General features: G+C 39.9%; 9 protein-coding genes, 4 long non-coding RNA genes and 1 pseudogene across 18 annotated transcripts; 7 read left to right on the top strand and 7 right to left on the bottom strand.

The window, feature by feature from the left end:
- The first annotated feature begins 2,734 nt into the window (after positions 1-2,734).
- Positions 2,735-7,331, top strand: LOC130688045 (paired box protein Pax-1-like). Its single transcript, XM_059494294.1, has 4 exons — positions 2,735-2,996; positions 5,728-5,981; positions 6,165-6,333; positions 6,393-7,331. The coding sequence occupies exons 1-4, from the start codon at positions 2,993-2,995 to the stop codon at positions 6,995-6,997; spliced, it is 1,032 nt and encodes a 343-aa protein (XP_059350277.1). The 5' UTR covers positions 2,735-2,992; the 3' UTR covers positions 6,998-7,331.
- Positions 7,332-14,379: 7,048 nt separating this feature from the next.
- On the bottom strand, positions 14,380-29,687 carry LOC130688050 (synaptosomal-associated protein 25-like). Of its 4 annotated transcripts, none has more exons than XM_057511048.1 (8): positions 29,529-29,687; positions 24,198-24,307; positions 19,167-19,208; positions 17,652-17,700; positions 17,077-17,194; positions 16,753-16,881; positions 16,513-16,657; positions 14,380-15,896 (listed from the first exon to the last, which is right to left on the bottom strand). In XM_057511048.1, the coding sequence occupies exons 2-8, from the start codon at positions 24,276-24,278 to the stop codon at positions 15,828-15,830; spliced, it is 633 nt and encodes a 210-aa protein (XP_057367031.1). In that variant the 5' UTR covers positions 24,279-24,307; positions 29,529-29,687; the 3' UTR covers positions 14,380-15,827. The 4 variants fall into 4 exon arrangements, with proteins under 4 accessions (XP_057367031.1, XP_057367032.1, XP_057367028.1 ...); XM_057511049.1 differs by lacking the exon at positions 17,652-17,700 and adding an exon at positions 18,459-18,507; XM_057511045.2 differs by lacking the exons at positions 17,652-17,700; positions 24,198-24,307; positions 29,529-29,687 and adding exons at positions 18,459-18,507; positions 20,823-21,019.
- Positions 29,688-31,458: 1,771 nt separating this feature from the next.
- On the bottom strand, positions 31,459-33,677 carry LOC130688044 (kelch domain-containing protein 2-like). The gene is made up of 9 exons (XM_059494461.1): positions 33,461-33,677; positions 33,319-33,401; positions 33,173-33,261; positions 32,966-33,116; positions 32,596-32,907; positions 32,426-32,538; positions 31,808-31,968; positions 31,692-31,744; positions 31,459-31,637 (listed from the first exon to the last, which is right to left on the bottom strand). Exons 1-9 carry the CDS (start codon positions 33,560-33,562, stop codon positions 31,502-31,504), a joined length of 1,200 nt encoding a protein of 399 aa, XP_059350444.1. The 5' UTR covers positions 33,563-33,677; the 3' UTR covers positions 31,459-31,501.
- Positions 33,678-34,860: 1,183 nt separating this feature from the next.
- On the bottom strand, positions 34,861-35,473 carry LOC130688056 (uncharacterized). Its single transcript, XM_057511056.1, has 2 exons — positions 35,283-35,473; positions 34,861-35,213 (listed from the first exon to the last, which is right to left on the bottom strand). Exons 1-2 carry the CDS (start codon positions 35,404-35,406, stop codon positions 35,017-35,019), a joined length of 321 nt encoding a protein of 106 aa, XP_057367039.1. The 5' UTR covers positions 35,407-35,473; the 3' UTR covers positions 34,861-35,016.
- An 805-nt stretch (positions 35,474-36,278) lies between these two features.
- LOC130688046 (peroxisomal membrane protein PEX16-like) lies at positions 36,279-37,762 on the top strand. The gene is made up of 5 exons (XM_057511041.2): positions 36,279-36,445; positions 36,513-36,572; positions 36,627-36,822; positions 36,894-37,182; positions 37,280-37,762. Exons 1-5 carry the CDS (start codon positions 36,331-36,333, stop codon positions 37,619-37,621), a joined length of 1,002 nt encoding a protein of 333 aa, XP_057367024.1. The 5' UTR covers positions 36,279-36,330; the 3' UTR covers positions 37,622-37,762.
- A 937-nt stretch (positions 37,763-38,699) lies between these two features.
- On the bottom strand, positions 38,700-39,930 carry LOC130688053 (charged multivesicular body protein 2a-like). Its single transcript, XM_057511052.2, has 4 exons — positions 39,613-39,930; positions 39,232-39,407; positions 39,039-39,173; positions 38,700-38,966 (listed from the first exon to the last, which is right to left on the bottom strand). The coding sequence occupies exons 1-4, from the start codon at positions 39,778-39,780 to the stop codon at positions 38,759-38,761; spliced, it is 687 nt and encodes a 228-aa protein (XP_057367035.1). The 5' UTR covers positions 39,781-39,930; the 3' UTR covers positions 38,700-38,758.
- A 333-nt stretch (positions 39,931-40,263) lies between these two features.
- LOC130688054 (uncharacterized) lies at positions 40,264-116,234 on the top strand. Of its 2 annotated transcripts, XM_059494465.1 has the most exons (5): positions 40,264-40,507; positions 40,583-40,824; positions 40,891-41,014; positions 41,117-41,243; positions 116,219-116,234. In XM_059494465.1, exons 1-5 carry the CDS (start codon positions 40,480-40,482, stop codon positions 116,223-116,225), a joined length of 528 nt encoding a protein of 175 aa, XP_059350448.1. In that variant the 5' UTR covers positions 40,264-40,479; the 3' UTR covers positions 116,226-116,234. The 2 variants fall into 2 exon arrangements, with proteins under 2 accessions (XP_059350448.1, XP_057367037.1); XM_057511054.2 differs by lacking the exon at positions 116,219-116,234 and having other exon boundaries at positions 41,117-41,250.
- On the bottom strand, positions 41,435-42,452 carry LOC130688052 (charged multivesicular body protein 2a-like; annotated as a pseudogene).
- Positions 47,928-49,831, top strand: LOC130688059 (uncharacterized). 2 transcript variants are annotated; one of them, XR_009000293.2, is made up of 6 exons: positions 47,931-48,251; positions 48,310-48,494; positions 48,547-48,764; positions 48,833-49,034; positions 49,092-49,553; positions 49,623-49,831. It is a non-coding gene; the product is annotated as an uncharacterized LOC130688059 (long non-coding RNA). The 2 variants fall into 2 exon arrangements; XR_009000292.2 differs by having other exon boundaries at positions 47,928-48,251; positions 48,310-48,764.
- LOC130688060 (uncharacterized) lies at positions 76,274-88,206 on the top strand. The gene is made up of 3 exons (XR_009000294.2): positions 76,274-76,474; positions 76,540-76,663; positions 88,196-88,206. It is a non-coding gene; the product is annotated as an uncharacterized LOC130688060 (long non-coding RNA).
- On the bottom strand, positions 76,899-78,264 carry LOC130688057 (peptidyl-prolyl cis-trans isomerase E-like). Its single transcript, XM_057511057.2, has 5 exons — positions 78,122-78,264; positions 77,863-78,035; positions 77,391-77,798; positions 77,138-77,325; positions 76,899-77,076 (listed from the first exon to the last, which is right to left on the bottom strand). The coding sequence occupies exons 1-5, from the start codon at positions 78,156-78,158 to the stop codon at positions 76,941-76,943; spliced, it is 942 nt and encodes a 313-aa protein (XP_057367040.1). The 5' UTR covers positions 78,159-78,264; the 3' UTR covers positions 76,899-76,940.
- On the top strand, positions 110,041-110,352 carry LOC130688061 (uncharacterized). The gene is made up of 3 exons (XR_009000295.2): positions 110,041-110,124; positions 110,191-110,262; positions 110,317-110,352. It is a non-coding gene; the product is annotated as an uncharacterized LOC130688061 (long non-coding RNA).
- LOC132087821 (uncharacterized) lies at positions 111,168-113,398 on the top strand. The gene is made up of 3 exons (XR_009420644.1): positions 111,168-111,225; positions 111,306-111,458; positions 112,920-113,398. It is a non-coding gene; the product is annotated as an uncharacterized LOC132087821 (long non-coding RNA).
- On the bottom strand, positions 114,220-117,257 carry LOC130688042 (deleted in malignant brain tumors 1 protein-like). The gene is made up of 10 exons (XM_057511036.1): positions 116,903-117,257; positions 116,756-116,817; positions 116,465-116,590; positions 116,297-116,399; positions 116,009-116,169; positions 115,773-115,928; positions 115,200-115,275; positions 114,948-115,013; positions 114,664-114,842; positions 114,220-114,441 (listed from the first exon to the last, which is right to left on the bottom strand). The coding sequence occupies exons 1-10, from the start codon at positions 117,240-117,242 to the stop codon at positions 114,277-114,279; spliced, it is 1,434 nt and encodes a 477-aa protein (XP_057367019.1). The 5' UTR covers positions 117,243-117,257; the 3' UTR covers positions 114,220-114,276.
- Positions 117,258-139,548: the final 22,291 nt, after the last annotated feature.

Consider the following 139,548-nt stretch of genomic DNA (forward strand, 5'->3'; position numbering starts at 1 on the left):
ACCAAATGCACCTTTGCGGAAATCACTCGCGGTTAACGTTTTTCGTTGGTTTTTAACGAACGAAGAGCGTTAACCAGAGATTACCTTTGTGAATATCGCAAACTCCGCTCGATATTAGTTACCCCTAACCGACGAAAGGCGTAAACCCGAAATTAACAGTGTGGATAAAGCAGTTGGTCCCAAGTAGTAGAGCCAAAACATTCCGTATTACGAGAAACTGCGGGGTGAGAGTACGCGTTCTGTTATGTGTATTAAAGGACTTTGTCGTCCTAAAACTCTATTCCCCGTCACATCTAATCACCTGAGTGACACTGAGGGGTGTTGGAAGAATTCAGGAAGTAGGTTAACTCCTTCGCTTATGCCAACGTCCCAACTGGTTACGTCTCATAATAAAAAAAAAAAAGATTGGCATTACTTTGACACTGCATTTTTTACTCTGTGCCCTTACTATTTGGTCTGGCCTATTCCTAATCCTACCATCCGTTTTTGTTTCATCTTGTATTTGTTGCGACGCACATCCTTTGCCTTTTGGCTTGGGTTTACACCTGCTACCTCGGTCCGCTACCCACACAGCCTCCAAGTCCGAGAGCGGCACTTCTACTAGTAAGACGAAAAAGCCAGAGGTCAATTCACTATCTTCATCCATTACAGGTATGTTTCATAGCACTCCGTAGGAAAGCATGACAACTTGATTGGTTTCGTATTTGCCCCCGGATGCTACCTTTGTTTCGGTGCAAATTTACGACCTACTGCATATTGTATGTATAATTTATTTGCCTCCTGATATTTATGCACTCCATACAGAAATCGCCTCGGGTCTCTTTATTTACCAAACGATTTCAAGTGGAATGTCACGTACATCTGCGGCTATTGCTATCATATGTGATTATATGGAACGAATTTTCGTTTTCAGCTGTTGCGGCAACGGGATCATCTACCAGAAACGGAAATGACAATCTCGCAGAAAATCGTAAGCTTTCTGCGAGAACCTTCCCTTCCGCGAGCTTCAAACCGACTTATAAGGTAGTTGCCTGAATGAGATTTTTATAATTATCTTCCTATTCACAACTTGCATGCTTATTGTACGAAGTATTACTTGAAAAGAGATTACTAGTGTCAAACTGTAAATTCAAGTTCATAGTGAACCAATTCAAACGTTTGTTGTCTTGTTTTCTCATTGATATGGTTGGATTGGCACCATTCAGCAATTTAGGTTTTATTTACGGCCATTTTATGTTGACAAGATTCTGCCACATAAATTCTCTGTTATTATGAGTCAACTGTTTCTCGATTTGCGCTCACGTGGTATTATTATTTTATAGCTGGTCCAAAATATCAAGGAATTAATATAGCAAAATCTTTTCTACATAAAATGGGCGTAAATAAAATCTAAATTACAGTATCCATTTTTAACACCAAAAAAGTATGGCAATATATCTTACAAGTTCGTATGATCTTTTCTCGAGCTCTGTATGTTCGCAATTTTTTAAAAATCAAAGGAATCTTCTATCCAAGGTTGATTGAATAACCAGATTTTCTTGTTCAATCTCTATAACATTAGTGAAAGCAAAAATGGTATCCAATTTGTCGTAACTAGCTGAGGAAAACAGAAGCCATCCCTCTGTATAACACTATTTTTATGAGAAGGCATAGATATGTCTAAGATTGGTTTTCCTTCGGCGCCGAAATGGTCCGCGTCACACCCTTCGTGTTGCAGGTGAAAATTGCCTTCTTTTCCTTTTGTACCATCCTTTGGTATGCCAGAAGCTAGTGTTGCACTACTGCTATTTTGTCCCTGACGATTGAGCTTTTAAGCCAATATTTGGGCCATAGCTTTCAAAACGATTTTGGTTTAAATGTTTCAAGCTTAGCCCACTTCAGTGTTCATGTTTATGTACAATAATGCATTTTTGTAAATGTTCACAATATTCTTTTTTTTGCCATTGCTCAATGTAGGCAGTAAAAAATAATACAAAGGGTCAAACATTTCGGTCGATTGTTGACATTTTTAATGCTTATCTTTCCTAGAGGGAAGTGAAGTGACTACCACAACCAGTAGTCGTCATTTTATCATACGATGCTCTTTGGTGTGTTGAACAGCTAACAAGCCTTCCCTAATCTATTCGCACAAAATTCATTGATTATGGCAGTACAAGGTCGTTGGTGAAAAAACTTCCAAACTATTTAGAACTGCAGTAAATTATATACTGTAGCTATACAGATGCCTTATTTTGCACGCAACCATATATACTCAGCTATTTCAGTATGAAATCCAATATTATCATAACCCGATAGCTTGTCAAAGAAGGCGAAAATCTTTGATTCAATAATTTCAAAACATATTTCAGATGCTTTAGTACAATTCCCCATTGATTCAATCATAATATGGAACCAGCGATACGTGAGATGAGCAATCAAAATATTTTCAGGAAAATGAAGGTTACAATGTGATATTTCACTGATTCTCGATGCACGTTAATAATCGAAAATCTACGAAAACGTCAAGACCACGAACTCTTTCGATAAACCTGACCGATGCAAGCTACTTTTCTTTTCTAGCAGCGCTCTTGTAGAGATCTACAGACCAATCAGCGGTAGCAAAGTAAAGGATGGATTTCTATTGGAAGTCATGGATCACTAGCCCGCCCACTCTAGCCCTGCGAACTCGTTCTGCGGGTTGGGCAATGGAGTTGAAACGGATGAAGCCTAATAGGAACATGTAAAAGTGCTGTAGTATGAAAAGCCATGTGCTCGGCTTCGGTTCATTTTGTTACGGAAATTTTAGCCATCTTTAATCGACAGTGAACAGTACCATAGTGTGTTTTCTTTGGCAAGTGGTTGTTCGGACCGTCGAACTTATTTTACAACGTGCAAAACCTGATTAGCTAAACTTTTCCTGGAATTGGACTCCCGTCGCGTCAACATAAGAATTCAGTTTCGGAAACCACAGTTACAAACGGCTAAAGCACAGCGGAACAATCGCTTCTACAAAATGGGCAAGTAAACTGTTTACTAAATTGCATAGATTGGTAACCTGAATCGGTAAGCAGATAGGCTATCTTTACTTTTTTTCCTACTTCTGGTCGACCGAACGCAGTATTATTTCTACATCGCTGCACGAAGCTTCGTATTAGGACATCATGAACTCTAACAAAAGAAAAATGACCGTATTTTAATACAAGTGCTGAAACACTGAATCAGCGAGAGTAAAAGGCACTAAAATTCAAAAAGCAAGATTTAACGTATTTCCTTTGAGCTAGTTTGTGACCTTTGTGGTCGCCGGTCAGTATTTATATTACCATTTCTTCGACCACACGCAGTTTATTCTGTGTGGGATGTCAAGACTTATCGTGCGGCGCCTAGTTTATGTCTGTGTTGACTAGTTGTGTTTATCAAATCACAAAATCCCGTTCATGTAGTTATCTCGTGCAAATGTGCAGATGTTGCGGGTCACCGTGGTCTCTCGATTGTGCTCGATGCGTTTTCCTTCTGTTTTGTTCATGACTGTCCAAATAACTTGCTCGTGAACATATCTCAAGTTGTTCCCGTACGACTCCGATGTTTTCTATTATAGGCCTATAGGATATGCATAGATAATGTTTGCAGATTTTGTCACAGTTTCTAAGGGGATTTTCGCCGTGTTTTTGCACATTATTTTCTACTTAAGAAACCGTTTTATTAACATCCCATTGCTGCTTTCGTAGGATTGTTTTCTGGATTTTTTTTTTCATATTGCTCACATAGTATAGCCTATACAAATAGCCCACTGCTGGTCAACAAGGCCTTATGTATGTTGTATCACCGCTGGTTTCTCGACCTCCATTATCCAATCGTTTCATTATTTTTTGCGTTTGAAAAAGTTTCTCATTCTCCGTGAAACTGGTCCGTTTCATACATTGACGTGGTTTTTACTTTTTCTAATATTGATACTATCTTAATGCAATATTAGCTATTGTAGGTTGTATGAGATGCAGCCGACGTACATCACATACTTCAAGGTGGAATTTCTTATATAAGAGCTATCAAAGCTGTATTTCGTAGAGAAAAATCCCGAATCATCGTATTATAAATGGGTAGTGGGAAATTCCATAATAAAATTAATAGGATCACTATAGTTTTGCTGTACCATATCACAAGGATTTTTTTTAAAATCGGATGCTCATGCGGAAACATAAATAAATATTTAACTTAAATTTTTTCGCCTAAGAGTTTTTCGTATTTACGATTGCCACGAATAACTTTAGCCTTTCCTTCATTATTCTGAAAACGATTTTTAAATAATCTAATATTCATAACGAATACCGTCAAATTCGGTCGACTTCGATCTTTAACCGTATACACGCGATGGCAACGCCTAAAAATAACAAAACTACCATCAAGCTAGTTTCTAGGCGATCGTCAGCTTTATTTAATGTATATAAACATAAAGTTTTACTGTTGGAACAAGCAACACTTTTTTACAAAATGGATTAACTTTGCCTAAGCTTATTACCCGCCATATTTTTTGGTGTTTCTCCTCCCTCTTCATGCTAATGCCCACTCCTAAATTATACCAGCTTATTGACATGTGTTTCCTATAAGGAACACGCTAAAGAATATTCAGTACAATTAAGTCCAATTAAATGCACAAACTGCACAGGGAACTACCATAGAATTAAAATTTACACTCGACTTTACACGCGATTTTCACCTAACTTTATACGGACTATGTAGAGGTACGAACATCCTGTCATATCAGTTTGACGTATCTATTTGACGTATCTGTTTGATATGAGCTTGACAAGTTTCACGCTTCGAGAAAAGCACTCAACAGATTTGTGCTTGATTCCATTTTGTACAAATAAGTACTAGGACAATTTACCTCAACAGCATCGTGTCTTTAGTGTTCAGTAGGACTGGCTGAATTGCCTTATAGGTATACTGGAAACTATGCTACAGACAGCGGCTTTAGTTTTTATTCTGCGTCCCCTCTTCCATCGTCCCCACCCTCTCCCTCCTTAACAGAAAAGAATTTACCCCGCAATTTCTGTCTTTGTACTTTTGCCAACGATTTGAAATATGCCAGAATGTCATGAACGAGCCATCGGGATGACGATGTTTGCCCATCTCACGCAATGCGTTTTTCCAGTTTTTGAGGACGAGAAAAGATTTCATAGTAGCACGCAGGCAGCACGTCATGTCATGCTCGAAACTGGATGTTTCAAGTATAACTTCTAAGGATATACCCGCCATCCGAAATTCTTCCTCTTTTTTTCTTTTCTTTTTTTTCGATTTCCCTCTTTTTCTCTCTTTGTATTTGCTGCTTTCAGCGCGTGTTATTTGTTCACCACGCGATAATGTGGGCATGTGCTCATAATTTTATTTGCGTGATTACTGGGATTTCGCATCTTATTTAGTTTGGGAATTTGTTGCAAATCGCACGAGAATGCCGGTATTTAGGCTTAATTCTCAGGATGCTCCAAAGAGCCCTATACGATCCACATATATTAAATGGTATTCCACGAAAATTTTAATTCAAGTATGGTGTTCAATAGATCAGCCTGATTTGATGCTATTGTATTTGTATGGCAAAACTGCTAATGCTATGTGTTAACGGATAGAATGAGCGTTATTAAAAGTTTCTCTGTGCAATATTGAATTACGGCTAAACTTGTTTATCAACGACAATAATGTATAAATTTGATTGGGAATCATACAAGTTTTTAATCGATGCATTTTTGGAAATAGGCGATACGCAAATATCGCAATATGGCGAGGTGAATCAGCTCGGGGGAGTATTCGTAAATGGCCGGCCACTGCCTAATGCAGTTCGATTGCGCATAGTTGAATTGGCTCAACTTGGCATCCGTCCGTGCGACATATCACGCCAGCTAAGAGTCTCCCATGGATGTGTCTCGAAAATACTGGCTCGTTACCACGAAACGGGATCGATTTTACCAGGAGCCATTGGAGGATCTAAGCCGCGAGTCACTACCCCCAAGGTCTGTTAAAAATCTATAGAGAACTGTATCCTGAATTTAGCTCTAGACTTTGACTGTTGTTTGTAAAGTTTCCCTCGTCGTTCGTGAAATATTTTTCAAACTTCGTTTTCTCTTGCTGCACCCTTCCCTTACATGCTCAAATATCATCCAGTTTACTAAAGCCTGTTACCAATCGCCGTATAGGTAGTGGGATACATTAAAGATCTGAAAAGTAAGGATCCTGGAATTTTTGCTTGGGAAATCCGCGATCGACTTCTAGCCGATGGAGTTTGCGACAAGTATAATGTTCCTTCAGTCAGCTCTATTTCTCGGATACTCCGCAACAAAATTGGAACTATGGCTCATCTGACAGGCAAGTTGCCATTCAGTTCTTCCAAGTGTCACAGCTTTCGGTTTACCGGAAACATATAGGTGTAACGTCTAACATTACTTCAATAGGAAATGGAGTTGTGCATTACGACAAGCACAGCCACCACCACCATCCGATCACAACGTCTGGTGCTGCTAGTCAGACATCGTCTTCCGTGACGGCTTTATACAACCCTTTGTACCCACCTTATTCCACTTACGGCGGAGTTAGTGTCGGGGTCGGTGTCGGCATTCATCATCAGTCGCCGATCGCAGCGACAAGTATCGGACATCACATGTCACCGCGTAACAATCCACCTCTATCGCCAAATCGCCCATCTCCGGCCATATCGTGGCCTAGTTCTCACAGCGTCACAGACATCCTTGGTGTCGGTCTCAATATAAATGTCGGACTGGGATTCCGACCCCCCCAAGCACCACCTATGACCATCGCTGCACAATCAACTCCCATGTGTGCTGGTTCGGATGCATCGAATGCGCACAACTACAACTACAATTACAATTACTACATGTACCTTCAGTCGTGTAATTCTGCGGCGACAGGCCATCAGCATGGATCCTCTAGTTCTTTGATGAACTCGGGTCACATGATGGCTAACGGTTCCGGACAATCCATTGTCAACAGTGTCCATGGCATCACGGCCTAGTCTAAAGCAATTTACTTCTTCCAATTCATTCACTTTGTCTTACTTAACGTGGTTTTTGCGGTTTTTATGTGGCTTTGTTTTTCGAAATTTAAATGTTTGAAAAACTACTTCGCACCTTCGTTTAATTTTTTCTTCATTTTGCTTTATATCAATATCCAAAGCTGTCATAATATCATAGCAGATTGCTCGATACACCTCGATGATCATTGTTATATGATGCTACCTTTAGCCCAATTCTGCTCGAAGACGTGCCTACAAAAACCAAATGGGTTTCATTAGATTGAATGTAATATTTTGTATATGATGTAAGCGTAATTACAGAATTTATTTTTTATTATTGTTATTATTAGTCATTGAGTCTTGAGGCCTTACAATGACATCAGTTTCATCTATTTAAACAAATTTCGTGTTTCCTAGTGTGTGTCAATTTATGTGATGTAACGAATTAAAAACTAGAAACATACATAACATTTGACTGCAAAATCCAGAAAAGCAGTTTTTATAGCTTCGTAGCCGAAAATTGGTCAAATTACTAATAATGGTTGCAATCGAAACTTTTGAAATTGAGATTGGCAAGGCACGTGTGGCTCAGTTCTTAAAGCCAGTTACCACATCGGGTAGCTGTTATTCCCGTCAATTGCTTCCTGTTTTCTGTTTCGTTGCCTGACTAGTCTTGGATAGTCTAGTTTACTTAAACTTTTAATTCTTTACCACAGTCCTGTCACTACAATTAGCTTGTAGCTACAGTTTTGTCTCACCCCAAATGTTGCACATGTCGATTTAATTGATAACAGTGATTAGCTCTTATGCAGTGCAATTGTTAAAATCCCCAAACAACAAGACTGCTGTATAACAATAAACGACAGTACAGATTACAGTACGCAACACCTATACCATTACTGCACAAGAATTTCAATAATGGAACGTCGAACTAAGATTTACACGTAGTGCTCTTCAACAGACGAATAGCTGTTACCACAATAGAGCTATTGTGCTATTTCGGTTAACACAACCCTTGGTGTACTATATGTGCCTGTGATACATTTGCAATGTAAATATACCTGTCTACAGAATGGAAACAGTTGTGAAAATGAAATATTCAGTGTCGGAAAACAAGAAGCAGCGTGGCCGGTACATCGGTAAACGCTTATTTCTAGGAGGATATGGTTATAAAGACAACAGGGAAACCACACCTATTAATCTCCGATACGATGCGATACCTAATCGCATCAAGTATTGGAGGCTAAGCCAATGCTTATTTTAGTATTAGGGTGAAACTTCAGCTGAAAGTGTGTTAAAACGGTTGCTCAACTAGGTTTATATCAGAAAAAGTTTCTTCTATTTCCGTGTTAGTTTTCTTTTTTTTTTCATGTCAACCTGGGGCTAGATCACCGGCCCTTTAACCAGCTTTATCGGCAACATAAATCACTCAACCTGTCATGAACATGTCGAAAATATCAACTGTAGCGCAGGATAGTCTCCCAGTCCCGCCTCTTCCTATATTACGGTAGATAACTAGGCACGGAGGAGCGGGGCACATGGGGACACAGTTGCGTCCTTTAAGCGTGTTCTTTTCTAAAGTGACATTCTAAATTAGTCGTGCTTATACCAATACCTTAAAGCTGAAGATAGATTCATACATGGGAACAGCAATTAACGAAACGTTTCGGCTACGGCGGTTCAAGGGCTTCCGTACTATTTTTTTTAAGTGGGTTGTGAATATCTAGGCTCGTCATTATGATAATTTTAAATTTTGCCTCAAAACTTGGTAGGTATCACTCCAGCAGGGACCTAGTATCCTTGGCACATTTAAAGAGACGGCAGCTTCTATTTAGGTTAACTTAGATTACGCCGTAGCTTTACTGCCTCAAACATTTTCACATCCGCCAGCTCGTAAGGTGTGTCGTATTAACAGCTAAAAACTGCTTACATTTTCTCTGTTCCTTCCCAATTCTTGTGTGCAGAGTGAAATGACTTCGGAACCCTCTGCAAATTTTCAGGCTACGTTTAAACAAACTGCACCGAATTATTACTGCCAAAAAAGAACAAAAAAACGGGGTGCATGAGAGCCTGTTTGATTTTGTTACATTTTTTTTAGCAGCAGAGCGACAGCCACCTTTTTCTACAGAGATGGATGTTTGGTCCCCTTCCTTTTTTTTTTGACCTTTTTTTTTATGTGCCGCTCTGAAAGCGCTCCGATTACCAAAGTGACGCCGTACAGCTAGCTTTTCTTTAGGTTAACCATAGCAATGTGGCAGCAGGGCAGGAAAAAGATTTGTTGCACCAACAATTCTCGATGATCACCGCATATATATATTTATCTCTTGAAATATTTGTGTTTTCCTCTTGTATTCAATAAATCAATGTCTACTAACCTACGTCGGAAGATGATCGATAGCTACATAACTTTCGTTTTTATTAATAGTCTAGGGCACGTGTTGTGTCGGAGTATTTGAAAGAGTGACGAGTTCCAGGCATCCGAAAGCCATCGCCGATGTGAAATGCTAAGAAAATAGACTAGACTGTTGGCTCATTAGCCAGCCGTTTTACTCATATTCTACTCTTTTTGTGGTACCGTTCTATTTGGTGGGACCCCTAGCCTCATTAGGCCTTGCCGCAAAAGGGATGAGTCCGGATGTTGGGGATCAATTCCAACTCTTCAAGCACAGGCAGCCCACACCCCTCCCACACCCACATGTAAATATGAAAAGAATGTACTACCAAGAACATTTACAGTTGAAGCTGAAATGCGGTGAAAACGGACATACGCAAAGCTATGAGTTGAGGCACACACCCTTTGACCTCGACAACAAAACCGCCACCGTCAAACAGACTGTTACCGATTTCAGAATCATATATGTATACACATTTTTTTTTGTACAGTGAAAAGGATGTATAGTGTCATCTGGAAGACGTAATTCTATGTATTGTATGTTGTGCGAGCTTCAATTGTATACTGTCGAAAAGTAACCCTTAAATCACGTAAATTTTGTACTAAAGTACATATTACTAGATATATGTAGCTGTTTTTTTACTTTGTCGCCATTAACAGAGCCAGCAGTATTCAAGAGCTAAAAAAATTCACTTCGATTACCTATTATTCATGTTGTTCTTCCGATGCATTTTTTCGGTACTCGAACAATGTGATCCTAAGAACAATCGTGTTTTTTGTGATGTAGCCTACCTTTGTTTTTTTTGTTTTTTTACTTACATTTTTCCAAGTTAAACCAAAAACTATTTTATGGATTTAAGCTATGACTAAATCTATTTAATGTGTTGTAATAATCGTATTTACGTTGGAAATATTTGTAGAGAATTGCTCATTTTTGACAATTGTTCAGAACGCATACGTTAACATACATATTTGCAAATAGGAGAACCATTTTGATATTTAAAAACAACTCAACGTTACTTTAGATTGCATAATTGATTGACAAGTAATGGTTGCACCACAAATAGGATTGGATTGCAAAATGCAGTACACCGTATAGGCCAGTAAGGATTTGTAACATTTTAAAGCACTTTCTCCTTTGTTCAAACAATGCCATCTCCGTAGTTCATTAGTTGATAGTGACGACTAACCCATTATCTTCATTTCCTTGTGTTCATCATATTGTTTAGATTGGTCTACATTACTTTATATTCTACTGTCAGTTCAAACCGAGCTGTGATTTATATGCTTTCCAAGTTACCGTTTGCATATACACATGACCGCTAAAGAATTGACGGAAGAACAAATATGGTCGTTTTCCCTATTATGAAACATTTTCTATTGCAGAACGTTTGAGTGCCCCCCCCCCCCCCCCGAATGCATATTTTTTATACTCTTTCTGTGAGGCAGGCAGTAAAAAATCGAAATAAAACTAAAATCAATAAAATAAAAAATTATAATGCCAGTTCTTGTTGTACAGGGCTGAGTCGGATTTCAATGTGTGGCTGACTGACTAGTCGACTGCTCGGAAACACGAGAGTTAATTTAGGAACCGGGCGATGACGGCTGAAAACGTTGGAGGCATCTGAGGGGAGTTGGCAGCTGTGTATGGCGCTCGTATCGTGGATATGGGGTACTGTGCAGGCGGCTTGATTGAAAAAAGATCACTGCCCGATAACCTAAGCATTCCTACGGCGGCTCGGGCTAGGAGCCGAGGAATTAGCGCCGATAAGAGTGAGCTGCCATCTTACATTTTCCGCGGCCCCTCTCCGACTCTGCGCTGTCTTGAAAAACCTCTCCCCCCTTCCGTATTCGTCTTCGTGTTCTACTCTTATACAAGCACTCACGTTCTATTTATTCGATGCGAGAGCAAATCATGATTGCCTCAGAAATTTCCACCAGGAAAAGTTTAATTGATAATTGTTGCTTCATGGGAAATTTTGGCATGCTAATTTCTTCGGTTGTTCTAATTATGAGCAACGATTCAATATTTGATAAGGAACTCAAATTACTTGCAATTATTACGTCACCATTCCAAGAGGAGAGCTAAAGTAAACTACGCGTTGTAGAACTCGCTTAGAACTCGAGTTGTAGAACACTGCGTGGCTGCATGGATAGGTTCGCGTAGTCGCAGGGACTTGTAAAACTTTGTCGACAAACAAACGTTAGCAATTAGTTAATTTACCTGATGGCTAAATGGCGACGACGAAATCGAGGACGGAAAAAATCGAATTATTTGACATAATTTCTAAAAACGACGACGATAATTCGTTTTTACGATGCATCTGGGTTCAGAATTGATGACGTAACACGAGGGGTTACACTTCAGACGGTCATAATATGATATCCTAACGGTCTTTTTCATGGATATGTAGTGTATAGATATTTACATACTGTGCGCGGTATATGTCTTGTGAAGAAAGAAATTTGAAGCTAATTTCATATTTCGTAAATCTTTAACGAGAGGAAAAGGGTGGATTTGATGGTGTGATGCGTGTACGCTCTCCACTCTGCTGTAAGCTGTTCGTGGAAATGAAAGGCTGAGAAAGACGGGTGAAAAAAAAATTGGGAGGAGCAAATGGGAGGGATAAGGGAGCGTCACGGGTGGAAAGTAAGACTTTCCATTTCATGCTGTGACTTCAAACCGAACGCCGCATTCACCAAAGACGCTAACCGTATCTGAAGTTGTGGGCAAGCAAGTCTGCTCGTAACTGTCGAACCCATTGCACATACCCAGAAAATGGATTGCGAGCAGAATTAACGAATGTAAGAGCTCACGACAGAAAAGGGCCGTACGCAGATACGCAGAATATTCCCGAAACCACGAAACGGTTCAGCTGAGCAAACTGATTAGTACACCAGACTTTATGAGCCGGAGAATTGAAAAGAAAACAGCTAGAATAACTCAAATGAGTTTTTACAAATCAAAATATAATAGTTTACACCAAGCGGGAAAGTGACAGACAGGAGTAGACCATAAGAGTACCGGGTTAAAAAAAAATACACATATTAATTTAATTATTTTTTAAATTAAATTTTTTTTCTCTTTGCGCATTAAAAAAGTTCATTTATGCCCGCCAGCGGTCGACTTCAACGTTCTCACGGATTTTTTTTTTGTTCCGACTTTATAAGACTGGTTTATTTTATATGATTCTGACGCAATATAAGGTTGCTTTGCAGGAATGAGTGAGTAGGGGAAATGGCTGGGGGGAGGTCACACCTCTTTTTACCGCCCCACGTCCACTGACGGAAACACAGGTGCAGCACGGGGTAAGTCAAGTATTAGTCAACTACGACGGACAACTCAAAAATTATGCATGCGCATTATTGCTGTGACACGATTGGGAGCCTAATGCAAAACAACAGACGACGTCAATTCATTTACTACGGCATTTGTAAATGTTTTCGATTCAGCTAGTGGTGCCGAAAGGCCTGGGAATTTATAGAAATGCTGTCCAACACACCGAACGGCATCGCATGATAAAATAGCGGCTACTGGTTTCTAGCTATATTCACAGACCATATAGCTCGCGGTATTGCATTAGGAGGGAAATCTCATGCAGAATGCAGTAACCTCGGAAAAGAGTCTATAGCTTACCTTGATGAAAAATGCAAATGCGCATATTGGATTTGATTCAAAAATGGCGATTCAGCGATAAAATCGGATTAAATAGATGCCGACGAAGGCCATTTAAGAAGTGCTGCGTGCATATTCACGAAAGATTGGAAATGACACATTAGGGAATGGAAGGCGACACTGAGCGATTCAACATGCGCGGGAACGGTCGGAAAATGCCGACAATTGGTTCTGTCACCAGCTCCCCTACACCGCTTCTTTGGTAGAAAATTTACTTCCAATGACTAGTGACTGACATTCTTCCGCCTCCCCCTTGTTGACTTCCCCCTTGCTCTATAGCTGTTTGACGGTATATAGTTGAAATTCCGAGATCCAGATGCTGCAAATTCCCGAGCTGCTCCCGTCTAAGTTGCCTAGCCAACTTTGCTGCGCTTCACCAAACCCACGGAATATACATCAACGCCATTCTTCAACATTACAGAGACACTTTTAAAGCAATAGTGCACAGTTACGTACGGGATCTTAGTCACATAAAAAACGTAACAAATAAACGAGCCCTTCAGAGTCATTTAGGATCCTATAAAACGCATTTGAAGGTATACACAAACAGGCTCAGCGTCGTTGAGCGGTTTTCGGATCATTGGAGCGACTCGAGTGTGTGTGATAAAGGAGAAAAAAATCATTCCCAACTGGTTATAGTGTTTTTTTTTGTTTTGTTTTTTGTTTGGTTTTTTGTTTGGTTTTTACCAGCAGGAAACCATATAGACTACCAAGTTTGCAATAAAACGTTCCATGATTTTTTAAGATTAAAGGATTTTACGTGAAAATATATACAATATACATAATTAGGCCCAGTAAAATAGTCAATCGTTCTGAAATATAGGTCCCTAATAAGCTGCAAGGATGACTGAACAGCCAACCAAATGTCCATTTTTATCGCCATGGTTGTTCTGCGATAACTAGAAGAACGTGATGTGGGTTACTCTTTGGTAACGAAGCCATACGCTGGCACAATGGTTTGCCAAATAGCATTCTACAGAACACCTAGAACGGCAGCTGATGCTGGTTTAAATACAAACGTCAATTATAAACCAGCTGGCTCGTTATTGATACGGCGTAATAGTAAACGACACATCAATGTGAATACAAAACAGCGGGCACTGCCGTATTTCTTCACCGTCGACCCACTCTAGACGCTCACGATTGTTAACTCGTGGGCCAACTGAAGAAACACGAATAAAAAGAAAAACCAGACCTGTAAGGTCTAAATGTGTATTATAACCAGCAAGTACAAACAGCGTGGAGAGGAGTACCTACTACCGCCACTTTAACCTTGGAGTAATATTTCGTAAGAAAACAAAAAAACCAACGAGACGATATTGAAGTGTGTATATAAACGGTTGCTGGTTGGGTTTGGGCCAGGGAGGTTAATAATAGAGAGTAATAATATGGAGTTGTATCAGGAATGGCTAAAGCTAGATAAACTAATACCAACATCGATACACAAGTAAACGGATTAATGAGAGACACATAATTTTTAAAAAATGGACTATAAGAAAAGAGACTATGCTTATGAAAAAGATGAAAACAGCGGATCAGAATTCTCAGCGGTAGCAAAACCACGTCCAACTAGCTAAAATGTCCCAATCTTTCTTGTTCTGTTATTGTTTTTTTTTTTTTTTTCTTTTGCATCTTCAATTGAGTCTGTTCACGTAGCACATAATGATTCTCCGTATTTCGATGTAACGAACGTCATGCAGGTGACCCAAAAGAAAGTCATTCACGTAACTTATTACTGGATTTTTGTTTTTCGATTATCACAACAAACAAAGGAGATAAAAATGAAACTCTTCAAAGTGCCGCTTCTTCCCTCCTCTTTACAAACCCTTTTTTTTTGCCACCCCAGCAATGACTTTTCTTTGGCAAAGGTATCCGACTAACCGACTTTTTCTCTTCCTGCCAATCATGGACAAGGCAGGTTTCCAGTTGCGATGGAACAGTTTTTTTCTTTTTCTTTCCCTAATTAGCAGGATTGTGCGTCCACAACCAGAGAGGAGGTTTAAGGCTAGCGTAAAGTAAATGCAGTTTCGGTATAAAGAAAAGAAAGAAAGAGAAAGGGGTGAAACAAAATCTAACCATCGCGCTCATCAATCAAAAACCGAAAGTTTGGAGATGGACGAACTTGTGAACAAGGAACCAACGAAAATGTATCAGGTCAAAGGGACTTTAGACGGTATCGAGTCACGGGAAATATAACGCCTTGCAGTTCGGAAAAAAAAAGGGAAAAACATTGACAAGAACGAAAAAGAGGGAAAGAAAATGAAGCATCTGTTGTCCAGCCACGAGCAAATACAAAAGCCACAAGAACATGAACTGTACATGTAAAAATTGGGATAACTTAAACGGCAGACAGCACATGGAGAAACTGAAATATGAAACCAAACAACGAAGGGGTTCACAAGCCAAGAGTGCTATTGGGAAAAGAAAAGAAAATTTTTTTTATTGTGATGGTGTTGATTTTAAGAAAATTCGTGGTCGGAAGCGTTATTGCACAAATTTTGGAAACGGAATCGATACAAGGAGAAATACAACTAGATACGGTCGTAAGTAAGAAGTTGTCAAGCACTTATCGTAAGATGCCGCCGATAACGACACATTCAAATAAAACAAATACTGTGATATCAGAAACATAAACAAAGTCAGAATCCTTTTATTTTTTTTATCCACCTATTTTTTTTTTCGCACCGGCAGACAAAGACAGCTTTCTGTTTGTTTTTTTCTTCCCTTTTGTAGAGTTCATTTTCGTCCAGTAATGAATTTCCTTAGGCCTTCTTTAGTAATTGTCCAGCACGTTGATTGGCGATAGATATCCTGTTCTCGTTGGATTCACCCTGTAAATGAAAGTGTAATTAGTAGGATCGACTTTGAGCCAATGATTAACGAAGTGCCTCTAGCCTACAAGAACTATTATTGCTGTTCTACAACAGCGATTTTCTCCCAAAAGGGAGGAACGCGACGCGCAAATCGAAGGTTATCGCATGGCAGTTCAATGATTGCATTTTCCCAATATTACGCAGTAAATGGCTACAATATCTCTAAACCGTAACTGTTCCGATAGTAGCGTCTGCAAAAGCGGCAAAATACGCAGAAAAAAAAAAAAATAAACAAAATAAAACGGTTAAAACTGCAAAAGAAGCGCCCGTCTATTTTTTTTTGGAGGGGGGGGATTAAAGTATGTGTCTTAATGTCCGTACTGCACATGTTCGTTTCGTCAATCGGGAGCTTATTTCAGCAACTTGCCAGCATGCTGGCTCGCTTCCGTGACACGAACGACGTTCGAAGTGCCCTGCACAAGATTATCGCCATACATTTTACCATAAATTTAAATCTGCCATCACATGTTTATAGGATGTTTAGATATATAGGACCATATGGGATAAAAAAAAAAAGTTGCATTTTGCCATACTTTTTTTTTCCTTTTTTCTTTCTCGCAAAATTTCTTCTTACCTTGGCGTTGATTCGATCCAGTTGTCTGTTCTGGTTCTCGATTTCTGACCCCATGTCGATGGCCATATTGCGCAAATTACCAATCATGGTGCTCACTTGGGTCATATTTTCCTCCATTTCACCTTCTCGAGCATCTTTGCTGATCCTGTTCAAAGATAAAACACAAGCACAAACAGCATCAAGAAAAGACTCAATTGGCAGTAACTGCTAGTAAGTTCTTATAGGAAGACTACGCCTTACTTGGCAATGTAACCGCCTGCTGGACCAATTCCGTTGCGGTCATCCATGACCCTAGTTGGCTGATTATTGACTATTTTACCATCATCGTTGCCTTTCCACGTTCCTTCATCTTCCTTAAATTGCGACGATCTGGAAAAAAGGCCGCAGAAAATATCAATTATTTATTATTACGCACACACCCATTCACATTCAAATTCACCAATGCAAAAACAAACAAAAAACAAAACAAAACAAAATCCTTGTTAAGTAACCCCCCTCTCCCGACCCTACTGCTTACAAAACGAAAAATAATGGAAGGGAAAAGACGTATTTGCTAAAGCTCACTTGTTGCAAGGAAGGACACACAGCCCGCAGCACTTCTCCATGCCTGCCAGATTACTCTCGGCTTCTTTCATATCCGCATTAATTTGGTCCATACCCTCTTCAATGCGGTCCAGTTGTTCTGTATTTATGTGTTTATCATAAAGCTTGGATTAACATCAGAGTAATGGTATTATGGCTGAACAGACTGAAGACAAATAGTCATGAACACACACAAAAAAAGCGAAAGTATTAAAATGGAGGAACTAAAATGCTAGGCATGCTAAAATTGTCCCAATTTCTCGAGGAAAGCTTGTGATTTTGATTTTAAATGAGATGCAACGCATTAAAAGAACGCATGCAGCTCTCTTAAAGTATTTTAACATAAATTTTGAAAAAGACTGCACGAGAGATAACCCATGCTCGATGATTAACCAAGCGGTGTCAAGCGATAACAAGCAAAAACCAATTGGAAACGAAATGGCCTGAGAACAAGATTTGACCCTTCCCAGTGAGATTTGTGCATTAAAAACGAGAGCAAATTGTTCAACTTTGTTACAATACAGTAAAGACAAACTGAGAATGAACAACAATCTTACCGCCTTGTCCGTGCAAATTTTCAAGAGTTTTGGCACCAACATCTTGACTCTACGGGGGAAAAAAATGGCAAAACAAAACTCAAAAAGCTATAAAATAAAATAAAAATTTACGAGCAAAACTGAAATTATACGTAACAAATGATAAACGAAAAAAGATAGAACAATACGGGAAAAAACGACAATACGGCAATGTACTAATACAGCTAGGCATCGGTCTATCAACCGTCGGAGGCAAAAAAAAAAACCCAAATCAAGTTGAACTATCGTGGCTAATAAGTTATATCAAAATTTATTGTAAAAAAAATGTGGTGAAGGTAAAAAGATGTGGTGAAGGTAAAAAGATGTGGAACGATTCATTTTCTAACGACTGACGAAACCAAGCAATGGCGATCTAATGCATCACCTTTCGATTCATTGATGGACACGGCTAAGGATAATAATTGATTCGAGATTGTAATGGGCTTTGAGGCCGTGCCTTTTTCATCTCAACCCAACAGGCAACCACGAGCATTTATCGTAGCCACAAGTGATAGTTACGTAAAGGAACGAGAGGAAGTTGCTAGCAATAAATCCGTCGATAGCAATCATGTGGAACTAAATGCGCCCAGTGAAGCAGAAAAATCGCAAAATGCGACAACATGCACGACAACACTAATTCAAGCTAAAATGATACAGCTAGATAACAACAATGAAACTTAAAGTTTTCTTTGAACGGCGGCTAACTGATTTTCGATATTGACATTGCAATAAAACGTCAAACTTGGCAGAAAAGAATATAAATGTTATTGCGCAGGTATGTTCATGTACCTCCTTGGTCATCCAACGCCACAAGTGTCCGAATGCCGGCTTCTTTGCTCTAGAAATACAAACAAACAATGGCGACACGTTGGCGTGACAGAAAGACGACCCAAACAACGACATCGGAAACGAAACAAACGCTGTCAAGGCATCCGTGTTTGCTGATACCATTTAAAAGTGATATGCAAGTTTCTGCTGCACTCTCTCAAACTTTTTTTTACATTCAGTTTTATCAGTTTACTTCAGAAGTGGTATGATTTGATGCGGACGTTGGCGAGATACAGAGCAGTGCAGAAATGTCTTGATTTCTCAAATGGTAACAACAATACCTCCACGTTCAATGTTCGGTTCAAGTTTTAACGATGTTCGCGCTGTGCGAATACCGAATCAGTACAATGCAGACCCTGCGCGAGTATGCAAAAATCAATAGGGAGCACTAGGCCGTATGATTCGAATGGCTGCACTTTGCCCTTCTTTTCTTCACGAGCGAAAACTTAGTTTGGGTGGCACAAAACGATGCACCATGGCTGCAAACTTGGTACTTTCCCGTGCGTAGGAGGAGAACACCACAGGTGTCACACGGCTCTATTCTACACACGTTTTCTCCCAGTAGTTGCTCGAGAGAACTTCCTTTCATTGAAAGCCATATCTCCGACAAACCGGTGGAACATCACTACCCGACATATATACTTTTTAAAACCTAACTTCCCAACTTACCTCTTCGCACAGCAACATCATCCGACGAGTGCTCTCCAACGACTTGAAAAATAAACAAGAAACATTCATTGATTAATTGATTTTGTAAGCTAGCGATATTGCAAAAATAAGTCTGATTTTCATAACAAAAGCACATTGACAGACGATGGGTTCACTTTTTCGCATAAAGAATTAGGGTTGACAAAACTTTTTACGAATACGCCGTGGTCAACTATGAATGGAAAATCAACTAGAGCACCTGAAAATATTGTGAGGATCCTCATGGACGGGGAAGGGGCGACTTCAATTTCTGTGAAACGTTCAATGAAGATAAAACACGATAGCCTCTAGATATAATCTTGCTATAGGTCAACCTGGCGTAGACTTTGTCGGTCAAGGCACGCACTGCTCTAATACAGTGCAAACTAAATTCCAAGTGACGGAATTAGTCACTAAACAAAAAAACAGGCGATCTTCTGACGGAAATTGAAAAATATAGCCTAGCTTAAGGTACGCTCTTTGAACAAAGGCCGCGAAGCTATTCAGGCGACGTGGAAAATCCATTGAGCAGTGAAAGAGCGCAGACGAAAGGCAGGCGTAGGTGTCTGTGCGCTACCGAGGAATGATGATAAATTCATGAATGTAGATTAATAAAATAGAAGGGCGTTGGCCTCGGGAGTAGGCCAACTGTATAAGGCTACATTAGGGGCACTTACGTGCACGGAAAACACGATGACGAAGGTACATGGAAGGATACGACCTCATTGCGTGTTCAAGGTACAGACAATAAGAAATGACATGGCTAGGGACAGGGAAAAGGCCAACTAAAAAAGAAATAAAATTAAAAAAAAAAAAGTAAGTAAATAAATAAAAAATTCCAAAGCGAGTGAATTGCTACGAATATCGTGGTAACGCCGGTTCATCGAAGGAAAATAGGTAGCCGAACAAGACTAGTGACAATGACGAAACAGACCGACAGGCCAACAAGGCTAGGCGACATTCTGACGTGCTCGCCCAAGCGCATCTTTTGTCTCGCGCCGTTATCGTTGCTTATATCGGCGCCTTTGATATAAGGCGGAAGGTTATTCCAGCCATGCGAACAAGGCAGAAAGAAGAAAGGCGTTCTAAAAATGGACCAGAGGCGGCTACGGAGACAACCATGGCAAAGAAAAGTCCTAGAATCAAAAAAGCTAAAAACTAAAAACACACGCACACATAAAAAAAAACTAAATCCTTATGTTCTTTTATCTAGACCGAATGGACACAGCCAATTACGGATTGGCAATGGGCTAGATATGTGTCTCACGTCTAATCGTTAACAGCACACCGCCTCCGATCATCTTCGCATTATTAAATGGCCTTTTTTTTCTTCACCAACCGATTTGTCATTTCTCTTCACGAGGATGCATTCGAAAAGGAGTGAGAGTATCATTGAGGATTGCATGTTGTGGAAAGAAGCTGATACGTCAACACCATCAACGTACAATCAACTGGAAGCAAACAAAGGAATCCCCGAGGTTCAACGTTTGCATGCCCATTAGTACCCACAGCCCACGCCGATTTTCATTGGTCATGAAGAAAGTGGCTTGTTAAGCCTACCTCTTACTCTGTGCCATATACTGGGTGGATTGGGTGCGGGGAAAACGAGGTGTGAGATAAAGTGGTATCCATAATCACCTCGACGGTGACATCCTCGATGTCTTGCTGGAGCTGATTGGCAAACTGGCGAACGGGTGGGTTGGTCGGTGGGTTCTTGGGATCGGTGGATCCTTTGACAATCGAAGAGCCTTTGCTCTTATTACCTGGTGCCGCTTCGACCCCCATCGTCGTCTTGTATGTCGCACAGGATTGATGAAATGCGCTTTTTTTTCAGCCTACGGTTTTCTAAGTGTCAGACAGCCAGATTCCGCCGACCTCAGATTTCCAGTAGGTTCCCGCTCAAACAACACAGCGCAAACAATCGCTTTGTTCTTGAAGGACACCGTGAATCCGATGATCAATTGAAGGAAACCTTATCCACAGTGAAGTATCAGTCGGTGTTGGCGCGAGTATCAGTGCAGCAATAGCGATGTTGATGGTGAATGGCGACAGAAAGCTAGGACGCACGTGAAGTCACTGGAGTCATCGTTTCCCTTGGTTACGCGATCCATACCTACGGTGACGAAAAGAGGCACTTCCACGCGGCTATTTGCAGTACGCCTAGACAATTCTGCCGAGTAAGCGATCTACAGTTTTTTTTCTTTTTTGTTGTGGCTCGAGTTTGACGTCCCAGTCGCTGTTTAGAGACCAACGTCCCAAAACAGAATTGACTGGCCGACGCCCTACCACCTTTCGCTACACAATTTTGGAGAAAGTCAAACTATTCTTGCTTATCTGTTTCCTTTTTATTCGATGTAGACTTTCTTTTTTCCTTTTTCTTGTTTTATTCTGTCGTACGAAGAAATAGTCGAGCCAATGGAGGCACCCAAAAACCCAAGCAAGCGAATGGCATACGATGAAAACGTCAGTTGCGGAGAAAAAGGGTGACGCAAAGCACGCGACCAAACTATCAACCATTGGCCAAAAGTCCAATGGAGAAACGTTCCAGCCGTTCGTGTTGAGAGTCTGTCCGGGTTTGACCAGCCGTTGCCCCTTCGAACAAGGATAGCGGTAATAACTATCGAAAGACGAACGTCACACGCAAAGATAAAGTTGTGTGAATAACAGTTGAATAAACTGACCAACGGTTGGGGAAATACATCAGCGCGTCACACGATAGACGAGAATAGAACGAGAGAAGAGGGAAGGCTTTGAAGAACGGCAACTTGAGCAAGGTTCATACCATGAACAATACGATTGGTGGGGAAAACGAAGAGTCGCACATAGTGCAAACAAAAGGCCAAAGCCGGGTAAGCAGGTTCGATAAACTGGTTATTAGAGGTTCCGGCTAGCAGACAGGCTTTTGGCCAATATCGGTGTTGGCGTGAATCAACGCCAATAGAAACCGACAAAGAAAGACGACAAATTGGCGACTTCTATCTCCGTCAGACAGACGACACACGGTTAAAAGCTCAACTAGTTTGACCAGAAGGGGACTTTTGTCAATGCAGAACACAAGACTCCCGTCTTCCATCGGTCGAACGATGGTTTCTTCAGGTGAATGTTTCCATTATGGTTGTCTGCTGATTCTTTATTTTTTCCTTTCTTTTTTTTTTTTTTTTTTTGCTTGCTCCAGGGATTAGAACCACAAAGAAAAGGCCGAGTTTCTAAGATTGATCCATCCGGTCTCTTATGTTGCACGAGCTCCAAATGTCTGCGCTAACGGCTGAGGTAGGGTAAGGTAAACGAGAGAGCGTAATCACCAAGGAAGAACGACGTTGATGAGGCTATCACTCAACAATTCCAATCGACAAAGAGAATGATGCCACCTGATCGAAGACAAGGATGCACCCGAGGAGAGACTAATGAAGAAGACACTGGGGAAGTGTTTGGAACAATGGCCGTGCACAAAAATGTGACTGAGCACGTATGTCACGGTCGTCGAACTACGTGACACTTTGGACAGCTCGTCAACGAGCAAGTCACAAGAGGCGGAGGAGAAGAAGAATAAGATTTTCTTTACTAACTCCCACTTCCTTTTTTTTTTTTTTTTTTTTTACCTTTGGGACGATCGATACGTCTATAATGGCAGTATTCAAAACAAGCAAGCAGTAAAACAGCCGAAAACTTAACAACGTAAAGTCACGACCTTGACGGTCGATTACAATATCACGTTGGTAAGTAAAACGCAAAAGCGCTTAAGAAACGTAACAGCACATCTTCGCCTCGCTTCGTTCTTGTCTTTGTTTTTGTTGTTGAAAAATTCAAGTGGAGGCAAGACCAAGACGATGCAGCCGGTCCGAAACGAAACTGTGCCCTCACTGGAACTTGGTCGGTTAGTACTTATTCTCCGGGACTAAGGATGAGCGGATCGATTCAGGAAGGCGGAAACAGGCTGCTCCGTAACGGCGCACCTGTCCGACGACGCCGCTAGTCCCTTTCCGTTGCCCTTGCAGGTAAATTGGTTCACACTTGTCCTTCCTTTTCCCGTTTTTCTCTATCGAATTCGATTTCCTGAAATATGTTTTTAAGTAATTCTCTGTATCCAGAATAATCAGAGACGCCGGTCTGGCCAACTTTGTCCGACTATCAACAGGCTGGTTTAATTCCTATAGAGTTAGTCAGTCTACGGCGACGGAATGAAGAAGGCGCAAGGTGTAATCGTCAAACTGATGCAGCGCGTTTGCATCGAGTTGGGCCCGTTTACGCGCACACCTAGCCACAAACGTTAGGACGACGTAAAGGCGGCAAAGGACTGGCAGAAACAATTCAGTCGTCCAGGCACGAGACTTCGATGAAAACGCAGGCAAAAGCGACACACAACGCGCCCGCGCGCATCCTGTCTCACGCAGTTATCGGATTTCGAACTATAGTCTGGCGCACTTACGCGCTTTATTTTCTTTTACAATTCAGCAAGAACTACGCCGAACGGACTCGGCCGGCCTTTCCTTACAGTCACATGTCGACATTTCACTCAAGCAATATTGTGACTTAGCAGTGGATTCTCTTGGAATCAATCTTGACACTCTAGACGCAGGCACACTTTTAGCAGGTATTGTTGGGGAAAAAAATGGCGAAAACTGACTTCTGTGCAACGGTCGCACAGACACATGGTTACATATAACTGGTGCTTGTTTACGCGCTTGGCTGACATATGGGATAAAATGTCAGCGCACAGTCACTTACGTATAACCGATCAATTTATATAGTGGATATAACAGGCGGTATCGACTCCTACGCGCATTCTCCCGTATGGTTGTGAGTTTCAATTTCGGTGGTGAAATGGAACGCGCGCTTGCCTTTTGAATGTTAGTCACCTCAAATGTCCGGGTGGAATCATTGACCGTTCTGGTAGTTGCGCGATTCTATGACATGTTTCTCCGTTATAAACGTTATAATGTACTTGGACAGGTAGCATCGGCTAAAGTGAAACCATCGTCGTCTAATGGAAAAAAAATGGACTGAACACGTTACCTCGTCGGTGACTTGATTGGATTTCATCTGCAACTCCTGCAGTTCGGTCTTGGGAGCACCATTTTCCGCTGCGGCTGCCATTTTTAAATGTATCTTTTGCGGTTAGTCACCTGCACGAAACATAAAATTACGAAGAGATTAGAATTTGAAGAAGACAACAACAAAATATAGGTAATCCAAACTGATAGATTTATTCTTATTTCCGACAACGTGCACTTCAAGGCATGGATACTATGGAGGTGTAAGACTAAAATTTTTCTCATCCGGCAACGCGTGCGTAAGTACCAAACATGGCTGCCATCCTGGTATCCTTTTGATGCAAAATTGCAAATATACTCGAGGCGGTCAGTACCACTACGATAGTCATATTCTGTACTTAGAGCCTCGTTACTGAATGAGGCAAAAAGCAAAAATTTATGGTTGGATGTCTCTTTACATTTAGTTCTTGGTTCCTCCTTCCGCTACCTTCCCTCCCGGTAGCCAAGCAAGCCGTCTCCTATAGCCCCAACCTCTTCTCCGCCTCTGTCTCTGGCTGACGGAGGTCGCAAATGATATCGCAAATTTATCAAAGTGGTCTGAGTCAGAATGTTTCAATCCACCGGTGGGGATGATCGGTGATGCGCATGGTACCACGCGAACCGCGAAAGCTGCACGCAAGGCTGGTTAGGGTTTAGTAGATGCTCTATGGTGAGCGAAGGAGACAGTGACACGAAACAGATCTCTTTCATCTTTTTTCTTTTCGTCTTTTATGCAAAAACTAATTAACTGCACTTAGAATCAATGTGCAATTGCAACAATGCATCATTTTAACGTATCGAAAAGACTTCAAGTAACTATCCATAAGTTCCTTTTTTTTCTGGTTATACAGAACGCAAAACATCGACAACACAATGGTATTGACGCCAGCTAGTTCTCGTGAGCTAGCTCACAGGCAAAGAATGAAAAACGTTGGCAGGAAAGGCAATTTAGTGGGAAATATGATATTGTGTTAAGTGACTATATAACGATTTTTCTACCATCCCAAGTTGCCAGCGCTCTGATGTCAGTCAAAGGCCACCTAGCGATAGCAACTGGCGTTTACTTGAAAAAGCACATGTTCCGCTGTGCAATGGCGCCGTTATTGATCTACAGGATACTATGAACAGCACGATCTTCCTTTATCAACATTTTTTTAACACCTTCTAGCTCTACAGCGTCTCAGAAAATGGGGAAACTGGACTTGTTTGAAAAGTCAAATTGTGGGGGACGGCCAACATTTCAAGTCTTTTTTTTTAGAGCTCAAGTTGATCCAATCTTTTATTAATGGGTGATTCTCAAACGGGGAGGTTGACGGAAAATTCACGCGGGAACATTGGGGGAGTGGTAGCCAGAAGCGTGCAATGTAGGCTCTTATTGATTTTCATTGATCCTCGCCTCGCCTCCAGTTGATCGTTCTTTGGCATCATTGTGAGGCGTCTACGCGAAGGTCGGCCCGCATTCATCCCAAAGTCGCATCCCCCCCCCCCCGTTGTGGTCTTTCCACGCCCTTTATCTGGCCAACAAATACACAGGCGCACAGCCGAACAATATTAGATCCAGCGCGTACATCGACAGTACCGGCCTCCCATCCAACACCCTCAAAACGACGCAAACTGGCGGCTAGCTTGCCAAGTAGAGCTGCGAAGATGGCGGTGCCAAGCAGATGGATTGCCCCGATTGTGGTACATCGACATGTGTACAAACTTGGCCAGTTCAGCCACCTCAATCCCATGAAAGAATTAGAAATCAAGGAAAAAGAATAAATATGTCAAATTACACTGCATGAAAAAAAAATATATATAAATGTAGATATAAACGAGCATATCCCGCTGCAAGGGAAATGGATCGATACAAGAAAGAAATTGAAATGGGCAGTGAAATCCGTAGAAGCCTGACTGCAATTCTTTAACATTTTAAATAGTGACAGCTTTCAGCTTTACCTTGTAAATTGGCTAACCTGCTACTTCGCTTCTAATTGTGAACCAAATTAACGGCCTGGCGAAATTTTGGTGATCATTCTCCGGAAACGTCAATACTTAAGCGCATTTCAAGGACCACTAAATAATAGCTGCTGCCAGGCAGCATTGTGCCATCGATCAGTGTGGTTAATAGCCCCGTTAAAAACTAACGTTCTTAACGCTGCATCTTCAAAAGAAAAAATAAAACAAATAGGGACAATGGTCGATTTCAGATTCGAACAAGAGTCGGTGCGGAAAAAGTGGTAAACTAAACTAAAATCACACCATCCGTCTTTTGAATAATGCCCCCTTCCATCTCTTACAATTGCTGAATGCCGTGGTAGAAGCCATTTTGCCTGTTTTGACTGGAAACCCAACTGAATTCACTCGAAGGTTTTCCAGGAGATCAAATCTTCGTTCATTTCGTGATGCTGTTTCACACAACAAGGAAAACTTCACATCTTGGCCCGTTTGGCATCTCATTGGGTTTCTATTTGTCCTTTGTTTGACTGCAATCCAAATGCAAACTATGCTAATACAAGCGTGGTTTTATCACGCTGATGGGCGGGCGGCGAAAGGCAAACACTGGAACCTACGATGAAGCAGCGAAAGAGAGCTATGCATGAACTTAACAAAGAGATTGCAAAGGCAAGAACAACTGCTCCAGATGGAATGGGGGGGGGGGAGCAGCATAAGAACTCAGTAGTACCATGCGGATCAATAGCTGGAAAAAAAAGGGGCAAGCTATCGCATTACTGCTTCGTGTTGAATGTGTGTACTAAGCCCACCATAAGATCTGCTCACCTCTTGTTAGTCAGCATAAACAATGAGCAGTAACTTGTTTTTCTGGACAACAAGATGAATTAACTAGGTAAAAAGACATGGAAATCATGAAGTTTCAAATCGTGTGCAATTGTAGCGCTGATCCCTTGTGCCTTAGCCACGGATTTTTATCAATAGACCATGGCGTTAACGAATAAACAGAAAACACAAAGACCCATCAACACCAAGACACGAACCTGGACCACAAGATATGACGTACAAGAATGACAATTATGGGTTGTTTTGCTGAAGAAAGAATACTTTTGTCCATCCTAGGAGTATTACGGAGTACTTGAATGATTACTAAACTTTAGTCCTGTGGACTGACGTTCATGTTGCTGGGGACAGCATCAACTTTATGGAGTAGCAGCAACTGCCTTAAGCACTTCAATATAAATACGCTGCAAAAACTGCTACTGTGCGGTTGAAAACGAAGAAAAAGCTTGTGGGTTGAAGCTATTGAAACTACAAAGCATATACCCACTCAAGTTAATTCGCTAAGTCAAATCGCCAACACAATGAACAGAACTTCAAAAATAAAACGGAAAAAAAGGAAGAAAATTGCTTCTTTTTACAATTTTAACAGTAACACAGCCATTGTGCATGGAATAAAAAAGGAGAGTTGTGGGAATATTATAAAAAACTATCTTAGGAATATTAATAGCAGTTGTCTGCAATGCAATTGACTGAGATAATCCATTACTATCCGGCGTGCGTGCAATAGTGCATTTTAATATTTTCGATGCCACAAATAGACGACAGGCATTCCGACAAAAATTTTGTCAACCAATTCAGTTTGAATAAAACATTTGTTGATGCTAATATGACCAGTTAGTCCACAAAATGCATACGAATTGTCCGCCAGGTACTGAGAAGGAGGAATTCGCACTAATCAATCTCTTGAGACGGAAGATATTTCGCGTAGAGATGAAAAATTCGTATGGTCGTCAATAATCACTGGCCTATATACACACGAATTAAATTTAGTGACGCCACATCGTTGGTATCACACTTGCGGCAGGCGAAGTTCGATTGACACTAGAGTTTGGTCAATCTTACCTCACGCAGTTGAAGTGCGGTCAACTAAGGACAGACTGTTTTTATGGTAAATTTCACTAAAACTAGCCGGAAAATATGTCTTTATCGTTAGAGCTCTACCGAGTGATCAGTAAGGTGGTAGACAGCAGTCTACCGCACGACGCTAAGTAATTAGTGGAAAAATAGGAAAATTCATTTTCATCTTCATGAAAATAAAACATAAAAATTAAAATCCGGCATCCGGTGCGACTGGTTGTTGATACGAACGCACCAGTTTGCCGTTTGATAAACTCGCATACAATCGTAATACCGCTATCGGCCATAAATATATAAAAATTAATTTTTAAAAACGATTTTGAAGAGGAAGTTTTAAAGAACGACATGAGAGCCTATGAAAGGCGAAAAACGCAACATATTTGACTATGGAAAAAGAAGTGCGCCGAAAAAAGCGTATTTCCGATACTCATTGGTCACTTCTCTGCGTCACGATGATATTCTTCCCACACGTAATCATCCGAACCCATTTCTACTGTCACGTTCACTTTGCCCAAGCTCGTTTATTCCATCCGTTATCACGCGAGGCTGAAATGGAGTAATAATGAAGGGCAAAAAAATTATCACTAGTTTGAAAGATATTTTTCTCGAATCGAATTGCATATCGTTGCATTTCAACTTTCCAAAAGTAATTTGAAAGAAAAACCGATTTAACGGATGCCAAAATTTCTCGGAAAGAAAATAGAGTTAAGTTTAAACAAGTGACATGAAGAGCCACGACGTAAAATATTCTGGTCCCAGAGTCATACAAAAAGAATTCCATCAATTTCAATCAATGTGTACACCTACCATTATGAAACAATAGAACAAGGCATCGACTAGATTTACTGTTCCACACCCCATCAATGGGCCATATTGATTAACAAGTAAATAAAAAAAATTTGTTCTTTGCTATCAAAACTCAAAAATGGTCTATCGTATTTACATCTCAAGTTCTTTTTCTGGTTTTTAAGAGATGTTTTTTCTCGAGCTTCAGAATGGAACAAAGCAATTTAAGAACTGTAATTCACTTAAACAAAAAATATGATAATGAAGGATAATTCTCTTGTTTAGAAGTTCCTGTATGAAACAGAACGATCAACAATATATTAGATTAAGTTAAAAGTCAATAAGAATAAGAGATACCAACACCTGAGAAAATCTTGACAAGGAACTGTTGTGAACCATTATCCCTAATGCTGCTCTCGCTGATAGGGTACTGTAATCTGGTAGGGTCTAACTTTAAAAATGATATCTTATGACAGAGGCCTTGAAAGAGCGCATCTTTGTTTTCTAAAACTAAAGTCAGAGAGAGCTGGTAAATCAGAACTTCATGCTTTACAGCATTAAACTTTAGCTTTGCCTAAACAAGACAATGCAGGCAGTTGCTGTTACTATGACTACAGAACTTTTGACTGCACAGAAACAGATGAATGCTAACCGCGTAAAAAACAAAGCTTACCTGAATTGTGAATGAAATCGAAGACGAAGGTTTCCGGTGTTTTCGTTCTCACACAACTAAATACGATGGACACTTTAGAAGTGGCTACGACCGACCAGTACGTCACCGCCCAAGCAGACGTAATAATGAAGCGCCACGGAGGATAAGTATAGGAGGGTGCAAACTATCGATTGAGTATACAGCGCCTCATGTTGCTCTCGGCAGTTAACAATAACAGCGAAAGAGAGGAAGCGCTTCTTGGTAGTCGCCGACACAGTGTGCATACATATAGGAGCATATTGCTCCTTGTATTTACTTCCTTGAGACAACCGAAAGTCCGAAACTGTATGGGGTGTACTGAGTGCAGACGTGTAGTATGGTATAGTATGACTAGTACCGAAGAAATGTGAAAATCGGAGAAATTATTTGTATTTCTTTTACTTGCAACAAAAAATAATCTGAATTGGCGTTGATTTCTCCTGCCACTACGCAAAATTGAACGCCTTTCGCGAAACTATTTTAAAAATGTCAAAGCGTTTCACTAGATTGTTTTCCAACGACATGTTGATATAGCACTTAATTTAAATTGCTTTTTTTGGAATTGCTTATTTCTTTTTTTTTTAATTTGACTAGTTACTGTGAGAGGATATCTTTATTTCTGAAGTTCTCAAATTTTCTATTCTACAAGACTGCCTTTAAATTGCATATATTACATGTCTTACAAGATTAATTGGATAATTCGCACCTGTATTACTTAGCTGTCATTAGATACACTTGCATACTCCAATCAAAACTACACTTGCATCAAAACTACCAACGGAAATCATAAGAATTTATTCACGAAAAACCATGAAAAATTGTTTGCGCTGTTTTTGCTATTTCGTTTCAAGGAAAAGTATTACTTGAAGATATCGAACTATTTATAGTAATGCGTGATCTGAATACCCATTCCATTTGTCATCTGTACAACGTGCGTTTAATAAACTCATAAGATGAGGAGATGGGAAGAATCCTTATACATCAAGTAAAAGTGTTTTCCGTCCGATTTGGGTTCAGCCTTCTAATATCCGGAAATGCGGTACGCCATTTCACCGTTTTCTTCAGCATTCGATGATCGTTCATCGTTATTAGAACAAAAAAATGCGTGTCGTAATTAACATACGCGCATTGTAAGTCAGTTAGAAAATTCCCGAATAACTTAGAATATGCAGAGAAACACCTGCCTTTGGATTCTCTGTGGCTTCCCACCACCCCTTTCGTTTCGTATTGGTTGGCTCAACCTGTTCAGGCAAAAATGTCTTACCGTTTAATACGATCCCTGATGAGGAGTTGGCAACTCACCGGCAAAGTGTACGGGATTCGAAATTTTGGCTGAGGTTCACAATAGATTTTGGGATAAGATTTTTATTTTGGCTTTAGATTCACACAGGTTGTGGCTTAGCTTAAAAATTATTTTTGACAGGTCATACGAAATTCGAACCAGTTGCCAACAACCTTTCGACCCCTGTTTAGTGAAGGCAACATATCGGCTTAGATATGATGATGATATGATAAAAATATTAAAGCTTTCTTTTCGTTCCAAGCTTTCCAGAATGTCATAGATGCCACTCCTAGCATAAAGCATGATGTATACCTGGCGGTGAAATACGACAATTTTTTTCAGTTTTTTTTTACTATTGCAGAAGGCTGCTGACGTCATCGTTCCAGCAGCTATTTTTTGAAATTACTTTCGTTGCCAACGCTTTTATAGAAACGTTTGATGATGTAGGTTCTCAGTTTTTTGCACAAGATAAGTAACGGCCCAAGTTATTATTTCCCCAGTGACTGATGAGGACGTGGCGGTTGCTTATCTTATTACAAGTCCAGTGTTAGTGTCCACTCGTGGAATTAAATATTAACGTGAATGTTGATACTTTTGCAACAGGGTAAACGATAACAATATACAGCGAAGTAAACGGCACAAAACATTTATTTACGAAATATTGAAACAAATTTTAGCTAGACTTCTCCACGGTATCTCTGGAAGTATGTCGCGTTCGAGCTTTGACCACCTCCTGTAAATGTTTTGGTAAAAGGGGGATAAATGGGTCGCCTTGACCGTCGTATTTAGCAATGGATTCCACGCAACACCTATGAAAAGTTTTTCGTTATGTTATTTCTAACCGTTTTCGTATATTTACTAACCTGAGAAGAGTTTTAGGAGTGACAGTCATCGACAATATGTTATCAGCATAAACCTGTACAGAAAGGTGGTGATTAAGTAATAAATGAAAGTTTTAAATAGTTTTATCCTAAAATACCGTGCCATCTGGCTGGTAGCTGTGGATATTACTTCGAACTCCACCTATCACGATCCAATCGCTGTCGACCTTAGCACTTTGATGCCATAATCGTTTATCGGGTATCTTTAATGGTATTTCGGTCCAGTTATTTCGTTCTATATCGTACATCCAACAATCCCCTATGAAAATACACTCATTACATAGATTATTGTAAAGCTTATTTGCTATTATTTAACCAGTTTTTAAAATACAATTTCGGTTGAAAATTCGCAATGCTTGTGGTCCTTATCTGAACAATTTTCTACGATTTTGGCCAAAAAATTCTTTCACTCCGGTCGATCGTCGGACTACCGGGTTGCCAGTAAACGATCTTTTTCAGAATTAAATGGTATTCTTTCGACGAGAAACGGGGTTACATTATTTTGTTTTTTAAAGCATTCTTGCCCCTCACTTTTTTTTTACATAATTTCTTGGAAGACAAGATTAGTTGACAACCCCTGGTAAAAAAAAAAAAGGAAAGACGCAGGACCACAGACAGTGCAACATTTTTGGGCAGATTAAGAACGAGGACGAAACAAAAAAAAAAAAGATATATATGGCAATCTAATAATAGAAAGATATGAAATATAACTATACCCAATACTTCTCCTTCTGCCGAAAGACCACCATAAAGAATTGCTTTTGTTGATCCAACATAGGTGAAAGAATGCCATGAACGACCACTTGGAAAGAACTTGCCTGGATTTAAACTAAAAAGTAGTTATTAAGCAGATTCGGTCGTCAAGAAGCAAAACAGTACGATTTACTTTTCACTCCACGACATGGACTTCAAATCAAGAACGTAAAGATCATTCAATCGTGTTCCCTGAAGCCTGCCACCGAAGATATACACAAGAGATTGGCATCGAAATCCAGCAAGAGCTGCACGTGGACTTGGAGGTAGCCCACTTGTTTCTGGCCATTCCCATTTGTTAGCATCTATGTTGTATGCAACTAATTGATTATTCCACCCTCTGCCCATGTACCACTGATGACTTCGGTCAGGAACGTATTCATAATGATCGACATTGCGATCACCTTCAGCAGGAGGTGTACCGAAGCCCCCAAAAAAGAATACCCTGAAACATAAGTTTGGTATTAGCAAATAAATACAGGCAACACAATATTTCAATTTACTTGTTACAGTAAGCCCATCCAAAGAGTTTATCACGATGTAAAGGTTTGCATCTTGTTGCATCAGGTTCTAACCTTGTCCACATCCATGTGAACAGATTGAGCTGATAAATGTTATTACTATTTCCTTCAAGATCAGGGTCTCCAAAATATCCTTTTAAATGCCTAAATTGAAATATTACCGAAAGTGTTGAAATGAAATTCTTTTACCTCCATAAATATACAAAAGGTCCCCAACCACAACACCACAAGCACCCGAATTAGCAGGTGGTATGTGTCCCTTTGTTGTCCTTATTGTCCTAAATTTCTTCAATGAATAAGGAGAATACTTTGTAATAAAAAAACATTATGATCACCATCTTGCTACCATAGGATCATACAACAAGATTTCACTGGGATCATGATATTCCTGATAAAAGGTTTCTCGGTTGGGATTTTGCTGTAAAAAGGAAAACAACAATGATTTATGGTACACTAAAAATGAATGAAATTACTCACCGTGTAACCACCCCATACAAGCAACACGTGCCCATTGTACCTTTGAACTTCCAGAGCTATATGGCCAACTCTCAGCAACTTACGGTCCACTGTATCATACATTTCTTCTATATGTATCTCACTGAAACCCAATGCTAGACTGGTACAAACTTCTCAAATTGCTTTAAACTGCCTATGCTTGATCAGGATAATCATAATTAATAAAAAAAACATTTTCTGTATTACACGTTTTCTACAGTGCACAGTAATACAACAAACGTGTATTTACTTACCACTACCCACGTATCCATATCAGGAAAAATCGACTAGAATAGATCTACCTAACTGTGAGTGAGAGGTTTATGTAAACAACCCACGTATGTGTAGTATTTATACACTGTGGTCGCACATCACCCCGTATTTCACGAGTTACAGTATTCGATTCTGCTATTTAATGTTCGTTGATTTGCGTTTTAATATGCGAAGACGAATCGGTTTTCCACCAAACGGAGATCTGTTTTAACCTACCCGTAAATAGATATAGCTAGCTAAGTAAACAGAAGAAGACTGCTGTGCCCAAACAGTACACAATTTAACCGTTTGTCTTCCTTTTTCGTCTGCTGGTAGTGAATCGTGGAAAACATTTCCCATGCCCCTACCGAGGCGGGAACGCAGGACATGCCATTCAACGCAACCGTGCCCATCTAGGTTGGTTCTATGTCTCTGATGTTATGCTCGTATGTTAGTTCTCCTCCTGTTTTTGAGACAGAATTTTAAGCTCTGCAACTCAGCATCCGGTACAACTCTATTCTGAATCATTTTAGGTAAAACATTCTAACAAATAGTATCATATAAACATATAAGTCACCATAATACAAATAAATGAATGAATGGACATCGTATATGTATATACTAACACGCAAATGTAGCTATGAATCTAATTCACAAATATTAAAATATTAAGGCTTATTAATTGTATATTCTCTAATAAACTAAAGAGCAATCTCTCCTAAGGAAAAAAGAACAAAAATATAATTTCTTAATAGTATAAAGGAAGAAAAAATCGGATACATAGCGGAGCAGGAGATGAATGCCATAAGTTTTTGTAATAGACAATGGTAATAGGCAATTGCCGTTTATTGATGAGGGCGCATTTTGGCGTCAACCGTTAGTTCAACCTTTTTGGTTCAACTATTGTGAGTGGTTGACGTTAAAATGGTCTGAGGTTGAACTGCCCAGCTGAACTACTAGTTTACGGTAAAATGACAGTTAATGTCAATTGACATCCGCCAGGTGGCTGCCTGCTACATTTTCGTCTGCTTATTTTTGTTTACATTCTGTGTAACATTGTACGATTTTATAATTGTCAAAGTTAAAATTAATACAACCATTTTATTATCTAAAAACTTTATCCTAAATATTTGTAAGTATTTTATTATTGATTGAAGTGACTATGTATAACAACATTTATATAAATTTAGGTAATATGGCAGATAAAAGAACATTATGTCTTCTTCTGTCGCAACATATTTACAATGAAATCCAATCATCCAGTGAAGAAAGTGAATCTGACATTTTTATAAATCAATATTTTTAGAAATGTAGCCTCTATATACTTTGCGTAGATTTTCCCATTTGGTCTTGCACATTTGAATTTTATCACTGCCACGAATAGAAAATCCAGCTTCTTCTAGTTCAGTGGCTATGCAGTGCCAAAGTTGCCGTTTGCCTGTCTTCGAATCGCTTAACATTGCCCATTTATCTTTTAATAAACCTAAATGTAAATGGGTTGATGTTTTAAATTATAAATTTTAAATGAACTAAGTATAATATAATAACTTACCCAAAAAACATTCGGTAGCCTCAGCATCAATTGCTACTTGTGTGGCAGTTTTTTTCCCATTCCAACACTCTTTCTTTGGAATAACTTCTTCTGTTTCACTTACATAATAGAAAGGACTTTCCATTTTGACTGAATCTGTAAATTCAAACAACTAAAAAAAAAGTAAAAGAAAATCAAGTTTAAAAATACAGACAACGTCTGCAGTAAACAAGGTTGCAATACTTATTTTCTACAGAAAACGAAATGCGTAAAAAAAATTAGCTCTACTACGGTTGACCTAGGGCGCATTTTGGCGTCAACCATTTGTTGAACCTTTTTAGTTCAACTTTTCGTCAAAGTTGACGCCAAAATGGAAGTTCATCGCTACAGTTGAGAAAGGGGAGGAGTTGCAGTTCAGTTGAAGGTCAACGGTGGTCTGGACCACCGTTGAAAAAGCTCAACTGTCTCAGTTGAACCTCCCACTGGCGTTGTTGCCAAAACGGTCGCCTAGTTGAACCATCTACCGGGCAGTTGACGCAAAAATACCAGTTCACTAAAAAAGTTGAACTAAAAGTAGACGCCAAAATGCGCCCCTAGAGCTCAACGGTAGTTTGAACCACCGTTGAAGAAGTTCAACTTTTTCAGTTCAACTTACCCTTGCAGTTGGCGCCAAAACGGTCAACCGGTTCAACCATCTACCGGACAGTTGACGCAAAAACGCAAGTTCACTGAAAAAGTTGAACTAAAAGTAGACGCCAAAATGCGCCCTGAATTCGGGGTGGCAACGCAATCGTTGCTCCGCAAAAAAAAAAATCTCCATACGGAATAAATGAAAGCTTCCGATTTACGCGAGGCCGAGCCCTAGCCGCAGGTACTGCAGCCTACAGGGTACTTTGGAGGGGCTAGTCCGTACATAAAAGACCGCAATTTACCCAATCTGCAGTCCGCGTCCGCCTTTTACTCTGGTCTAATACATGGTAATCGTAAACGTTTTGCTACTGTCCAACGACAACCTGTCCATTCTGTCTGTACTATTTACCACTGTTCAGGATGTTTTGATGGCAACAAAATGTCGTATTCAAAATTGGAATGGTTCGAAAGCTACAAAACATGGGTGGTAACAAACCCAGAAAGGCTGTTCCAGTTCGAAACAGCCGGCCGTTTCCTCTCGTACTTAATTGCCGGTATAGTTACCTTAGTTCACTGTTACTTATAGTCCATTGATAGTAATCCTACCGTTACTCTGAACAGGCCGCATAAAAACATCACCAGCCATTTCTGAGTTGCTGTACTCAGCTTCCAATATTATTAGTAATGATAATCATATAACAAAGCTTAAGTAACAGCATTATTGTTTAAATATAGTATTTTTGAATGATCAAATAATATTGAGATCAACACACCATAAAGAATTGGACCCCAAAACAGCAACATTTGTGGAAAAATGTAGAATCTTATTTACTATTTTGGAATACCTTCAAGTGTTTGTGGAGATCACAGCAACCAAAATTTGGGGTTCATATGGAAAATGGACTGCTGTAGCTGTTATACAATTAATCAAGTATGTACATTTGACTGAATGCCTCTGGCTTTTTTTATTCATAAGAAATTTCTTTCTTTCCTTGAATATAGATTTTTATGGAGGGTTTTCATGTTGATCCAGCAAGCTGGGATAGCATCCTCACAAGCCATTCGCCCCCTTAACAGGAAAAAGCTTAGACAGAACCAACTGTCAGAGTCCAAATGTGATATGGAAGGAAAAAATAATCTTACTTTCACCCTGAAGTCTGGAAGGGTAATTCGGCAAGTCAATGGGGCACCCCAGATTCATAAACGTAACTGGAAACTCCCTAGTTCACAACCACCGCAAGGCCATGTTGTAAATAACAGGAAGCTAGAAGGATATTCCTTACTTGGAGAAGTAAGTCATTGCTTAAACTATTGAGGAATACTCCTCATTCTAATAACTGCCATTTCAGGTAAGTATTACTAAACAAATTTGGAATTTCGATGTTTAGGTACTTTATACGTTGAAACCGCTTTGTCACCTCGTCGCAATGAGCCGCTTTGGAACAAAATCTTGGATTCCGACGTCAATAGCATTTGCTACAGATATTGCAAGTATAACGCTGTTGAACTCAAGTTCATTAAACTGTGAAGATGCACGAGAAATTCGACGACGTCAGATTGCTCTACTAATGTATCTCTTACGGTCACCGATCTACGACCGCTTTAGTCGAACTGTCATTTTACAGACAATGACTTATTTGAGAAAGGTTCCTGTTGTCGGAATTTTGCCTCAACAGTTTCTTCAGTACATGTTGTTCTGGCAAAATGTATACTGCTATACTTGGGATTAAATTATCTTCCCACACAAATTTTCTTTCAGGGTAGAGCTTAGTAACATAAACTGGATATGGATATTACATATTTTGCAGTGTGATTTTGATGGGAAATAATATTGTGAATTTTTTCTGGGGACGCTGTCATAGTTTTGTTAATTTTTCGCACATTTTTCGATTGTTTCAACTACGGTTGTCACTGCAAAAAAAAATAATTCAAAAGAATCATCGTTCAACAGACATTAAATAAATTTCAAAAGCATGATTCATCTCCTACAGTATCCATAAAATGCACAGCACCAGAACCCTCTTTTTTTTCTTTTTGACTTTTTACATGAGCTGTTATGGCAAGTAGTAACTCATGTGGAATAAGTTGTGAGAGAGAATAAATATATTCATTACTAAAGGTTTGGAAGCTGCATTGAACAAAAGATCAAGCTATTTGGCTTTTTTTTTCAAGTATGTTCTCATAAGCGATTAATAAAACACGCACCGGTTATTACTTGTCAGTATATCAGTTTGGTCCGTGCTGTTATGAAATTTTTTTTCATGCATAAATTTTACCTTGTATGCCGGAAGTGAATATAATGATGCAATATTCACCACGTATGGGTAGGCTATATGCCAGATACATAATTTTTCGTAGAACATAATATCTTTACATATTATTTCTCGCGTATTAAACAGAGTACACCGCTGCTTGCAAAAGTTAGATCCTTTTTATTTTGTGCAAAAAATATAAACGAATGTTTTTTAAAAATAACTTTTTCAATTACTTATCTGTATCAACGAGAAAGTAAAACAAAGAAGGAACCTGATAAGTGTTAAGAAAAATAAAAAGCGAAATAAATAATACAGAAATTTTCTCCTTGACCCAGAAAGTTCTGTCTCATCATTACCTTTTGCACAATTAAAGTCTATTCTAACGCGTTAACAGATAAGCACGCCATTCTTCAATGGCGTGGGCGAATGGAATCATTTACCATTATGTTAAAAATCCCAATGGCATTCTTAAAATTTAGTTTTTTCCTTTGTTTTCGTCAGAGGCGAGAAGATTCTTCTAGATTTTTAGATTTTTGTTATGAGACGGATGTCGTAGATCGGATAAAATGTATTTTTGGTGATCTGTATACTATGTACAGAATGGGGTTTTGTTCACTCGCGACGTAGGTTGTTCAACCTTGCCTGTAAATCCGCATCAGCGTCGATCGTACCTCCAGCCGTAGCAGCTGCAGCTTGTGGACCCCCTTTGGTGGCAAGGCCGGTAGTTGAAGCCAATGAACCGGAAGCAATTGGTAAGCCAGTTAATTGATCTGTTAACTGAAGTCCAAGCTCATCCAATACTTGCGATACGACAGCGTCACTAACAGAATGCAATGTATGAAAAAATCCTGGTAATATCTCTATCGCTAATATGTGGACAGTATTATTTTACCTTTCTTCCTCATCGGCCTCGTCGCCCATTGCATCATCAATAGCGTCACTCATCATTTCTTCTTTCATATCCATAATCTCAGACTGTTTCTCAAACTCTTGCATTATCTTTTGAATCTGAGGTAATTTGAGTTGTCTGAAAAAGATAAATATATGTGAATTCGAGACGTTAAAAAAGGATAGCTTCTTCTTACTTGTTCATGTTTTGCATTGCTTTAGTAACTCCTTTCATGGCTTCAGCCATGGCATTTTGTGATTTCAATGTTTGAATCTTTAACGAAACTGCTTGAATATTTGCTCTCATCAAGATGAATTTTTTTACATAACGTCTTGTCCTCACTAAATCTAGCGCCATGATTTTCACAGCATCCTGTTGGAATTGAGGTACTGTTTAATGGATTCGATGTGTTTAAAAGAATTTGCTATTTACAGGCAACACATGTGATCTCAAACAAAGAATAGTTATTAAAAATTCTTAATCAAGCGTTCAATAAAGCATTGCACAACTATTTTATTAGCAAAATCTTCACAAATTGATATATAACTTATTTTTGAAACAATAGTGTATACTATACCATTTGATTATCTTTAGCCATCTTTTTTATATCAGCTATAATTTTTTTTTCCTGCTGTTCCATTTTCATTCTTTCCCGGTCTAAATCACGAATGGCTTTGTTTAAGGATCTTTGATTTCGACGTAGCATTTCGTCAGGGGTAAGGCGTTTACCGAATAGCCACTCCATTTTTAAGCTCTCAAAATTCCAACTTCCAACAAAATTTGTAAAACGGATTTAAGATGGTAAAAAAGCACAAAGTTATTAATGATGACCTCCAAAATGGACTAATATGTATGAAATATCAACACAACTGTTTTGTAGGTTTAGGTTTTCAGGTTGAGCAATTTCCTCCTAAATGACACTTCCTATCTATCGATTTTGTACTGTATTGCGATTAACAAGAATACCCGAATAGAGCCGAACAGGGTCTTGACTCAATACCTCAGGGATTCAAGGTTTGCCAAAAACTTATCGTCTGTTTATTCGTTGAAAGCAATACTTCAACAAGTTAAAGAGAGGCTAATTAAATTTGTTCACATTACCAGTAAAAACATGAATCCAGTATATGACGCATTTATTGTCGAATCGACCCGTATATTTACCAATGCTGCTGGTGATGGTTATTTTACATTATGTATATCAGTAACGAAGTCCTGCTGAGTTATTGGCGATGACATTAAACCGACTGAAAGAGACCAATGCGGAAAGATGAGGGCACAATTGTGTCCCCATATGTCAAAACCCGTATGTCATCCACGTCAAGTAAAATCCGAAATGGAAATGGGGAAATCCTTTATAACACGGTTAACTGGAAGTTCTAGGCTCAGTTGTCACATTCAGTCGTCGCAGTTGGACAGGAAACTTTGAATCACAGTTGCAGTGACAATGTATCGAGAAGTTATCATGATAAAAGGTCCTTGTTGTTATAATTTTGTACATCGAAGTCCAGCATTAAAAACTCTTCTAATATTGTTTTTCCTCACTTAAGGACTTTTTTTGACTTGGTTATTGTTGGCGTCAGCCTTATCGGATCCTGGCGCTGAACCGTTTAATCCAAACTTCAATAGATTTCGACAAAAAATTCCGCGCATTGGCCGACGTGGGGATGGCATCATCGCCGAATACATGAATTCGGATTCTTTTCCTCACGAGGGAAGTCTATCCAATTTTTTTCTGAAGGCCTCAAAGGCGGTACCTCGTCTGGGTAGACGCAAAGATGTTTCTACTGAGGTGTGTAAAAACTAGTTTGAGGGGCAACCTAAATTGCATGTTTTAACTTCATGTAAGATCCTCTAGTCGGGTCATGCTACAATTTTCGACGAGCAGTATCCATTTAGAGACCGCTTGGGTCTGGGCCATGCATCCAACGAACTTCCCACTGTTCACTATAAACAAGTTTTATGGCCAAATTTCGATACTGGTAACTATTCACTCTGAGTTATCTGTACGAGTAGTAGCAAAATAAGATTTCAAAATGTTGTAATATTACAAGGTTTTTAAACCAAATTTCTCTAAATGTTAGATGAATTCACAAGCGGACCAAGTAAGGAACAAAATTATCCAACAACGCGGATAACGAACGACCTACACGACAATTATGTGCAGGATTTAATCCGTAGCTGGACGAATCAAAACGAGAATATCAACGAAAATTGAGACCGGACACACAATATGTTTTTCTGTTTTCTTTTGTTTGCCTCGTTTTTCTTTGAAGGGGGGGGGAAGGGGGGTTGGAATATACATTAGTCCAATCGATGTCTTATTTTTTTTCTTTTTTTTTTTACTGCGTTCCCAAGAAAGTATCCATTAAATATAACAGTGGCAACCACAGCCAGATACCAGAAGAAAAAATATATTATAAAGAATAATAACAAATAAAAAAAAAATTCCTAGACTGTAAATCCGCATCTGCAGCGACTGTGTATCGAGCCGCTGCGGCTTGCCGACATATTTTAATGGTTCGACCGGTTGTGAAAGCCAATGAGCCGGAAGAGATCGGTAGACCAGTTAATTGATCAGTTAACTGAAGGCCAAGCTCATCCAATACTTGCGATACTACCGCGTCACTAACAGAATGAAATAAGTATGAAAAAAACTTCTAGTAATATCTTTATCGTTAATATGTGGATAGTATTATTTTACTTGTTTTCCTCATCTGCCTCGTCGCCGATTGCATCATCAATAGCGTCACTCATCATTTCTTCTTTCATATCCATAATCTCAGATTGTTTCTCAAACTCTTGCATTATCTTTTGAATCTGAGGTAATTTGAGTTGTCTGAAAAAAATAAATATAAGTGAATTTTAGACATTAAAAAAGGATAGCTTCTTATTACTTGTTAATGTTTTGCACTGCTTTTGTAGCTCCTTTCATGGCCTCAGCCATGGCATTTTGTGACATCAATGTTTGCATCTTAAATGAAACTGCTTGAATATTTGCTCTCATCAAGATGAATTTTTTTACATTACGTCTTATCCTCACTAAATCTAGCGCCATGATTTTCACAGCATCCTATTGGTATAGAGGTACTGTTAACATTGAGATACTAAAAAAAAAACAGTTATTAAAAATTTTTTAAATCAAGCTTTCAATGAAGCATTCTACACATATTTCGTTAGTAAAATTTCCACTAATTGATATTTAACTAATATTTGGAACAACATGTGTATACTATACCATTTGATTATCTTTAGCCATCTTTTTTACACTAAGTATAGTTTTTTTTCCTGCTGTTCCATTTAAAATTTTTCCCGGTCTAATTGATGAATGGCTTTGTTTAAAGATATTTGATTTTGACGTAGCATTTCGTCAGGGCTAAGGCGTTCACCAAATAGCCACTCCATTTTTAAGATCTCAAAATTCCAACTTCCAAAACAATTCGTAAAACGGATTTAAGATGGTAAAAGAAGAACAAAGTTACTAATGATTACCTCGAAACTGGACTAATATTGTATGAAATATCAACGCAACTGTTTTGTAGGTTTAGGTTTTTAGATTGAGTAGGGTAAAAGAGCGAATTGGGACAGCGTTTGGGCTAACAGCCTTTCTTATGGGGAATGCGTGTAAAGCCGATCTGCTAATTTCGGACAAAAACCCTAATTCATTGGACATTTCTACGAATTCTGGACAGTCTTATTTTTAAAAACTAATTTATTCATTCGATTCAGTTTTTAATTCTGAATCGAATAGCTTAAGACACCGAAGGGAGTGCAATAGAAAAATATTGCGAAATTTATGTTTTCAACAACCAAAACAATGAGCTGTCAAAACGAGACTTCATTTTTCAGGCCTGGTAACTTGCGATTGAAATTCACCCCCAAAACATAAAATATAGATTTTTAAAATTGTATTAAACCCTTCGCTCTTTAAGTAGCCAATAGGTTATAGGTTCCACGGTAAAAACGAAAAAATAAATGTGATTGAAATTTTCGAGGAAAAAGCATAAGCACTTCCCGTAAACCCGCCGTAATGTCCGAAATTTTAAACCGAAAAAAATTGTTTTTAACTTGCCCTATCCTACCAAATATCGCCGTAAGAATGTTCGTCACTGTTTCGTAACAATGCGTTAAAATTTGTTACTAACGTAGACATATACTATTCATTTAATTGCTGACTGATTTTAGTCTATTTTCACATAAGCTCCCATGACGCTAAATCTGGACAGCAGACTATATTGTAACGAATCGTCTAGCGAAGCCCCTTCTTGCCTCCTATCTCCAAATAGACTAGAATCGTATACCTGTAGCCCCTTGTGACTCAGAACTTTCACTTACTAACCTAGTTTTAAAAAGTCCCTTAGAAATATAATAAAAAACGAAGACATGTCCCGGCACATCGGCTAAAAATAGATTTATTTCAGTTGGTCTGAGATTGCCCGAAATGGCCTAAAGTCGCCCGACCGATTTTTAGCTATCGTCCAAATTCGTTCGATACCGTCCGAATTTGCCCGCCTATACCTCGCCATTGCGCCCAAAATCGCCCGATACCGCCCGATATTGCCGCCTATCCTTAAACACTGTGCCGTATGGCTCTCACAGTCGATGGTTAACATATAAAAAGCCATCGGCAACTCACAGTAGGGAGTCGTCCCTTGAAAGAGCTATCTCGTGTGTACCTCAGCATTCTTCCGAGCCGCTACCTCATCCTCATAAGCTGAAGCGTAAGTCTCTTCTTAGTAATATTCGCTACTTGCCTTAGTTGTCCCTTAGTAGTGTATGTCAAGTAACTGTTGCGTAATTGTAGGCCTTCGCCTATTCCCTGTTAATTCGACTGGTTGCTTGTGGTGTTTTAATACACGTTATTCTACCGTACACGTATTGTTTTACGCTTACTTATACACGACATTGTGAGTAGCAGCGCCGCATTAGTTTATGTTTCCATATTGGAGACAACATGACAACGTCGTGTCCTCCTTTACTATATTGATTTGTATAAGTTGTATACCAAAAATTACAAAACGTTCATAGCTCAGTCATAAGGCTTTGGCGTGCAAGTTTGGAAGTCGGTGGTTCAACCCTACATAGTGACTGATTGTATTTCATTGCTTATACATTTCAGATCACTCTTTTTAAAAATTTTGAATTTTTTTTTATTCAAGAGAGATTGTTAATTCATTTTAATCATCCAAAGCTAACATTTTTCCAATTACTATTACTTCCCTGGGTTCGCCTAAATTCCGGTTATAAATCAGAAACTTCGTCACCTTAGCCAGCTTACAATATTCATCTAACCTGTGATGGGAATTCATTTTTTTACATAAGCTCCCATGGCACTAATTTGGGACATCAGACTATAAACTAAATAACATTGGTAGGTTGTGTTTCGATTATAAATCAACAGTGGTATAGTCGTACGGTGTTGGAACACCAACTCGGAGGTTGGTGGTTCAATACCAGTTGGGGCTCTCGTGCAAATATTTATTTATTACTTGTAATTTTTAATCTTATTTTGTGAGATTTTATACAATCGCCAAAGACACTTTAAACAAACGCAATATCAACAAATCTTGGTATTAATAGATTCGTTTAAATGTTCTCCACGGGGCTGTTAAATATTTTATGAAAATAATATGACAATATTCATCTAACCAATGATTTAAATTCTTATATTTTTTACATAAGCCCCCGTGACGCTAATTTCGTACAGCAGACTACATACAAGTAGACATGTTATGTTTTTCAATAATTTTACACTCACCATGGCATAATTGTAAGATGTTGAATTGTCAACAAAAAGGCTAATGTTTCTATACCGTATGGAAACTATACAACTACTTGTATTTCCTTTTTTCTTTGAATTTTTTCGTATTTGATGAGATATTTTAAATTCAATAAGAACATCCTAAACTAAAGCATATAATCAATACTGGTATAAATAGATTCGTTTAAGTTTCCTCTACATGGCTGTTAAATATTTTATGAAAATCATATGAAAATATTTATATAATGGGTGATTGTAATTCTTATATTTTTTACATAAGCTCCCGTTGAAATCACTAAAAATACCTCACACTACTACAATATCAATAATATTAGGATAAATAGATACGTTTAAGTTTTCTCTACATGGCTGTTGAATATTTTATGAAAATCATGTGAAAATATGCATCTAATCGGTAATTGTAATTTTTATGTTTTTCCCATAAGGCCCCATGACGCTAATTTGGGACAGCAGACTACATACATTAATACATGTTATGCTTTTTAATAATTCTTTGTTAACCATGGCATAGTCGTAAGACGTTCGATTGCCACACTAAAGGACAATGGTTCTATACTGGCAAGCCAAAATTTTTAAGTTTCGTTTTCCTCATCTTAATCATTTTATAAAAATCATGTGAAAATATGCATCTAATCGGTAATTGAAATTTTTATGTTGTTCACATAAGGCCCCATGACGCTAATTTGGGACAGTAGACTACATGCAAAAAGACATGCTATGATTTTTAATTCTTATTTGTTAAGCATGGCGTAGTCGTAAGACGTTTGATTGCCACAGTAAAGGATAATGGTTCTATACTGTCAACACACCATTTTTAAATTTCGTCTTCCTCATTTCCTTATTTTTCCTTTTTTGTGAAATATTTTGAAATCACTAAAGATACCTCACACTACTTGAATATCATTAAAATTAGGATCAATAGATTCGTTTAAGTTTTCTCTACATGGCCATTGAATATTTTATAGAAGTCATGTCAAAATGCGCATCTAATCGGTGATTGCATTTTTATGTTTTTTTACATAAGCTTCCGTGACGCTAATTTGGGACAGCAGACTACATACTAAATGACGTCCTAGGCTTTTCTATCAAGTTGTGTTAAACATGGCATAGCTGTAAGACGGTGGATTGCTGATATAAAGGGTGATGGATCTATACCGCTTTGGCACCACATTAATTTTTCATATCCTCATTTTTGAAATTTTCCTGTTTGGTGAGATATTTTTGAAATCACTAAGAACACCTTAAAATAAAGATATATCAATAATATTTGTGCCAATAGATTTGTTTAAGTTTTCTCTGCATGGCTGTAGAATATTTTGTGAAATCATGTCACAATATTGTCGCGATTATAACCTTGTAATACTAAATAGTCATGTCATGCCTTTAACAAAGTCGATGTCACGATGGGCCTTTTGTGTTCATTGCATGGAAAACGTTGCTGTGTTGTTTTGTTATAGTGTACCAGGAAAAACTTTGTTCATGTTGTACCTAGAATTATCTTTTCTCAAGTCTATGAAGAACGTAGTTACTACTCTTTCGTTATTTGGAGTAGTTGTGTTTAGGAGCTAGTAGAAAATAGAGCGTTAATGTTGAAAGTCAATTCTGTGTTTGATTGAATATAAAGTGTTAGCGAGCTACTGGTTGTGCCTTAGCCAGTAGTGGTTAAACAGTGGATTGCCTGTAACGTTATTGCAGCAACTAACTGTGTTTTCATCATTGGCGAATAATCAACAAAGTGAAGTGTTTATGAATCAACTTATTCGTGTTTGTGGAAGTGTCCATTTTGCCCGTGACAAAATTGGTGGAGACGCAGGGTAAACGGACGCCACACGACCAGATTCTACAACCTCACGTGATCCCGTTTGTCACAGATGCCAACAGAACCACCCAGAACCTCGCGTTCTTAAGATAATCTTTTACCTATCCAAATTTATTTTTTCTTGTCGGTTAGTGTTAGTACGTCGTTTAACAAAGATGTCGAGAAGAGGGAATAGACCAGACTTCGAAGAAGAACGAGTTAAGGAACGCGACCCCCCGATATTTAGTGGAACACCAGGGGAAGATGTAGTAGAATGGATTGCAACATTTGAACAAATTGCTGATCGTAACTTATGGAATCCTGTACGTCGAATGCGTGATTTCGCACTTTTTTTAGATGGAATAGCACGAAAGTGGTATCGCAGTCTTCGACCTGTACCTGCGAACTACGAAGAATTGAAAACCGAGTTATTGAACGCTTTTAAAAACCCCAACTATGAATATAACTTGGAGACCCAACTTCGAAGTCGGTATCAAGGAGTTGATGAACCGGTTATGAGCTATTGCTTTGACGTAGCCTATCTGTGTTCAAAAATCGATCCCAACATGACAGAGAGTACGAAGATTAGTCATGTTTTACGTGGTATAAAACCCACTCTTATGGAACGAGTATATCCGTTGATAGTTCCAGGGGTAACCGACACTAAAGCGTTATACCAACTTTTACAGCTCCATTCGCAAGCCTCTCACATGGCTAATAGGGGAGAATGGTCGGCCAGAGTACTAAATTCCACTTCTGATTCCGCATCACCAGTCATGGTTATAAATAGTACGAATACGACTTCCTAGGCTTATGTGACGCAGGATCAATTAAAAACTGCGATTGAATCGGTAGTCACTCACGATCAATTGAAGACAGTCATTACGGGAGTTCAGAATGATCCTTCGTCAGGGTTTGCGAGCATGGAGAAAATGCTTACCGGGATCTACGAACAAAAAATGGAAAAAAATGACCGATTCTTTCGGGATCAAGGCAGGAGATTTTACCAGCCATCGGACTCGAGAGAAGAACGAGATTATCCGAAGGGGAGATTTCAAAATCATTATTCGAGAAATTCCCAGGAAATTATACGATGCTATACGTGTCAAATGACGGGGCATATGGCTCGAAACTGTCCTAACTTTGAGAAAAAATGTCATACCTGTGGGAAGCCTGGACATCTTGCTCGCGACTGCCAGAATCAAGATAATTCCAGTTCGAACACACCATCTTCTAGTACATATGTTACAAAAAACTAAGTAACCCGATGACTCATGGAAGGAGTAATGTAGCCGTCACATGTACTCTTCCTTTGCTGGACCACACTTTAAATCTGGTTTTTAAGGATGTGGATTGCCATGGTCATCGGGTTAGAGCCGTCATTGATACGGGCGCGGGTATATCTGTGATCTCCCCTGAATTCCATCGTCAACTGTTTTCGGGAAGCGTAAAGAAGTGGGATGGTCCTAACATTTTGACGGCAGATGGGAAGTTTATGGTTCCAAGCGGGATTTGTAATATAGAAATAAAAATTGATGGGCATCTAATTTCGGTCACAGCGGCTATTTTATACATTAACGGATTTACTTTACTTTTGCCCAAAAAGAATGTCTAGCAGCTAACACCTCACACTTAACAGGTATGTGTTAATCTTTACGTTTAAGGAAGACTGGCCAGCTTATTCCATCTATTTTCAGGGAAAAGGCAGGATTTGTCTAATAGGACAATGAAAACCAAACTTTAAAAAAATTAGAAAAATAGAAGAAGAAGAAATTAAAAAAGAAAAATAACAAGAAGTGGTCCTGAATTGCTAAACTTGCACAAGCCACCGAGGCAGCATCAGTGTCATCAACCTCTGATCCGACAGAGTTTGTCAAAACAGGTATTCCTGAACCAAGACCAACAAGTACACTGCTAACACAAATTTTCAACAGTGAAGGCTGCCTAGTATTCAGCTAATTTGATTTAGGAGAACTATCTTATCCCTCACCCATTCTGAACAAGACCACTTTAGATTCAAAAGTGGCAACGATAAAAAAAAAACTCAAAGCCAAAGTGAAAATCTTGGATGGCCAAACTGAAGTTGAATGCGAGAAGTATTGAAGAGAAACAGGCATGGAAAGGTGCTCTGCAAAGAGCAGAAGGTTTTCAGGTAAACTTTCAATTTGACAAACATATTTTTAAAATTTTAAATAATTTAACCTTTCTGTATTGCAATAGGTGAAAAACAATGTGGAATTGCTTGCTAAATCTATTAAGAAACAAGATGAAATCAAATCAAATTGTAAAAGAAGTTGGCTGAACGCATCGAAGAATAGGAAAAGAGAAAGGAATAACAACAGAAAACGAGAAAAGCCAACATTAAGAAAAAGAAAACTGAAAAGAAAGAACATAAACCGAATGAACACCGCACACTTAACAGGTATGTCTAACATTTACATTTAAGGAAGACCGGCCAGTTTATTCCATTGATTTTCAGAGAAAAAGCTGGAATTGTCTGATAAGACAACGAAAATCAAACTTTAACGGAAGTTAGAGGGAATGAAGAAGAAATTAAAAAGGAAAAGTAAGAAGAAGAGGTCCTGAATTGCCAAACATGCTCGAGCCACCAAGGCAGCATCTGTGTCATCAACCTCTGGTCTTTCAGAGTTTGTTAAAACAGAAATTCCTGAAGCAAGACTAGCAAGTACTCTGCCAACACCGATTTTTAACAGTGGAGGCTGCCTAGTTTCCGGCAAATTTGACTTTGGAGAATTATCTAATTCCTCACCCATTCTGAATAAGACCACTTTAGATCCAGAAGTGGCAACGATTAAAATGAAAGAAAATAAAACTTAAACCAAAAATGAAAATCTTGGTAGGCCAAGCTGAAGTTGAAAATGCAAGAAGTATTGAAGAGAAACAGGCAAATGGTGCTCTGCAAATAGCTGAAGGTTTTCAGGTAAACTTTCAATTTGACAAAAATATTTGTAAGATCTTGAAAACTTTTAACCTTTCTGTATTGCAATAGGTAAAAGACTATGTGGAATTGCTTGCCAAACCAATTAATGAACGAGATCAAATCAAATCAGAGAGTAACAAAAATTGCGCTGAACGAATCGAAGAAAAGGAAAAGAGAAAGGAATAACAACAGAAAAGGAGAAAAGCCAACATTAAGAAAAAGAAAACTGAAAAGAAAGAACATAAAGTGAATAAACTAAAGAAAAAAGGCAAATTTATCGCATGAAAGACTGATACTGACTGATGGATCAGCTAAACTTGTGTTCTTTCATGTGCAGCCATGTCGTGATAGTTTTTTAGAAAAATACACTGATATGCCTTCCATGATCGTGGAAAATTTGAAGAAAAAAAATCTTAGATTCAATTTAAAAGGTTTAGTGTCTTCACTAATAAGAGACTCATAAAAAAAAATCCGTCGTAGTAGAAAATTGATTTGTCATTATTAGTAGCTTTGCTAACGTAAAGTGTAAAGCTTCCTTATATCTCAATGTAGTATGTGATGTGTAATTAGGTAATCAATAGCTGCTTGAAAATGTACAAAAGGTGAAAACAGGACACGAAGAACGAACAAAATCATTTATAGCAGTAGGTTATGATTTTAATATATTTATTGGGCTCTTTGTAATTGTTAAAAGAATGGAAAATGTATAAAGAATAAATAGTATTAGAATCAATATTGAATTACAATAGTCTTTGTTTTGGTCCTTGCCTCATACGATAGTTCAAGTTTGTACTATTATTCCTATAAACATTATTTATCAAATGTTAATAATAATAAACTAGTCTTCGTGGTAACATATTTTTGTTCCCAGCAACCACAAAAGCCCCGCGGAACTCATTCAGTTTCCTTATTCACAACGAATCAGTGGTCTTTACCTATGGCATAAGTATCGACAAAGGGAAGTTATAAGGGAGATGGACTGGGGGTTGGGGGAATAATCAAAGAGGGTGGACAGAACAAGGCTAAGTGCGAAAAACATTAATTTCTTGTATTATATTAAAAAAAGCCGATAGTAGTTCAATAAACAAAAATTGTGAAAAATGAACTTTATTTAACGGCATATTAGCAATATATCAATACTAACATAATCCGAAATCAGATTGCTAACGAATAAAAAGATTAACTAACGTACATACGCTAACATTGTTTGATCTCGGCAAACCTTATAGAAGGTAACGGTTTCAGCAACCTATGTACATTCCACTTTCCACGGAATAGGAGGTTGGAAATATATTTTGAAAATAAATATAAAGTTTGTGGGAACATGGAAATTAAACGGAGAAAAAGGCCCAGTCCAATGGAGAAAAAGGCCCACTTTTGAATTTGGAAAAAAGTGGGCCTTTTTCGTATGGGCCTTTTTCGTCTGGGCCTTTTTCGCGGGCCTTTTTCGTCTGGGCCTTTTTCGTCTGGGCCTTTTTCTCCGCCAATCGCAAAATTCAGGCAATCGAATCGTTACAATCACTGGAGTGGGGTAGTGTAATTGCTGGATTGAAAGAAAATAAACCAACGAGAGAAATCAAGAAAATGACGCGAAACTTCACATTGAGAGATGGAATTTTGTTTCGACAACATATACAAAATGGTGCAGCTCATTACCGTCTTTGTATACCACTTCCACTACTAGAGGAGATTCTATTAGCATGTCACGATGACTTAACCGCCGGTCACCTTGGGAGAACCCGTACCATCAATAAAGTTGAGTCACGTTATTTTTGGCCAAGCATGCGGAAAGATATTGTTGAAAACATCAAAACCTGTATTGATTGTCAAAGCAAAAAGAAACCTTCACAAGCTCCCGCTGGTTTGCTAAACCCCATCAGAACACAACAACCTTTAGAAAAAATGGGACTGTATTTACTAGGACCTTTTCCACGTTCTAAATCAGGAAATAGACACATCATAATTGCCGTGGATTATTTCACGAAATTTGTCATTGCAAACGCGGGACCTTCAGCAGATACAAGACAGGTGGTGAATTTTTTTGTTCACCGGATCGTATTGCAACATGGAGCACCGTTGAATTTGATTACAGATCGGGGACAATGTCTTGTTTCTAACTTTGCCGAAGAACTGTTCAAAGCCCTACAAAGTAATCACTTGGTGACTACGGCTTACCATCCACAATGCAATGGTCTTGTTGATCGATGCAATCACACTTTTACACCAATGTTGTCTATGTTCGTGAATTCTTCTCATGATGATTGGGATGAAGCGTTAGATTTTGTCACGTTTGGATATAACACCAGCAAACACGAGTCAACTGGTGTTAGCCCATTCTTTATGCTTTACGGTAGAGAAGCCATACTTCCCATAGATGCAGCGTTGGGTAACAATCCGAACCCTATTTACCTAGATGGATCTGATGCAAACTAGGTACAACAAATGATTCAGCGATTAACATTGGCACTAGAGATGGTCAAGAGACGAATGCTAACAGTACAAAACCGTCAAAAGAAAAACTATGATGCTCATCATCGCCACACTAACTATTCTGTAGGCGATCTAGTATGGATTTATAGACCACTCCGGAAGAAAGGTCGTTCTGAGAAATTACTACATCGATATCATGGACCATTCAAAGTGTTTAAAAAATGCAAGGATCTCAACTATATAGTTGAACTGCGGCGGGGAAGATTTAAAGTGAGCGATCGTGTTCATGTATCAAAAATGAAACCATTCTATAAGCGGCAAAGTTTAAATTCAAAAACCTTTCTTCGGAAAAATACTACAAAGAAAAATAAAGGTAGGAAAGAACTAGAGGTTATTTCAGTATCATCAGATGTTTTCCGTGGAAATGACACAAGTTCCATATAAATGGATTTTACAGATGCATCAGATGATCAACCGATTGAGACAAATGCTGCAGATGAAACTAGAATTGCCAAAAGCTCCTCAGATGACACGTCAGATGAGAGCGCAATCGAACGGATCTCTTCAGATGCTACCTATCAATCAACAGCCAAACGATCGCCAATGAAATCTACAGATGCACAAAAACTAAAGACAACATTACCCTTGTCCATTCAAAGAGAAAGTAAAAGAAAACGTGTGATTTATGATAATCTGAGACCTCGGCGCAATGCGCAACCTACATCTCGTCTGGGCATTAACGATTGATCGGGACGATCAATCTCGGAGGTGGGAGTAATGTCGCGATTATAACCTTGTAATACTAAATAGTCATGTCGATGTCACGATGGACCTTTTGTGTTCATTGCGTGGAAAACGTTGCTGTGTTGTTTTGTTATAGTGTACCAGGAAAAACTTTGTTCATGTTGTACCTAGAATTATCTTTTCTCAAGTCTATGAAGAACGTAGTTACTACTCTTTCGTTATTTGGAGTAGATGTGTTTAGGAGCTAGTAGAAAATAGAGCGTTAATGTTGAAAGTCAATTCTGTGTTTGATTGAATATAAAGTGTTAGCGAGCTACTGGTTGTGCCTTAGCCAGTAGTGGTTAAACAGTGGATTGCCTGTAACGTTATTGCAGCCATGCAAGTTTTCGCCATTTGATGAGATATTTTGGAATCACTAAGAACACCTTATACTAAAGCAATATCATCAATACGGGTATCAATAGATTCGTTTAAGTTTCCTTTACATTGTTGAATATTTTATGAAAATCATGTGAGAATATTTATGTAATGGCTGATTGTAATTCTTATGTATTTTCCATAAGCTCCCGTGACGCTAATTTGGGACAGCAGACTACATACAGAAAGACATGTTATGCTTTTGAACTATTTTGTGTTAACCATGGCATAGTCGTAAGGCGTTCGCTTGCCACTACAAAAGGGTAATGGTTCTATACTGTCAAGTCAGTATTTTTAAATTTTTTAATCCCCCTTTCCTTTTTTCCTCTTTTTTGTGAGATATTTTAAAATCACTTAAGATAGCTTACACCACTACAGTATCAACAATATTAGGATCGATTGATTCGTTTACGTTTTCTCTACATGGCTGTTGAATATTTTGTGAAAATCATGTTATAATATTCATCTAATCGATGATTGCAGGTCCTCTGTTTTTCGCATAAGTTCCCATGACGCTAATTTGGGACAGCATACTGCGTACTAAATGACGTATTATAGTTTTCTAAATCGGTATGTTAAGGGTGGCGTAGTCGTAAGACTTGGGTTGTCAACTCGAAGATTGATGGTTCAAATCCAGTAGCAGAATATGAAAAGATAGCTTTGAGTAATTTTTTCACTTTTTATAACATTTTGTGAGATACTTTTACATCTGCAATGACACCGAATGACAGACTTGTTTAATCTTCCTCTGCATTTCTATTGCATATTATAAAAATTATGCGACAATATTCATGTTATCGGTGAGTGCTATTCTTATGGCGAGCTGTATCATTCATTAAAATCTCGGTGACAGTGGCTCTGTCGTAAGATCTTGGCATGGTAATTATAGGATTGAAGGATCGATACTTAATGGGACAAATATTTATTATTTTCCATTATTGGTTTTTTATCACATTTTGTGTGATATTGTGGAATTGCATGTTTGTAAGAAAAAGTAGGGAGTTTTAGTGAGTTTCTTGGGATCCTTTTGTGTGATTTTAGAGGACAAGAAAATAAAGGAATTTCTTCAACAATGAAAACAAAAAAAACAGTGTAATTTCACAGTAACATGACAAGTGGCTAGTAAAACAAGCGGTAAATGTATAAAAAAAACCTATTTGCTGGCACTTTTTTCTTCAACGTCTTTGTTTCTTTAAAGTAAAATAGACTGTATTAAATATCAAGCAGAAAACTGGAAACTGAAAAGCTTTTGCTTACTTGATAAAGGTGTCCATGCAAGTTGGACAACAAAAGCTGGTGATGCCATGTTTCTTAAGGTTATCCATACCGAAACAGGTCTCATGCATCCACGAATCACAAACCCTACATTGGTTGCAATCATCCTCTGTACCTGTGCTTTTACACAGCATACAGAGAACACGTAGCAACTTTTGTTGGGTTTCTTCGATAAAGGCAGAAGGATCCCCGACTCTCAATCGTGCTTGAAGCCTCGATGAGCGACGTGATCCTCCTATAATGACCTTGTCTGCCGTCTTTTTGCCCTTTTTTCCTTTCGTCGTCGGACTGTAAAGCAGAAGAAATAATTATAAGTAATTAGGGAATTCAAAACATTAAAATAACTAAGTGCTACAACCATACCATGAAAACACACCATCTTTTGCCAAAGTGACAAGAGGAGTATTAGCCTCAGATGGCCCAGGTGTTGGCAGCGACTGGAAATGTCCGTTCCTACCAAAATTCTGTGTAATCGACATTTCTTAAAATGACAAATTTAACTTACATTTCCATGTATTGGATGTATCCCTCATCCACGTCGTCGTAGAAGTCCTCATCCAACTGTGGCGCATTGGTTTTTTGAAGGAATTTTCCCTTTCCTGCACTTTTCCCAGTTTGCTGCTGCTTCCGCTTTTCCACCTCCGCCAAATGTTTTTTGGCTTTTTCTGCCGCCATTATTTTTTTTTTTTGGAAAATATCTGTGTCCAAAATTAGCGTCGGCTGTCCCAAATTAGCAGAAATGTTTTTTTCTTATTGATGACATTAGCATAAAATTAGTATTTAATGGGACAGACTTGTACTTAATTTGTAGTCCTTAACTTTCTCTACGATTTGATATAATTAGTTAATGGGTTTCTTAAATTTTACCTTATATATTTCCTGTGTCGTCTAGGTGTCAACTAATAAGTAGTACACTGTATACGTTATTTGCCCGCAAGCAATACGCACAGATTTCAATTATCGTTTTCTCGGGTATTGTTACGTTTTATAATTTGCCCTTTGGACAAATTGCGTAACCCCCCTTTTAGTTTATAATTCGCCTATAAGATGTCCCTATTGAACCCCTATCACTAAGCCATTCGTGAAGCGACGAAATGTATGTTTCTTGTCCCAAATTAGTAGGAACCGGGCCTGTGTCCCAATTCACGCTTTTACCCTAATTCCCTTCTAAATGACACTTCATATCTATCGATTCTGTACTGCATTGCGATAAACAAGTGTTACCTACGGCTCTGCAATCACTGGCAGGGCTGTAATAGGCAAGGACCTGCATATTTCTATCGTGATGGTTGGTATTTGCGTCACAGGGTCAGTTCAGTTCAGTTATCAACAGTTCAGTTGTCCACAGCGTCACTATCAGTTCTTTTGTAACTCAGGAATTGTCGACTAAGTTATTATTCAAGCCTTTGTTCCCTTTTCTCGATTTGTCTCCCCCCTGTGAAATAAAGCCTATGTTAAATTTTGAAACAATCATTTTTCCATTTTTCATGAAATTAATCTTTCTTCTCCATCTGTTTTCCTGTGCCATTCTCATATGCATGAAGAATGTCGCACAAATGGTGCTGAAACCCAATATTTTACGAACACGTGCATTCCTCGTCCTTGTTTGACAACAAGGGGCTAGATCTTAAAAAATCTCAATTGGATCATTCTTAAAATTGTCGAGTATTTCCCTTGTAAAACTTTTGCAGCTGTTTACGCGAGCCTGAAGGCTACGCCTGTCTACCACATGTTGAGTATCTGACTACGGTGTCGCTATATCTACGTGAATCATCGACATCTGTTAACATGTAACTCTGTTACCCTGTAATAACGTTTCTACGTCATGAGGGAAACCGTACCCAAAGCCGAAAATGTGGATATGGACGGCGATATCCTAATCGTAGACGACTTGAAACGCGAAAATCAGAAGAGTGAAAGGCACCTGCTCCCGGAAAACGATCTCAAGAAGAAACGAGGGAAGGGAAATTTGGCCTACACGAAATTAAAGACCCAGCTCAGAAAAGCAGCGGCAGATCACAAGAAGGGAGCTATCATATTCAAAACAACTGAAGTTGCAGTATGGCAAGATAATTAATTCGTTTCTACGAAGAAGTTAAAGAATTGCCCACACGGCGCATCTCCTTCCTGGAAACCTCCTCAAAGGCTCTTAGCCTTCCCAACGCATCAATCATACCGTTGAGAAGTACTGAGGAAGGCCACAAGAGGCTGAAAAATTGTGGAGGATCATGCCAATATTTTCAATTCAAGAAATTGTTGGTGATATGCTCAGGAGTGCTTTAGGAGATCCCTCCGTGAAAGTAAGACTCGTGCGTTTTAAAGTATCACAAAAACATTTGGCTGTTTCAAACAAATATATAAAATCAAGTAAAATTGTTAGATAATGTAAATTTTGGGGTTTACCATTGTTTATTCAATAAATTATTAAGGCGGCTGTTTTTCATAGAAATGAGGAAGACAATATGTGGATTGCAAAAATTAATCGCTAACGTTAATAAACTAACAAAGGCAGCCAAAGGAAATAATTAAAAACACAAACAATAAAACTCTTTCAATAGGATAAAGGTCGAGCACTACAATAAGTGAAATAAGAGACCGATTTCTATCATACCACCTAAAAAATGCCTATGGACTAAAGTATTGCACCTCCTCTGTAACTGGACATGTAATTTCAGGGTATTTAATAAATAATTATTAAAATACAATTAGAGCAAAATCAGAATATGTAAGAGCTGTATATTATGTAACGATAGTAGTATGAAATAGCAAAACATTAATGCAATTGGAAAAGTTTGTTATGACCACATAAAGTGCAAAATAAGTAATGAATATTTCTGATTTTTGCTCTAATAGTATTTTGTAAAATGAACTCTATTAAATACAATATAGTTCACGTTATTCTGTAATTTTAATTAAAATGGCATAAGAAAAAAAAGTTTTGTGAACCATTTAAGTAATGAATTAACACCATCGGTATTTTAAAAAGGAAAATGGATGTAAGCCGACGCTTTTACACGCTCATCGCTGTCTATGCTTTTGGAGATCATCGTTCCAATTGGAACTATTAAAAAAAATATCACTATCTCTAAATAGAAATAGGATTAATGCTTTGGAAAAATAGGACTGTCCTAAAATATTTTAAAAGTCCTATTTCACCGCCAATCTCAATAAAAGATAAAGTTTTTTATTGAATATGCAATTTCAAATATTCTGTGGTCGTTTAATATTCATTTTATGTCTTAATTACATTAAAATGCTATAAATATTATATAAAGCCGTTGGGTATATCGAAAAGGGGAGGCCGGGGCTACGCAGGTCAGGGGTTCTGCCGGTCAATCTACCTAAAAAATACTAAATTTTTTTAAGAATTAAAAATAAAATCGTTAATTAAAATAATGTACTGCATCACTGTGGAAATAATTGAGATGATTTAATAAACATTGGCTGATATATAACTAATAATCGAAATCGCATTAATTTTAATTTTCGACGGAAAGTTTCGCTTCGTATAGCGATGATACAAAACAAGATAGATTCCTTTTCCGTAGAAAAATAGTTTGTTTTTTCTAGAAAATTTTTCCTGCTTTGGATTTTTTATTATGTTTTTTGATTGCGCATCTTCTTGAAGTTGCGCATTGGACCCCTATTGGGGTTAGACCGGTCGATTTGGTGGGGTTCAACCGGTCAATGTCTTCTACAGTTTTATCAGCTTGTTAATGTAACGTATTCTAATAGTACGTTGGTAGGGAGAAAGACACTTGATAGCGATTTCACTAGCACTTTTATTTGAACTTTCGGAAACTTACAAAAAAGACGTCTGCTTGCGACAAGTGGAAATTAAGAAGGGTCAGCCATTGCCGACATCGGCCACCAAGAAGGCTCGGTTAAACAGCGCCCCTAGCGGCATACACAAATAATATTAAAAATAATACAAATAAATATAAAAAACAGCAGGTCTTCGCACGGGCTTTTCAAATCTAGAAACCCCTTGGTTGTCCTCCTTTTGAGAATCTGCAACAACCTCCCCGCCGGAATCGCCAGCTCCCTCCTGCGATTCCAAATTCTTCTTGCGGAGTGGATTCTTTTTTTTCTTCTTGGATGTAGTTTTCTTTCTTTTCTCCGGCTTCAGCGTTGTCGACTAGTGTGTCGATATCGGCTTGTACTTCTAGACGATGGACAGTCTGGATGCCTCGGGTGGTTTCCTTTCCCGATCGTAGCCGTAGGGTAACAGCCCTTACTTTGCCGTCGTAGCCAGAGACCAATTCAATAACAATGGCCGTCGGCCATGAAACTCGCTTGATGTTCGGCTCTTTCAACAAGACGACTTCGCCAACACGTGGAATTCTTGTACCCTTGTCTTTGCGACAGTAAAATCGCCTAAGGTTGAAGAAGTACGAGTCTTGCCAAAGCCTCTACCATGTTAGTGCGTGCTCGCTTCTCTGCTTATCCAATTCGATAAGCTCGTCGCGGCTAATTTTCGTAGCGTCGGGTGACTCTATTGTGGCACCAGGTCGCCTTCCAGTTAGCAGCTTTTGAGGAGATAAAACTTCAAAGGATTGTTCGTCTCCAGACACATAAGTGAGAGGCCGTGAGTTCACGACGGCTTCGATTTCAAACAAGATGGTATGAAGCTGGTCGTAGCTCACTTTCATTTTCCCCAACACAACGGTTAACGGTTCTTTAACGGAGCGCACCATTCTCTCCCAGAACCCGCCCCACCAGGGAGCTAGATTGGGGGAGAATTTCCACTTAATACCCTTGCTTGACAACCAGTTGGCTAGGGTAGGATCTTCTGATATCAGTTTTGCCGCAAATGTAAATTTTAACGCGTTGTCACTGTAGATAATTTTGCAATCTTCTCTACGCGACATCATTCTTCTTAACGCGTGCATAAACGTTTGGGCAGTTAGTTCAGTCACAAGTTCCAAGTGCACGGCTCTTGTGACGGCACAATTAAACAAGCACGCATGCACTTTTTTCTCTCCTACATGCGTTTTCTCGATATTGTTCCCTTCACTGTGGTTTTCAATTAGGATGACTTCTTCTAAGTCGTACATTGGTCCGAAGTAGTCAATCCCGATGACCTCAAAGGGTTGTGCTCTCTTGGTACGATCCAAGGGCATTGAAGCCGTTTCTTCATTGAAGGGACGAGATTGCACTCGTTGACAAATCACACACTATTTGATGACACTTTTTATTCGTTGGCGGGCGCGAATAATCCAAAAACGATTTCATAAAAACGTCAGAGTGTTTTGGACACCGGCATGTTTCCGTTTGACATGATGATATTGGATCACCATGTCCACAATCTTCTCGGTTGCTGGGAGAAGAATCGGCGGGTCGATCAGCAATTCCTTTAAGGCTGGACCTACTCAACCAGTCACTGGAATAAGCTTTTCTTGCGCATCCCAAATTGGTCTTAAAGTTTCAAGGTTGCAAAGCAGTTTACCAAGTGGCTTCCCATCTTGAAGGGATTCGTAGATTTCTGGAAATGCCCTTTTCTGAATAGACTTCAAAATAAAGTTTTCGGCGGTGGCGATTTCGTGGACAGATAGAGATGGGTTTTCCTTTCCTTTGACCGTTTCGATTGCCTTACCGAGCAAATCCTTTCTAAAAAGCCTAAATATCCAGGCAATTGTTCGTAGAAACCACAGATAACTGCTTGCTCTTGATGCCAATGCATCAAACCAATCTAGGGGCCTGCTTACTGCAAGACTTTCGATTCTTGTCTTGGATCTTGCCTCAATCTCCATCGACTGTATTTCTTCTGATGTCAGATTTCCTTGTTGCGGCCATTCTTTTTCGTCATAAATCAGCCAGGATGGACCTCCCCACCAAAAAGAAGCCGCAATCAGGTTTTTGACCGTGGTTCCCCTTGATGTGTAGTCTGCTGGATTGTCTTTCCCAGGGCAGTGTTTCCATTGTTCTGGTTTGGACCTTCTCCTAATAGCCTCAACTCTGTTTCTGACAAACAGCTTCCAACGGGTTGGCTCACCCTTTATCCATCCTAAAGTTGCCATTGAATCTGCCCATAGATGCACTTTCCATTGGACCTTGTCAATTGCATTGACGATTCGTTCAGCTAATACACTACCGAGCACGGCACTAAGCAATTCTAGTCTTGGTAGCGATACTTCGTTCTTCGGAAGTGGTGCTGCTCTTGTCTTGCAACAAATTAGGTGCATGAAATCTGGATATTGCGATTTCGCGTAAGCCACTGCACCATATGCTTTTGTCGAAGCGTCACAAAATATGTGCAATTCTTGCATGTGTTTGTTTGGTGCCAAAGAAATCATTCTTGGCACTTGTATCTTCTCAATGTCTTTGAGAACTTCAACTATTGCTCTGAATTGGATTTCCGTCTCTCTGGGCACTTCATCGTCCCATCCAATTTTGACTTGCCACAATTCTTGAAAAAGAAGCTTGAATTGTAACGTGACGGGTCCAATTAATCCAAGTGGGTCGAACAGTTTTGTTGAAATTTTTGAGAAAGATCTCTTCGTTAAAATTTTAACTTTTGTAGCTGCGTCTACAATTACATCAGACTTGAAATAAAAGCAATCCGTGCTTGTATTCCATCTTACACCAAGTACTATTTGCGGGTCTAAATTAAGACACAAATGTGAATTAGTCGAGTCTTCTGTTAAATTTTGTTTTTGTATATATCTACGCAGCTCACTGTTGTTAGTCACCCATTTTCTTAAGTCCATTTTGCGTCTGCAAAAAGTTTCAGTACAGTTCCTATTACGGCCATTTCTTCCAGTGTATTGGATTTGGTACTTTTTTAAACTTAAAATCAAATCTTCGAAAAAAAAGGTCCGTCAAATCAGTTCCAAATCAAATCTTTGAAAATATGGCTGAAATCCAAATCATTTTATATTTAAAAAAATCCAAATCAAATCCAATTTATTTTTCTTTTTTCTCTTGTCGATTGACAGTTTCCAAAAGATGAGCATTTCGTTTGATGAATACAAGCATGTCAAATAATTTGGGTTTTATCTTGTTTCTTTTTGCTGACAAAATATCAACTACCGTGTTAAATGCACGCTATTAGCGGAAGAACTTTTAGAAATCATAATTAAATGTAACTTTTATTCGTACACCATTTTTATGCACTTTTAAATTATTTTATATTTTCTCTGCTTTTTAAAATTAATTATAATCATGCAGAACATGGAATTCCCATGGTATCCCTTGCAATTGGGGCTAAGGCTAGGAATCTATGTTGATTAAGATTCCAATATTCACATGGACTAAAATCAAGACCAAATTGACCCTTTTCATTCACAATTGGGGGCTCTTTCAAATAGTTATCAAATTCATCGAGCACTTTCGACACACCCCTTGACAAAGTTCGAGGGCGAACGAGCACGCTGGCAAGTAGAGGACGGATGGATTGTCTTGCTCGCTTATGAACAGGGGTAGCTGATGGATTTTCATTTGCTTTACGTGTTCTTTCATCTTCAGCACCACTGCCAGAGTTGTCTTCATTGTCTTCCCCCTCTTCGTTACCACCTAAAATTTCAAATAATAAATTCAACCATATAAATCAGCTTACCTAAGACACAAATGTGCATGAGACGCATGAATGTAAAAGTGGTTTTCATACCGACTGTACGATAGCGCAATCTCAGTAATTCCTTAGCAGTAGCAATGACGTCTTCTTCGTCTTCTCCGCTGCTGTTATCGACGTTCCCTTTATTCTTGGGTCAAGCAGTGATCCTGCAATAGTTCACAAAGTTCAAAAACATCACAAGACTTCAGTACTGTTTTTACTACTTCCGCAGTCCTTGAGCAGATTGATGGTATGATACCATCTCTCCTCTTTCCATAGCTCGGAATTTGATATGTAGGTGCGAGAAATGAGATCAGCTTCCGAAATCCCTCTCATTGCACTATCGTTAAAGGCAAATTGTCTCAAACAATCATTTCGCCTAAAAGAGTGTCAATTTTCTTTTGAGTATCTTTTGGTATTTTTGGTGCTGCTAGGAAATTCTTCATGGAAGACTCGTTTGTTAGGTTTGCTTCCCCTCCTCCTTTTACTTTGTTATAATCTTCTTCGTGGCATCTTCTTAAATGTCGGATGAAATTGGAAAAGGAATCTGCCTGTCCGTGATGATATTTCCCGTTGTTGCATTACTTACATTGCGCGAAGACCTTTCCGCTTGCGTAATCAGTATGCCAGTTTTTCCAGCAATTAGTTCTCCAGAGAGGCACTTCGCTTGATCAAAGATTGGCGTTTTCACAGCGTTTTTTGGTAGTTCTACTGGGATGGATCTTACTCCCTTGTCCAGAACATCTTCGTCTTCAGAGGAAGTTTCATCTCCATCAGGACCACTTGCCTCCTCTTCATATTGGGTTTCTGTAATAGTGTCTTCTTCCTCCTCTTCGTACAATAATGGATCCTGAATGGAAGGGGCTATTGCACGGCTACATCCTCTAACTTGCGATGTACTTCGTGATGCACCTCTTGATGCCCCTCTTGATGCCCCTCTTTATGCCCCTTTTGATCCACCTCTTGATCCACCTCGTGATCCTCTTGAAGCACCACGCTTGGTGCCACTACCTGGTCCACCCATGTGTAATCACTTAAGAATGAAACCTGATAAATATGAGGACTTAAATCTTATACAAAGATCAGAACAGAAATGCAAACCCTATGTATCTGTGAGATGTTAGAATGAGGACCCACAAACTCACTCGAGGACTTTTGTTGTCTTAAATGTGACAAATGGGCAATGACTGCTAGTGACGATGAATGACGAAATTTACCCCGCTGGCTACTTAATAGGCCTATAACTATGGCCCCTAAAACATCGGAAAATGTGCGAATCGCTCATGTCACTAGCGACATCTGCCAAGCAATTTTTGTAAGTAATGATTTGGATTTGATTTGGATTTTTCACGATATTTCAAATCAATTCCAAATCCAAAGCATCATTATAAAAAAATTTTAAAATCCAATCCAAATCAGCAAAATGATTTGATTTGATTTGGATTTGATTTGAATTGCGGGCAAAAATCCAATACACTGATTGCTTCTTCTACTGTAGATGCATTTGAGAAATAGTCGTCTGCATATACGTGGCGAGGATTTGTCTACTGCTTCCTGCTAAATCACCTTCATAGGACTCCAAGTGTTTTTCAAGACGGTCCTTAGCACTACCGGGCTACATGTGAGTCCGAATGGAAGCCTGTTCCATTTGTATAGTTGCAGCGATCCTGGGACGTCTTCGTCTTCTTAGTAGAATCTTAACGCTTCCGCGTCTTCTTTAAGTAGCTTCACCATGAGAAAAGCTTGTCTGATGTCAGCTGCTGTCCAGGCGATGAAATTCCACCTAAATAGTAACATCACGTCAAGGATGTCCGGGTTCAGATTGGGTCCTTCTTCTAGGCAGTCGTTGGCGCTGAAACCTGTTTTCGGTTTTGCTGAACCATTGAAAACAGGCCTAACTCTGCTGGTTGTTTTGTCTCTTCTGACAACCGGATGATGGGGCAGGATAGTGTAGATACCACTTAATGATATATCTGCTCTGGAAATGAACCTATACTCTTTTAGTTTATCTAATTCGGCTTCACATGAAGTCTTCATTTCTTTATCTCTGTCCAATCTTCTTATCAGCGCCTTTGCTTGATCCTCTGCCATGGCTTCATTCTTGCTCAGACGATTTTTGTTTTCATTCCATGAGAGTGGTGCCACATAATGTCCATCTTCATCTTAGACGATGGAGTCTGCATAGGATTTCCACTGGGTAGATAGTAGAATTTTCTCTAATGGATCCAAGCTTTCCAGCTTCCACCATCTGGCGAAGTCTATTTCGTCAGTTTTCAGGTCTGTGTCTTCCTCCAAATTTTCGGGTGTTCCTGGTTTGGCTTTTAAGAGAAAACCAATTGCCGTGTTAGACGATATTGCCACTGTCTCATCCTACCCTAGTAATAACCATCCAAATTTGCTTTCTATCGCTCGAATGCCCGTTTTCGAGACGATCTGTTTTGAGCCGAGAATCTTCCAGACTTGATTCGCTCCGATCAAGACGTCGATTTCGCGCGGTCCTGCTCTTCCGCTTAGAACTTTGTCATCTGCGAGTTGGTATCCTTTACTCCAAAGTCCGCTGATGAATTCCGCCTTTTTTGATCCAGCAACCTTCCCGATTTTGGGCTGCTCGATCGCTTCCAATTCTATCTGTTCAGCTTGTGGGATGACTCCTCGAAGTCGCAATTTTCTTACGCTCCGTTCTTTCTCTGGATGCATGTGTCCCACTGCTTGCAGCTTCAGGTTGACTTTCCCGACCTCTTGTAGTCCTAGAGTTTGAGCCAATTCACTCCGAATTAAGGTTGCATTCGATCCTTGATCGACATAAGCAATAGCTTTCAGCCATCCTTTTGGGCCCTCCACTATTACTGTTGCCGTTTGGACGTATACGCCACCAAATAGGCGTGCTTCTATTGAAAGAGGAGCGTCATCTGCTACCTTTAACATTGGAGATGCCGCTGCTGTTGCCGTCACCGATTTCGGATTAACTGCCTTGTTGCAGATGGCCGTGTGGTGATCTTTTCCGCATTTGCAGCACTTGCTTATTCTCCAACACTCTTTCACTTGATGATTTTGTCAAAGGGACTTCCAACACCTTTTTTCTTTTTTGACTTGCTAAATTTTCTTTTCTAGTGTGACATCACATTTGTTGGTGGGGGTGTTTATCATTGCAACATAAACATCTTCTTTTTTCCAAACTAAACTGTTTCCTGTTCTTTGGATTTCTTGGGTATTCTGTTGCAGTCCCTGTGACTGCTAACTCAGCTGCCGTTGGCGTTGTTGCGAATGTAACTCGTTTTGGTTTCTCTGGTGCTTCTGGTTTCGTTTTCTTCTTTTCGTGTTTTTCTGTGGAATAGCCATATTCCCAGTCTTGAGCTATTGAATCAATGAAATTAAAGAGATCTTTCAATGTCTTTTGCGACCGTCTGGTCTCTCCGTGCCATCTTGATATTAACTCAATTGGCAGTTTTCTTGTAATGATATCCATGATTGCTTCGTTTTGAGCTGTAGCCTGTTCTGGGTTGCCGAGATTTAAAGCATGGCCCATTGCCTTGTCGTGTAGTTGTCGTAAGGCCTTGTGGTCGTCTTGACGTTCTACTTTTCTTAGTTCTGTAATGGCAATATAGTGGTCTGCTTTCACCGATCTCGGCTTGTTGTATTTCCCATTTAAGATATCTGCTTCCCTGTTGTAATTGTCTTCAGTTAAGTCCAAGTGCGATATCGCACCAGCGGCTTCCTCCGTTATGTGTAGTTTCAATCTGCCAAATTTTTCGATGGGCCTCATGGATTGGTTTTCGTGGATAAGTATGCGGAAAATCGCCCACCAATCCCTCTATTTGTGTAGATCACCGTCGAACTTAATTTCGATCATGGGTAGCAGATGTGCTATAGCCTACTCATAGCGTTTGCAGTAGGTTGCAAAGTTAGTGCGTTCATTGCCGGAGCAATGTTCGTAGTTGGAGATCTCTCCTCTTCACTATGCGCAGCAACTTGAAGTACAGGTTCTCTTTCTTGAGGGCTTCTTCTGCTCTCAACTGGTCTTCTCCTCCTCCAATCAATACTCATCTTGTGAAATCAGTTGACGAATTCTTCATGTTGTTGAAGATATCTTTCTTGTGCTTCAGCTTCCAATAGTGGGATGAGTGACCGATAGTTCTTAATGAGTCTCTTTATTCTGTCGTCGGCCAGCTCAAAAGATATTTTGGCTTCTACCAATCTTTCTTCTTCACATGCTTCGTCGTAATTCTTCAGGCCCTTATGGAGCTCCTTTTCTAAGATGTCGATGGTCACCACCATAGCTGCTCGGGTTAATGATTTCTTGGTGGCCATTTTGTTGTTTGAGTTTCAAGGCTGTCTGAAAAAATGTATCTGAAAAAGAATTATTGTGGGATATCCCAAGGTGAGTTTTCTTTCTGAGAAAGCTACACGAAAATGGATTTAGAAAAGAACAAAAGGTTGTATTTTGCGATATCGCACCAGTTTCACAACAAAGGCTAGCTGTCCTTTTCTTCTATTACAAAAATCTTCTTGATTAAACAACCATAAAAATTATACCATGAAACAAAAGAAATCTTAGTTGTTTTCAGGTAATTCCTCTTCTTCCTTAGTAGTTCCTTAGTAGTCTCCCTTCCGCGTTTGGAGCACGTACTCTTTTCCTACCTCCTCTTTCTTCAAAGTCACCACCAGGCCTTCTTCACGATATTCAATCTTTACCTTCACCTTTTCTTTCTTTTCTTCTGGTACACCAGCTTTGTCAGAAAAAAAGTTGGCAACGACGACGTCCCTGACTGGTCATATGGTATACGTTGGTTGTGGTACAGGAAATCACGATGGATGAAGTCTTCTTGTCGGCTGTAGGTGGAACTTTGGGCCAAAGTCTGGTGTTGGATGAACCAATGGCCCTGGCGGAAGGCGAATGTCCGGGTAAATTTTCTCCTCTGGAACTACAGATGCTGGTTGTTGTAGATGACGTGGTTTGAGAGATTCCAGGTATCTGGCCCGGTCGGTGTTTGACTGAATGTTTGTGACTCCAATGGCGTCAAATCTTGGCACATACCGGCTTGCTACAGCGTAGAAGCCTCTCTCGTGGTAGTCTAGTTTGCCATCTATTGATACTCCAGGGGAGAGAGGTTGGTAATCTCTAGTAGGAGTGGTGTGAAGAGGTGCAGGTCGTTCCCCAAACTTAAATTTGCGCTTGAAAGTACCCAAGTCTTCTAATCTTAATTAGATACTTTTAAGAAAGGTTAGTAACGGGCTTTAAAGTGTAAATCTAAACCTAGTTTACGTTGAGCCTTTGGGTGTTAGTCCAAGTGAGTGGCCCGTATTCTCTATTCATAGCAAGGTATAAGATTTCTTGAAAAAAAGCTGTGGGGAATGAAATGGTTGTTAGTAAATTTAAAAGAAAAGGCTTAAACCCTCACACTAGTTTAAAGTAGTGGCCAAAAAATTTCCTTGACACGTGTTTCTTGCTCAACACGTGTGTGAATGTAATACTCAAGCAGCCTAAACGTCTAATTTGGACGATTTCTTCAATTCTAATGGTTTCGAAGGACCATGTAACGTATTCTAGACCTAAGAGAAAGCTTTTAATTAAATTAAATAAACACTTAATACCTTAATAGTACGTTGGTAGGGAGAAAGACACTTGATAGCGATTTCACTAGCATTTTTATTTGAACTTTCGGATACTTACACAAAAGACGTCTGCTTGCGACAAGTGGAAATTAAGAAGGGTCGGCCATTGCCGACATTGGCTACCAAGAAGGCTCTGTTAAACAGCGCCCCTAGCGGCACACACAAATAATATTTAAAATAATACAAGTAAAGTATAAGAAACAGCAGTTCTTCGCACGGACCTTCCAAATCTAGAAACCCCGTGGTTGTCGTCCTTTTGAGAATTTGCAACAGTTAAAAGCTTGTTAACCGGTGACCTTCGGATGACTCCGTTTCCTTTCTGTGGGTAATCATGACATGCTGAAACATGATTCATGATACATAGTCATTTCTTCAGTTTTATTTTTGACTTCGTTCAGAGAAGATGCGAAATTACTTGCGCAAAACCGACGCCATCCGACCTGACGAGGAGACACTCAAGCAGGCCGTATCTACCCTATTAAGTGGCCAAATAACACTGCGACAAGCAGCGGAGGCATTTAACGTGAAGCGCAGTACACTAAGTGGCGACTTAGTATAAGAAAAAAGTGCAATATTTTCATGGCGGAACCTTGCCTCCAGTACTAAGCGAACGGAACATTCGCGACAACTTTTAAGCATTTCAATGGAGGTCGAACTGGTGCAATATTTACTGTAATGTTCACGTTTAAATCATGGATTAACTCCAGTGCAAGTCCGGGAACTTGCTTTTCAGTATGCCGAATCCAACGCCATTAAATTTCCAGAGCAATGGCGAATTAATGGAATGGCAGGTTAAGATTGGTTTTCCGGAGTCCTGAAACGCCACGAAGAGCTTTCAATCCGAGCAAAGGAATCCACTAGCCAAGCGCGTGCTTCGGCCTTTAACAGGATTGTCGTTGAGCGCTTCTTCACCCAACTGGTGCAACTCTACGAGGAACATGATTTCGCTCCATCACAAATTTTGAATACGGATGAAACGGGCATCTCAACGGTAATGAAACCACCTCGCGTAGTCGCACAACTGGCCAAAAACAAGTTCAGCAAACGATTTCTGTTGAACGCGGCGAAACAACGACAATGGTAGGGTTTATTAGTGCGTCCGGTTGCGTCATGCCCCCAATTTTTCTGAATTTGCGCGGCAGAATGGTGTGGTGATGTTTACATTTCCGCCCCATTGCTCACACAAACTGCAACCGTTGGACGTGTCCGTCTTTGGGCCGTTCAAACATACTTTTCGTCGAGAACAAGACGATTGGTTGGCCACACATCCCGGTGAAAAATTGCGGATCGATGATATTGCGTACTTGAATCGGGTTGCTTTTATCGAAAAGTTTAACCTGGTCAACATCATATCTGGATTCCGATCAACTGGAATTTGGCCCTTCAATCGGCACGTTTTTTCCGACAATGATTTCCTGCCATCACATGTCACTGATAGGCAAATAGATGACTTCATAATTGGAGAGTTTCCCCATAATTTAATTATTAATTATTTAAATTTTATTTGCATAGTTCCGATTGCGGCTCAACCTAAAGCTACATCGTCAACAGCGAATCCGACTGAACCTACGTCGTCAACAGCATCATCTTCAGAAGCGCTAACAAGTAAATAAATTGTAATCCAAATTTTTTTTTTTATTTCTGCAAAAAAATTAATAGGGAGTTTTGAAGACATACGTCCGTTCCCCCGCGTGAAAGCCATAGAGGAGCCCTCCAAGAGAAAACGAATTGGTTCATCGCGCGTAATAACGTCGACACCAGAAAAAAATGGACCAGAGAAAAAAAACCCGGAAAGTCTCCTTATTGCAAGATAACGATGACGAAACCCAAAATGAAGCCACATTCATTGCTCCGGTTTAAAAAACCCATTCTGGTCGAACGGTATTACAAGTTAAAAAGACCAATTTGTAATGGCTTATTGCTTGTTTAAGAGCTGACCGACATAACCCCAGCAACGGGGTTAGTCCGGTCGCTTTATGCCAAATTTTGTAATAAAATTGTAATTTCGAATTAAACTTGAAAAATGTAAGAAAAAAGACCGTAACAGCTAGCTTATTTCTTCATTTTCTAAAACAAAAATTCACAAAATATCACAAACAGTTTAGAAGTTATTGGCAAAAAACAAAAAATGACCGAAATAGCCCCGGCCTCCCCTACATGTTTTACACAATTTTTTTCATCATGGGAGGTTCTTGGTAGCCTACTAGCTGAGGATGATGTAGGAGGGACTGAAGGGCCTGTCAGGCAGCTACCAGGCAACCAAAATAAAGGTTCTAAGAGAAATTTAGGACGGCTATGGAGAAGACTGAGGAGGACAGTAGGAAGTTCTGCAGAGGTACTTAGGAGCCCGTCGTGTCGTGTGGGTGCATGAAAGGTAAGTAGAAAGTATACCCGGCTTCACCGATCAACAACGTCAAGCGTGCGATAAATGGGAGGTAAACTTTGAAACTGATCATGTGGAAATAATGAAGTTTGCAAATCGTTATGCTACGCCATCAAACCCTTCCGCCAGTACAATCGGGATGTCAGCCTCAAATATCACGTTCAGTATCCGAAAAACGGCCTACCAACGTTATGCCGACCGGCCTTCTCCGACAATTGAGCCATGGTGATTTGGAGACCCAAACCCAGATGCTGAAGCTGGAGATGACGTTGGAGACAGCAAGGGCTCAGATGGAGGCAAATTCAACTTTGTCACGGAGACCCTGAATAAGGCTTTGAGAAGAATGAGTCAACATAGGTAAACTTATAGACAGCTCTAGAGTTATGTGATGTCCAACGATATTGCTGCCAATAACACGTTGGTTAGGCAAGTGCATCGAACGTTAGACGGTTTGGAACTGACACATTTCTCGAAAGACGTTTTTATCAAGAAACTGACTTCAACCGAAAAAACGATGCAGTCGTAACGGAGTACAGCGGCCTGAAACACGCCAGACTTCTCCCGATTTAAGAAGCAAGGAATGAATCGAACAAGATGAGGTATTTATCTCACCACGGGATCGTGAACCCTTCTAGATCATCGACCAAAAGTCCGAATTGTATTCGATGGAGCTCCTGAGTTCGGTGGCACGTCGATAAATCAAATTTGTGTCGGGGACCTAATTTACTCGTTAGGTTGCCCGGTGCTCTCATCGTTTCCGGCGTAACCTTGTGCCAGTCGGAGCAGACATCGAAAAAATGTTTCTCCAGGTGAAAGTTCCCGAAGAAGACCAGGAACTTTCCGTTTTGTTTACCGGTGGCCTGACAGTAGTTCAGCCCCGATGATGTATCTTATCCGACGACCTGTATATTCAGCCTCAACCGAACGGCAATGGTCATCATGACTAGTATCCGGGGGAAGCCGGCGGAGTCCGACGGAATTTCTTCGTTGACAACTACCTCGATTCGTTCGATTCCGAAGACGAAACAGTAAAGTGGGCCCGCCAAACGATAGCATCTCTTCACTTAGGCGGCTTCAACTTAACGAAGTGAACGTCGTCGACGTGGGCCGTAATAACAAGCCTTAAGGGAATTAGGCCTTACTTGGATAACACTGGCCCTCGACTTGGAAAGACTTCCCATCGAACGAACACTTGGGATGATGTAAGATAGTGAGGAAGACATGTTACTCTTCAAGATTCGAACGTCATCGGAAAACGAAGTTCATACCAAAAGGTTTTTCTTAAGCTTCATATCCAGTGCCTACTATCCGTTGGGACTCGTCGCTATTGTTGTCTTCCTTATGAAGTCTGCTTCAAAACATTTGAACAATGAGAAAAGGATTGGCTGGAACGAACTGTTATCCGAAGATTTGTGTCAACGATTTTACTACTGATACGAGCACCTCGAAAATTAGTAATCAGTGTCGAGATGTTTCAGATTCCAACGTTGATGCTGGACACAGCAGTACCGTCGAGCTGTAGCTTACTTCCGTACCGTATTCGAAGACCATTCGATATACGTGCCCTTTATCGTTTCAAAAATACACGTTACACCGGTAAAATTTCTCACGATTCCCGGGGGGGGGGGGGGTTCAGGCTGCTATAGAGGGCCTAAGTATAGCCCTCATAATTTGTCCAGAGCTCGAAATCGTTACCCGGCAAGTAATTTTCCATACGGAATCGGACAAACTGTGCTATGTTGGATTCACTCGAAGACCTGCCTATTCTTTGTCTTCGTATACAGCCCTATTCATAAAAATCTCTGGAATACAGATCGTCAATAATAGCGTCATGTTCTGGAGTTTCAAATCCTGCAGATCTCTGCGGTCGTGGCATCAACCTAAAGGACGTCGACAAGTTGATCAACTTCCATGAGGGGCCCCCATTCCTGAGTCTTGATCCAATGGAATGGCACAGTTGGGAAAGAGGTTACAGAGCCAGATGGGCGGGATGTAAACGTGATTCGGGTTTTGGCCGTCAAAACAGAAGATGAAAATCACATAATCGACCGATGTGTAATCCGATTCTTTAGTCTACTAAAACTTCAGCAAATTCTAGCCTTGAGTCAAAGATTCGCCAGAACACTCGTGATAAAATACTTTGCGACAAGCTAACAGTCGGAGAGCTGTCGGCGCAAGAAACGTTAGCGTCGCTAGTGCTGTGCATCAAACGTCGTCAAGAATTAGCCTTCTCTAAGAATATACGCCTTAGATAAAAATTTGAAATTGCCAATCAAATCCAAGCTTCGCACCTTCATGCTCTTTATGGACGAAGTCTGCAGTTGAGTGTAGGTGGAAGTAGGCTTCATACGCCAATAGACTATGCGATTAAACATCCTATACTACCGCCAGCCGACGAGCTTTTAACACAAGGGATAATCTGGGAAATTGCGGTGAAATTATAGGACTGAAACGAATAGGACTGGAATAATAGAACTGAAAATTTCCAGTCCTATTTCTACAGGAGAAATAGGACTGAGAGAAATAGGACTGACTTTTAAAATATTTTAGGACAGTCCTTTCTCCATGGCATCAGTCCTATTTCTCAACGAACCACCTTTGCCGCGGTACAGCAAGAACTTCGCAACGCCATGGAGGAACTTACCAAGCGATGTGAAGAAATTCAAGCTGTAATGGCCTGTTAAGAAATCGAATGGTATTTTTCTCCTCCACAAGGGCCTCATTTTGGTCGGTTTTGGGAAAAATCGTTCAATCTAGCATAGGGCCATGAAAGTTAGCATCGGATATCGCCTCGTCACCAGCAATCTGTACTAAGTACCGTCGTCACCGAAGTGTCAGTCGATCTAAATGCACGGCCACTGACACACCTCAGTATGGGCCCGGAAAACCCTGATCCAGTAACACCCAATCATTTCCTTTACGGTGGAGCTCGCCGAATAGATGGCTACATGAGTACGTTTCCACATCTGACGGAAAGAAAAAAATGGAAGGAAAACGACCAAACGTTACCGTGGGAAACTTAGTTCTTGTGATTGAACCAAATACGTTACGTGGACAGTGTTCTTTAGGCAAAGTGCTCTAAGTTATTCCCAGTTCCAGCAATAATGTCATTCGTGTAGTAAAAGTAAAAATTAGTAACCATGCACGACCATGTATTCGTCGGGTGATAAATCTGCGTTTTGGCTACGGCCAAGGAACAAGAAGTTACCGTGAAAAGAGAGTAAAATATATCATTGGTAGCGTAAATCTCCCCTATCGGTACCTGTGATATGTAGACATTGTAAAAATATTTGAACTTGAACTGTCGTCAAAATGTTCAAATCAAAATTGTAAATGTAAGTCGTGCAAACATTAATGATGAAACACCAGTGTAAATTCCGTAGAGACACCTTAAAACTTAGTGGAGTGTTCACGACCTTCAACGCCACCTATATTCCACTTCAAACATAGGGCAATGGCCAAAGTTAAATCGTTTGCTGTTTAGTACTATATAACATTACGAAATGAGGGAAACTGTTTAGCCTCCAAGGTGAGCAGCTGATACTCAGTTGAACTAACTTGTGAATAGTGAACACGTTTAAGTGACCTCTCCTACGTTAACGTTCATCAAATGGCAGAAAATCCGTCCCCATCTGCCGCATCCGTGAAAGAAAGATTAACGAAAAGTCGCGAAGTTGAGGAGTGCACGTTTAACCTCGGGGAAAACTTTGCTAGCGCTCTTAATGCAAAAAAAGAGGCTATTGGACGGGCGGTGGTACGTGGTGCCTAAGCACACCCCGTCATTTTTTGCTTTGTGAAAGCTAACGTCAAAGGCGCGGCGTTAGGCAAAAGGCGGGTTGTGGATTGCGAAGGTTTTATGTAAATGACAAATCGAACCGCCTGGAACTTTAATTTTTACAACACCGATGTTTCGGCTGTTTCTTGCCACTGGCGGTTGCCGGCCACACGAAACTCATAAATGTCCTCACCCATGCCACTGCGCCTTCTGCAACTCAGACGAGCATCATCAAATCCTTTGTGGATCTCGGAAGGCCAACAAAGGCGTGCTCCCTACCAGTGATGTACGTTTGAAGATCCACTGGAAGTGTGTTTTTTTTTGTTGTTTTGTTCATTTGTTCTCAACACAGTTTTGTTTCTTTTGGTTTTGTTACACCGTTGTAAACAGGTAGGCCCGCTGTCACCTACGGTGCTTCCCTCACTGGCAAGGCTGTAGTAAGCAAGGGCTTGCTTACCTTTATCGTGATGGGTGGTAGGCCCTATTGCGTCAGAGGATCAATACAGTTCAGTTATCATCAGTTCAGTTGCCCATAACGTCAGTATCAGTTCTTTTGTAACCCAGTAATTGTTGATTAATGTGAGAATTGATTGATTTGTTGATAACATGAGAAGACATTGACGAAAGGAAGTTTTTACGGGTGAATATGTAGACGGGTGGACAATGAGTTCCAGCATCACAGATGAAGCCAACCATTGTAGTGGTAACTCCACGCTCAGCCGAAACCGTTTGTTGGACTTGCTTTAATCCCTTTGTAGCGAGGACATCGGTGGTGACAAGACAGTTGGAATGCCCGTCTCGTCCGTGTTCCAGATGCGGCCAGGTCGGATGCGATATTTTGTAATGACTTCAATTAAATTATCGAAAAACTTGGCTACAGCGGGTGCGTTAAATGCACTGGCACGTGCCTGACTTGTCGCCTCGGGTGCGCGGATAGACAAAGACGGGTTCCGTTTTAAAAAATACGTAAACCAATCTTCGGATGCCTTTTCTTTCTCTATCCAATTTTTTGGCATGGTTAAACCGTTAGCGATGGCAAATTTAAAGGCTAAGCACCGGGATTCTTTTGGAGTTAGGCCGTGGCTCATCAAGAGCAAATCTTTAAATAATTTGCCAATTCCGTCTCGAGCCCAATCGGAATAATTTGACGAGCATGTTCCAGTCGCATAACAGGCTGTGTTGAAAGCGGAGGACCACTTTCGCGAAATTTCTTCACATACCTGTCCAAAGTGGACTTCTTAACATTGAAAAAGGAACTGGCATGCCGGATCGAATATCCTCCCGCTAACACAGAAGTTACAGCGTGATGCATTATCTCTTCTTTTGGCGGAGAATCTGACCGTTTTCGCTTATAATTACGAACCATCTAGATTAAAGAAACAAAATAGAGCTGCGGTCATAAATAATACAACACAAGAAAAATAACAGACGAAAACTATTAATTGTCAGTGATTGCACGAATGATAGCTTACCGTTTTCCAGATACGAAGCAGAATAGAGGTGGTGTCAAGTGGACCGATGACAGATGACTTATGACGACCACGGTGTAAGAGTTTCTTTATATACCAAGCCATCTGTTCTTCAGATTCTTTTTTTCGTTGAAATTAAGTAGCCATTTTGCTTGTTTACGGTTAACGAGAGAGAATTGATGCATACCGCCGCACAAGATGTGAGCTTGCTATCCGCTCTGTTTTACCCCGTCCCATCTTACCCCAGAATGTCTTGTCCCAACCAGCCCCATGGGTGGTGTCTTTGAAAACACGCGATTTTCGGAAAACCGCTTCAGATAATTTTTTTTGAAACTGAAAAAATGTTTGAAAATGAATAGAGTATTTCACTATATTTTTTGAAAAATTTTAGATCAAATAACGTAGCCGTAAATAACAATATTATTACAGCCCAACATAATTTTTCGAACCATCAAAAATTTCTGGCTGTATGGCTGTATTTCAAAAACGGATGCCACCACTACCACAAAACTCCATCCCCAAACGCGCATGTGCTTAATAAACCTGATGTGCAAATTCAAAATTTTATAAAAGAAGCGTTTCTCTAAAACATAACTTGTCCCAACTAATCCGTGTCCCGATTAGCCCCGGTCTCCCCTATATATACCGATGCTGCAGGTGAAAGTTATTTTACATTATGCATATCAGTAACGAAGTCTTGCCGAGTTATTGGCGATAACATTAAACCGATTGAAAGAGACCAATGCGGAAAGATGAGGGCACATTTGTGTGTCAAACCTGTATATCACCCACGTCAAGTAAAATCCAAAATGGAAATGGGGAAATCCTTTATAACACGGTTAACTGGAAGTTCTAGGCTCAGTTGTCACAATCAGTCGTCGCAGTTGGACAGGAAACTTTGCATCACAGTTGTAGTGACAATGTATCGAGAAGTTATCATGATAAAAGGTCCTTATTGTTATAATTTTGTACGCGAAGTTCAGCATTAAAAACACTCAGATGTTGCTTTTGCTCAATTAAGGATTTTTTTTTACTTGGTTATTGCTGCGTCAGCCTTATCAGATCCGCGCTGAACCGTTTAATTCAAACTTCAATAGATTTCGACAAAAAATTCCGCGCATTGGTCGACGTGGGCATGGCATCATCGCCGAAGACATGAATCCGGATTCTTTTCCTCATGATGGAAGTCTATCCAATTTTTTTTTGAAGGCCTCAAAGGCGATGCCTTGTCTGGGTAGACGCAAAGATGTTTCTACTGAGGTGTGTAAAACTAGTTTGAGCGGCAACCTAAATTGCATGTCTTAACTTCATGTAAGATTCTCTAGTCGGGTCACGCAACAATCATCGGCGAGCAGTATCCATTTAGAGACCGCTTGGGTCTTGGCCATGCATCCAACGAAGTTCCCACTGTTCACTATAAACAAGATTTATGGCCAAATTTCGATACTAGTAACTATTCACTCTGAGATATATGTACGAGTAGTAGTAAAAGAAGAACACAATTATGTAGGAAAGCGGATAACGAGCGATCTACATCACAATTACGTGCAAGATTTAATCCGCAGCCGGAGGAATTTTTTTAAATTTTTTACTACGTTCGCTTGAAAGTACCCATTAGATATAACAGTGGTAAGCACAGCCAAACACTTCGGGGAAAAAATATATGTAAATAATAATAACCAAATAAAAAAAAAATCTTCCTAAAAAAAGTGTATTTGATTCCACATTATAACAGTTCACCACAAGCAGAAATTATGATTTTATCAGTTGGTTTTCCGGACTTCGTACCATATTTCTCCATCTTACGCAAAACATCTAGACCAGCAAGTAGCTGACCAAACACAACGTGCTTGTTATCCAACCTACACTGACACAAATTGATGTCTGAAACAAGTACCAATAATATAAAAAGAAACAAATTACCATTCAGCTTTGTCAAACGTTAAAAAAAACTGTGATCCATTTGAATTCGGTCCTGAATTTGCCATTGATAGTACACCTGGACCGGTATGTTTGAGTACAAAATTTTCGTCTTCAAATTTCCCATTGCCACCGAAAATCGAGCGGCCTCCTGTGCCATCACCATTCGTAAAATCACCACCTTGGGCCATCTTTTAGAAATTACAAACTATGCAAACCAACAGAAACATTTGGGGGTTTGAAACATTCAACTTACAAATCCTGGAATAACACGGTGAAAGCTTGAGTTCATGAATCCATAACCTTTTTCATGAGTGCAGAGAGCCTGAAAGTTTTCAACTGTTTTAGGAGCAACATCTGCTCTTAACAAAATAATAATTCTGCCCAAGTTTGTTTTTCCCGCCTTCAGGTCCATATAAACTTGGGGGTTGCCACGAGGCTTCTTCTGAACCTCTTGTTTATTTTCTCCATCAGCAACTGAGGCTGTGTCGCTGGTAGTTTCTTTATTGTTTTCTTCCAATGTACTTTTGTTTTCTTCTGTTTTCCCTGCATACTTTTGTAACCAAGAATCTTCAGACCACACTGGCCTAGAATATCCTTCTTTAATTTTCCTAGGTCTGGCAATATTGACTGTTATTGTTTTCCCAAATAGTTCAGAATCATTCTGAATAAGAAAGTATCATACAAAAATAATATACGAAATCTAATGTGAATACTTGAAGTATTACCATGTTGTCTATAGCTGCTGCAGCATCCTCAGCAAGTTCATATTCGATAAAAGAGAAACCTCTATGTTTTTCATGATTTTCATAATCAGGAGGTATTTCAATATTGACAATTTCACCAAAAGGTATGAATGCAGCCCTTACTACAGATTCATCAGCTTCATCTGGTAGACCCCCTAAATAAGTTTCAATTAGTATTCTATGTCGAAAAATGTTGGTTGTGACGTATACTGATAAACTACTTTGCATCATTTGACCTTACCAACATAAATATTTCGTTTTGCATTGTTAGCTGTCATTTTTAAACACCAAAATAATTGAAGTGAAAGCACGTGAACTCGTAATAATACAACTGGACTAGTGTATATGACGGCAGAGTAACAACTTGCGTCAATTTTCGATTCAAAAACAACATGGGTTTAAGGGGCTGGATTTAGCGTAATGCTGCTTGGCGTGTGGAAGGGTAAAGTTTGGGAATCATAGCGTTGTCTAGACGTTAAAGCTGTAAATCCTGGAAATCGTAGAGGAAATGGGAGGAGTCAACAACCATAGGTTTTTCCCAACTTGGTCTCCGCGAGACCAGAGTAATAGAAACATGGTTTGTTGAAGCATGGTGCGTACAGCCACTGCACGGAAAACACCTTTTCGAAAATTTTTCACAAAAATGAAGTTTGATTTCGATATTAGCTTCATAATATCGAAATAAAAAAACGGTAAAATATTAATTTGACCATTAGTTTGAGCGTCCTCTGTTGGGCTGAACGTTCCGTTGTGCTTACTGGAAAATGTAAGCAGGACTCATTAAAGAGATAAACAGTTTACCAATCACTAAATAACAAGTAAACATTGCAACTAATACTAAGCGAAAAATTTCAAACCATTTCGAATCATTTGTTCAGGTTCAACAATACTTTTATTTTATTTCCCAACACCCGCCACGGCGCTTATAATAACGGTAAACTCGGGATGCTTTCAGAACAAAAAGGCATTGGGCGGAGTTGATATAACGGTGGCTGTGCCAGGTTTCTATAACACTGTTTATGGGAAGTCCGCCTAATACACCGTATTTTATTTTTGACCCTCAACTCCCAATATAAGAAGAAAAATGCCTGGAATAATTAGAATGCCACCCTCCATCACCGGCAATGATCATCATCGACTACATCGATTAAGCGTATATGAAAATGCGTATTCAAATAAAAATGCATGATCATATCTTACAATTTCAAAATTTTTCATAATGGATTTAACAAATTATTTTGTTTAAAAAAAAAACAGAAGAACAGCCTTACTTTACATCGGTGTTGAACCGCTGCTGTTTGTGTCTGCAGCCAACAATATTCCGCTTAGGTATTAGGTCATGAAATGTTGCACGGATACTCATATACCCTTTATTTGGATGGCACTTTTATACGTTTAAGCGTAGGATGACCAGCAATATCTTTTCATGAGCTAATGACCATAGTGGGTGAGGGAGGGTGACGTTGCGATTGCTATAGCCTTTTCTTCTTAGCCTGGGAAGTGGGGGTCTAACAAAAATACAACAAAATATTTTCTCCAGACATTTTTCATATTACCTGGGGTACCTGAAAAAGATATCTAGATTTAAACTATCCAACCCAACTTATGGTGGTTTAGCGCCAAATCCGCCCTACCTCTATTTAAAAAAGTAAGTAATTAATGTGTTCTACCCATATATGTTTTTTTCAGAATAAATCGGCGTTTTCCCAAGCTGGTTCCGAGGCAATATGCACTACTTAGTAGGCTACATAATCGCGCCTACCGTTTTCTTTATAGGCAAAGTGTGTGCTGTCGCCACTAGGGCTTCAATTTGGCTACTTTAGTGGTTAAGCCGTTAAAGTTAAACCAATCAAACAATACTGCGTGTAGCGCATGTCCTTTAAATTTTTTCGACGAGAACAAAATAAATTTTGTTGATATAAATTTGTCCAATGAAATAATATATATGTACAATAGTTATGGTAATTGAAATAAAAGAATATAGAGAAATTTTTTAAAAATTATTTGTCACTAAAATTAATTACGATATTCGCCAAATTTAATGGCAATCGACAGCTCTTGGTAAGGATTTTCCATTTTTAAGTAATTGTTATCAACATTTTTAAATCGAAAAAATTTCATAGGCAAAATGTGTTTTTGTTGTTTTTCATTCTAAGGTTGCAATGGATGCAACTGATAAAAACACAAAAATTGATGTTATGCTTAAACTTTTTCCTTTTTCGAAAATTTAACGCAAATTTAATAGAAATAATTGCTCTTGATAAGACCTCGCGATTGCTACAAAACTTGTCAATTTGAACTGTTTATTTTTCTCGTAAATAATTATAAAATGCTTTCGTGATTTTAAAAAAGGGAAGGGGTGCGTGAAAAATACTAAACTTTGCATTGATCGTTCGATGCTTAATCTTCGTCAAAATATGTAATCATTATAACATTTTTGTTGTTGGTGATTCCGGAAAAATTTGTATAAACAAATACTTTTAAGATGTTATATTTAACCCCAAAAATTAGGTTTGAAAAAGTGGTTTTTGACAAACCATTATGGCGGCCATTTTCTTACCGCGCCAAGTTCAAATTGTAACAAGCGTAAATAGGTGTTAAAAATTGTAATTATAAGCAAATATTTTCGCTTATAATAATTAATTTCGATATCCGTTTTTGATAGGAAATCGCAGAAACTAACTAAGACAAGTTAAACAAATTTATTTCATCGGCTTTCATTTAATTTACAATTTTAGCGGTTCTTTTTTCAAATTTCCGCGAAATTTCCGGTATTTTGACCATAGGGGAAAAACGCATCTGCAACTATGCACTACTTAGCAGATATGTAATGAGACCATGTAAAATTTTCCTTTTTTCTGTTGGATACTGGAACTTTGCCTTAACTTATACACTAGCAACTTTTTCATAGGCTTACTGTCAAAATGAAACCGTACTTTAACATATTCCATGACCAGATATTTTATCTTGTAATCTCGATGGTCATCACCCAAAAATTGAATGGTATGTGACTCAGCGATCTTATCACAAAACTGTTCAACGATTCGCATAGTCTGAAACCAAGGTTCAGTTACGTATACTAGATCGCCACGATTTCTCATAACTGTATAGTGATCTGCTCTGAAATTGCTAGGCAAATCATGTTCATTAAAACCAACCAAACCCTTGCAAATTGCGCAATTACTGAAATACTTCCCACATACTTCCCACTTTTTATCATAGAACCACATAAACCGTACACCATTATTCTTAACTTAAAGTCATTATAATCTAGGTCATCCAGAATTCCTGATACCGAATACTTACTCGTCCAGTAACTGATTTCTGAGGGATTCTTTATACTCTTGACGACCACTGTTTTTTCCGCGTTCCTGTAGACACTTTGCCATCGGAACTAGCCTAGATGTTCAATCGGCTCTATATCTTTAATTTTACTTTCATTACTTCCTTTCACAAGCAAACTAAGACGTGATTGAAAGGAAATATACCTGATGATTTGTAAAAAAGATGTCACCCTTGGATGACTATCTACTTAGAAAATGATTCCGAAAAGTCTGTAATTGTACAATGTGTCATTAGTTAAAATTTTTTATTAAAAATGTTTATAAGTTACTAATTACCATGGAACTATAAGTTTCATCAAATTAAAATTTGTTTATTATTAATATTTGTTTTGATAATTTTCTAAATTAATAATTTGGTTATTTTTAAGTTCTTTATGTATACTACTAATTTGTTATATACCTGTACATTAAGATGGGATTCTATATTGTTTCGAACTACTTTCAGCAAGAGCGAAGCGTCCACCATAAAATGGATTTTTGAATCAAGTTCAAGTGGATAATCGAGACACAGCACCCTCCCTTTTCTCCGGACACCCACCGTTTTCAGAGCTTTTTCACACAGGCGCTTACGTCGGCAAATGTCTTGCGCGGACGGATAAACTAGGGGGGAATTATCGGTGCATGTTAATAAAAATATGGTCTATCCTTATTCTAAGAACAGGATATTTGCCACACTGTTTATCACCAATTGCTGTTGAGTAGCATGCTAATCAACAAACATCTGAACCCCGCGTTCGGCAACATAGTGGCTTATGGAATAACCGTACTATTTATCCGCTATGCAGCCTTTCTAAGTTCCCGTACGCGGAGCTCGAATTTTTTTGAGTCACGGTGTTACTTCTTACTTCTTAATTCTTTCGGTAGATCGTTCGATTAGTTCCGAGTTAACAATTTTCCAGCAGTGTAATATGCATTTCCGGAATCAGTGTATAAAAACACTACTAGATTGTGTATTGTCAGGGGTTGGATTTGATGACTTGTAAGTTAAATCAGTTGTGAATCGGTTCAGATTGTTCACCCAGAATGGACGTGCTTTCCAGCGCTCATCCATAGCAGTTTCCAACGTCAATCGCAATCAAAGTATGACCTCAGACCAGGAGCCTAACATAGGCAAATTGGTGGTCGCCAATTTCACATCACGAGAGACCTTTTTGGTTCTCTGTTGTGGATTGATGTCCGGGACAATAATTGTTACCACGAAGAATGGACCAGGTCAACTTCATTGCCGTAACGCAACCGTCCTTCGGGACTGCCTGCCAGTAAGAGCGGAGTCAGGCTGCACAGTGGATCCGGTTGGCGATCACGCTCACCGGCCCGTGACCGTGTTCGAAGTTCGATATTTGCGAGTTAGATATTACGTGTGAATTTATGTGGTAGAGCGTCACTCAGCCACCGATGTTCAATCCCGTAGGTGAGTTCGTGAGATACAACAATTTGCCATGCTATCCGAAAGATGCATATCGTAGCATGCAGGACATGGGCTAGTATTGTGCCATGTCAGGTAGGGAGTAGCAGAGTTCCGGCCGGTGGAGTTCACGGCCTTCGGTCGAGCTCGCTGCTCATATCTGGCGTGGGTAACTATTTACTAGTTATGCCTCACATGAAAAAGAGGGGAAAGTTGAACTGCATAATCGCAAAACGATTTGTTGTTGTAGCATTAGAACGTACCTTTGGAAATCATAGTTCTGTTGTCTGTAATCATAAATTAGGAGTATGGTTTTGTATCGTAAATTTTTGTAAGGAAACTGAATTGATTCGTTTGAAATCTTTTTCGAGATAAAAATATCTAAATGCACGGTAGAAACATTTTTTCTCTTAGAAACGCTTTTCGAAAGTGATGGACACATTTAATAAATGACATGCCTTATCCCATCGTCTGGCTATCGTTTTTTACTATTGATCTCAGATCACATGATTGTTTAGCAAGCTGATTGTCGAGCACAAACGGCTTTTTAATTTGGCAAACTAAAAAAACTGTTCGAATTTAGTTTTTTTGTTTTAATACCTACCAATTGTTTTATAGTTATTCATTTATTTAATTTATTAAATATAATTAAAAATTTTTATTGAAATAATTACTCAATTTAATATTTTTATTTCATTGAATAATTTAATTATAGAATTGTTTGATTTTGCATATGTTCTCACAATACTTAAAGCATGCCAGCGGCTGCAACAATGAAGGGCCATTCAAGAACAAAAGAGAAAAGCCAACTCTTCTGTTAGAAGATGACGCACTCATAGCCAAATGGATCAGGGGAATTTCTAGCGCAGGGTATCCAGTGACAAACAATTATCTGTTGCGTTTCATTAACATACCTCGCAATAGTCGAAAACGGTGAAGACATTTGCCAACAATCAACTGCCGGAAAGATGGCTTCAAAAATTTACTATGCGATACAACCTGTCATTCATAACTGTGGAAATTGTGAATCTCATCAGGAGCCAAAATCACTCTCATGAGCTCAAGCAATGGGATAAACATATTGCAAAATATTTCAAGTTGGTTATTATTTGCATATATTTTTGCCATAGTTTGGTTTTTGTTGCATTTCACCAGATTATAGCTTCTCAGCTTCCCATTCATATTGTTTTTATCGATTAACACATATCATGAAAATTTTTATTTCATTTATAATTTCATTTCATAATGACAACGGTCTAAAGGGCATTTTCACGGACTCTACGAAATCTTTCAACTGCGATTAAAGCTTCTTTCTCGTTTCATCAGGAAAAGGGAAAGTTTGTCAAAACTGGCGACTAAAAACTTGTTCCTCTCACTGGCATGAGGACAGTGCTACCCTCCGTCACAAGTAGCCTACTTAGAGGTTTCGACAGACGTGTCCCCAAAAAACGACACATCTACCCCGACATACGTAACCCCGCAGAAAATGGAAAAACATCTCCCGTCAAAGCTACCCCGACATATGGACCCAATAAAAAATTTAAAAACGCTCCCGTCACATCTACCCCATTATAAATATAATACAATTACAGCCGTCATATGTACCCTTTTGTTGTATTAAGACAGACATACCTACCCGTTCGTTTAAAACTGATCGACACACCTACCCCTTCGATTAACACAGTCCGACATACCTACCACTTCGATGGAAATTGACCATCTTACCAACCCCTTCAATTAAAACAGTCCGACATACCTACCTTTGCGTTGGAAACCGGACGACGCACCTACCCCATCGATATACAGACCGACATACCTAACCCTTTGTTGAAAGCTGATCGACACACCTACCCCTTTGTTTCGTTGAGCCCGACAAACTTACCCGTTCGTTTTTTTAAATCCGACTTACCTACTCCTACGTTCAATTTAGCCCGACACACCTACCCATTTGTTACAGGTTTTTTTATTTATGTATTTAGACTGGCTTAACTGTACCTCTGATAAGAAGCACCCGTTTTTAATCATCTTTGTTCTGTAAGAAGATAAGGTAATGAAACAAGATATTATTTCCACGTAAGATACCGTACTGTTTGTATTATTTGATCAGCCTTAACAATATTATGATGCTATGAAGAGGGTTACAACGACTGGAAAGCATTCAATGAAGAAAGTTCCTACAAATTTTCTATTCATTCAGAAAATGAAGAAAGTTCCTATTCAGGTTACCGTCTCCATACTATTATTAGTTCCTTGAAATGACGAACGAGACTACTTATGCCTTTTTGTTCGTTAGGGAATTGTAGGCAGGAGAAATGATAGCCGACTTATGGGAGAATCGCTGGATAGGTTTTTCTGTCGCAGAACGACATTAATTGTTGCCGCAACTACCCTACAAGTAATACTACAAATAATAACTCACAGTTCTAACTTGTACAACCCTCAGAAAAACGAGGCAAAAGACTAGCCCTTAATCTACACCATTACTGTTGAAAACAAAGATCAGAAGCCTTATACAAACATGCACTGATTACCTTATTAGTTCCCAGAGCTCGTGAATCCATCATATCTAATGTAATTATATATTACATACGCTACAGAACTTTACCACTTGCGGCAACAATTATACAAGTAGAAGTGTCCGACAGAGCTCTTGACAATTTATAGTAGCAGACGAAAGGGAAAAACAAAAATACCGAGGCTAAACAGTATCCTTTTGTGTTAGTGCAATATTAGTAAGAACATAAGAAGAAAAGAAAAGGGTTTGACCTACGTATATTGATATTTACATTTACATTTCTACCAACAATTCCGCTGTATTTTCTTCTTATTATTGCACAAAAATCCTTAAAATTTGTTGAATAGGCGCCCGGCAAAAGCAGCAAAAGGGGCCGACACGCTCTGCACACATTGCACATAGGGTGTGCCCACACGAAATAAATGCAGTATCTATGGTGTTGATTAGGCACACACCACAAAGATTATGTGCAGCAGTGGGAGCAGCAATGTCAGCGGGAGAATCAGCGTCGGCGGGAGCATCAACGTCAGCAGGAGCAGCATCGTCACTGGAAGCAGCAACTTCAGCGGGATCAACCACCTCAAAGGGGGCAGCAAACTCTACCGGAGCAGCAGGTTCTACGATGATGTTTTGGTGTTACCCGCGGCCTCGTCGTTGACCTATAGGAATCGCTGGAGCGTCGCCATCAGGCCTAAGATAGCGTGGCATTAGGCGATTTCGGGTATGTCTTGGTAGCACGGCAGGCTGGTCATGTACGATGACAACTTGATCTTGTCGCTCGACCGGTGCATTCTCTTGTTGCCAGGTGCATTAGCTGGGACGACATGTGGATCCGGTATCAAGTTAGGCTGGGTAAGCGGTCTTCCGGCAACATTTCGAGGTCACCTTCCTGCAGCATTTCTTGGCGGACGAACACCAGCATGTCTTGGCAGATGAGCCCCAGCATGTCTTGGCAAAAGTACTTCATTATTTGGTGGTGCATCCTCATTTACAGTCACAGGTAATTGTAGCAAATGTTAAAAGCCAAAACGATACATTAAAAAACAGGTTTAGCTTTGAATTTGATGAATAGAGATATATACTTACAAAGAATCCAGCTGCCACTTCATGGAATCTCTGAAGACTGATTTTGCTATTCCACAGTAATCTTGTATAGTGCGCGATACGGGCTTCTTGTCCAATCTATCGCCTCGTACGATGGCGACCTATTTCTTGGTCATCACGGAGTGCAGCCAAATCTCTGGAGGTGGTGGCTTCAACTTTTTGCAGATGTACTACGTAACAAAGAAACGTTAGTCCAAACAAATGTAGCGCGTTTGGAAATTCTAGTTCGTCTGCTTTTTAACAGAGTGAACAAAGAGCTTTGTGACGTAGCCCACATTATTATTAAACGTTTCCATGGTTGCAAAAATAACTAATAAAAATAATTGATTTGAATCATTTTTGTTAAAGAAACATACAATCAGAATCTAAAAATCAAACCATATTCAGGGGTAAATAAAAAATCGTAATAATCAAGCAAAATTGATTGGAATCACTGATTGGAATCAAAATTTGATTGGAATCAAAATTGATTCGGGCGATATGCCCAGCACCCACCAAACGCCCCGCGGAACTCATTCAATTTTCATCCTTACCATGTAGTTCTTTCCTTTGTCCGCTAGAGGCACTACAATCAGATAAAGTATTTTGCTTTTTCTGCGTCAGAAGGGATAGGGCTAAAAGCATAGCACACCATGAACCTGTGGTCTTTATCTATGATATCAGTATGCGGTGTCGCGAGAAAAGAATTATAGTTTTTCTTTAGTGATGTCGATTATCAGTGTTTGCCTTGAATATTACGATACCGATATATTACAAAAGGTTATCGATGTTCTTATGCCAAATGACATGATATTTTTTGAAATTCACAAAAGCCTTGCATTCAAATCCGAACATTAACACGATATATTGTCAGTTTTACGCTCTACCCGATGGAATGTGCTACGCACAATGATTTGGCAGTAATAGGGTATAGAATTCCGTAAATAAATAGGGTAAAAGCAACGTTGTGTGCTTAATAATCCATCAAATCGAAACAAATTGTGAGGAACACTTAATAACACATAAGCATGCGACATCGTACAGGCTAGGAACTTTGTAAGTGGTTTCCGTTGAAGAGTAGGCTACTATGTAGCAATCTGGATTACAATGCTCTTCGACAAATCGACCTAGGGTACATTGAACTAAAATGGCGAAGTTTTTCTTCGACGATCATGGCAACATGGTTGGGCGGAATGCAGTAAAGGAAAACTCTGGTTGGTCTCGACCGTCGAGAATTTTCTTATTTTGGAAGGCAGCGACGACCCATGTGTTGCAACAGTATTCATTTCATGGTTGGTCATTCATTTTTGATTTTTTTCAGTATTGTAAGGAACGGCCAACCGTACTCCTTACATTCCCCTCTCGTTCCTACGCTTGCAACCCTTTTTTCCCCTCTTCCGCCAACAGGTCATTTGCCGATGGCTCTGGCCTTCAAACTTGTCAATTCTTCACATAGGTGTTACATTTCCACGCAGAATATTTATTCCCGATGGGACACCTAATCCTAAACGACCTTGCTTCTTCGTGTAAATGTTGCCCTTTTTCCAGATTGTGAGTCAGTCTACTTTCGGTTGTCATAACAGTCAGTCCAGTTTCAAGTGTCATCTCTGTCAGTCGGTCTCAGTAAGTTTCCCTTCGGCAACTATTAATTGGTCTTCGTAAAATACTGGAACATCCGTGCAACAATACAGTTCATCATCACTATTTCCCATTATTCAATAATTAAAAGTAAGGAACAGATCTTTTTCGAACCTTACAGTATAATTCGTCGTTCAGATAATACCAAGAAGAAAGGCGTAAAGCTAATCGGCTTTAGAGATGGAAGCCTTTTCGACAACCGATTCAGAAAGGAATAAAAGAAGTCTTAGCAATGCCAGGAGAAGGAAACAAACATTCGACAACAGGAGGAGTCTCCACCACCTCCTCCACATTCTTTGCCTCTTCTGTCTCTTTTAAGTTATTACTAAGTTTAATTCACATAATATACAAAACAAAACAATCTTTTCTATCAGTTTTCCCAGTTACGCTTAGGGTTTTAGACTTCAGCTTATTTATGGAAACGGGGTAAAATGGTATGTATAGAAACCGAAAAATGAGGTCATAAATATTTAGTGTTTCGAAGTTCGAATTTCTTGCCCGCCGACCCACTCCCTGTTTCTGACCGTCCATCACCTCACTTTTCTGCTGGCCAAGAACCCATCTGAAGTTACCCGTAGATCTCCTCTCTGCCCGTCAAACCACTCTTTGCCCGTCGACCCCCTCTCTGCCCGTCAACCCACACTCTGCCCGTCAACTCACATTGTGCCCGCAAAAATGCCTACTGGGGGACAACTACCTTTTTTTTGCATTTTCCCACCCCCTAGTAGCACAGCTGGTCCAAGCGACGTCACGGGGACGTCCAATGGACGTCGGTCTGTCCCAGCTAAGTCCGCCGTTTTCGAGACGGCTATGGATGTCCCTGGGACGTAATATTTCGGACGTCTTTCTAACCAGGGCAATGAAATATCCCAGTTACGTTCATCAGGGGACACGAAGGGACCCTAGAAGCATAGCCCGTCTTAGGGATGTCCTATTACGTCCCAGCTATGTCCGCCGTTTTTGATACGGTTATGGATGTCCCTGGGATGTAATATTTAGGACGTTGTTCAAACCATGGCAATGGAACATCCTAGCTACGTCCGGCAGGGGACATGAAAGGGACCCTATTGTTTATTCTATTATTATATTATGATAATGTCTGACTGAGTAAATATAGTTCTAATTTTTTTTTCTCCATTTTTGCTATTCTTTCTGCTGTTTTTCCTTTATTTTTTTTCAAGGAATAATTTTTACTTAAAACCTACTTTACTATTGTTAAGGATAGTATCATATCATTTGATTCGAGAGCACGTTATGCTGAAGCATCCATCTTTCCGACCCAATTCGACACGTCGTCGCGGTTGTAGTCGTGCCCTATCACCGTAGATATCCATTTCCCCTTGAACTCTTTAACAAATTTTGGTCGTCTTTCATCTTTCGCTGCCCAATCTATTTGTATTCGATTATTTAGATCCCGTAGAATATATAATATAATAGACGCCATCAAAACCGCGCCGGGCGTAGAATTGTTAATAGTAATTTTTGTTTAATTATTTGTATTTGTAAAAATAAATGAAATGTAATTCAATTACCAGTGGTTTTATGGTTTTATTTTAATTGGAAGCTATTTCCAATACAAATTTTCCTGCGTCCTTTGCCTGCCGCGATCCGGACATTTCTCCGGATGTTCCAATACGTACGTTCACTGAACGTACGGATTTGCCATCCTCCAGACGTCCAATTAAGGACGTCCGTAGTACTCCCAGCTAAGAACGTTACCAGGACCTCCAATTAGTTACGTTCGTAGGACGTCCTCCAGTAGACGTCCCTGAAACCGGGCATTAGGACATCCTGGTGACGTACATCTGCCGTCAGAATGGGACGTCCCGATCGGACAGCCAGGACGTAGCTGGGATGTCCCTGGGACGGACAAAGGCTAGTAGGGCCCTTTCGTCACAGTCTCCACCCGTCAAAACCCCCGCTATAGTTGTCCGTCCACTCACTTTTTGCTTCTGCCCGCTAAGAAGCCCGCTGTTATTGTCCGTCGACCCTCCCACTGCTCGTCGACCCACTCGCTGCTCGTCGACCCACTCGCTGCCCGTCGGCCCACTCGCTGCCCGTCGGCCCACTCGCTGCCTGTCAGCCCACTCGCTGCCCGTCGCCCCCCTCGCTGCCCGCCAAAACGACCAATATAGCTGCCCATTGACTTTTTCCTTGTTTTTGTCCGTCTTTCCCTCACAGTCTCAGCCAGGAAAACGCCCGCTGTAGTTACCCGTCAACCTACTTTTTCCCTCTGCTCGTCTTTTCACGAATAGTCTCTGCTCACCAACCCCCTTTGTCCACCAAAAAAAACGCTGTAGTTGCTCACCGTACAGTCTCTGCCAGTCGGCTTACCTACTGTAGCGCTCACCTGATTTAAGCCAAGCCCGTAGACTGAAAAATTGCCTAAATCCGCAATTTCACCCGCAGTTTAGTTTTCCAAATCCCCATCCCACCAATTCACTGTAGCAGACGGCGGTTTTGGCGCCAGCCAATCACAGCATCCCACAAATTCAACACAGCAGGCTGCGGTTTAGCCGCAAGCAAATCACAACAAAAGCACAACTTGATAGACACAGGCTCCTCCCTTTTTCCTTTTTTTTATATAGTATAGATTAAAGCTGATCAAATAATGCAAATAATAGGGTAAGCGGAATCATCTTGTTTCCTCATCTTATCTTCGTATGAGCAAAAAGATGATTAAAAATGGATGCTGCTTATCAGAGGTAGACTGAAGCCAGTCTAAATACATTTTTAAAAAGTCCTGTAACAAAGGGGTAAGTGCGTCGGGCACTATTATTCGAAGTGGTAGGTAAGCCGGATATTTAAAACGAAGGGGTAGGAGTGTCGGACTGTTTTTACAGAAGGGGTAGGTGTGTCGGAGTGTATCAACCGCAGGGGTAGGTGTGTCGCACTGTATTAATCAAAGGGGTAGGTGTGTCGGACTGTATTAATCGAAGGGGTAGATATGTCGGACTGTATTAATCGGAGAGGTACATATGTCGACCAGTGTTCAGCGAAGGGGTACGCTTGTCGATCAGTGTTCAGCGAATGGGTAGGCTTGTCGGTCTCAGTTAAAAAATGGGTAGATAAGACGGCTTTTAAAAAATGAATTATTATCTGGGTAGTTTTGACGGAATCATTATTCAGTGTTTCTCATGGGTAGATATGTCGGGGTAGGTCTAACGGGAGATGATTTCCGTTTTTTGTAAGGGTAGGTCTGTCGGGTAGGTATGTCATGTTTTGGGGTAGGTCTGTCGAAACCTCTAGGTATTTATGACAGGGGGTACCACTGTCTCTATCCCCTCTCACTGAAAAATTCTGATAAGGCGGGTAATTCCGTTTTGGCTAAATTTTCAGCGTCTAGATGGACATTACCCCCTTTTTTATTTTTCCTGATGAACGGACGCAACGTTGGATGTTAAAGGAAAAATGCCACCTAACATTGAGGCATTTGCACCCAAAAAGTTGTATGATTATGAGCCAAATGATCTTAGGCAGATAATTTCGTAAAAATGTCAATCAGCCAAAACAAAAATAATTGCCATCACTGCTTAACGCTTATAAAACCAAGTGTTGTAATGAGACCACAAAAAGATAGAAGAGAAGAATGAAAATAAGTAAATAGGATATTTGAAGGGCGAGGCAAGTTTGAAACAACACATATTTTACCCACACTAAACGTGAGGGGTAGCTAGTATTACCAAAGGTTCTTTTTAATAGCACTCTCGGCTCGGCTTACGGGGAAAATTGAAAGACCGCACTTGGCTTAGTGGGCCTCCCTGTCTCCTCCTTAACCTCTAGCGGCCGACATAGAAAACAATAGTCAATGGCATTTGTAGGTAATGAGTGAATACACGATGAATGGAGAGAAAGTGATGCGGTAAATATGAAATTCATAGCACCTTTTTCTTGTCTTTCGCTAAAAGAACCCTACAATTATATTGTAACTTAAGCACATCTAGACTTTCCACATTATTTCCTTTACTAGCACTGCCCAGCAGTCGGAAAATGTCAGGTTTTTGTATGCCTATGGCCAACTGTTTATTTCAATTATCTGCAAGCTTTTTCATTAAATTGATTGCAGTAATCCTTTACGGACAGCTGATTTTTAGCGGCACTGCGATTTGTCCCGATCAAAAAGGATGGGGATCAAGCCCTAGTTCATATTGGACCAGCATGGTGTACTAGGATGGTGAGACAACTCCCCTTTTTATGGCTATTGTAAGGAACGGCCGACCGTACTCCTTACCTTCCCCTCTCGTCCCCACGCTGGCAACCCTCTTCCCCCCTCTTCTGCCAACAGGTCATCTGCCGATGACTCTGGCCTTCAAACTTGCCAATTCTTCACATAGGTGTTACATTTACACGCAGAATATTTATTCCCGTTGGGACACCTAATCCTAAACGACCTTGCTTCTTCGTATAAATATTGCCCTTTTTCCAGATTGTCAGTCAGTCCACTTTTAGCTTTCAGTCAGTCTACTTCTAGCTTCGGTTGTCATAACAGTCATTCACCAATTTCAAGTGTCATCTCAGTCAGTCTGTCTCAGTAAGTCTCATTTCGTCAATTATCAATTTGGTCTTTGTAAAACACTCGAACACAGTGCAACAATACAGTTCATCATCGCTATCCAATAATTATCAGTAAGGAACAGATCGTTTTTCGAACCTTACACTATCTCGAATGAAGCCTGTTTTCAGACGAGGAGGCTGTGGCCTAATTGAGGAGACTTATAGCCAACGCCACCATAGGAACTAGTGAGCAACTAGATAATTCGCCAACGGTTTTCCATTTTATTTGTACTGGAAACATTAATGGCGTAACGTAGTTAATGCTGTAATAGCGTCCTTCCGGAAATGGTGAAGAAGTTCTACTTCGTCGATATTTGCCAAACTCGAAGTGATCACGAAAATGGCCCTGTCACGTTCTACCATTCGCCAAGGAGTAATTTCGATGAGGGGAAAATGATAGGAGAAGAATTTGTCCCCCCAAAACGTTGGCGTTTCAAAAAAGGAGCCAAGGTAAAATATCTTTTCTAGGTATATTGAAGTTATATTGATCATTGTGTTTTGTTTTTGTCACTGTTATCTTCGACTCACAGACCCTGTTCCAAAAGCAACAGCCAATGTACTTGCCTGAGCGATCAGCTGGATTGATTGTGTTACGAGCACCCAAGTGTCCTGCCATGCATCCCCATCTAGTGCCCTCATTCCACCACCCCTCGATAGATGGCAGACCAAACGGTATGCGACGGGGTCGTCTGCTGTCAGTCATGTTAGCAGTCTGTTACCTCGCCGTCTACCGAGTGGTCTCAAGAAGGAGCTCTGCAACACTATTAGCTTCTCTTCGCGTATCCTAAGTGAAGTGTATCGTATTCAAGTCTCTTGTCAAATAGACTTGTCCCGGTTATCCATCGGAGTATTTTCATCTTCATATCCTAACTATTCGCCCCATCGTTACCTGCTTCCGTCTGGGTCCAATGCCGGCAACATCCGCAACAATTGGTATTCTCTTTCTTTAAAATTTTACACAATTATTTAACAATTGCCTTATTGGCGGTATTGCCCAATATCTAGAATCAAACATGCCACTTCACTCCTAAAATGCTTCTACCAATTCTGAGACAGAAACCGAAGAGCTGGATCTCAATTCTACCTACAAGGATAACTGTGCGATGGGCCTGGAAGGTACATTAAGTTAATGTTCTAATACCCTATTAAACCTATTTTATGATTGATTACTATTTAAATACACGCTATCTAGCCCAGATCCAGTCAGGTTAAATGGGCGTTAAACCAACCGATTTTTCTTCTAATAAGCATCTAACTTGATTGAGCCTTCCGTAGAATTTTATGGTAGATGTTTTCATGTTGACCTTATACGTATTTGAATATGTCAAATTGAGATATTTTTTGGAGTCTAAACGTTTAAAAGATGTATTGTTGTTCAAAGACCAAATAAAGGCGCATATGAGTTTGCACCTGGCCAAAACTGCTCATTCCAAAGATTTAATTACAAAGCGTTACTTCAAATCGATTTTTATTGAATATAAAAATGACAGTATCGTTGTTACGCCATGCTATAGAAATTTAATTCATTATAATGGGCTACTATTAAACAAAAAAACGAATCATAAAATTTATTCTAAACGAATTAAACGTCAAATACAATAATATAATAACAGAAGATTGGCGTTTAAATAGGTCTGGCAGAAAAAGGACAAACTTAAAATCAATAAAAACAGTCCTACTTCTCCACGGTATTAGTCCTATTTCTCCTCAGCGATAGAAGAGCAAAAAAAACTGTTGAGATACAGAGAGTGAATGAGAGAGGAGCTGGTAGAAGATGGTATGCCTTATATATCCTTATATCTTATGGTATGCCTTATATCAATGCCTTCCTAGCCAATTTTAAAGAAGAAATACTGAAGCTGAAGGTTGGTGGGAATGAGTTTCGTGATAAAATTTTCAGAGTGACTCTTAGCCGGTTACGTAGCGATGCCCCTGCGACGTCATTCGCGTTAAAAATTGCCCCCCATAATGCGTATTATTATGCCTGCCGAAAATGTACACCAAAAGGCTTGTGGGTTTCGAACCACAGCCAACCAAAAACTGCCGGTCGCGTCACATATCCAGAACTTCATGCGCCCCTCCGCACAGACATTAGTTTCCGAGGGCGATTGCAAATACAGCACCATAGTAAAGACAATAACCGTTGAAGACATACTGACCGATATGGTTGAAGCCCCCTCTTGAATCCCAGTGTTTTTTAATTGCATCGTGATTGCCGTCTATAACTGAATAATAAACTGCCTTAATGATGCATTCTAAGCCCATTTTTATTATTTGTCCCTATAGAAGGAAACACGTCCGATTTTTGACGTAATTTGGATGTGGACATTCTAATTTTTGCGGTACGTCCCCGTTTGGACATCCGATGTATGTCCCATTGTAGAGCGCTACCCGAAAGGCAATTTCATCTCCTTGTTGGATATCTCTGAAATGTCCGGCTAAGGATGTTCGAACGATGTCCCATTAGTTACATCCATAGGATATCTCAATGGCGTAGAAAGACGACGGACCTAAATCTGATCTGCCGACGTCTCTATGATATCCCCAAGAGAAAGTGTGCTAGTAGGGATCGCTGGCAAATAAGGTTTTTCTCTTGAAATTCGGAATTTTTCAGAAAACAATGCACTTGACTATTTCAGTCATCCTCTAGACGGTTGCTGATTCCACATACGCACCTCCGCAGTTATCATTTATGTCGATTTCCAATGGCTACCCTACAGAGTAGGGTTAGGGCAGTCAGAAAACTAGCCATGACGTCATGCACTAGTCGGGGCATTGCCAGGTTTTTGGCCCATTGGAACACATTTTTTGTCTTGGTGCAAGCAGACGCTCTTGTAACGCACATTTGTAAACAAAAAATGGCAGGTACTGAAAGTGTAGGTTGTAGTTTTTGTGTGGAGTGGTTGTAGATTGGTTTATGCCATTAATTGTGGAAAGTTTATTGTCTGCCGATGATATATTTTTTATTAAATTAGAATCTAGTAGGAAGTTTCCGATTATTTGTACTTGTAATAATAAAGAAAATAAATATTTTCCTTTTAAAATTTTCAAGTTTTGTGTGTTCATCGTGTCATGCAGGCTTAGCAAGTATGTCCCAAAAGGCAGAGACTTGCTGTTTGTATTATTGCTTTGGATGCCAACGATGTATCTCGCAGTGAGTGAAATTTCTACATCATTTAATGATACTATAGAGATGTGTTTGCCATATGAATTACTTTAATGGAAAAGAATTTTAAACTATAGCAAAAAAATCGTGTTTATTAATATACTTAAAGTTGTAAACACATTTATTGTTTCTGTAACAATTTCATGAAACGAAAACAGCAAATGTTTTTGATTTTTCTGTGTTGTATAACAATGTTGCGTATCTCTAAAGAATCGCAATAGCTTTAAAGACCGACAAATCTTAAAGCCCCTGGTTCCCCAATCTTGTACTAATAAGAAAACTAACGAAGTTTACAATACTGTATTAAACAGAAAAGGGGACTTCGTTTGACAAGTTTGGAGGGGATTTCGACAGCTGAGTGTCAATTACAAAGAACACAAAAAGAAGACTAAAAGAAGACTGATCTGGGTCGGCTTACAAAAGCCCCCAAGAAAACAAAGGAAAAACAAAAGATAGTGAAGCGATAAGGGAGCCCTCTACATGGTCGTACCCTTACCGATCAAATCGGTGACAGCGGGCCCTTGTTCGTCACTTCGACGAACAATATTTAAATGAAGACACATTGCATGAAACAAAAAAGGGGGAATTTGGAGACTCAAATGCAAGGGAAAGAAATGTCGACCACAACACTCTACTGATCACTCTGACGAGTGACGAAGCTGGTTCGACACAGCAACTGATGATGGGTAGCGCTGTTTCAGCGAAAGCAATGTCGAAGGTGAGTGCAGCTGGCTCCGATGTGTTTCGTCTCTCCAATGAAATCTCCCCTTTTCCAACAGCGGAAGCATAATGAGCGTCGGGCGGGCAGCTTTGCCCGTTCAGTGGCCGTCCATTCTTCGATAAAGACTTGGCACTGGTCTATGTTGTTTGGCGGCATGGTTTCCACATGATCCATGAAGCACGACACCGATGGCGTAAAGCGTGGAACGGCTACATTTGGTGGTGATACCGTGGGAGTGGATGTTGGATCGCCTTGCCTCGGGGAATAGCGTGGTGGGATGGTTGCCATGATTTCTTCACACAGGACCTTTTCGACGTAGTTTCGGCTGGAAATTAACGCACCGATAGTTTGTTGCACGACACTGGCGTCTAAGGGACGATAAGTTAGCAACATCCAGGCCCCTTTTTCTTCGCAGTCGAAACTTTGCACTACACCTTTTAGTTGAAATAATAACTTCTTTTAACGAGTCTCTATCTCTTCTACTTCCACTATTTTCATTTTCACTGTTACTGTTTGATCTTCGATGGAGGATAGTCACTGGCACTTAAGTTCGACACGAGTTTAAACACAATTTGGGACACTGCAGAAGTCGACTATCACTGATGGCTGGGAATTTCACAATGCGTTAGACGACGTTCGAAAGAGTAAATTGCCAAAGGGTTTACTAGAGGGCGGTCCTTGACAACGTCACGGGGGTTGTCAACTACGGTAATTGGATGGGTTTTTTTCTTCCTTTTTTGGCCAAGCTGGCAGTGAGGGTGTCTGGCTCGTTGCAGTTGTGATTTCGTTTTGCGTTGACAGCACGCATACTCTAGTCACGCGACGAGTTAAGGTATTTTTTGCGCCGGAAATTTTTACTTTAGCTACGCGCACGACATTATGGGCACGCTAGGTAAAATTTCGACTACCCTTCCCAATGGCCACTGCCCCCGAGGAGTTAATGGATCGACAACGAGTACAATATCGTTCACTTCGATGTTTTTGTGACTCTTGGTCCATTTTTTTTCTTTCGGTGAGGTATGGCAGACATTCGGTGATCCATCTTTTCCAATAATGATTGACAATGAGCTGACTTTGTGTGAATTGGTTTCTTGAGATGCTCATATTGTCAAGATCGACGAAAGCCAGCGGGATGTACGGCATTGGTCTGGCGTGTAAAAAATGGTTTGGAGTGAGAGGGTCGGGATCTTCGGGGTTTACGCTGAGGTGAGTTAGCGGTCGAGCATTAAGCAATGCCCCGATTTCAGCCACAACAGTATTTAACACTTGGTCACTTACGACACTATTTCCAAGGGTCACTTTCATAGCTCTTTTGCACGATTGCACGAGCCTCTCCTCAACTCCCCTGAAGTGAGGTCCACTCGGCGGAGAAAAACGCCACTCGATGTGTCGACAAGTGTTTGAGCTTCCAGGTAGTCTTTGTTGTTGTGTAATTCTTCGACTGCCTCGTTCAACTCCTTTTCTCCAGCTACAAAATTTGTGCCGTTGTCGCTATACACAACGACTGGCTTTCCCCATATGCTGGAGAATCGAGAAAAGGCCAATAAAAATGCCTCTGCACTGAGGCTGGCAGTCACTTCTAAATGCACTGCTCGGGTTGTAAGGCACGTAAAAAGGCAAATCCATCTTTTTTTCGTGCCGTCGCCCTCTCCCTCCTACTTTGACAGTCAGTGAACTAAAATAGTCGACTCCTGTATGAGCGAACGGGGGTAAGAAAGGCGTTATGCGATGAACGGGTAGCTGAGCCATGAGTGGTGCGACTGGTTGTGAGTTTCTCCGCTTGCAGGGAATACACTTGTTGAGTAGGGATTTGATTGCCCTTCGTCCAGCGGCTATCCAGTACATCGTTCGAAGTTCGCACAATAAGCGGTCGGCTTTGATATGGTAATTTCGAACATGAGCATCCCAACTATTAGACTTGTGATACGTTCCTCTGGAGGTAAAATCACTGGATGTCTTGCAACATAGTCGACGGGTGCTTGACCAATTCGACCACCCACTCGCATTAGATGTTGTTCATCTATAAATTGTCGAAACTGCTTGTGTTTCGACCGGTTTGGCAGTTCCTTTCCCTTTTTTAAGAACAACTCATCTTCTGGGTATGCTACTTCTTGTGCGCGTTGAATGCACATTGCTAGAGATGCTTCAGTTTCGACTGGCGTCAGTTCTCCTGAAGTCACTTTCAATTTCTTTACTTTGGCACAACAGTTTGCAATGAAACGCAAACACCACGCGAGAACTCGCTCCAGGCGCACTTTGTTTGAATAATATTCTACGCATTGGTGAATCACATTATCACTGGGCTCCGTTTTCGTTGCGTAGACGTGAATGGCTTCGGGATCTTGATGGTCGTATTGTTCGATCTGATCCCACTTTGGCCATGATGGTGGTTCCAACAACACAAAGGCTGGTCCTTGATGGAATTGCTGCAACTCTTTGAGATTGTCGGGATCCAATCCTCTACTGCAAACGTCTGCTGGATTCATGACTCCTGGAACGTAGCGCCATTGTCGACAATCAGTGTTCATTGGAATCTTTCCAATTCTATGCGCCACTTCGTATTTGACGTTGGCCGAATGGATCCATCTAAGAACTGTCTGGGAGTCGACGTGAAACGTGATTTGGCTCAGATCCAGGTTCATCTCACGGCAAATTATTATGGCCAGGTGTAAAGCTTCGACAGTTCCTTGGAGTTCGAGCCGAGGGATCGAGAGCTGTTTTAGCGGTGCGACATGCGTTTTGGCCATGATGAAAGATATGTCGACTCTTTCACTGGCGTACGTTGTTCGTGCGTATGCGACTGCTCCAAAACCTAGTTGACTGGCATCGGGGAACTGTGATGTGTGCTAAGTTTGACAAACTTTGACACCATTTTTTAAATCAACATTTCAAGGGTTCGGGTAGTTCTTCGTCCCAGTCCACCTTGGCTCGCCATACTTCTTGCGTCAACATCTTCATGGCGAACACCATTGGACCAACGAACCCAAGCGGATCGTATACAGTGGCCACCACACTTACGAGATTTCTTTTGGTAGGTGTGGCGTGTAACTAAACCTTTTCTCCCACCTTGAAAGGGAACGCGTCGATTTCACTATCCCAAAGGATCCCTAGGGCGCGATCCATAGGCAATTTGTCTAAGTCTAAATCCAGTTTTGGGTTGGCCAAGCCTAATGGTTTGAGCGCTGCTAGGACCTTTCTTGACGAAGACGACCACTTGGTGAGGTTAAAACCCCCCAGCTGCAACAGTTCCTTTAGCTGGCGGGCCCGTTTGATTGCCTCTTCTTCCGAATTGAACGAATCCAGATAATTGTCAACGTAGAAACTTGTTCTTACGCTGGCTGCTGCGTCTGGAAATTTCGTTTTGTTGTCTTCAGCTGTTTTGTTTAAGGCAAACAAACAAGTTGACGGCGACGAGATGGCTCCAAAGACATGAACTGTCATTCTGTAAGTCAGCGGTGACGACGTGCTGTTTGGCGACCGGTACGAAAATCGAAAGGCGTCTTGATCCTGTTCTGGAACTAAAACTTGATGATACATCTTCTCGATGTCACTACTGATGGGAATTTGGTGCTTGCGGAAGCGCAAGATTATTCCAAGTAGGTTTAGGAGGTAGTTCGGACCGCGAAGAAGATTTTTGTTCAAGGAGGTACCTTCACACTCTGCAGAACAGTCGAAGACCATTCTTGTTTTTGTCGTCAAACTCGTCGAACTTTGAACACCATGATGTGGCATGTAGTTTGTCTTTGGTGTTCTCCTTTTAGCTTCTTCAGTGGACAAGAGACGAGCATGGCCAAGGTTGATGTATTCTTGAATAACGTCGTCGTATCGGTTGGCGTAGCTGGGGTCTCTCTTGAAGCGACGTTCAATTTGGAAAAGGCGGCCGAGCGCCATATTACGGTTGTCCGGCAATTCTGGATTGTCGGTTTTCCACATCAAACCGGCTTGATAGTGATTCTCTATGTATTTGGTGGTCCTTTTCAGGATCCCCTCTCCTCGACGATCTTCTGCTGACATGAGCGTAGGAGGCTGCATAGAGTCTTTCGACTCTAGCCTCCAAAACCGCTCGACGAGTTCTGAAAGACTCCTTTCTTCTTCCTTCGATGTGATATGAGCTACGTAATGGCGTGTTTGCTCATGTTCGCTTTGCGGGCCCACTTTGCCTCCCAAGCACCATCCTAACGGCGTGTTGAAAGCCACCGGTCCAGTCGACCCATCCATTGGTTTAAGCGATTCGCTGTGGTCGTGAGCGTCTGCTACATCGAGGCCAATTAGAATCGTAACTTGGTCGGATTGGACTTCTGGGAGCTTCAGGCCCTGCAGATGAGGGAATGCCTTTTCTTGTAACCCCGAAAAGTTTGGATTTTGAGCGACTTGTAGATTATCTACTGCATACGCTCTTCTTGTTGAGAATTGGCAAACATATTATATGTAACGTCTCCAGGCGGCGCTCTTTGAGAAGACTTAGTGAACCATCTCTGTTATCCCTTTTGATCGCTGTTTAGGAACGTCTCTCTTTTTTTTTCACAGCCATACTGTAACGACGTCTCTTTGACAACTGCTAAGTATTTTTGTCTTTTTCTCGTGGTTACATCCATACACTTGTAATCAGTTACTCATAAATCGTCCACTACTTATTCGGCAACTATAACCTGTATGAAATTATTATCGACAAGCAATATTCTACACAAGCTGGTATCATTATATATCCTGTATATGAAATGTACAGAAGCCTCGCTTACACTATCCTTGTATATTTTAACACTTCTTGCTTTGAACGAAGTTGACCCGTCTCGCGAACTAATGACGAAGTCCACTATGTGAGCATTGACTGGAGTAACTGGGCTCCTTTTAAATCGAGCCTGATGAGAATCTTAACGACGGCGGTTGCCTTTTGCGTTACTATACTCCATTTCTTGCTTTAATAGAAAAAAAGGACATTGCTGTTCACTTACATATGCCGGCGCACTCCTGCACAATCCAGTTAAGCTTCATGTGACACTCGGGCACCTGACAACATTCCCACACTTTCTAAGATTTTGGTGGTTGCATCATCATGCTTGGAAGATGCATGCTCCTTGAGGCAGTACACTAAAATTAAAAAGAATTTAGTAGTCAAATATTGAATGATAAAGATGGCATGAAATAGCTGCACAACCAGCACCCACCAAAGCAGGAGTATTGGGCATCACAAGAATTATGGCCTTAAGATTAGCCACTTGTGAAAAAATCCCCTGCATGCACAAAAAATATAAGATCAAGGTTTTAATTTTCCAGCAGTATTCTATTACTTTTTCAAGTCCTTCAATAGTGATCCCGCTCATTACAGACAACACTAACTGATTTTCTGGTCCATTACATTCGTTCAAATCCCTAACCCAGACAGCACGCCTGGTTTTTTTCCGGGATAAAAACCGTCTTTTCGAAAACATAATGTAGGACCGAAAAAAGGCTGCTTTTATCAGGCCAAGACTGGTTCTTCTTTGCCAAAACGCACGATACGAAGCGCAATAAAAGAAACGGTCTTTATCGGGCCCAAACTAGGCATATTTCATGACGTTACGCGGTTCGAAACGCCGTGAAAAAGACGGCTTTTATTGGGCTGAAATCAGGCTTTTTAACCGAAATACACATGGTCTGAAACCCAGACAATACGCCTGGTTTTTCCGGGGTAAAAACCGTCCTAAAAACTTTATATAGGACCAGATAAAAGACAGCTTTTATCGGTCCCAGACTAGGCATATTCCACGACTTTACGGGGTTCAAAATCCTGTGAAAAAGACGGCTTTTATTGGGCCGAAATTAGAATTTTGAACCAAAATGCACAAAGACTAAACTTATTGTTAAGTGGTTTTTTCTCGTTTTTTGCGAGCTCGAAGTCGACTCCCCTTTTTATCAAAATGCCTTATCAAATAGCTTACAAAAATCAAGCTATTGAAATAAGTGTAAGCAAAACAAAAAGGGAACCAGGAAAATATATACATTAATTTAGCGTAGGAAATCCTCAAAAAAGGCATTAGTTATGATAGGACTTAAATATCAAATAATTCATGTCCTTAAAAAATTTAAAAATCGTTTGGAATTTAAATTTTTTTTGAATAATTGGTTTAATTACTTTTGAGGGAACTAGGGTTTACCTTAATTTCGACTACATCTTTATGTTTTTAAAACCCTGTTTGTGATCTGTTGTCGAAAAAAACAGTATTTTCCTACACTTTTCTTGTATTGCTCGGGAATGTTAATTCTAATAGGTTAAGAATAGCCCAGTGGAAAGAGCTTCTGAAAATGGTGCGGAGACCCGACTTCGATCCCAGCCACAGCAGTCTTTTTTCACTTTGCCTTTAATGTACGGGCGGCCAAAAAACGTTTATTGGCCCAATAGAAGACGTCCTTAGGCCCGACCAAAAGAGGTCCTTGGGCCCATGTCACCGTACAAAAAACCTACAAAAGCCCTTTTTTATCCCTGGTTTGGACGTCATAATTACCAGAATTGGTCGCATTATTTTTCATTGTTTATTCGTATTTTGTCATTTCGAATACAATTTCGAATAAGTAATTTTCTTGTACGACAGGCAGTCTTGTTTTGATTACTGTCCTGTTTTTTTCAGAAGGTAGGCTAAATGCTATTTTTATTCGATAATTGATTCGAAAATTTATGCGTTATTCGAAAATTATTCGTGTTCGCGAATAAGACGTCCATTTTATTCGTTATTCGTTATTCCTTTTCGTTTACTTGGCTTATTCGTATTCGTTTACAAACGAATCAAGTTTTTTCTTATTCGACAGAACACTGCCTTCTGCTGGGAGATACTGGACACAGTTTTGGGGGTGATATCGGACGCAAACAATATTTCTGGGGCGGGGACTAGGTTGCTTAGTTACGGAAAAAAATCGTAAACAAAGGCTGAAACCTGAGAGTTCCAAAGTATTGTCTTCTATCTCCTTCTGATAATGGAAACCGATAATAAATAAATAGTTGATACTTAACAATCCCCTCCTATTTTCATTTTTTTCAAGCTACCCTGTCCATTCCACCCCACCCCCCCCCCAGTCAATCATTGACGAATTTCGATAAAATTACATTTAGTATACGGTATTTTTAATATATACATAAATAGCTTAATGAAATCTCAACGTCACACTATTTTTTCGAAGCATGTATTTTCAATATATAAATTTTTACATACCATGTCTAATGTGGTACACCGGATGTCCAGTTTTTCCCCCTAAATTTTATTTTTCTATTAATATTTTCGTTTTTTTAATGTATTTACGCCTAAACTACCACCAATTTCAATAAAAAAAATTGTGAACATAAAGTAAAGTACACTTTACAACATAATGTCTTTCGAAGCGCTAAAATCATTTTATTTTCAGAGATAATGACAAAATAAATTTTTTGTCCAATTTGGGTCCGCTCTCCCCTACGCACTTTTCTCGAAAGCCTTTTGATCGTCATCCGACCAAACGAAGGGTTTGTTTAGTGCATTTTTATGGATTTTGCGGTTAGTGGTTGGGCAAAAGCTCCGAAATTTTTGATAAAGCGTCGATAATACCCAGCTAATCCTATAAAGGATCGTACTTCTTCTGACGTTGGAACTTTATATTTAGCTATTTTGTCTGGGTCCGGGCCGATACCGTCGGTGGAAATGATATGCCCCAGATAATTTACTGATTGTTTCATGAATTGACATTTTTTTAGTTTAAATTTTAATCCTGCGTTTTTAATTAAAGAGAAGACTTCCCGAATGTCTCTCAGATGGCTTTCGAGGGAGTCGGAAAAAATGATTATGTCATCTAAATAAACTAGGGCTTTCTGCCCTGCAACATCTCTTAATATATGGTTCATTAATCGCTGAAAGGTAGCCGGCGCATTACATAATCCAAAAGACATTCTAAAGAATTCGTATAGATTATTTTCTACGATAAAGGCAGTTTTTTCTTTAGATGATTCTTCTAGTTCGATCTGCCAATAGCCCGAGGCCAGATCCAAGTTTGTAAAGAATTTCTTTCCGTACAGTCTATCTAGAGTGCTATCAATTCTTGGGAGTGGGTAAGAATCTTTTTTTGTTAAATTATTTAGTTTCCTATAGTCGATGCAAAAACGCATTTCCCCTGTTTTCTTGACTATTAAGATTACTGGTGCTGCCCATGGGGATGTTGAATGCCTTATTACGTTCGCTTGCAACATTTCTTTTATTTGTTTCTCTAATTCTTCCTTTTGGCCCTGGCCTGTACGGTAGGGTCGAAGTCGAATAGGTCCTTTCCCTTCTGTATCAATGAAATGTTCAATCAGCCATGTACTCCCTAATCCGGAGTCTTTTGTCGCAAATAGTTCAGTAAATTCATTATGAAGTGCCGCTAAAGGTGTTTTATATTGGGGGTCGATATCCGGTTCTGGTACGCGTTCCTCGTCAGGAGGATTCGCCTGAGAAGCAGACTCTTGACCTGATGATACTTTGCCTATCAGTTGACAAGAAAATTCTACCTCTCCTAGGGAACTATCTCTCGGCAGATTGTGTGCTCTATTAGATTTATTTTCCACAACGATCTGATATTTTCCGTTTCTGTTTCTAGCATTTACAAAATCGCCTATAAATATTCTCTCAGGTAAATATATACTCTGGGAAAATAAAAAGAGAGAACTGGTGTCCATATTACTGCCAGTTTCCTGAAATGTGGCCTCCACGTCTTGAGAAGATCTGGGGGCAATTAAGACCCTTTTAACTAAAGTCATGGATGTTTTAACTGTTGGCTCTTGGCTCTTCGGTAATAAACCCGCCTGTTTGACGTCTTGATTACTTTGCGGTCTATCACGGGCAAGGAATATAGTTTTAGAGCGGCCATCAAAAAGTAAAATCGTGTTTGTCTGCGGCGTCCAAACCCAATATACATGCTTCAGAAATACCATTCGTGACAATAAATTCTTGGTCTAGTATATTGGCGCCGTAAACAACAGGTAGGGAGACTATCCCTAACGTGAACAATTTTCTATTGTGCACCTCGTATAATTCTACGTCAGACTCAGAGCAACTTAGTTGATGTTCCGACGTTATTTGATTAAAAATATCTATATGTAATAGGCTCCTGGCCGAGCCAGTATCAAATAATGCTTTAAACGGAGTATTGTGAATCTTCACAGAAAGTCGTGGGGCTGCTGATTTACTGAATGCTGTAATTTTTGCGACTGATGATAATGTTTCTGGGCGAACTGACCTATTCTCTGTCGACCCTATTCTACATCATAATTTAGCATCATTAATTTAATTGGACCTTATTAAATTTTTCTTATTGGGACAAAATCTTCGCTATATGGCCCAACTGTTGGCAAACGTAACAGGTAGGCGGTGTTTCTGGTGTTGTCTGCCGTTTTAGAAATCAAAAGGAAGATTCGATGCTATGGTTTGTGAGGCCGCAGTTGGAACACCCTACGGCGTTTTGCGCCAACCTGTTTTGCTGGAAAGGTTGCTGAGCTTGGATGTTTTCGTTGCTTTTGCCGAAAGCGTTTGTGAAAGACTGACTGAATCCATTCATTTGGCCTTGGCGAGTGGAAGTGTTACGTGGAGCGGGTGGTTTGGGGGATAATTGGGGTTGTTTCTTATTGGGTAATGGGTTCCATTCTCTTTTCGGAAGTTTGTTCGCATGAGGTTGCCGAGGTTCGTAATGATATCTGTCAGGCGATCGATATTGCTGTCCAATTCAGGTGATGTGTTAGTTTATTGTCGAGTAGGTTCCGTGGTCGCTATTTTCAGGCAGGAGGCGACTGAGTTAATGTGGTTACTCTGTTTTTCGATTGCGTGTAGTACGGTTGTATCATTTGGAGTATTCGTCACTGCATTAAAAAATATTCGTTTGTCCTTTTCTATTATATCCGACTGGACGCACTTCGCGTACTTCTGTGTGGTGGATACCAGTTCTTCGAAACTGTACGCCATTTTGTACCTTACGAGGTTTTGTATTTCCGCTTCGAGTCCTTGCAAGAATTTTTGCCGAAGTAATCTTAGTTGCCGTTGTTTGTTCTTCTGGCGTTTCTTGGTAATTAAAGGGATAAGCACGTTTATAGAGAGTATTTAGTCTATAGGCGTAATTTAGGATATTTTCTTTTGGTTTCCCTTGTATTTCATCGAACTGGCTTTGGTAAAAATCGATGTCTTCGGAACCGTGATAATTCTCTTGGAAGAGTTTTTTTATGTCTTCGTATTCGTAAGTATCGCTGGATTCCCAGATATTTTATAATAAATCATAAGCTTCGCCTGACATTTTAGTTGACAGCATGCTAATTGTTGCGGAATTATCCCAGTTGGTCATATCGACGACGTTGTCGAAAAGTTTAATTCAACGATAGAAGCGAACGGCGGGACTCGAAAATTTTTGGAGTTGATTCAGCATGGTAATAGCTTCCCTGCCTTTTCGTTGTTAGGTTTTACGGTAAGTATTGGGGGGCGATGCCATTTCTTGATTGTTCTTAGTATTGAGATTATGTGTCTCTTTTCCCTTGAATAAATGCTCTTTGTGTTTGGTCGATTGGTGGGATGAGCGATCACCGTGGTACCCCCCGGCATTTGTATTCCCTTCGGTTGTCTTGTAGTTCGTTCCTGTTGGATACGACGTATGTGTGTCGATTTGAGCTAGAGGCTGAGCTCGGTTAGTATCAATCCCGAGAGGGTAAGGGTTTTGTATTTCTTGTGGAGGGTAATAAACTGGTCGGTTTGTATTTGAGTTCCGAGAAGTTGAACTTTGGCCTTCAATGACGGTGAGAGAACTGTAACGCGGCTGAGGTCTAACAGTGGTTCAATTGGCTGATTCTGGTACAGAATAGCGTGATTGCTATCTGATGCTTTGCATTCAGAATCGTTGCAAGGTTTTCGAGTGGCTTTATAAGAGAGTGAATTCTCTGGCGTGTCGCGTGGTTAGGTTTTGCTTGCTTCCGGAGCACTTCTGTGAATGTTTGTGCTGTTTGCGCGAATTGGTTGTTATTTTTATGAAGTAAAGGGTTGACTTGATTTCGTTTAAGGCAGTGGTCACAAATGTACACAAAAGGGCTGTCAGATCGCTCGCTCCTTGTTTTGCGGTTTATCGGACATAAGTTTCGTCTTCCCCCCGAAGTCGATTAGTTTTCTTAATAGGTCGAAAAAGTGCGGTGGAAGTAGAAAATGGGAATGTTGATCGCAGGTCTTTAGGTGTGCACGCTGAATGGCCTGGCGCAGGGGGTGAATTTGTTGTTCGGACGGGTTTTTCTCTAGTGTCGTTGAGATTATAGGTGATTATTACACTGGCCTGCAGGTATGCCGGGCGTATACGTTGTAATTCCTGCCGATGTAGATGGGCGTATTGGTTGTGTAATGTCACGATCCTTGTCGTGATTGTCCACTTTTCCATGCGCTGGTTCGGTTTTTAGGGGATAGTCTATGATATCGTTGCTCTCTTCGTCTCCGCCAATAGCATTGCTGTGTTGGCTTAGAGCTGCAAGGATGTCGTCGATACCGACGTAAGGTACAGAAGATATGGGATTGTTAATGAGAGTTGAGCGTGTGTGATGGAATATTTGCCGGTGGGGTGTTGGTATTTGGTGGGGCAATGTGGAGGTGACCTGAGAGGTGATCGGCTAACTCGAAGAATGAATCGGGAGCGATAGGAGAAGGTTGTGGAGTGTCAGGGTTTTTGTTTGTTGTTAGGGTTCCACTGACAGTTTCGTTCGTTTTTTCTGTGGTGTGATTGTCTACCAAATCGTGGTAGGGTATGATGGTTTCGTTGTTTTCTATGCTGATCTTCTTGACTGGTTCGGTTTCTTCTAGAACCGAATTATTTGTCGGGACGTTGGTTTGTGTTTGGTCTTCTTCGTCAATTACTAGACGGATTTTGGGGGGTTCGCTTATGCTAAGTGATTCAGGAATAAGGGCGGTCTGTGTCGCCGGAAAAATAGGGCTTAGTTCGGTAGCTATGGTCTCTATTTCCATATAGTCTCCGTAGGGAATTTCGCAGCTTATTGATAAATCAAACTGTTTCGTTGATTACAGATATAATCAATTAATTGATTATAAATATAATTATGATTATAGCAATCTTATCTACAAAAGACAGGTTTGCCCTATCGGTGTCTTGAACGCGTATCCGCTTGGATCGTAAAATAACCTCTGGGTTATCTACTTGGCTCAAGGGTACGTAATTGAGTGTAGAACGGGCAGATCTTTTTCGAAAAGCTAAGGGGTCAAAAGTCATATGAGTATCAGACTGTGTTAATTCGTTTGTGGAATTTGGGATTATCAAAAATTTCCGTGAAAATGTCTTCAGATTTGCTAGCTTTTAGGAAAAAGGTACGTTTTGTCTTAGGCTTGGCACCTGTATGCAGCGACATTGTAAGTGAGTTCGAAAACCGCTGCCATCAGATGTAAAGGAGGACACGACGTTGTCATGTGCCGAGACATGTCATCGTTATTTGTTATATTCTTAAGGGGGTTTTAAAACTAGGTTAGTAAATGAATGCTTTTAAGTAACAAGGGTAACAGGTATAAGATTCTAGTCCATTTGAGAAAGGAAGGCAAGAAAGGGCTTCGCTAGACGATTCGTTACATATGCACCTTAGTATTATGACGGTGCAGAGCTCTAACTGAAGTTCTAGGATAAAAACCATTTCTGGTGACCACCATTTCCACATTTCCTGTTTGTTATTTCGACAATTATGTTTGTTCGTGTACCGTTATAGTTGATTTTCAATCATTAACGAATATTATGCACAATATACAAGGGTGAATTTAAGTATTTTTTCCAATGTGACATCAAATAGCGGTTAAATAATCACCACCGCCTTACCCATTTTCCTTTAAACAATTGTGTATTAGACCTAAATAATTTTTCATCATTTTCGCCAAGATCTACATTAATCGCCATTAACTGTATAATTTCATATTCAAAGGCGTGCTTAAACAAGAGAAGTGCTATTATGAATCAATTCCTCTCTTGCATAATAAAACTTCAAAAGTATCTAGAGTTTTCTAATCGTCATCGATTCGTCGGAAATAAATTTTATCATTGAGCTTTGAGAAATCCATCGTTAACTGTCACATTTAGATGTTGCCATGCCGAAGCCGCTTAATCTTGGCTCACGACTGCTTTTGGGAATGACTTATTGACTTTTATTTATGCCTTAGATAACCCTTCTGATGGCTGCATTAACCTAATTTGAACTCTCTCCGTTTACCCCAATGACTACCGAATTCTCTGTGAATCGTAAAAGCTTGACATGCGAAAGCATGTTTCTCCGTAGAGAAATACACTTAAAAGAGTGGGTAGGGAACATCAGTTACAATCGAAGGTGGCCCAGTGTTTTGTCGCATGCATACCGTTCAGAATTACTAAAGCTTTATAAAGTCAGCAAGCTACAATTGTATATCGTTGGGGATAAAATTATAACCACGTACTACAGGCATCCAAGAAATGAATTCCTTAGTTACAGGTTCCGATTTTGCAACAGGTAGTGGACATAAGCAACCATCAAAAGTGAATAGTTATTACACAACATTTATAACCCTTTCAAACAGCTTTTTTTCAATTCCAGAGGAAGCTTTCCCCTGTAAAAGAAATAGCAAATACTGTGTTGCATAGACCAATTATTGATGGTAGCCCAGTTGCGAAGAAAAAATTTGTTCCAACCATCCCACCAGCTCGTGCTAAGAAAACATTAGATTCCCCATCACTGAAGGAAAGAAAAGCAATTCAAGCGTACAAGGGAAATCCTTGAAGGGGAGGCAGCCCAATCAGAGACAGCCAGTAAACCATGGAAATAGACCAGTTGCACAATATCAAAAACCAATACTTGTTCAGGTACCTGACTACATTGTATTCTTATAATATAATTTTTTAGGTATACCCTTTTTCCCATTTATTTAGATGGAAATAAGTCTGTTTCGACAAGGAGTGGCAATGGAAAAGGAAAAACATGCTTCCAAACTACAAAATCAAGTGGGTAACCTGCGATCAATAAACACACAGACATAAAACTTCTTTATTCTTTAGGCTACCCTAGATCCTGTTCTGAATGCACTCAGTGCACAAATGCTTTGAAAACAAATATACCGAAAAAAGACGAGGATGCGTGTATGGAAGACTCAGTTGACCAAGCCTTAACGTCGACTAGCAGCCCTTGGTGGTCAGACTTAATCTGAGAAAACGACATTAACAACATAGAACATAGTGGAAATTTTGTTTATCTTATGGATATTCATCGGGAGTGCGAGCTGATAGGCGATACTTTATTGGTCTTCAGCCAGTCGCTTACAAGCCTAGCTGTGATTGAAGAGTTTCTTGCAATTGAAAATTCAAAATATCAATTCAGAATCACTGACGACACCAATCAGGCAAGTGTTATATTTTGCCCGCCACGATGTTTGCGGTTATAATTTTTCTTTGTAGAAGGTTGTTGGTGGCACATGGAATATTAATACGGATTATTTTGGACTGGATGGCTACACGACTTTCGAACAGCGTCTTAAATGGTGCCGTGCGTTCAATGACGCTCAGAATCCCCGTTCGCGTCTGTTTATAATCTCAACTAGGGCTGGAGGTATAGGCATAAATTTGGTGGGAGCCAATCGCGCCATTATTTTTTATGCGTCATAGAACCTTTCGCATGATCTGCAAAGTTTTTTCCGAGTTAACCGGTACAAAATTTTTCTTGTTTGATAGCATCCATAAACCTTTCTTCAATTTTTATGCAGTTTAGAACAAAAGAAGCCGTGTTACATTTATCGCTTCGTAGCTTAGGGTACTATGGAAGCAAAAATGTATTGCCGTCAGGTTAGCAAAATAAAATAAAGGTTCGTTTGACACGTTTGCTTGCTGACGTTACTTTCCCTTACGTTACTTTACGCTTCCTACGAATTCAAGCCAAATCCTGATGTAGACGAACGTTGGGAACGCTTTAAGGTAAGCATCCCTTCCACCTGCCTCTCCTAAGATATACTTCTTTGATGTCGAACTTTTGGCCGAATGCTTATTCATTTTAGGTAAAATTTCGAAAAACGTATGCTAGTGATGCTGAAAAACTGAAAAGACGGGAAATTTGGGAGAAGAACCTCACCGACATCGACAAACACAAAGAAGAGTACAAGGAAGGCAAACATTCCTACACGCTGGGAGAGAACAAATACGCTGACATGGTAAATAAAAAAAATTTAGAGTAGACGGACGAAAAATGGAGTGGAACGATTTTCTTAGAAAGAGCGTAAGGATACGCTAGCGCCACCTATACCCCGGCCCTGGACGGGCCCAAAGATACTATCTATACTCTATAAAGCAACAAGGAAATTGGAGGAGGAGCCTGTCACATTGCGCTTTTGTTCTGATTGGCTGGCGTCAAAACCGCCGCCGGCTGTAGGATGGTGTGATTGGCTGGCGCGAAAGTCACCGTCTGCTACAGTGAATTGGTGGGATGGGGATTTGGATGACTAAGCTGCGGGTGGAAATGTGGATTTGGCAATTGTTTAGCCTACGGGCTTCGCTTAAAACGGGTGGGCGCTACAGTAGGTAAGCCGACGGGCAGAGACTGTATGGTGGAAGACGGGCAACTACAGCGTTCTTTTTGGTGGGCAAAGGGGGTTGACGGGCAGAGACTATTCGAGAAAAGACGGGCAGATGGAAAAAGTGGGTGGACGGGCAAATACAGCGGGCGTTTTCTGGGCTGAGACTATGAGGGAAAGACGGGCAAAAGCAAATGAAAAAGTCAATGGGCCACTGTATCGGTCGTTTTGGCGGGCTGCGGTTGGGCCGACCGGCAGGGACGGGGTCGACGGGCAGGGAGGGGGTCGACGGGCAGAGATGTGGCCGACGGGCAACAACAGCGAGTTTCTTGGCGAGCAAATTGGGTTGACGGGCAGAAATTTTGCGAGGGAAGACGGACAGAGGCAAAATATGGTTGGACGGGCAATTAAGGCGGGCGTTTTGACGGGCAGAAATGGTTTAGCGGGCATAGAGGGGCTTGACGGGCAGAAAGTGGTTTGACGGACAGAGAGTGGACCGATGGGCAGAGAATTGGGCCGGCGGGCAGACAGGGGGTCGACGGGCAACAACGGCGGATTTCTTGGCGGGCAAAGGGGGTTGACGGGCAGAGGCAAAGAGTGGGTAGATGGGCAATTATCGCGGGGATTTTGACGGGCAGAGACTGAACAAAAGGACGGGCAAATGACAAAAAAAAGTTGATGTGCCCCAAAAGCAGGCGTTTTGGCGATCAGAGAGTGGGTTGATGTACCAAGAGTGGTTTTACGGGCAGAAAGCGGGTTGACGGGCAGGGAGTGGGTTGACGGCAGAGAGTAGTTTGACGGGCAGAGAAGGGGTCGACGGGAACTTCAGCTGGGTTCTTGGCGGGCAGAGAAAATGGGGTCAGGAAAAAACAGTGAGTGGGTCGGGGTGCTAGAAATGGGATCTGTTGATTAAAAAGAATTAAGACTAGACGGGTGAAAAATATGCGTGCGTCGATTTTCTAAAAAATAGCGTTAAAATACGCTAGCGCCACCTATCATCCGGCCCTGGACGGGCCTAAAGTTACTAGTAAACTAATATAAATAAGATATACTTATAAAAAAAATCTCACAAAATGGTTCACGTTATTGCAACGTTTTCAGACAAAAGATGAATGGAAAAATCATTTCAAGGGGAAGAGACCTTCAAAGAAACCGAAAAAAAAAGACTGCTTAATGACACGTTCAGCGACTGCAAGGAGGGAGTCGGTCCTTTCCATGTCCCATCGTCTCATTCTCGGCCCTTTACATCACCGTCTTGCATCAGAACACGTCCCTCATTCAGCCAGCAAACACTGCATTTTTTGCCGTTTTCAGACAGATCGCAATGTCGTTCATCATCTAAAAGAATAACCTGCGATAATTTTCGGACACTTGGCAATCTATACATTGAACCACCGGATACCAAATTTCGTCTCCTGGCGGGATTCCTTTTTCTGCACTAGACAGAGAAGATGCTGGTATAAAGTTGCCCGATTTATTTTAAGGCCAACTGAAGTTCGAAATGCACCGTACGTTACTCCGTCAGATGACGAAACATTTGCTTGCCTGTCTGAAAATGGCTAGGGTATTATAAATACGTTAATGGAAAAAACCGAAAATCGGTCTACTAACGAATGAATAATAAGAAGTAAAAGTGTGTATTTCGTTACCGTTGTTTGATCTATGGCAAAGTATATGAAAGTAACGGTTTTTGCCCCTTTATACCACATACGTTCTTGAGGAAAGTAGGTCGAATCATGTAGGCCCACTGAAACAAATCCAAGTTTATTATGAAACTTGGAAATAAATGGTAGAACCCGCCTCATTTTGAGGGGGAAACAGGACAGCTTTTATATTAAGGAAAAATCGATCCTTTTTCGTAGTCTTATTTTATTTGGTCCGGTCGTATTTCGTAGCCAATTGGAAAACACGTTGCTAGATGGATGAAGAATTTCTGACAATGAATGGAGACTAACACAGGACCTTGTCTAAAAGTGGCAAAAGAATTCCATTAAGAACTTCGTTTTAATTGTTGCCCGAGTTGAAAAGATTCAGAATGAGAAGATTCAGTGGAAATACTAATTGGGTGACGGAACAAACTGTTTACTAAACACCGTACAGATATTTTCTACAGGAAAAAACTAGTGTGCTATTAAATATGGCAGAGAAAACCCCAACTATTCGAGCAACAATTACAAGAATGAAGTTAGACGATTTTTCTTACAACTACGTGTCGATGCCACCAGAATTTCCAATTCTGAGGAGCCCCGTCGTTCCAATGTTCGAAGAGATATAGGACGATTTGACTGAAGATAACTTTGATCATGTACCGTTCACTGAATAATCACCACATCCTGAGGCAACAGAGTCATTGATACCGCATTTAACAAATTTTTTTTTCTCAATGTTAAGCAATTATCCCTTGAATTATCCTTGTGTATTGTTCATTCTTGCATCGATTACCATATTGTCAGGTTTTTTAGTAGTAGTATTCGAATGTTGCTTGCCAACCTGATCTGGTTTCGGAGCCGTCCGTCGTGAATCGCAACAGAATTTCATTTGAGCTCGAATATACGGTAGAAGGACGAGTGGTGCCAGATGTCCTCAGAAGAATGTAGTCGCTTGTGGATGGTCCGTCATGAACCTAATAGTTGATATATTTAAAAGATAAAAATTTTGAATAAGGAGATACAAACTGAGTTGGTTGGCAACTATTCAAAAATTTTGCGAAATCGAGGAGTAATTTTTTAACCTCGTGCAATTCACGTAAGTAACATGGAAAAATTCTATAACCTAATGCACTTCGGCGTCGAGTCGAGTTACCGACCTCTCTATAAGAAGTAGTAATAAATTTGCGTTATCGTACATTAACGAAATCGTAACCCGATTCCGTGTTAAAAGAATTGAAGTACAATCGCACTCGATAGCCGCACGGTACTTGGACTAAATAGCGGCAATCAAGCCCGTTTCCGTATTCGTTTGGGTAGTTTGGTGACTCGATGATGCCGCTGTACCCGCTAATTAAACCGCCACAGCTAGAAGGTTCTGCAAAGCACAAAAGAAAACGTATAGAAATCAAATGAAAGTAAATGTCAAAGGATCCAAGTGAATCCTTAATCGATCCGTAAGCAAACATATACAAGGTCTTACCCGATGGGCTTCCTGTTGTCACGCCCCACGGATAAGTCGTTAGGTAGTCTGTTTCTGTTGAGCTGACTTCAAAATTTTAATAAACAAATGTTGAAAATGAAACCGGTAACTTTCTCATATACGGAAACACAGAAATGGGTACTTAAAAAAAGCACTCCATGCTTTCTCCGTCTAATTTACTGGAGACAAGGCTGGTGTTTGTTAAAACCGTCATGTTCAATGTTATGTTACAGCTCAAACGGATAGGCCTACCGCAGATAATTGGAGCGTATGTTGAAGTAGCTTTAGTGCTGGGTGTAGTAGAAGAAGGAAGTGTTGTTGGTCGAACCTACCACACCAAAAACCAAACGTATTACAGTATATTAGACATATAAACTTAGATCAGTAAACATCACATTTTTGTTTAATGCTTGCAAGACGTGTAAAATAAAAGAGAAGAATGCCTTGGTGGGTTCCCCTCTACTTTACACATATAGCCTACTCTTTTAGTATGTATGCTGTGCCTCTTTGCTTACATTGATCCTTTATGGTATTACATTAAAAACTAACTGCATTAAACAACTAACATTACTAAGGCTCTTAAAATGAAAACCGAGTATGCATCGGCGGTTGTAAAGCGATTAAGTAATTGCTATTGCTATATAGACGCTTATTTTCGGATTCCCAAAGCGTGCTTAATTTCGAATGCTTAGAAAATCGTCCGGCTCAACTATTTAATCTATGTTATCGTCTATTTAAGAATATTCGGTATTAGTCAGACTGCATTCACGAAAATTTTACGTTTGAAACTATTAATTCTCGCTAGCTTTCCCCCATTTTACTTACGATTTGGTAGGTAATACTGAATCCTGTAAAGCTGTTCGCTGAATCGCTGGTAAACACTAGCAACATTGATTCAGTATACTTGGTTATTGCATTTGGCGTATATGAGCCACTTAAATCGGCAAAAAGCTCTGAGGACGTTGTTGTTCCCAAATAAATCTGCAAATATAAATACAACCTTGTCAGCGAATAACCACTTCACATTCGGTAACCATAAGTTAAGCTACATATCTACGTACTTTCAGTGTGTCTTTTCCCGTTTCAGTTTCAAAATTATTAAATTGCAGCGTAATACTGTAAGCACCAGTAATCAACCAGCATATATTGGCGTTTTCAGGATAACTTGAAGGATAATTAGGAGACGTGAACGTTCCGAACGACGCTGATAAAACTGTGCAGTCTAGATAACCGTATGGAATATGCTCAAGTATCTTTACGTTTTTTAGAGTAAATTAAAGACTGAACTAGGTTGGTTACACACTAACAAAACCAAAATAATCTTCGTATTGATTGATCAAGTTCGTTACCTGATCCAGGTGCTTGGGTGGTGTAAGTTGAAGACTCGACCAAAATATTATCAATGGCAATAGCATCTTCGAAGTTGCTTCCACAGTAGCCATAAAATATCAACTGGTTCAAAGGGAAAAAATCTGTGCAATCTTTCAGAAGTTTTTGAAGAAGAGTTAATACCATACCGCGCCTTCGGTAGGACTATTGACTGGTATAACAGCGGACTGTGTTCGCCATTCATAATTGGACAAGGTTGAATACTGCGATAGGCTGACCAGTTGTTGTTCGGTGCGATCTACCACCCAAACCAACTACGGCATGCCATGTAAAGGTAACAAAAAACATCATATCGTTTGCATCCCAATCATAATTCCAATTAAAACGCAAGAACAAAAGAACTATTAACCAAAAGTTATACAAAGCAAAAACAAATTTTCTTGTTTTGAAACACTGATCTTCTGAAATAGGACAATTACCTCAAGATTGTTTCCCTCTGGGCGTTTAGAGCGGATCCAGAAATCGAAAGAAACTCGATCACCTGTCCCAGGGTTTTGTAAAGGAAATAGAAAATTCAGCTTTTGAATTGAAATTACTACTCCTCAATGCAATTAAATCGATTTTACCAGCACTAGCAGTAAAAATCGGGCTACGAAGAACTGCAAGACCGGACGCCAAGTCTGCATTACGCGCCGCCCTCACATATTTAGTGCCTGTATCCGGTTTGGGTGCCGTGGAATTCGCCTCCGAAGGTGAAGCTAAATTCTCTACTCGCCAGTTGACGTAACCAGGCGACTCATCGTACCAAGGGTTCAAAGTTCCGCTCTCAAAATTGTTATCAAGCAAAGTTCGAACCAACTTCGGATCAACTTCAGTGCCTTCGCTATCCAAAACGATTGGCGATCTTGCACCACCGATCGCTAGAAGACTAGTTAAAAGAAGTGAGTAGATTAAAGTGGCTCGCATTTTTTTTTTAATTCAATGATTAACGAATAATTGAAGGTTTATTTAATTGGGTTGGTTACCACGGCAATCAACCTAACAGAACAACTAGACAAAGTTACTTCCAAGTCAATCGGGTTGTCACTGAACTCTTAACGGATGCCAGCGTTCTTTATAGTAATCCCCCGAAAAAAATATTCATCATCATATCTATTGTAATCAGTAACCTATGAAATCATGTAAAAATTTGAAAATTTTCTTTTATCGCTCGAAAATACACGACAAGGCCTTTGGTAGACTAAGGTAAATATAATGCAAGATGACAAATAAGTCCATCTGCTTTTCATCTCGAAAATACACTACAAGGCCTTTGGTCGACTAAGGTAAATATAATGCAACATGACAAATAAGTCCATCTGCTTTTCATCACTCATATAATAGTAAAGCTATAGATAAGCTATAATGCTACGTTGGTTGATAAGATCTTTCAATCTAGAATGACATCAGTTTTTGAGATAACGGTAAACTTGTTACTTGTTTTTTGCTTATTCTTTTCTCCCTGTGCTGTTAGAAAGATAAGTCGCGCTCAATCATCTATTTGGTCTAAAATCGGTATGGTGTTGCAACTATTGTCCTCTTTCGTCTGTTTGTTACAAGTGCTGCCATCTGTGTCCCAACTTTGTTACCATGTTCTCTTTCGTTATTGCTGTCTTTCCCCTAGAGGCCAGGTCGAACGTGAGTCGACCTCTGGCCTCTCTTTTATTCAGTCTGGGACTCGGGATTTGGCCCGATGTCCGACAGAACCTTACGAGGGGGCTCTGCCGTTGGCTGGCCGCCCTCGCGTTAGTCCTTAAGGAGCGTTGCTTGACTGCTGGCTTCCCTTCGCGAGTAGAGTGCAGGTGTTGTAAATAGTATTATGTCATGTGTGTATTTTGTATGTCTGTGTTGAAATGTTTGTGTTGTAATGTCTGTGTTAGTATGAGTCTAATAGAAGAAACTGTAACAATGGTTTTTGAAGATTTTTTTTCTAGACGTTATGATGCAACCAGTTGCTAGGTTGGTACGTTTCCATGTTTTTTTTGGGAAAAGAACAACGAATTTTCATCTTTCTTCTAAATACCCCTGGCTGTAATACAATTAAATTTTCGATTTGATTTCACCTGCAAACAATTTTTATCTAACTAGGCCTACCTCTGATGGCAATATAATTAGACTATCGTCTTTGCTTACGTATAAAGCCAACCTGTAAGTATGAAGTACAGTGCATCACATTGAAATTAATAAACAATTGTTATCTAGTGTGGGGACAGGGTGGTTTTTAAACGATTCAGATAATTTGAATTGTGGTCTACATGACATGTAGGCTACATGGAATTTTGAACAGCGCTTGTTGTAAGTTCTATACGGGACCTATGCTATGCTCATCAATTATTATAGATACCCCTCGACATGGTCAGTTCCACTTGGCCGAAGTATATTGGTATTCACTCTTTCACTGCAGACAACTGCTGTGGATACATACAGTACCCATCAAATTATTAGGCACACCTCCCCCATTTACGTGTATTCTTATGGCGCTACGGTGTTTTTTAAACTCCCATTGCTATTTAATGGATACAGCTAGATTTTTTAAAAAAATTTTGCCGATCAGATTAGGTCGTGATCTACAATTCACTAACACTTAGTTTTTTTTGTAAAACTTACCGCTAAGGCTGTAGGTCCTCGTTCACGAAACAGGCACACCCGGTTTTTCCCCATAAGCGTAATGCTAAGACTAGGTTTTTTAAAATTTTAAATAAAATACTTAAAGTTGAGCTAAAAAAATTCTTTTTTCCCAAAAGATATAGCATTCCTTACTTAACTTAGATTTAATGTTATTTTTTCAAAAATAAATTTTCTCAATACCCCTCCCTATCTCATGAAGTTAACTCTCTTTTCATTTTTTGGACGGAAAGTGTAGTTCACACTTGGTCACCAGAGGTACTGTAAATAAAAGGTGCATTTAGAAAATAGTAGTAACATGCGTTACTTTAAGTTAATTAAATATCACGTATCACGAAAGAGGAAGGAGAAAATAAAAATCGCAGTTGCTGCTACGTTGGTCATTTCTTTAGATCAGTAGCTGTATAAAAGATTGGCGGAGAAATAGGACCCGGAGACTTAGGACCTTAAAATAGGACATGGAGAAATAGGACCCGGAGAATTAGGACCATTTCTCCATAGAATTTTTTGAAGGTCTTTTTTCTCCATCATGAGGGCCTATTTCTCTATCATGGAAGGCCTATTACTCCATTTTAAAAAAATTTTAAGTCGGCTTTATATTAGAAGAACCGGACAGCTTATGTGGGTTTCTACACCCCAAACAGCGTTTTCAATTGCACGTCCGTTCACTCCATCGTAACTTCTTTGTTTGGAGTCGTATATATGTAATTTTTTTTGCGTGATGATATGCTCCATCCGTTGCTTTATAGGCCTACAGCTCATTTAATATACAAGTTATTTGTTTCACACTGTATTTGGTTTTTGCCACTTCTAGGCCTATAGCATCGTTCCTCGCTCGCTCGTCGCTTGAAATAACACTAACTTTTTCAACTATTTACCAAGTTCGTGGTAGTCAAACATTAAAGTACTTCAATCAACGTATTTTCATCACCATGATGCTAATTAAATTGCGTTAAAACAACTTCTTGATATTTCACTGCAATAAAAAAAGTAACCGCAGACCCTTATGGCATTTACAACACAGCGTGGAGCAACCAGGTTTCTATTACTCTGCTATGATGGGTGATGGTACTACAATCACTGCGCTGAACTCATTACGTAAAAGCAAACAGAAATGCGCCTGCTTTCACAGAAAACTGTGTTAGCTGTCTGAAAAAAGCGTAATGAGTTCAGCGCCTCAAGTAGGAACAAGATAAACTATTTTTGACGGGAAAAACTTAGTACCGTCTTCACTTAAAGAAATTCCCGTTCCTAAAATAGTTAATATTAAGTTATACTACTACAATGGGATATAGTTTAATGAATATCCTATCGATTAATGTAATTGCGACGTCTATAAAACATTTCCTTGTATTAAAAAAAAATTTCTAAAAAATGAGGTAGTGTCATAAGACATCCTATAAGCTCAACGCGTTGTTCGGATAATATATGACTAGCATGCAAGTCAAAAAGTCTTATAGATAAAAAATTAAAAAAAATAGTGCTGGATAGCCCATTATTTAATTAACATCAGGAAAAAATTTTATTTTTTTATCGTCATTTTTACTGGCCCTTTTTTGCCTTTGCGCAAGGGACCCTACCGCCATAAGACACCGTGTAAAAAAGCCCCAAAAACTCTTGGTGTTCGGATACTAAGGGCGGGTACTGTATATTTAGGCTTTATTGTCCCTGTATACTTTCTTCTCTGTATCACTATTATTTTTTACTCGCAGACCCTGCTCCAACAGCCAGAGCAGACTTGCCGCGATCGCGATCAAAAATTGATCGCCGTTCCGATCTTCGCTCAAAAAATGCTCGCCGATCCGATCTTTTGAGCAGCTGCGGCTCTTGGTCATTATTACTACTAGGGAGAATTGCAGGTACAAGTAATAAAGGTGTATAGCCTAATCTATCTTGTTTCCTAGAATACATAGGTAAAGTATTTTAACATAATAAATTTTTTTTTTTACTAAATGGAAATTAAGTAAATTTTACCTTGATTTGGAATTTGAAAGCTTAGAGGATTTATTTTCCTTACATACTCATACAGCGATTCCACTAGCACCACTGTAGTACAGTATATTAACTGGCGAAAGTTTGGACTGTCTCCCCCCCCCCCCGAGCGGTGTGGAATGGTAGAAAGACCAAAGGTTTTGGCACATCAGCTCTCGAATGCTACGAGTGTCGTACAAAAAGAATGTCGGTACTAACTGCCATACAACAAAAGTTACGTGGTATGACTAAAAGAATACTTGATACTAAACATGGAACTGAGTTCCCAACCCAGTTTTCGGCCCATGGAAAACATTATTTTAAAAAGATTTGTCCAAGCTTCCTCTGCTTTTAGTTCAGAGTCTTCCACTCCCTATTGACAAAACTTTAATTAAAAGTAAAATAGATCTCAAACCAGTAGCTTGCCTGAATTAATGTTGACCCACTGGCAAACTAGCTGACATAGAAATCAACTGATTTCAAGATAAGTCTGTACAATTGTTTTTGAGGGACATCAATTGTCCTTGAGCTAAGCAATGTTGGTAGCAAGTCTACTACCAACAGTTTCCTAAAGCAATTAACAGGAGTCTGGTAGTGGCTATGCTTTTCACTTATCAGCAAAGTATCTGCTAATTTTTTCTGCATTATAAAACAAGAATATTTTTTTAACTTCTTAAATTTACAAAATGTACATAAGATCAAAAGATACTCCATGAGTGTCAACAAATTGTGGTAGCATGGACAATAAAACTAGCATTAGTCGACAATGTTCCAATGTATCTTCTGCCCTTTCAGCCATAGGATTGGCGGAGAAAAAGGCCCAGACGAAAAAGGCCCAGACGAAAAAGGCCCGCGAAAAAGGCCCAGACGAAAAAGGCCCACTTTTTTCCAAATTCAAAAGTGGGCCTTTTTCTCCATTGGACTGGGCCTTTTTCTCCGCTCAATTTCCATGTTCCTACAAACTTTATATTTGTTTCGAAAATTGTATTTCCCACCTCCTATTCCGTGGAATTTGGAATGTACAAAGGTTGCTGAAACCGTGATTTTCTATAAGGTTTGCAGAGATCAAACAATGTTAGCGTTTGTACGCTAGATAATCTTTGATTATGTATTCGGTTGTAATCTAATTTCGGATTGTGTTAGTATTTATCTATTGCTAATATCCCGTTACATAAGGTTCATTTTTGACAATTTTTGTTTATTGAACAACTATCGCTTCTTTAAATATAATAGAAGAAATACATGTTTTCCGCACTTAGCCTTGTTCTGTCCACCATCTTTGATCATTCCTCCCAACCCCCAGTCAATTTCCCTTATCCCTTCCCTTTGTCGACGCTTATGCCATAGGTAAAGACCACTGATTCGTTGTAATGAGTGAACACGGGAAATGAAACTGAATACGGAAACTGAATGAGTTCCGCGGGGCTTTTGTGGTTGCTGGGAACAAAAATATATGTTACCACGAAGACTAGTTTATTATTATTAACATTTTTGATAAATAATGTTTATAGGAATAATAGTACAAACTTAAACTATCGTCTGAGGCAAGGACCAAAACAAAGACTATTGTAATTCAATATTGATTCTAATACCATTTATTCTTTATACATTTTCAATTCTTTTAACAATTACAAAGAGCCCAATAAATATATTAAAATCATAACCTACTGCTATAAATGATTTTGTTCGTTCTTCGTGTCCTGTTTTCACCTTTTGTACATTTTCAAGCAGCTATTGATTACCTAATTACACATCACATACTACATTGAGATATAAGGAAGCTTTACACTTTACGTTAGCAAAGCTACTAATAATGACAAATCAATTTTCTACTACGACGGATTTTTTTTTGAGTCTCTTATTAGTGAAGACACTAAACCTTTTAAATTGAATCTAAGATTTTTTTTCTTCAAATTTTCCACGATCATGGAAGGCATATCAGTGTATTTTTCTAAAAAACTATCACGACATGGCTGCACATGAAAGAACACAAGTTTAGCTGATCCATCAGTCAGTATCAGTCTTTCATGCGATAAATTTGCCTTTTTTCTTTAGTTTATTCACTTTATGTTCTTTCTTTTCAGTTTTCTTTTTCTTAATGTTGGCTTTTCTCCTTTTCTGTTATTATTCCCTTCTCTTTTCCTTTTCTTCGATTCGTTCAGCGCAATTTTTGTTACTCTCTCATTTGATTTGATCTCGTTCATTAATTGGTTTGGCAAGCAATTCCACATAGTCTTTTACCTATTGCAATACAGAAAGGTTAAAAGTTTTCAAGATCTTACAAATATATTTGTCAAATTAAAAGTTTACCTGAAAACCTTCAGCTATTTGCAGAGCACCATTTCATGCCTGTTTCTCTTCAATACTTCTTGCATTTTCAACTTCAGCTTGGCCTACCAAGATTTTCATTTTTGGTTTAAGTTTTATTTTCTTTCATTTTAATCGTTGCCACTTCTGGATCTAAAGTGGTCTTATTCAGAATGGGTGAGGAATTAGATAGTTCTCCAAAATCAAATTTGCTGAATAGTAGGCAGCCTTCACTGTTGAAATTTTGTGTTAGCGGTGTACCTGTTGGTCTTCGTTCAGGAATACCTGTTTTGACAAACTCTGTGGGATCAGAAGTTGATGACACTGATGCTGCCTCGGTGGCTTGTGCAAGTTTGGCAATTCAGGACCACTTCTTGTTATTTTTCTTTTTTAATTTCTTCTTCTGCAATTTTTCTAACTCCTTTTAAGTTTGGTTTTCATTGTCCTATCAGACAAATCCAGCCTTTTCCCTGAAAATAGATGGAATAAGCTGGCCCGTCTTCCTTTAACGTAAAGATCAACACATACCTGTTAAGTGTGAGGTGTTAGCTGCTAGACATTCTTCTTGTTCAACACCAACCTTATTGCTATTGAGATCGTCAACTGTAGATACACTTTCAGTTGGAATGTTGGTCAATAAGCTAGAAATGAAAAAGTCTTCAGGAGTGAGTTGCTTTTTAAGAGCGACGATGTCAATGGACCCTCGCGTTTTATAAGGCTCTTGATTTTTCGGGTCCTCATTTCCTACAAATTTTGTTTAGACGTCACTTTCAAGTTCTTGTTTTCTCTTTTTCTATTTACAAAAACTGCCTCTCATATTATAACCTTTAAACTTTATTATTATTTACCTTGATCTCTCAACATTATCACTCATCACTCCATAAATCACACTATCTGAACCTAGCTTTTTGTTATTTTCTTTAGAGAACGACATTTTCGAGCCAAATCCAGCTTCAGGACGCCTCCACTTGAGGGCAGTATAAGCAGATGGAAACCATGAACAATAAAAAAGTAACTAAATTTTGTTGAATTTGTAATACAAGAATTACATTTTTTTTTAAATTTCAATCGGCAATCTTAAGAGTTTATTTTACTACGTTTGTTTTTTGTACTACCCTTCATACGATTTTTTGGATACTTACTCTGCTTATACTGCCCTCAAGTGGAGGCGTCCTGAAGCTAGATTTGGCTTGAAAAGGTGGAATCTATTGCACCGAAATATTTCGGTGCAATAACGGCCATTTTGTCTATTGCACCGAAATCTTTCGGTGCACTAAGGACCTTTTTGGCTATTGCACCGAAATCTTTCGGCGCACAAAGTGGCCTTATTCGCTATTGCACCGAAAGATTTCCTTGCACTTAAAAGTTGTTTCTAGCCTATCATAACTAAAAATTAACACCTCTATTACTAAGAACTATATTAAATTTAACTATTTACTTCTTAAAATTATTAAATTTTAATAATAATGTCGTATTCGTATTGCTGTGTGTATTGCTACGAAATCTTTCGTTGCAATAACGGCCTTTTCCCCTATTGCAACGAAAGATTTCGTTGCACTTAAAATCGTTCTACCCTATCGTAACAAAAGATCCCGAGGTATATTTGAGTGTTTAATTAGTAAATTTTTGCCTATTTTTTCTTCCTTCGTAGTATAATTCTTCTTTTCGAATTTCGTTTTTTTTTTCGGCGGGTCATTTTTCCCCATCCACCTACACCTTTGTGGGGCATTTTTTGAGTTTTTTCTTTACGGTGCACCGTTTTTACCCGCCCCCCTATGCCTTAACGAGACATTAATTTTTTTGTTTTTTCTTTTCATCTGGCCATTTTATTCCGGCCCGATTTTTTTTTGTTTCTTTTTTTTTTTGGGCGGGTCATTTTAGCCAGTCGCACATGTGCATCTTACCATGGCATGAAATGTGAAGAACAAAAAAAAAATAACGCGCGATGGCATAGGCGGCCGGGCAAAAACGGCCCGCGGGAAAAAACAGAAATATTTTTTGAATCAGTGAAGAAATGGACTTTGTCTATTTTTTTAATCTGTTTTTTCGGCGGGCCATTTTTGCATCCTCAGCTTTCGATTTTTCACCTATTTGACTACTCATTTTTCACCAATCCTTTCATTTTTCAAAATCTTTTTGAAAAAAAAATGTAAAAGATGCCCAAGGAAGGCATATGCAAAAATGGCCCGCCGAAAAAAAAAAGATTAAAAAAAAGACCAACGAAGGCATAGTCCGGTGGGCAAAAATGGCGTGCCGAAAGAAAAAAAAAGGAAAAAAATACGCCCACGAAGGTATAGTCAGGCCGAAGTGGAAAATGTAAAAAAAATGCCGTGCATAATAAAAATACGGAAATGTGGCTTACGTTAAAAAAAGCCTTAACCACAACAATACACTGCCACTGTACAACACAAATATTTAAATTACGGAACTTAGCACGCGTTTGCCGAATCTTAATTAGTAATAAACATAGTATATTAGTAGTATAATAATTTTTATATTTCGGTACAATAGGGAAAAAACTATATTATTGCAACGAAATCTTTCGGTGCAATAGGAAATAAAGCCACTTATTGCACCGAAAGATTTCGGTGCAATAGCCAAAAAGGTCCTTAGTGCACCGAAAGATTTCGGTGCAATAGGGGAAAAGGCCGTTATTGCACCGAAATATTTCGGTGCAATAGATTCCACCGCTTGAAAATGTCGTTCTCTAAAGAAATAACAATATGCTAGATTCGTCGACAAAATGTTTCCGTGCAATAGATTCTACCAAAAACTCCTTTTACCATAAAGGACGGATAGCTGCTTTAAAGAGGTAAATTGAGTAAGCTCTTCTACAGAGACTTAGGTGCAGCTTGCACTTAAATTGTTGACGTGGAACATATTATGCATTCTCATTCACATTCAATGTTTATTTTGTTTTCTAGGAGAACACATTAAAAATTTGCGAACACTTTAGATTCAAAAGTTGCAACGATAACAAAAAAAAAACTCAAAGCCAAAGTGAAAATCTTGGATGGCCAAGCTGAAGTTGGAATGCGAGAAGTATTGAAGAGAAACAGTCAGGAAATGGTGCTCTGCAAAGAGCTGAAGGTTTTCAGGTAAACTTTCAATTTGACAAACATATTTGTAAGATCTTAAATAATTTTAACCTTTCTGTATTGCAATAGGTAAAAAACAATGTGGAATTGCTTGCTAAATCTATTAAGAAACAAGATGAAGTCAAATCAGATAGTAAAAAGAAGTTGGCGGAACCCATCGATGAATAGGAAAAGAGAAAGGAATAACAACAGAAAACGAGAAAAGCCAACATTAAGAAAAAGAAAACTGAAAAGAAAGAACATAAACTGAATGAACACCTCACACCTAACAGGTATGTGTTAACATTTACATTTAAGTGTAACGAAGCCGAATATACCTTACTTTAACTTTTCTCGCTTTTGCTTCAGTAGCCAATACAAGCCTGGACATGGCAACTGCAACACTATACGCAGGGCAGCTGACCTAGATGAACACCTGCAAGCTGATTCACGCAGACGATACGTCACCAATATCACACCATATTGAACGCGTCCTTTTGATTGGTTAACCGCGTGAAGCCTACAAGCTCCTCCCAATCACGCCACTTTGCAATATGCAAAGTTCCGTGGTTAACCCAGCATCTGAGGAAGATCAGACAAGTTGTTGCAGCCGTGCCGAGTAGTTGCCCTAAGTCATTTTTCCTTGCTTATTTGAGTAGTATTGTGCCTTAATTAATGTTTCAGTAACCAAGCCTTTTGAGTAGAAAACTCGTTCTCGTCTTGAGTCTTCTCAGACGTTCTGTGCCAATTCTTGCGTTCCAAACCCTGTCTGTGTGGAAGCTGAATTCCAAGCTCGTCTTGTGACACTTTATCTTCCATTCTTTCACTCGTGAGTTCACGGTAAGACCCTGTTTAATTGTTCCTTCTTTTAACTTGTTTTCTGAATGTTTCTTCTCGTCTTTTGTTCTCTTGTCTTTTTATTTCTTATGTCCTAGCTTATAATAAACACAGACGTCATTGTGGGTAAAACGCCTCGAGTTCAGTTTACATTTATTGTCTTAATTTCGGTAAAGTCCGCCTTCCCACACGGGAAGATGCTTTACATTATGGTGGCAGCGGTTTCTCGAACTCAACCACAATGACTGATGATGTTAATTATGGCGGCCATAAGATACCTCGCACACCTGTAAGCACCCCCCTTGTTCCCATAACGCCAGTGGTTCAAATAACCGACGAAACAGTTGCTAAGTTAATTGATTTTGAGAAACTACCAGGTCGTTCTTCGTCCACGTTAGATAAGTTTCAGGGCTGTAAAGCGTCAGAAGCAGACACTGAGGTCGTTACGAAATCTGCTTCCCCTGTTTTGAAACCTAAAGTGCAGACAGATAATACTCAGTTACGTAAATTACGGTCGAATCCTGCTTATGAGGAAGTCGCTCCGTTCGTTAAACCCACCCATAAACAAACTGGTACACGTGCTAAGTCTACCGCCGCAGCCACTCAACGTCCACGATCGGTCTATGCTAAATTCTTTTCTCGTCTTGCTCCTCCAAAATCACCTACGAAAAGCGAATCAAAGGCTAGTCTCCTCTCGAGTACTCTTTTAAGCTTCTTTCAAAAGAAAAGCCCAGTGAATGGACGATCACCTCAACCTGAGTCTCCATCACCTATACCACGAGATCCAGAGCAATCCATCCAAAGTATTTCCGACGCCGTCGAGTCCGATTCCATATCGCTCAAGTGTCTGAAGGAGAGGGTGTTGGACTTCCAGTCACACGACCCGAAAATTTGGAACCAGCTGACCCAACTACTGAACGACTTCGGGCTGAGGAGCCGCCCCTTGGGCAAACCACATTTGCTGACAGACATGGAGACGCCAACAGTGTTCCTGAGATACCTAGCTGCGATTCAAGAAGTGAGGGCCAGCGGGAGGATAAAGCGGACAACGCGGAAGGCGGACCAACAGGCGACCGAGTTGACAACGTCCTTTACGACGTATGCGAGGCAGTTTACGACGTTCCTGTTAGGACAAACGTACAGCATAGAGGAACTACAGACGTTCGTACCAACCAAGGACAAGGCCCTCTTCGGCATTGTGCCGAAGGTGACAACGCAAGCAAGCGAGGAGGAGAGGCATTACGAGTTTCTCATCCTGAAAACATTCGAATTCTCGATCCACCTGGAGAGAACATTGTTGGAGTTCCAGCTGACTCTTCTCACGGCAATACTAAACCTACTCTCGTTCTTAAGGGAGCTACAATCAATCACCAGCTCGGAACCACTGTTACCCGAACTACTACTGCTCGAAAACAGATTGACCCACTTCCGGAGAGTGGCACGACCGTGCCACAAGCACCTATCGTCCATCATCAAAAACGTACTCACCCAGACTGCCAAACAATTGAAACAGTTGCTATCGTCCATTCGGGAAAATCAGGAAGAGCCGGATATCACCCCAACTTGTTCGACATCATCACAGCAGACAGACAAGCGCCAGACAGAACGACTACGATTCAAAAACCGTCGATACAACTGACCGACAACAAAGTAAGCGAATCCCGGTCGGTTTCAAACCGCATCCCAGGCATCACGCAAACTCACCATCACGGAGCTCCAAACTCCCCTGTAACTTTTTTTACCGACAATATGGCTTACTCTTATTCCCCTATCAAGGCAGCTACAGTTAATGATTTGAATGATATGCAAAACAACCAGCATACCTTTTCACGTCTACAACTTCTCCCTCCTTTTTCCGGAAGTCCAATTTCTCGTTTTGACTCTTGGCTGGAATCTTTTGAGAGTATAATTGATGGGGCAGGATGGTCTGAAGGGAAAATTATTCAAATGATGCGTGCAAAATTTACAGATAAAGCTTTTTCTGTCATACAAACCTTAATTAAAAATCATCCATACGACTATGGTTCCATTAAAACGGCTTTGCTCGATCACTTCCACGGAGACGAAAATGTTGATGTGTACATTAAGAAATTCAATAAAGCTAAACGTAAACCTGGAGAAAAAATTGTTGACTATGCTCATCGGTTACAGGAAATTTTTAAAAAGGCATATCCTGATGGCTATATGGAAAAATCCTTCGCCGTTATCCTCATGCAGAAATTTATCGAAGGATTAGATTCAAAATTACAAGCTAAAGTCAGATATAAGGAATTTAAAGATTATAACGAACTCGTAGCAGCAACACGCGTCTATGCTGTTCGGTTGGAAGCTCTAGAAACAGACCGCGAGAAGCATGAATTTGTTAGGGCAATTGACGAGTCATTTAACAACAAAAATTCGGAATTAAAAGAACTTCAAGCAAATGTTACTTGACCAGAAAGAAATTGTAAGCAGTGCCGTTGCTAATATTCGCCAAAGCCATAAGCAAGGGGATAATCCAAAGTCGGATAAAGATGAGATTAAGGAGGTTATTCACGAACTCACACAGGCTGTAAGACAACTCCAGCAAGATAGGAAAGATTATTCTTCTGCTACACCAGGAACTCCTTATAGGAAACAAGTTTCATTTCAATCGATTAACCCTGATCAAGGCAGGAACTGGAGGCCTCCCCAGCAACGCCCCAATGATAATTATAATAATAACAATTATAATCTTAATCCTTACCAACACCAACCTCCTCGATTTCCAAACAGACAAACGCAAGCTGCGCCCCCTTTCTCAAGGCCACCTAACAATAATAATAGTGACAGGTCAGATCAGCTGATAATAACTTGTAAATTTTGTGGTTACCGCGGTCACACTCAGTTCAACTGTCGTCAATTTCCAGCGTCACAATCTGGAACAAGCCCAGCCTCCAGTCTGCTACTCCTGCCGAGAAATTGGGCATAAGTCTAATAATTGTCCGAAATATAGGAATTCACAAAGACCTAATATTCCAGGGCCCCCTCAACATCAGGGAAACCAGTAACTATCAACTGTAGCTTCGGGTCAGTTGATAACGAGCCTCAGATTAAACCCCGACAAGTCGCAAAATTAACCACTATTACGAATGAATCAACCCCTAGAATTCCATTAAAAATATTCCAGATTCCGTTACAAGCATTATTTGATACAGGCGCGTCTAAAAGTATTATCCACGAGAGGATGTTTAATAAGTTACCCCCTAGAGGTCAGGTGATCTGCAGTCAACTTGAATTTGATTTATATGATGTAGGGGAGAAGAAATTACATACGCTGGGAGGAGTTATTTTACCCGTACGATACGGAGAAACAGTTTTTGAACAAGAATTTATTGTAACTAATGATGTTTCTGAGGACTGTATCCTTGGATGGGATGCAATCCAGAAGCACGGATTTCGGCTTGACGGAGAAGCCAGAAGCATTTACCTAGCGAGGGATGAGCAGGGATCAGCCATCTCTGAGGTACCCGACATGGCGGTTACTACGGTCAAAAAGACGACGCTATTTCGTCAGACGTCGACAGTAATTGCAGCGGAAATGAAAGATTCATTTCCGTATGTCCCACGAAATACAGCATTTATATTTACCCCAGCACAAGATTTGCCAGCAGGCATTTATATCGAAGAAATTATCGGAAATGTATCGGAAGATGGAACTTATAAAATTTTGGTCGAGAATCATTCACTACATCAAATCAAAATTCATAGGAACACTAAATTAGGCGTAATTGAAATAATTAAACATTGTATCGGAAAAATTTCGTTAGCGAAATTAGAAGATAATCCTAAACCAGTAATTGAGCCAATTTTACTCACAGAAGTAGATTCAGAATTTCAAGAACCGCTTTCAAAATTATTACTCGACTTTCACGACTTGTTTGCGTCCAAAGATTCGGAATTAGGAAACACCAACCTTATAAAACATACGATTGATACACAAGGACGAGGCCCCATTCGACAACGCCCATACAGAGTAACAAATAACCAAAGGAAATTATTAGATGATAAAATTCAAGAAATGCTTGATGCAGATGTAATCCGATATTCGCATTCCCCATGGGCTTCACCCGTGGTTTTAGTAGAAAAGAAAGGTGGTGAACAAAGATTTTGTGTTGATTATAGAAAATTGAATAGCATTACGAAAAAAGATTCATTCCCTATGCCTAGAATAGACGAAACATTAGACAAATTATATGGGAAGAAATTTTTCACAACTCTTGATTTAGCTTCAGGCTATTGGCAAATTCAAATTGACGATCCAGCTATTGAAAAAACAGCGTTTGTGGTAGAAAACAACCTCTACGAATTTAAACGTATGGCATTTGGTTTGTGCAATGCACCGGCCACATTCCAACGGCTAATGAACTACGTACTGAGAGACGTCTTGGGGCGTAAAACATTAGTTTATTTGGATGACGTTATCATCTTTTCAGACACTTTCGACGATCATTTACGTGATATTCGAGAAATTTTTGAATTATTACGAGATGCTAATCTGAAATTGAAACTCAAGAAATGCCAGTTTATTAAACGCTCAGTCAATTATCTAGGTCACGTAATATCGACCGATGGTATTAAACCGGATCCGAGCAAAATTGACAAAATAGTCAATTATAAAACACCGACTTCAGTCGACGAAATCAGATCGTTTCTCGGATTAGCTGGATATTACAGAAGATTTATTAAAGATTTTGGATCAATTGCCAAACCGTTAACTCGATTAACGCATAAAGATCTTAGCAGAAAGCCTTTTTATTGGGGACCTGAGGAACAAGTTGCTTTCGAGAAATTGCGCAATTCTCTAGTAACGCCACCAGTTCTTGCTTACCCCAATTTCAATGAAAAATTTATTCTTTTCACCGATGCCTGCGACTACGGTATTGGAGCAGTGCTATCCCAAATTCAAAATGGCCAGGAACATCCCATAGCCTATTCCAGTAGACAGTTGACAAAAGCAGAATCGAATTATAGTACGACAGAAAAGGAAGCCTTAGCAGTCGTAGATGCCATTAAGCATTTTAGGCATTACCTATTAGATAAACCCTTTGAAATTATTAGTGACCACCGTCCCTTGCAATGGCTTAAAGAACAGAAAGATAATAATGGTAGATTAGGGAGATGGGCTATACTATTGGCCGCAACGAATTATGAATTGAAATATAGGCCAGGACGTGTTCACCAAAACGCAGATTGCCTGTCCCGCTTAAAAATAGCTAGTATCCAAACAGTGAGCAATATTACCTTAATTTGTGAAAAACAGTTGAACGACGAGCTTTGCATAGCCATTCGTAATTATTTGGATAACGGAGAACTTGATCAAGCTTTTCTTCAATCTAAACCAGATTGGGTGAAAGAAATTGAGTATTTTGAAGTTATTGATGGAACACTTTACCGGCACGTGCTGCCATCTACCGATAGCAAAAGAAACGAAACTAACCATCAGTTAGTCTTGCCTGCATCGTTACGCCATCTAGTGCTCAAAGAACTACATGACGCACCGATGGGTGGGCATTTAGCTTTTTATAAAACCTATTTGAAAATAAAGAATCATTATTATTGGCCGAATATGAGAAAGGAAATTAAAGAATACTGTCAAGCTTGTGAGGTGTGCATTGCCAACACTTCTTCTTCATATAAAGCATTGTTGCATCCTCATGAAATAGCAAAGGCCCCTTTCCAGGTCATTGGAATGGATTTTTTGGGTCCTATTACGCCGGCTTCACCTAATGGAAATAATTATATTTTAGTTATTACCGATTATTTTAGCCGGTGGGTAGAAGCTATTGCGTTAAAAGATCAAACAGCGCAGACGACAGCAGATTGTGTATATAAAACAATTATAGTTAGACATGGTATGCCTAAAGCCATCCTTTCCGATCGTGGAACTAATTTCACGTCCAAATTATTCCGTTACTTCTGTAAGAAATTAAAAATTGATCAAAAGTTAACAACTGCTTACAATCCAGCTAGCAATGGCGAAACTGAGAGATTTAATCGAACATTGACCACAATGTTGAGAAAGGAATTAAAAGATGGAGAACATGAGAATTGGGAAGATATGCTGGATGATGTTTTATTTGCTTACCGTAGTTCTGTCCATTCTTCGACATGTGAAACCCCATATTATTTACTGCACGGTAGAGATCCTAATATACCTATTAATGAATTCCTTGACGCTTCCCCAAAAACATTTATCTCCGCATCAGATTACGTAGGTAATTTAGCTGATCGCTTACGTTATAGTTTCCAACGCGTCCGTGAGGAGAGCGAAAAAGCAAGAAAACGTCAGAGGGAACAATATAATAAAAGAGCAAATGTAAAACAATATGTGGTAGGAGATAGAGTATTATTAGATATTAGAGTAGTCAAAGAAGGCGATAGTAGGAAATTTACCTCTAAATATAAAGGTCCTTATAGAATTGTAAAAGTATATTCCAATAATACAGTAGATATTGCTGATAATTCATACATTTGTCAACGCACTCATGTTAACCGCCTAAAACCCCTGTACGAAACAATGTTATGGAAAGACGAACATTGTCCCCCTATCGAGACGCCTTCGAAGTTCGAGAATCGATTTCGTAAATCGATTTCCACCCAAACAATCGAAACTATGGAAAACATAGAGCGAAACGCGAGTGAATGGGAAAATATGGAATTGGAACCTTTGGAAACAGTAAATGTGGGTACGGAAAGAAATGTTGAAAGTATGGATGCGGAAAGTGTGGAATTGGAAACTGTGGAATTGGAGGCAGCGGAATTGCAAATGGCCGCCACCCAAAACAATAAACATTCTCATATCGTCAGCGAAACCCAAGGAATATATACTTCAGACGATAATGAGTCAACTCATGTTGGTGCGTCCAATAAAACAAAGAACACCACAACAATTCACGGAAACAACGCAGCTGCGGTGATTAATCTTGAATCTGACGCCCGACAGGTGGCGCCTGCCATCAGTCAGCAAGAAATACTGCCACCCCAACATGCTACCGGACGCCCGCAAAGAAATCGAAAACTACCAATGCGTTATAGGAATTAGAAGAGTATATTTTCGTCGAAACAAAATCAAAACGATCACATAACAACCGTCGTGTATTTAACAGCGAGACATTTCAAAGGGACTTCACAACGTTTTCGACACTTGTTGAGTAAAGTTCTCCTCAATTGTGCTCCACAATTTTAAAAATCCCGAAAAATGGACCCGTGCGCTAACTCTGCTAACCAGCAATCCCAGGCAGCTTGCGAGTGGCTAAGTGCCGACGAGCAAGCAGAGAAAGTGATGGCACCAATGGCTGCCATCCCCGTCTACGCCGATTGGACGCCCGTTCCGGAAAAATCTAGCAACATCGTCAGCCAAACGCCTCAGTCCCCAGAGCTCGACGACATGGAATCGTGGGAGATGGAACGTCAACGTTACGAGCGCCGTGTGGAAGAACGTACGGCCGCGCTCACCCGTCAGCTGAACGCGGATCTCTTCGCCGAAGATTGGGGAGGCGCTGTCACCACCCTAAAATTTTAGACTTGGATCCAGCTAAGCGCCACCCCCTCTTTTCAACTGGTCGCCCGACCAGTGGGACACTGGCCGGAAACGTCAGAGGCGCGATGGCCCCAACACTTCCCGTTGAACACACCATGAAGAAAAGGAACGAAAAAAAGGACACCGACAACGACGACAACCCCTTTTAATTATTCTCACCCAGTAGGAACATGTGTTTATTCCCCTTAGAATAGAGCTCTATCCCAAACCATTTTGTTTTCCTCTTCGCATTATATTCTCTACCTTAACAAACAATAAAATAAACACAGTAGGACGCAAACAAAATCTCCGCCGGCTTTTCATTATACGTAAGAGAAAATTCAAAAGAAAGGACAAGAAAAGTTTAAAGTAAAGAAAAAATAAGATAGGGAAAGAAAAGAAAAGCCAACTATCGATTTAGGGGTATTTCAAAAACAACCGAGGCAAGGCTTGAACCCAAGACCCCCAAAGCTTTCGACAAGCTCCAAATTTTAGAAAGAAAAGAAAAAAATAGAAATATTCCAAATTGGGATTGCGATGACGGCCGAGCCGGGTTTTGAACCCGAGACTCCCGAGTGGTGTTCGAGGGCTGTGTCGCTATGGCGTCTAGACATATATGTCTACCCTAGCATAAATATAAAACCATTTCAAGCCCAACCAGAAATGAAACATAAAATATCAATAAAAATTCAATCACAGTAACATAATCACAAATATGATTAGCTCGCCTACTCTTGAGGGATCTGCCAGAAATTTTTCGAGTTAAGATCATAGCGCGGTTCGAACCTTCAATTCTGAACCATAGTCGAGGGCTATAACAACTATCCATATAGACTATATAAATATAAATTCAATACTCAGCAACAATAGAAAATTTGAAACAGGATCAATAAAAATTTTAACATCTATTGTTAATCAACCCACAGAATAACCATTAAGAAACAGTTAACCTCAACAACTCCTGAGGAAGCTACAAGTAATTCTTAAGTCAAGGTCACGGCGTGATTCGAACTTAAGACTTCCGAGTCGAAGTCAGAAGCTCTAACGTTATGCCACTTAGCCAACGCCTATATCCCGCACCCCTCTCAAGTTGATATACCCAAATTACGCCTAATTAACCCTATTCACGTGTAGAAGCACTATACTTCGTCATTTCTTCTTTCACTTTTCCTTCTTTCTCTATAACCATTTAATAAACAGTAGTGAATCTAAATTTTAAAAAAAGAAATGAAAGAAAAACGAACCATGTGCGCCCTTGGAAGAATGCTACTCGACCCTACACAGCAATAAATAATTCCCCTCATGACAACGGCAGCGAAAACTGACACCTGCTAAAACAATCGAGGGCCACCTCGAGGGACTTAGTGTTGAACTCGAACTTTTGAAAAAAAAAAAAAAAAAAAAAAAAAAAAAAAAAAACATAGATGTGAAGAAGTGGTAACCTACAAGTGGAAGGTTTGACCATATAAGTCAACGCGCTTCGAACGCTGAGCCTCCACTCTCAATTCATCACTGGAGATCAACAGCACTACCGAAGCTACCAAGAGAACCACTGCTATTCTACACGATGGCCGAAAATCACTCCCGTCAAACGGGGATGCCTCCTTTGAAACGAATCTGTCACGGTCTTACCGCTGAACGATCCTTCATAGTGGCGGAAGCTACTAGCACCTCTTCAACAGTGGAAGAGAAGGACCGGGCCATGCGGGAAGCCCTAGACCACCGGCGCCCATCCGGATCAGGGCTAAGAAACTTCCAGCACCATCTCCAAAATCGGTGGAGAATCGCCGGGCTGACGAGAGCTCGAACGGAGGAACTCGTTCAACTCCTCGAACGTGAAGAATGGAGCCAGGCAACCGAAGTATTTGCTTCAATCCTGGATCTGGACCCGGAAAACCGCCGTCCCATTCCGCCGCCGGAAGAAAATTGAATTTTGTCTTCCCTTGTAAACCCAATCCCGAATGTATCTGTATGCTGTCATATGTTTCCTAACAAAAAAAATACATCCAGCTACCAACAATACTCGCCTCACTTGATTTTAAATAAATATGTCACAATCCATAAGATTTCCATCCAAAAGACAACAAGTAAAAGAAAAAAAAAAGAGGGCCCTCCCTATAGCGGCGCATGGGAAAGATATTCTCATGCGTTCGACTTTACTATACAAATTAGAATTCTCTGAAACTCCCCCCTAAATTTTCTTTTTCTTCTTCTCCTTTTCTTCTTTTAACTTCTCGTCTCTCTCATTTCATGCAGTTCTTTCCTGCCCCTTTGGTCCTTCTAAGCAAAACAATAGACATAAGCTCCCAAAATTTTATCTTCCGCCTATTTTACCCCAACTCCGTGTGTCTGGGACAAATTTCCCTTGTCTCGCACGAGCCGCTTCTCTTTCTTCCCCATATGTTTCATTCCCTTTAGCGCCCTTTTACTTCTTTCCCCATACCATTTCTCATGCGTTGGACTTAGAAAATAAAAGTTAGCTTTCGCGTCGTTTTATTTACCATAAAGAATGAAGTATAACCTTTTTCGTAGCTTAGAACCCTCATTAATGGATGAGTTATCTGGTCCTACTGAGGATTCGAACCTCAGACCCACAGCATCACAGCCGAGCGCTCTACCTTTTGAGCTATTAGCATCTGTGTTACGCCTTACGTTGAGCTTAGGAAAAATGCACCCTCCAAGCCCACCAAGCGCGCCCTTTTTCTCTTCCCTTGCTCGTGTTTCACTTGCCTTTTACCCTATCCGTATGCGCCTTTGTGTCACTCTAATGAAAATTGACCTGTGTTTTTCCCCGTCGTTACAATTATATCATGCCTTTTCTCTCCTGTCTAAACGATGCATTGTTTCCCGAATTTTTCTTTTGCATCAGTGAGATTATTCTTTCTCCTTCCCAATGACACCAGTCACCGCATAAAAATACTTACTCTTATATTAGATACATAATGTTTTTCCGTGCACTATATGCGTATTTTTGCTCGCTAGCGACCATCGGCAACTGTTTACGGGCCGACGGAAGATCGTTGACCTTTTTAATTGCCGTCATATATACTTCCTGCTTTTGCTTTTATTTTACCTTCTTTATATATTACTCATATAGTTTTAGAAACCCACATGATGTTGTATTATGCTTTTATCTATACCTTCCACTGTTGATGTTGATTGTAATGTTTATTATATGTTGCCCTCTATAGAAAATGTCGCTGATTCCATTCGTACTGTTGCTATGTCTTTACGGGCTACACCCGCAGGCATTTCAAACAACCGTATGCGATTTTCTTAAAGACGGGAATACTCCAATTTTCCGACGACAATTGCCAAGCGATTGCGCCCGATAATAAGGCCGTGAAAGTGAAATATGCGATTTATAGTGAAGACCGTGCCGCGGCTAAATTTCCTGGATATATTTGCGCAAGATGGAAGAATATACGGCGCATAACAATGAATTTTTTCGGTCAACTTGATTGTGCTAAAATTTCGATTGACCCAATGAAATGATTAACCAAAAACGATGTGACGAAAATCGAATGATTTTTTCAGACGATAAATTTATATTTGATCGTGAACCTGACATTTTCGGATATTGGCTACAGACAATTGATTCTGAAATTATAAACTCAGAAAGTGAACACGAAGACGCCGATTTTACAACACCAATCGGAACAGCTTCCGCCACGACTGGAAATTTATCACACAATCACTCATTAATTTGGGACAAAACCTATACACAAAAGACTAAACCGATCTAGTGGAAGATCGGACGAAATAATTTTCAGGCTCCAAGATGACGCCAGACAACTTGATTTTCATTTGACTCCTACAACACGCTCCTCCCTACAAAACGAATGCACCAATAGAACTTCGTCATTCGAGATCATCGGCCAATCGAAACTAACCGTTTCGGCGGCGGCCATCATGGAAAATTTACCAACCACTTTGGAGACTCCGGCGCCATCTACCGATGAAAATTTAAACGTACCCGCGAATATACAATATATTCGAGACCAACTTACTGATCATGAAAATGAATTAGCAAGACAAATTCGACTAATGCAATGTGAAGCTCGCAAGGCCAAACACGAAAGGGCCGTTACAATGGCTCAATATAACGGATGGTTAGCAGCTTCGCAGTTAAATTTACAACAATGCACGAAATTACAAGCCTTTGGAAAAACAGTTGTATTAATTCAATGTAAAACTTTAAATGTTACATTTGAGACTATACTGACATCTTGCGGACCACAGCCGAAATTTCAAAATTACACCATTAATCTCGACGGATGGGAACTTGTTAAATATTCCCCTTGTTATTGGACTAACGGTTTCGTTAATTTTAACGACAAACCTTACGCCTTCCGTAACGACACATGGAAACCAATCGAAGCAAACATTGTGTTACCGGAACAAACACTTGCACATTCTTTTCGGTATGAAAATGTCGAATTTCTCGACTACGACCATCGAAGCAACCCGGCATATACCGACAATATGCTAAATCATATGAACATTATGGCCGATATAGCCGCCGCGATTAATGAACATCCTGCACCTGAATTTGCCTTGCACCACAAATACAGTGCGTCGACCGTCTTAATGACATCAGCCAGTGTCGGAACTTATACATCTTGGTGGGACACCATCACGAATTATTTCTTCATCGGCATTTTATGTCTTTTGGTGCTTATCTTCTTGCGCATTTGCTATGCCTGCGGTCTTTTTACCCTCATCTGGGCCGTCTGCTGTCGCCCTTCCGATGATCCAAGACCTGCGGCTCCCGAATCGATTCCGATGCATCAACTCTGATTACGGGACGTAATCTCACGCCGCCGGGAGTGATGTAACGAAGCCGAATATATCTTACTTTAACTTTTCTCGCTTT

The sequence above is a fragment of the Daphnia carinata genome, chromosome 3 (genome assembly GCF_022539665.2).
Source record: "Daphnia carinata strain CSIRO-1 chromosome 3, CSIRO_AGI_Dcar_HiC_V3, whole genome shotgun sequence".
Lineage (NCBI taxonomy): Eukaryota > Metazoa > Arthropoda > Branchiopoda > Diplostraca > Daphniidae > Daphnia > Daphnia carinata.

Coding starts and splice junctions, on each gene's coding strand:
- LOC130688045 (XM_059494294.1), top strand. Junction 5,982..6,164: donor CGCGAGTCACTACCCCCAAG/GTCTGTTAAAAA, acceptor ATCGCCGTATAG/GTAGTGGGATACATTAAAGA. Junction 6,334..6,392: donor AACTATGGCTCATCTGACAG/GCAAGTTGCCAT, acceptor GGAAACATATAG/GTGTAACGTCTAACATTACT.
- LOC130688053 (XM_057511052.2), bottom strand. CDS start 39,780: ATGGAGTGGCTATTCGGTAAACGCCTTACCCCTGACGAAATGCTACGT. Junction 39,174..39,231: donor GCAATGCAAAACATGAACAA/GTAAGAAGAAGC, acceptor TATCTTTTTCAG/ACAACTCAAATTACCTCAGA. Junction 38,967..39,038: donor GAGGCCGATGAGGAAGAAAG/GTAAAATAATAC, acceptor GCATTCTGTTAG/TGACGCTGTCGTATCGCAAG.
- LOC130688050 (XM_057511045.2), bottom strand. CDS start 20,969: ATGGGGGTCGAAGCGGCACCAGGTAATAAGAGCAAAGGCTCTTCGATT. Junction 16,882..17,076: donor TGTGTCCTTCCTTGCAACAA/GTGAGCTTTAGC, acceptor CCTTTTTTCCAG/ATCGTCGCAATTTAAGGAAG. Junction 16,658..16,752: donor GCAGGCGGTTACATTGCCAA/GTAAGGCGTAGT, acceptor ATCTTTGAACAG/GATCAGCAAAGATGCTCGAG.
- LOC130688054 (XM_059494465.1), top strand. CDS start 40,480: ATGTATCGAGAAGTTATCATGATAAAAG. Junction 40,508..40,582: donor AGAAGTTATCATGATAAAAG/GTCCTTGTTGTT, acceptor TCCTCACTTAAG/GACTTTTTTTGACTTGGTTA. Junction 40,825..40,890: donor GCAAAGATGTTTCTACTGAG/GTGTGTAAAAAC, acceptor AAGATCCTCTAG/TCGGGTCATGCTACAATTTT.
- LOC130688044 (XM_059494461.1), bottom strand. CDS start 33,562: ATGTATGATACAGTGGACCGTAAGTTGCTGAGAGTTGGCCATATAGCT. Junction 33,117..33,172: donor CCTTTTGTATATTTATGGAG/GTAAAAGAATTT, acceptor GGCATTTAAAAG/GATATTTTGGAGACCCTGAT. Junction 31,745..31,807: donor GCTACCAGCCAGATGGCACG/GTATTTTAGGAT, acceptor CTTTCTGTACAG/GTTTATGCTGATAACATATT.
- LOC130688057 (XM_057511057.2), bottom strand. CDS start 78,158: ATGACAGCTAACAATGCAAAACGAAATATTTATGTTG. Junction 77,799..77,862: donor CAGCAGCTATAGACAACATG/GTAATACTTCAA, acceptor TTTCTTATTCAG/AATGATTCTGAACTATTTGG. Junction 77,077..77,137: donor ACGTTTGACAAAGCTGAATG/GTAATTTGTTTC, acceptor GTGTCAGTGTAG/GTTGGATAACAAGCACGTTG.
- LOC130688056 (XM_057511056.1), bottom strand. CDS start 35,406: ATGGAAAGTCCTTTCTATTATGTAAGTGAAACAGAAGAAGTTATTCCA. Junction 35,214..35,282: donor GGCTACCGAATGTTTTTTGG/GTAAGTTATTAT, acceptor ATTTACATTTAG/GTTTATTAAAAGATAAATGG.
- LOC130688042 (XM_057511036.1), bottom strand. CDS start 117,242: ATGCGAGCCACTTTAATCTACTCACTTCTTTTAACTAGTCTTCTAGCG. Junction 116,591..116,755: donor CAGAGGGAAACAATCTTGAG/GTAATTGTCCTA, acceptor GGCATGCCGTAG/TTGGTTTGGGTGGTAGATCG. Junction 115,276..115,772: donor TCAGTATTACCTACCAAATC/GTAAGTAAAATG, acceptor TTGGTGTGGTAG/GTTCGACCAACAACACTTCC.
- LOC130688046 (XM_057511041.2), top strand. CDS start 36,331: ATGTCGTATTCAAAATTGGAATGGTTCGAAAGCTACAAAACATGGGTG. Junction 36,823..36,893: donor GCTGTTATACAATTAATCAA/GTATGTACATTT, acceptor CCTTGAATATAG/ATTTTTATGGAGGGTTTTCA. Junction 37,183..37,279: donor GATATTCCTTACTTGGAGAA/GTAAGTCATTGC, acceptor TTCGATGTTTAG/GTACTTTATACGTTGAAACC.